The sequence below is a fragment of the Schistocerca serialis genome, chromosome 6 (assembly GCF_023864345.2).
Source record: "Schistocerca serialis cubense isolate TAMUIC-IGC-003099 chromosome 6, iqSchSeri2.2, whole genome shotgun sequence".
Classification (NCBI taxonomy): domain Eukaryota; kingdom Metazoa; phylum Arthropoda; class Insecta; order Orthoptera; family Acrididae; genus Schistocerca; species Schistocerca serialis.
The window spans coordinates 16,140,967-16,285,145 of NC_064643.1; positions in this window are offsets into that span (position 1 = coordinate 16,140,967).

The following is a 144,179-nucleotide window of genomic DNA, read 5'->3' on the forward strand; positions in this document are numbered from 1 at the left end:
AAATACAAGAAGGCTGACGCTTCCTACTGTCTATGGTTTGAACCGTTCCTGTGACACTAGTTATAGATACCGATTATTCACTTCAGGTTTACTCTATCCCTCTGACCTTCTTTTTGACGATGAAACACAGAAATTGCATCGGAATTAAGTAGAAAAGTCACAATGCCGACTTAAGTACAACAAGACTGACTCTTCCTACTGTCTATGTTTTGAACCATTCCTGTGACACTAGTTATAGATTCCGATGCTTCACTTCATGTTTACTGTATCCATCTGACCTTCTTTTTGACCATGAAACACAGAAACTGCATCGGAATTAAATAGAAAAGGCACAATGCCGACTCAAGTGCAAGAAGGCTGACTCTTCCTACTGTCTATGGTTTGAACCGTTCCTGTGACACTAGTTATAGATTCCCATTATTCACTTCAGGTTTACTCTATCCCACTGACCTTCTTTTTGTCGATGAAACACAGAAATTGCATCGGAATTAAATAGAAAAGGCACAATGCCGACTTAAGTACAAGAAGACTGACTCTTCTTACTGTCTATGTTTTGAGCCATTCCTGTGACACTAGTTATGGATTCCGATGCTACACTTCACGTTTACTGTATCCCTTGGACCTTCTTATTGACGATGAAACACAGATATTGCATCGGAATTAAATACAAAAGGCTCAAAGCCGACTTAATTACAAGAAGACTGACTCTCCGTACTGACTGTTTTGAACCATTCCTGTTACACTAGTTATAGATTCCGATGCTTCACTTCATTTTTACTGTATCCCTTAGACCTTCTTATTGACGATGAAACACAGAAATTGCATCGGAAATAAATACAGAAGGCACAATGCCGACTTAAGTACAAGAAGACTGACCCTTCTTACTGTCGATGTTAGAACCATTCCAGTGACACTAGTTATAGATTCCGATGCTTCACTTCAGGATTACTGTATCCCTCTGACCTTCTTATTGACGATGAAACACAGAAATTGCATCGGAATTAAATAGAAATAGCACAATGCCGACTTAAGTACAAGAAGACTGACTCTTCCTACTGTCTATGTTTTGAACCATTCCTGTGACACTAGTTATAGATTCCGATGCTTCACATCAGGTTTACCGTATCCCTTGGACCTACGTATTGACGATGAAACACAGAAATTGCATCGGAATTAAATAGAAAAGGCACAATGCCGACTTAAGTACAAGAAGACTGACTCTTCCTTCTGTCTATGATTTGAACCATTTCTGTGACACTAGTTATAGATTCCGATGCTTCACGTCAGGTTTACTGTATCCCTCTGACCTTCTTTTTGACGATGAAACACAGAAATTGCATCGGAATTAAATAGAAAAGGCACAATGCCGACTTAAGTACAAGAAGACTGACTCTTCCTAATGTCTATGTTTTGAACCATTCCTGTGACACTAGTTATAGATTCCGATGCTTCACTTCAGGTTTACTGTATCCCTCTGACCTTCTTATAGACGATGAAACACAGAAATTGCATCGGAATTAAATAGAATAAGCACAATGCCGACTTAAGTACAAGAAGACTGGTTCTTCATACTGTCTATGTTCTGAACCATTCCTGTGACACAAGTTATAGATTCCGATGCTTCACTTCATTTTTACTGTATCTCTTGGACCTACTTATTGACGATGAAACACAGAAATTGCATCGGAATTAAATACAAAAGGCACAATGCCGACTTAAGTACAAGAAGACTGACCCTTCTTTCTGTCTATGCTAGAACCATTCCAGTGACACTAGTTATAGATTCCCATGCTTCAGTTCAGGTTTACTGTATCCTTCTGACCTTCTTATGGACGATGAAACACAGAAATTGCATCGGAATTAAATAGAAAAAGCACAATGCCGACTTAAGTACAAAACGACTGACTCTTCCTACTGTCTATGTTTTGAACCATTCCTGTGACACTAGTTATAGATTCCGATGCTTAAAACAGGTATACTGTATACCGTGGACCTACTTATTGACGATGAAACACAGAAATTGCATCTGAATTAAATACAAAAGGCACAATGCCGACTTAAGTACAAGAAGACTGACTCTTCCTACTGTCTATGTGTTGAACCATTCCTGTGACACTAGTTACAGATTCCGATGCTTCACTTCAGGTTTACTGTATCCCTCTGACCTTCTTTTTGACGATGAAACACAGAAATTGCATCGGAATTAAATAGAAAAGGCACAATGCCGACTCAAATACAAGAAGGCTGACGCTTCCTACTGTCTATGGTTTGAACCGTTCCTGTGACACTAGTTATAGATACCGATTATTCACTTCAGGTTAACTGTATCCCACTGACCTTCTTTTTGACGATGAAACACAGAAATTGCATCGGAATTAAGTAGAAAAGGCACAATGCCGACTTAAGTACAATAAGACTGACTCTTCCTACTGTATATGTTTTGAACCATTCCTGTGACACTAGTTATAGATTCCGATGCTTCACTTCAGGTTTACTGTATCCATCTGACCTTCTTTTTGACCATGAAACACAGAAATTGCATCGGAATTAAATAGAAAAGGCACAATGCCGTCTCAAGTGCAAGAAGGCTGACTCTTCCTACTGTCTATGGTTTGAACCGTTCCTGTGACGCTAGTTATAGATTCCGATTATTCACTTCAGGTTTACTCTACCCCACTGACCTTCTTTTTGACGATGAAACACAGAAATTGCATCGGAATTAAATAGAAAAGGCACAATGCCGACTTAAGGACAAGAAGACTGACTCTTCTTACTGTCTATGTTTTGAGCCATTCCTGTGACACTAGTTATGGATTCCGTCGCTACACTTCACGTTTACTGTATCCCTTGGACCTTCTTATTGACGATGAAACACAGATATTGCATCGGAATTAAATACAAAAGGCTCAATGCCGACTTAATTACAAGAAGGCTGTTTCTCTGTACTGACTGTTTTGAACCATTCCTGTTACACTAGTTATAGATTCCGATGCTTCACTTCATTTTTACTGTATCCCTTGGACCTTCTTATTGACGATGAAACACAGAAATTGCATCGGAAATAAATACAGAAGGCACAATGCCGACTTAAGTACAAGAAGACTGACCCTTCTTACTGTCGATGTTAGAACCATTCCAGTGACACTAGTTATAGATTCCGATGCTTCACTTCAGGTTTACTGTATCCCTCTGACCTTCTAATTGACGATGAAACACAGAAATTGCATCGGAATTAAATAGAAATAGCACAATGCCGACTTAAGTACAAGAAGACTGACTCTTCCTACTGTCTATGTTTTGAACCATTCCTGTGACACTAGTTATAGATTCCGATGCTTCACTCCAGGTTTACCGTATCCCTTGGACCTACATATTGACGATGAAACACAGAAATTGCATCGGAATTAAATAGAAAAGGCACAATGCCGACTTAAGTACAAGAAGACTGACTCTTCCTACTGTCTATGTTTTTAACCATTTCTGTGACACTAGTTATAGATTCCGATGCTTCACGTCAGGTTTACTGTATCCCTCTGACCTTCTTTTTGACGATGAAACACTGAAATTGCATCGGAATTAAATAGAAAAGGCACAATGCCGACTTAAGTACAAGAAGACAGACTCTTCCTAATGTCTATGTTTTGAACCATTCCTGTGACACTAGTTATAGATTCCGATGCTTCACTTCAGGTTTACTGTATCCCTCTGACCTTCGTTTTGACGATGAAACACAGAAATTGCATCGGAATTAAATACAAAAGGCAGAATGCCGACTTAAGTACAAGAAGACTGACTCTTCCTACTGTGTATGTTTTGAACCATTCCTGTGACACTAGTTATAGATTCCGATGCTTCACTTCAGGTTTACTGTATCCCTTGGACCTTCTTATTGACGATGAAACACAGAAATTGTATCGGAATTAAATTGAAAAGGCACAATGCCGACTTAAGTACAAGAAGACTGACTCTTCTTACTGACTGTTTTGAACCATTCCTGTGATACTAGTTATAGATTCCGATGCTTCACTTCAGGTTTACTGTATCCCTCTGACCTTCTTATTGACGATGAAACACAGAAATTGCATCGGAATTAAATACAAAAGGCACAATGCCGACTTAATTACAAGAAGTCTGACTCTTCTTACTGACTGTTTTGAACCATTCCTGTGACACTAGTTATAGAATCCGATGCTTCACTTCAGATTTATTGTATCCCTCTGACCTTCTTATTGACGATGAAACACAGAAGTTGGATCGGTATTATATACAAAAGGCACAATGCCGACTTAAGTACAAGAAGACTGACTTTTCTTACTGTCTATGTTTTGAACCATTCCTGTGACACTAGTTATAGAATCCGATGCTTCACTTCAGGTTTACTGTATCCCTTGGACCTTCTTATTGACGATGAAACACTGAAATTGCATCGGAATTAAATACAAATGGCACAATGCCGACTTAAGTACAAGAAGACTGACCCTTCTTACTGTCTAGGTTAGAACCATTCCAGTGACACTAGTTATAGATTCCGATGCTTCACTTCTGGTTTACTATATCCCTCTGACCTTCTTATAGACGATGAAACACAGAAATTGCATCGGAATTAAATAGAATAAGCACAATGCCGACTTAAGTACAAGAAGACTGGTGCTTCATACTGTCTATGTTTTGAACCATTCCTGTGACACTTGTTATAGATTCAGATGCTTAAAACCGGTATACTGTATACCTTGGACCTACTTATTGACGATGAAACACAGAAATTGCATCTGAATTAAATAGAAAAGGCACAATGCCGACTTAAGTACAAGAAGACTGACTCTTCCTACTGTCTATGTGTTGAACCATTCCTGTGACACTAGTTATAGATTCCGATGCTTCACTTCAGGTTTACTGTATCCCTCTGACCTTCTTTTTGACGATGAAACACAGAAATTGCATCGGAATTAAATAGAAAAGACACAATGCCGACTCAAATACAAGAAGGCTGACGCTTCCTACTGTCTATGGTTTGAACCGTTCCTGTGACACTAGTTATAGATACCGATTATTCACTTCAGGTTTACTCTATCCCTCTGACCTTCTTTTTGACGATGAAACGCAGAAATTGCATCGGAATTAAGTAGAAAAGGCACAATGCCGACTTAAGTACAATAAGACTGACTCTTACTACTGTCTATGTTTTGAACCATTCCTGTGACACTAGTTATAGATTCCGATGCTTCACTTCAGGTTTACTGTATCCCTCTGACCTTCTTTTTGACGATGAAACACAGAAATTGCATCGGAATTAAATAGAAAAGGCACAATGCCGACTTAAGTACAAGAAGACTGACTCTTCCTAATGTCTATGTTTTGAAGAATTCCTGTGACACTAGTTATAGATTCCGATGCTTCACTTCAGGTTTACTGTATCCCTCTGACCTTCGTTTTGACGATGAAACACAAAAATTGCATCGGAATTAAATACCAAAGGCAGAATGCCGACTTAAGTACAAGAAGACTGACTCTTCCTACTGTCTATTTTTTGAACCATTCCTGTGACACTAGTTATAGATTCCGATGCTTCACTTCAGGTTTACTGTATCCCTTGGACCTTCTTATTGACGATGAAACACAGAAATTGCATCGGAATTAAATTCAAAATGCACAATGCCGACTTAAGTACAAGAAGACTGACTCTTCTTACTGACTGTTTTGAACCATTCCTGTGATACTAGTTATAGATTCCGATGCTTCACTTCAGGTTTACTGTATCCCTCTGACCTTCTTATTGACGATGAAACACAGAAATTGCATCGGAATTAAATACAAAAGGCACAATGCCGACTTAACTACAAGAAGTCTGACTCTTCTTACTGACTGTTTTGAACCATTCCTGTGACACTAGTTATAGAATCCGATACTTCACTTCAGATTTATTGTATCCCTCTGACCTTCTTATTGACGATGAAACACAGAAGTTGGATCGGAATTATATACAAAAGGCACAATGCCGACTTAAGTACAAGAAGACTGACTTTTCTTACTGTCTATGTTTTGAACCATTCCTGAGACACTAGTTATAGAATCCAATGTTTCACTTCAGGTTTACTGTATCCCTTGGACGTTCTTATTGACGATGAAACACAGAAATTGCATCGGAATTAAATACAAATGGCACAATGCCGACTTAAGTACAAGAAGACTGACCCTTCTTACTGTCTAGGTTAGAACCATTCCAGTGACACTAGTTATAGATTCCGATGCTTCACTTCTGGTTTACTGTATCCCTCTGACCTTCTTATAGACGATGAATTACAGAAATTGCATCGGAATTAAATAGAATAAGCACAATGCCGACTTAAGTACAAGAAGACTGGTTCTTCATACTGTCTATGTTTTGAACCATTCCTGTGACACTAGTTATAGATTCCGATGCTTCACTTCATTTTTACTGTATCCCTTGGACCTACTTATTGACGATGAAACACATAAATTGCATCGGAATTAAATACAAATGGCACAATGCCGACTTAAGTACAAGAAGACTGACCCTTCTTTCTGTCTATGTTAGAACCATTCCAGTGACACTAGTTATAGATTCCGATGCTTAAAACCGGTATACTGTATACCTTGGACCTACTTATTGACGATGAAACACAGAAATTGCATCTGAATTAAATAGAAAAGGCACAATGCCGACATAAGTACAAGAAGACTGACTCTTCCTACTGTCTATGTGTTGAACCATTCCTGTGCCACTAGTTATAGATTCCGATGCTTCACTTCAGGTTTACTGTATCCCTCTGACCTTCTTTTTGACGATGAAACACAGAAATTGCATCGGAATTAAATAGAAAAGGCACAATGCCGACACAACTACAAGAAGGCTGACGCTTCCTACTGTCTATGGTTTGAACCGTTCCTGTGACACTAGTTATAGATTCCGATTATTCACTTCAGGTTTACTCTATCCCTCTGACCTTCTTTTTGACGATGAAACACAGAAATTGCATCGGAATTAAGTAGAAAAGGCACAATGCCGACTTAAGTACAATAAGACTGACTCCTCCTACTGTCTACGTTTTGAACATTTCCTGTGACACTAGTTATAGATTCCGATACTTCACTTCAGGTTTACTGTATCCCTCTGACCTTCTAATTGACAATGAAACACAGAAATTGCATCGGAATTAAATAGAAAAGGCACAATGCCGACTCAAGTGCAAGAAGGCTGACTCTTCCTACTGTCTATGGTTTGAACCGTTCCTGTGACACTAGTTATAGATTCCGATTATTCACTTCAGGTTTACTCTATCCCACTGACCTTCTTTTTGACGATGAACACAGAAATTGCATCGGAATTAAATAGAAAAGGCACAATGCCGACCAAAGTACAAGAAGACTGACTCTTCTTACTGTCTATGTTTTGAGCTATTGCTGTGACACTAGTTATGGATTCCGATGCTTCAATTCACGTTTACTGTATCCCTTGGACCTTCTTATTGACGATGAAACACAGATATTGCATCGGAATTAAATACAAAAGGCTCAATGCCGACTTAATTACAAGAAGACTGACTCTCCGTACTGACTGTTTTGAACCATTCCTGCTACACTAGTTATAGATTCCGATGCTTCACTTCATTTTTACTGTATCCCTTGGACCTTCTTATTGACGATGAAACACAGAAATTGCATCGGAAATAAATACAGAAGGCACAATGCCGACTTAAGTACAAGAAGACTGACCCATCTTACTGTCGATGTTAGAACCATTCCAGTGACACTAGTTATAGATTCCGATGCTTCACTTCAGGTTTAATGTATCCCCCAACCTTCTTATTGACAATGAAACACAGAAATTGCATCGGAATTAAATAGAAATAGCACAATGCCGACTTAAGTACAAGAAGACTGACTCTTCCTACTGTCTATGTTTTGAACCATTCCTGTGACACTAGTTATAGATTCCGATGCTTCACCTCAGGTTAACCGTATCCCTTGGACCTACTTATTGACGATGAAACACAGAAATTGCATCGGAATTAAATAGAAAAGGCACAATGCCGACTTAAGTACAAGAAGACTGACTCTTCCTACTGTCTATGGTTTGAACCATTTCTGTGACACTAGTTATAGATTCCGATGCTTCACGTCAGGTTTACTGTATCCCTCTGACCTTCTTTTTGACGATGAAACACAGAAATTGCATCGGAAATAAATAGAAAAGGCACAATGCCGACTTAAGTACAAGAAGACTGACTCTTCCTAATGTCTATGTTTTGAACCATTCCTGTGACACTAGTTATAGATTCCGATGCTTCACTTCAGGTTTACTGTATCCCTCTGACCTTCGTTTTGACGATGAAACACAGAAATTGCATCGGAATTAAATACAAAATGCACAATGCCGACTTAAGTACAAGAAGACTGACTCTTCTTACTGCCGGTTTTGAACCATTCCTGTGACACTAGTTATAGATTCCGATGCTACACTTCAGGTTTACTGTATCCCTCTGACCTTCATATTGACGTTGAAACACAGATATTGCATCGGAGTTAAATACAAAAGGCACAATGCCAACATAAGTACAAGAAGACTGCCTCTTCTTACTGACTATGTTTTGAACCATTCCTGTGGCACTAGTTATAGATTCCGATGCTTCACTTCAGGTTTACTGTATCCCTTGGACCTTCGTATTGACGATGAAACACAGAAATTGCATCGGAATTAAATACAAAAGGCACAATTCCGACCTAAGTACAAGAAGACTGACGCTTCTTACTGACTATGTTTTGAACCATTCCTGTGACACTTGTTATAGATTCCGATGCTTCACTTCGTGTTTACTCTATCCCTAGGACCTTGTTATTGACGATGAAACACAGAAATTGCATCGGAACTAAATACAAAAGGCACAATGCCGACTTAAGTACAAGAAGACTGACTCTTCCTACTGTCTATGTTTTGAACGATTCCTGTGACATTGGTTATGGATTCCGATGCTTCACTTCAGGTTCACTGTATGCTTTGGACATTCTTATTGGCGACGAAACACGGAAATTGCATCGGAATTAAATAGAAAAGGCACAATGCCGACTTAAGTAAAAGAAGACTGACTCTTCCTACTGTCTATGTTTTGAACCATTCCTGTGACACTAGTTATAGATTCCACTGCTTCACCTCAGGTTCACTGTATTCCTCTGACCATCTTATTGACGATGAGACACAGAGATTGCATCGGAATTAAATACAAAAGGCACAATGCCGACTTAAGTACAAGAAGACGGACTCTTCTTACTGACTATGTTTTGAACCATTCCTGTGACACTAGTTATAGATTTCGATGCTTCACTTCAGGTTTACTGTATCCCTCTGACCTTCTTATTGACGATGAAACACAGAAATTGCATCGGAAATAAATACAAAAGGCACAGTGCCGACTTCAGTACATGTAGACTGAATCTTCCTACTGTATATGCTTTGAACTAATCCTGTGACACCAGTTATAGATTCCGATGCTTCATTTCAGGTTTACTGTATCCCTTGGATCTTCGTATTGACGATGGAACACAGATAGTACATCGGAATTAAATACAAAAGGCACAATGCCGACTCAAGTACAAGAAGGCTGACTCTTCCTACTGTCTATGTTTTGAACCACTCCTGTGACACTAGTTATAGATTCCGATTATTCACTTCGGGTTTACTCTATCCCTCTGACCTTCTTTTTGACGATGAAACACAGAAATTGCATCGGAATTAAATAGAAAAGGCACAATGCAGACCTAAGTACAAGAAGACTGACTCTTCTTACTGTCTATGATTTGAACCATTCCTGTGACACTAGTTATGGATTCCGCTGCTTCACTTCACGTTTACTGTATCCCTTGAACCTTCTTATTGACGATGAAACACAGAAATTGCATCGGAATTAAATACAAAATGCACAATGCCGACTTAAGTACAAGAAGACTGCCTCTTCTTACTGACTGTTTTGAACCATTCCTGTGACACTAGTTATAGATTCCGTTGCTTCACTTCAGGTTTACTGTACCCCTCTGACCTTCTTATTGACGATGAAACACAGAAATTGCATCGGAATATAAATACAAAAGGCACAATGCCAACATAAGTACAAGAAGACTGACTCTTCTTACTGTCTATTATTTTGAACCATTTCTGTGACACTAGTAATAGATTCCGATGCTTCACTTCAGGTTTACTGTATCCCTTGGACCTTCTTATTGACGATGAAAGACAGAAATTGCATCGGAATTAAATTCAAAAGGCACAATGCCGACTTAAGTACAAGAAGACCGACCCTTCTTGCTGTCTATGTTAGAACCAATTCAGTGACACTAGTTATAGATTCCGATGCTTCACTTCAGGTTTACTGTATCCCGCAGACCTTCTTATGGACGATGAAACACAGAAATTGCATCGGAATTAAATAGAAAAAGCACAATGCCAACTTAAGTACAAGAAGACTGGTTCTTCCTACTGTCTATGTTTTGAACCATTCCTGTGACACTAGTTATAGATTCCGATGCTTCACCTCAGGTTTACTGTATCCCTTGGACGTACATATTGACGATGAAACACAGAAATTGCATCGGAATTAAATAGAAAAGGGACAATGCCGACTTAAGTACAAGAAGACTGACTCTTCCTACTGTCTATGTTTTGAACCAATCCTGTGACACTAGTTATAGATTCCGATGCTTCACTTTAGGTTTACTGTATCCCCCTGACCTTCTTTTTGACGATGAAACACAGAAATTCCATCGGAATTAAATAGAAATGGCACAATGCCGACTTAAGTACAAGAAGACTGACTCTTCCTACTGTCTATGTTTTGAACCATTCCTGTAACACTAGTTATAAATTCCGATGCTTCACTTCAGGTTTGCTGTATCCCTGTGCTCTCCTTCTTGTCGATGAAACACAGAAATTGCATCGGAATCAAATACAAAAGGCACAATGCCGACTTAAGTACAAGAAGACTGACCCTTCTTTCTGTCTATGTTAGAACCATTCCAGTGACACTAGTTATAGATTCCCATGCTTCAGTTCAGGTTTACTGTATCCTTCTGACCTTCTTATTGACGATGAAACACAGAAATTGCATCGGAATTAAATAGAAAAAGCACAATGCCGACTTAAGTACAAAACGACTGACTCTTCCTACTGTCTATGTTTTGAACCATTCCTGTGACACTAGTTATAGATTCCGATGCTTAAAACAGGTATACTGTACACCTTGGACCTACTTATTGACGATGAAACACAGAAATTGCATCTGAATTAAATAGAAAAGGCACAATGCCGACTTAAGTACAAGAAGACTGACTCTTCCTACTGTCTATGTGTTGAACCATTCCTGTGACACTAGTTATAGATTCCGATGCTTCACTTCAGGTTTACTGAATCCCTCTGACCTTCTTTTTGACGATGAAACACAGAAATTGCATCGGAATTAAATAGAAAAGGCACAATGCCGACTCAAATACAAGAAGGCTGACGCTTCCTAATGTCTATGATTTGAACCGTTCCTGTGACACTAGTTATAGATGCCGATTATTCACTTCAGGTTTACTCTATCCCTCTGACCTTCTTTTTGACGATGAAACACAGATATTGCATCGGAATTAAATAGAAAAGGCACAATGCCGACTCAAGTGCAAGAAGGCTGACTCTTCCTACTGTCTATGGTTTGAACCGTTCCTGTGACACTAGTTATAGATTCCGATTATTCACTTCAGGTTTACTCTATCCCACTGACCTTCTTTTTGACGATGAAACACAGAAATTGCATCGGAATTAAGTAGAAAAGGCACAATGCCGACTTAAGTACAAGAAGACTGACTCTTCTTACTGTCTATGTTTTGAGCCATTCCTGTGACACTAGTTATGGATTCCGATGCTACACTTCACGTTTACTGTATCCCTTGGACCTTCTTTTTGACGATGAAACACAGATATTGCATCGGAATTAAATACAAAAGGCTCAATGCCGACTTAATTACAAGAAGACTGACTCTCCGTACTGACTGTTTTGAGCCATTCCTGTTACACTAGTTATAGATTCCGATGCTTCACTTCATTTTTACTGTATCCCTTGGACCTTCTTATTGACGATGAAACACAGAAATTGCATCGGAAATAAATACAGAAGGCACAATGCCGACTTAAGTACAAGAAGACTGACCCTTCTTACTGTCGATGTTAGAACCATTCCAGTGACAATGCTTCACTTCAGGTTTACTGTATCCCTCTGACCTTCTTATTGACAATGAAACACAGAAATTGCATCGGAATTAAATAGAAATAGCACAATGCCGACTTAAGTACAAGAAGACTGACTCTTCCTACTGTCTATGTTTTGAACCATTCCTGTGACACTAGTTATAGATTCCGATGCTTCACCTCAGGTTTACCGTATCCCTTGGACCTACTTATTGACGATGAAACACGGAAATTGCATCGGAATTAAATAGAAAAGGCACAATGCCGACTTAAGTACAAGAAGACTGACTCTTCCCACTGTCTATGTTTTGAACCATTTCTGTGACACTAGTTATAGATTCCGATGCTTCACGTCAGGTTTACTGTATCCCTCTGACCTTCTTTTTGACGATGAAACACAGAAATTGCATCGGAATTAAATACAAAAGGCAGAATGCCGACTTAAGTACAAGAAGACTGACTCTTCCTACTGTCTATGTTTTGAACCATTCCTGTGACACTAGTTATAGATTCCGATGCTTCACTTCAGGTTTACTGTATCCCTTGGACCTTCTTATTGACGATGAAACACAGAAATTGCATCGGAATTAAATTCAAAATGCACAATGCCGACTTAAGTACAAGAAGACTGACTCTTCTTACTGACTGTTTTGAACCATTCCTGTGATACTAGTTATAGATTCCGATGCTTCACTTCAGGTTTACTGTATCCCTCTGACCTTCTTATTGACGATGAAACACAGAAATTGCATTGGAATTAAAAACAAAAGGCACAATGCCGACTTAATTACAAGAAGACTGACTTTTCTTACTGTCTATGTTTTGAACAATTCCTGTGACACTAGTTATAGAATCCGATGCTTCACTTCAGGTTTACTGTATCCCTTGTACCTTCTTATTGACGATGAAACACAGAAATTGCATCGGAATTAAATAGAAAAGGCACAATGCCGACTCAAGTGCAAGCAGGCTGACTCTTCCTACTGTCTATGGTTTGAACCGTTCCTGTGACACTAGTTATAGATTCCGATTATTCACTTCAGGTTTAGTCTATCCCACTGACCTTCTTTTTGACGATGAATCACAGAAATTGCATCGGAATTAAATAGAAAAGGCACAATGCCGACTTAAGTACAAGAAGACTGACTCTTCTTACTGTCTATGATTTGAGCCATTCCTGTGACACTAGTTATGGATTCCGATGCTACACTTCACGTTTACTGTATCCCTTGGACCTTCTTTTTGACGATGAAACACAGATATTGCATCGGAATTAAATACAAAAGGCTCAATGCCGACTTAATTACAAGAAGACTGACTCTCCGTACTGACTGTTTTGAACCATTCCTGTTACACTAGTTATAGATTCCGATGCTTCACTTCATTTTTACTGTATCCCTTGGACCTTCTTATTGACGATGAAACACAGAAATTGCATCGGAAATAAATACAGAAGGCACAATGCCGACATAAGTACAAGAAGACTGACCCTTCTTACTGTCGATGTTAGAACCATTCCAGTGACAATGCTTCACTTCAGGTTTACTGTATCCCTCTGACCTTCTTATTGACAATGAAACACAGAAATTGCATCGGAATTAAATAGAAATAGCACAATGCCGACTTAAGTACAAGAAGACTGACTCTTCCTACTGTCTATGCTTTGAACCATTCCTGTGACACTAGTTGTAGATTCCGATGCTTCACCTCAGGTTTACCGTATCCCTTGGACCTTCTTATTGACGATGAAACACAGAAATTGCATCGGAATTAAATACAAATGGCACAATGCCGACTTAAGTACAAGAAGACTGACCCTTCTTACTGTCTAGGTTAGAACCATTCCAGTGACACTAGTTGTAGATTCCGATGCTTCACTTCTGGTTTACTGTATCCTTCCGACCTTCTTATAGACGATGAAACACAGAAATTGCATCGGAATTAAATAGAATAAGCACAATGCCGACTTAAGTACAAGAAGACTGGTTCTTCATACTGTCTATGTTTTGAACCATTCATGTGACACTAGTTATAGATTCCGATGCTTCACTTCATTTTTACTGTATCCCTTGGACCTACTTATTGACGATGAAACACATAAATTGCATCGGAATTAAATACAAATGGCACAATGCCGACTTAAGTACAAGAAGACTGACCCTTCTTTCTGTCTATGTTAGAACCATTCCAGTGACACTAGTTATAGATTCCCATGCTTCAGTTCAGGTTTACTGTATCCCTCTGACCTTCTTATTGACGATGGAACACAGAAATTGCATCGGAATTAAATAGAAAAAGCACAATGCCGACTTAAGTACAAAACGCCTGACTCTTCCTACTGTCTATGTTTTGAACCATTCCTGTGACACTAGTTATAGTTTCCGATGCTTAAAACAGGTATACTGTATACCTTGGACCTACTTATTGACGATGAAACACAGAAATTGCATCTGAATTAAATAGAAAAGGCACAATGCCGACTTAAGTACAAGAAGACTGACTCTTCCTACTGTCTATGTGTTGAACCATTCCTGTGACACTAGTTATAGATTCCGATGCTTCACTTCAGGTTTACTGTATCCCTCTGACCTTCTTTTTGACGATGAAACACAGAAATTGCATCGGAATTCAATAGAAAAGGCACAATGCCGACTCAACTACAAGAAGGCTGACGCTTCCTACTGTCTATGGTTTGAACCGTTCCTGTGACACTAGTTATAGATTCCGATTATTCACTTCAGGTTTACTCTATCCCTCTGACCTTCTTTTTGACGATGAAACACAGAAATTGCATCGGAATTAAGTAGAAAAGGCACAATGCCGACTTAAGTACAATAAGACTGACTCTTCCTACTGTCTATGTTTTGAACCCTTCCTGTGACACTAGTTATAGATTCGGATGCTTCACTTCAGGTTTACTGTATCCCTCTGACCTTCTTTTTGACCATAAACACAGAAATTGCATCGGAATCAAATAGAAAAGGCACAATGCCGACCCAAGTGCAAGAAGGCTGACTCTTCCTACTGTCTATGGTTTGAACCGTTCCTGTGACACTAGTTATAGATTCCGATTATTCACTTCATGTTTACTCTATCCCACTGACCTTCTTTTTGACGATGAAACACAGAAATTGCATCGGAATTAAATAGAAAAGGCACAATGCCGACTTAAGTACAAGAAGACTGAATCTTCTTACTGTCTATGTTTTGAGCCATTCCTGTGACACTAGTTATGGATTCCGATGCTTCACTTCACGTTTACTGTATCCCTTGGACCTTCTTATTGACGATGAAACATAGATATTGCATCGGAATTAAATACAAAAGGCTCAATGCCGACTTAATTACAAGAAGACTGACTCTCCGTACTGACTGCTTTGAACCATTCCTGTTACACTAGTTATAGATTCCGATGCTTCACTTCATTTTTACTGTATCCCTTGAACCTTCTTATTGACGATGAAACACAGAAATTGCATCGGAAATAAATACAAAAGGCACAATGCCTACTTAAGTACAAGAAGACTGACCCTTCTTACTGTCGATGTTAGAACCATTCCAGTGACACTAGTTATTGATTCCGATGCTTCACTTCAGGTTTACTGTATCCCTCTGACCTTCTTATTGACGATGAAACACAGAAATTGAATCGGAAATAAATAGAAATAGCACAATGCCGACTTAAGTACATGAAGACTGACTCTTCCTACTGTCTATGTTTTGAACCATTCCTGTGACACTAGTTATGGATTCCGATGCTTCACCTCAGGCTTACCTTATCCCTTGGACCTACTTATTGACGATGAAACACAGAAATTGCATCGGAATTAAATAGAAAAGGCACAATGCCGACTTAAGTACAAGAAGACTGACTCTTCCTACTGTCTATGTTTTGAACCATTTCTGTGACACTAGTTATAGATTCCGATGCTTCACGTCAGGTTTACTGTATCCCTCTGACCTTCTTTTTGGCGATGAAACACAGAAATTGCAACGGAATTAAATAGAAAAGGCACAATGCCGACTTAAGTACAAGAAGACTGACTCTTCCTAATGTCTATGTTTTGAACCATTCCTGTGACACTAGTTATAGATTCCGATGCTTCACTTCAGGTTTACTGTATCCCTCTGACCTTCGTTTTGACGATGAAACACAGAAATTGCATCGGAATTAAATACAAAAGGCAGAAAGCCGACTTAAGTACAAGAAGACTGACTCTTCCTACTGTCTATGTTTTGAACCATTCCTGTGACACTAGTTAAAGATTCCGATGCTTCACTTCAGGTTTACTGTATCCCTTGGACCTTCTTATTGACGATGAAACACAGAAATTGCATCGGAATTAAATTCAAAATGCACAATGCCGACTTAAGTACAAGAAGACTGACTCTTCTTACTGACTGTTTTGAACCATTCCTGTGATACTAGTTATAGATTCCGATGCTTCACTTCAGATTTACTGTATCCCTCTGACCTTCTTATTGACGATGAAACACAGAAATTGCATCGGAATTAAATACAAAAGGCACAATGCCAACATAAGTACAAGAAGACTGACTCTTCTTACTGATTATGTTTTGAACCATTCCTGTGACACTAGTTATAGATTCCGATGCTTCACTTCAGGTTTACTGTATCCCTCTGACCCTCTTTTGACGATGAAACACAGAATTTGCATCGGAATTAAACAGAAAAGTCACAATGCCGACTGAAGTACAAGAAGACTGACTCTTCCTACTGTCTATGTTTTGAACCATTCCTGTGACACTAGTTATAGATTCCGATGCTTCACTTCAGGTTTACTGTATCCCTCTGACCTTCTTTTTGACGATGAAACACAGAAATTACATCGAAAAAAAATACAAAAGGCACAATGCCGACTTAAGTACAAGAAGACTTACTCTTCTTTCTGTCTATGTTTTGAACCATTCCTGTGACACTAGTTATAGATTCCGATGCTTCACTTCAGGTTTACTGTATCCCTTGGACCATCTTATTGACGATGAAACACAGAAATTGCATCGGAATTAAATACAAAATGCACAATGCCGACTTAAGTACAAGAAGACTGACTCTTCTTACTGACGGTTTTGAACCATTCCTGTGACACTAGTTATAGATTCCGATGCTACACTTCAGGTTTGCTGTATCCCTCTGACCTTCATATTGACGTTGAAACACAGAAATTGCATCGGAGTTAAATACAAAAGGCACAATGCTAACATAAGTACAAGAAGACTGACTCTTCTTACTGACTATGTTTTGAACCATTCCTGTGACACTAGTTATAGATTGCGATGCTTCACTTCAGGTTTACTGTATCCCTTGGACCTTCGTATTGACGATGAAACACAGAAATTGCACCGGAATTAAATACAAAAGGCACAATTCCGACCTAAGTACAAGAAGACTGACACTTCTTACTGACTATGTTTTGAACCATTCCTGTGACACTAGTTATAGATTCCGATGCTTCACTTCAGGTTTACTCTATCCCTAGGACCTTCTTATTGACGATGAAACACAGAAATTGCATCGGAACTAAATACAAAAGGCACAATGCCGACTTAAGTACAAGAAGACTGACTCTTCCTACTGTCTATGTTTTGAACCATTCCTGTGACATTGGTTATGGATTCCGATGCTTCACTTCAGGTTCACTGTATGCTTTGGACATTCTTATTGGCGACGAAACACGGAAATTGCATCGGAATTAAATAGAAAAGGCACAATGCCGACTTAAGTAAAAGAAGACTGACTTTTCCTACTGTCTATGTTTTGAACCATTCCTGTGACACTAGTTATAGATTCCACTGCTTCACCTCAGGTTCACTGTATTCCTTTGACCTTCTTATTGACGATGAGACACAGAAATTGCATCGGAATTAAATACAAAAGCCACAATGCCAACTTAAGTACAAGAAGTCCGACCCTTCTTACTGTCTAAGTTAGAACCAATTCAGTGACACTAGTTATAGATTCCGATGCTTCACTTCAGGTTTACTGTATCCCGCAGACCTTCTTATGGGCGATGAAACACAGAAATTGCATCGGAATTAAATAGAAAAAGCACAATGCCGACTGAAGTACAAGAAGACTGGTTCTTCCTACTGTCTATGTTTTGAACCATTCCTGTGACACTAGTTATAGATTCCGATGCTTCACCTCCGGTTTATTGTATCCCTTGGACGTACTTATTGACGATGAAACACAGAAATTGCATCGGAATTAAATAGAAAAGGGACAATGCCGACTTAAGTACAAGAAGACTGACTCTTCCTACTGTCTATGTTTTAAACCAATCCTGTGACACTAGTTATAGATTCCGATGCTTCACTTTAGGTTTACTGTATCCCTCTGACCTACTTTTTTACGATGAAACACAGAATTTGCATCGGAATTAAGTAGAAAAGGCACAATGCAGCTCTAAGTACAAGAAGACTGACTCTTCTTACTGTCTATGATTTGAACCATTCCTGTGACACTAGTTATGAATTCCGCTGCTTCACTTCACGTTTACTGTATCCCTTGGACCTTCTTATTGACGATGAAACACAGAAATTGCATCGGAATTAAATACAATAGGCACAATGCCGACGTAAGTACTATAAGACTGACTCTTCTTACTGACTATGTTTTGAACTATTCCTGTGGCACTAGTTAGAGATTCCGATGCTTCACTTCAGGTTTGCTATATCCCTCTGACCTTATTATTGACAATGAAACACAGAAATTCCATCGGAATTAAATTGAAAAAGGCACAATGCCGACTTAAGTACAAGAAGACTGACTCTTCTTACTGTCTATGTTTTGCACCATTCCTGTGACACTAGTTATAGATTCCGATGCTTCACTTCAGGTTTACTGTATCCCTCTGACCTTCTTATTGACGGTGAAACACAGAAATTGCATCGGAATTAAATACAAAAGCCACAAAGCCGACTTAAGTACAAGAAGACTGACTCTTCTTACTGACTATGCTTTGAACCATTCCTGTGACACTAGTTATAGATTCCGATGCTTCACTTCAGGTTTACTGTATCCCCCAACCTTCTTATTGAAGATGAAACACAGATAGTGCATCGGAGTTAAATACAAGAGGCACAATGCCGACTTAAGTACAAGACGACTGACTCTTCCTACTGTCTATGTTTTGAACCACTCCTATGACACTAGTTATAGATTCCGATGCTTCACTTCAGGTTTACTGTATCCATCTGACCTTCTTATTGACGGTGAAACACAGAAATTGCATCGGAATTAAATAGAAAAGGCACAATGCCGACTTAAGTACAAGAAGACTGACTCTTCCTACTGTCTATGTTTTGAACCATTCCTGTGACACTAGTTATAGATTCCGATGCTTCACTTCAGGTTTACTGTATCCCTCTGACCCTCTTATTGACGATGAAACACAGAAAGTGCATTGGAATTAAATAGAAAAGGCACAAAGCAGACATAAGTACAAGAGGACTGACTCTCCCTACTGTCTATGTTTTGAACCATTCCTGTGGCACTAGTTATAGATTCCGATGCCTCACTTCAGGTTCACTGTATCCCTTAGTCCTTCTTATTGACGATTAAACACAGATATTGCATCGGAATTAAATACAAAAGGCACAATGCCGACGTAAGTACTAGAAGACTGACTCTTCTTTCTGTCTATGATTTGAACCATTCCTGTGACACTTGTTATAGATTCCGATGCTTCACTTCAGGTTTACTGTATCCATCTGACCTTCTTATTGACGGTGAAACACAGAAATTGCATCGGAATTAAATAGAAAAGGCACAATGCCGACTTCAGTACAAGATGACTGACCCTTCTTACTGTCTATGATTTGAACCATTCCTGTGACACTAGTTATAGATTCCGATACTTCACTTCAGGTTTACTGTATCCCTTGGACCTTCTTATTGACGATGAAACACAGAAATCGCATCGGAATTAAACAGAAAAGGCACAATGCCGACTTAAGTACAACAACACTGACTCTTCATACTGACAATGTTTTGAACCATTGCTGCGACGCTAGTTACAGATTCCGATGCTTCACTTCAGGTTTACTGTATCCCTTGGACCTTCTTATTGACGATGAAACACAGATATTGCATCGGAATTAAATAGATAATGCACAATGCCGATTTAAGTACAAGAAGACTGACTCTTCTTACTGACGACGTTTTGAACCATTCCTGTGACACTAGTTAGAGCTTCCAATGCTTCACTTCAGGTTTACTGTATCCCTCTGACCTTCCTATTGACGATGAAATACAGTAATTGCATCGGAATTAAATTGAAAAGGGCATAATGCCGACTTAAGTACAAGAAGTCCGACTCTTCTTACTGTCTATGTTTTGAACCATTCCTGTGACACTAGTTATAGATTCCGATGCTTCACTTCAGGTTTACTGCATGCCTTGGACCTTCTTATTGACGATGAAACACAGAAATTGCCTTGGAATTAAATACAAAAGGCACAATGCCGACTTAACTACAAGAAGACTGACTCTTCTTACTGACTATTTTTTGAACCATTCCTGTGACACTAGTTGTAGATTCCGATGCTTCATTTCAGGTATACTGTATCCCTCTGACCTTCTTATTGACGATGAAACACAGAAATTGCATCGGAATTAAATACAAAATGCACAATGCCGACTTAAGTACATGTAGACTAACTCTTCCTACTGTCTATGTTTTGAAACATTCCTATGACACTAGTTATAGATTCCGACGCTTCATTTCAGGTTTACTGTATCCCTTGGACCATCTTATTGACGATGAAACACATAAATTGCATCGGAATTAAATACAAAAGGCACAATGCTGACTTAAGTACAAGAAGACTGACTCTTCCTACTGTCTATGTTTTGAACGATTCCTGTGACATTGGTTATGGATTCCGATGCTTCACTTCAGGTTCACTGTATGCTTTGGACATTCTTATTGGCGACGAAACACGGAAATTGCATCGGAATTAAATAGAAAAGGCACAATGCCGACTTAAGTAAAAGAAGACTGACTCTTCCTACTCTCTATGTTTTGAACCATTCCTGTGACACTAGTTATAGATTCCACTGCTTCACCTCAGGTTCACTGTATTCCTCTGACCTTCTTATTGACGATGAGACACAGAAATTGCATCGGAATTAAATACAAAAGCCACAATGCCGACTTAAGTACAAGAAGTCCGACCCTTCTTACTGTCTAAGTTAGAACCAATTCAGTGACACTAGTTATAGATTCCGATGCTTCACTTCAGGTTTACTGTATCCCGCAGACGTTCTTATGGACGATGAAACACAGAAATTGCATCGGAATTAAATAGAAAAAGCACAATGCCGACTGAAGTACAAGAAGACTGGTTCTTCCTACTGTCTATGTTTTGAACCATTCCTGTGACACTAGTTATAGATTCCGATGCTTCACCTCCGGTTTATTGTATCCCTTGGACGTACTTATTGACGATGAAACACAGAAATTGCATCGGAATTAAATAGAAAAGGGACAATGCCGACTTAAGTACAAGAAGACTGACTCTTCCTACTGTCTATGTTTTGAACCAATCCTGTGACACTAGTTATAGATTCCGATGCTTCACTTTAGGTTTACTGTATCCCTCTGACCTACTTTTTTACGATGAAACACAGAATTTGCATCGGAATTAAGTAGAAAAGGCACAATGCAGCTCTAAGTACAAGAAGACTGACTCTTCTTACTGTCTATGATTTGAACCATTCCTGTGACACTAGTTATGAATTCCGCTGCTTCACTTCACGTTTACTGTATCCCTTGGACCTTCTTATTGACGATGAAACACAGAAATTGCATCGGAATTAAATACAATAGGCACAATGCCGACGTAAGTACTATAAGACTGACTCTTCTTACTGACTATGTTTTGAACTGTTCCTGTGGCACTAGTTAGAGATTCCGATGCTTCACTTCAGGTTTGCTATATCCCTCTGACCTTATTATTGACAATGAAACACAGAAATTCCATCGGAATTAAATTGAAAAAGGCACAATGCCGACTTAAGTACAAGAAGACTGACTCTTCTTACTGTCTATGTTTTGCACCATTCCTGTGACACTAGTTATAGATTCCGATGCTTCACTTCAGGTTTACTGTATCCCTCTGACCTTCTTATTGACGGTGAAACACAGAAATTGCATCGGAATTAAATACAAAAGCCACAAAGCCGACTTAAGTACAAGAAGACTGACTCTTCTTACTGACTATGTTTTGAACCATTCCTGTGACACTAGTTATAGATTCCGATGCTTCACGTCAGGTTTACTGTATCCCCCAACCTTCTTATTGAAGATGAAACACAGATAGTGCATCGGAGTTAAATACAAGAGGCACAATGCCGACTTAAGTACAAGACGACTGACTCATCCTACTGTCTATGTTTTGAACCACTCCTATGACACTAGTTATAGATTCCGATGCTTCACTTCAGGTTTACTGTATCCATCTGACCTTCTTATTGACGGTGAAACACAGAAATTGCATCGGAAATAAATAGAAAAGGCACAATGCCGACTTCAGTACAAGAAGACTGACCCTTCTTACTGTCTATGATTTGAACCATTCCTGTGACACTAGTTATAGTTTCCGATGCTTCACTTCAGGTTTACTGTATCCCTCTGACCTTCTTTTTGACGATGCAACACAGAAATTGCATCGGAATTAAATAGAAAAGGCACAATGCCGACTTAAGTACAAGAAAACTGACTCATCCTACTGTCTATGATTTGAACCATTCCTGTGACACTAGTTATAGATTCCGATGCTTCACTTCAGGTTTACTGTATCCCTCTGACCTTCTTATTGACGGTGAAGCACAGAAATTGCATCGGAATTAAATACAAATGGCACAATGCCGACTTAATTACAAGAAGACTGACTCTGCTTACTGTATATGTTTTGAACCATTCCTGTGACACTAGTTATAGATTCCGATGCTTCACTTCAGGTTTACTGTATCCCTCTGACCCTCTTATTGACGATGAAACACAGAAAGTGCATCGGAATTAAATAGAAAAGGCACAAAGCAGACATAAGTACAAGAGGACTGACTCTCCCTACTGTCTATGTTTTGAACCATTCCTGTGGCACTAGTTATAGATTCCGATGCCTCACTTCAGGTTCACTGTATCCCTTAGTCCTTCTTATTGACGATTAAACACAGATATTGCATCGGAATTAAATACAAAAGGCACAATGCCGACGTAAGTACTAGAAGACTGACTCTTCTTTCTGTCTATGATTTGAACCATTCCTGTGACACTAGTTATAGATTCCGATGCTTCACTTCAGGTTTACTGTATCCATCTGACCTTCTTATTGACGGTGAAACACAGAAATTGCATCGGAATTAAATAGAAATGGCACAATGCCGACTTCAGTACAAGATGACTGACCCTTCTTACTGTCTATGATTTGAACCATTCCTGTGACACTAGTTATAGATTCCAATACTTCACTTCAGGTTTACTGTATCCCTTGGACCTTCTTATTGACGATGAAACACAGAAATCGCATCGGAATTAAACAGAAAAGGCACAATGCCGACTTAAGTACAAGAACACTGACTCTTCATACTGACAATGTTTTGAACCATTGCTGCGACGCTAGTTACAGATTCCGATGCTTCACTTCAGGTTTACTGTATCCCTTGGACCTTCTTATTGACGATGAAACACAGATATTGCATCGGAATTAAATAGATAATGCACAATGCCGATTTAAGTACAAGAAGACTGACTCTTCTTACTGACGATGTTTTGAACCATTCCTGTGACACTAGTTAGAGCTTCCGATGCTTCACTTCAGGTTTACTGTATCCCTCTGACCTTCCTATTGACGATGAAATACAGTAATTGCATCGGAATTAAATTGAAAAGGGCATAATGCCGACTTAAGTACAAGAAGCCTGACGCTTCTTACTGTCTATGTTTTGAACCATTCCTGTGACACTAGTTATAGATTCCGATGCTTCACTTCATGTTTACTGCATCCCTTGGACCTTCTTATTGACGATGAAACACAGAAATTGCCTTGGAATTAAATACAAAAGGCACAATGCCGACTTAACTACAAGAAGACTGACTCTTCTTACTGACTATTTTTTGAACCATTCCTGTGACACTAGTTGTAGATTCCGATGCTTCACTTCTGGTTTACTGTATCCCTTGGACGTACTTATTGACGATGAAACACAGAAATTGCATCGGAATTAAATAGAAAAGGCACAATGCGTACTTAAGTACAAGAAGACTGACTCTTCTATCTGACTATGTTTTGAACCATTCCTGCGACGCTAGTTACAGATTCCCATGCTTCACTTCATGCTTACTGGATCCCTTGGACCTTCTTATTGACGATGAAAGACAGATATTGCATCGGAATTAAATACAAAATTCACAATGCCGATTTATGTACAAGAAGACTGATTCTTCTTACTGACGATTTTTGAACCATTCCTGTGACACTAGTTAGGGCTTCCGATGCTTCACTTCAGGTTTACTGTATCCCTCTGACCTTCCTATTGACGATGAAACTCAGTAATTGCATCGGAATTAAATTGAAATGGGCATAATGCCGACTTGAGTACAAGAAGTCCGACTCTTCTTACTGTCTATGTTATGAACCATTCCTGTGACACTAGTTATATATTTCGATGCTTCACTTCTGGTTTACTGTATCCCTTGGACCTTCTTATTGACGATGAAACACAGAAATTGCCTCGGAATTAAATACAAAAGACACAATGCCGAGTTAACTTCAAGAAGACTGACTCTTCTTACTGACTATTTTTTGAACCATTCCTGTGCCACTAGTTATCGATTCCGATGCTTCACTTCAGGTTTACTGTATCCCTTGGACCTTCTTATTGACGATAAAACACAGAAATTGCATCTGAATAAAATACAAAAGGCACAATGCCGATTTAAGTACAAGAAGACTGACTCTCCTTACTGACTATGTTTTGAACCATTCCTGTTACACTACTTATAGATTCCGATGCTTCACTTCAGGTTTACGGTATCCCTCTGACCTTCTTATTGACGATGAAACTCAGAAATTGCATCGGAATTAAATGCAAAAGGCACAATGCCGACTTAAGTACATGTAGACTGACTCTTCCTACTGTCTATGTTTTGAAACATTCCTGTGACCTTAGTTATAGATTCCGGTACTTCACTTCAGGTTTACTGTATCCCTTGGACCTTCTTATTGACGATGAAACACAGAAATTGCATCGGAATTAAACAGAAAAGGCACAATGCTGACTTAAGTACAAGAACACTGACTCTTCATACTGACAATGTTTTGAACCATTGCTGCAACGCTAGTTACAGATTCCGATGCTTCACTTCAGGTTTACTGTATCCCTTGGACCTTCTTACTGACGATGAAACACTGATATTGCATCGGAATTAAATAGATAATGCACAATGCCGATTTAAGTACAAGAAGACTGACTCTTCTTACTGACGATGTTTTGAACCATTCCTGTGACACTAGTTAGAGCTTCCGATGCTTCACTTCGGGTTTACAGTATCCCTCTGACCTTCCTGTTGACGATGAAATACAGTAATTGCATCGGAATTAAATTGAAAAGGGCATAATGCCGACTTAAGTACAAGAAGTCCGACTCTTCTTACTGTCTATGTTTTGAACCATTCCTGTGACACTAGTTATAGATTCCGATGCTTCACTTCAGGTTTACTGTATCCCTTGGACCTTCTTATTGACGATGAAACACAGAAATTGCCTTGGAATTAAATACAAAAGGCACAATGCCGACTTAACTACAAGAAGACTGACTCTTCTTACTGACTATTTTTTGAACCATTCCTGTGACACTAGTTGTAGATTCCGATGCTTCACTTCAGGTATACTGTATCCCTCTGACCTTCTTATTGACGATGAAACACAGAAATTGCATCGGAATTAAATACAAAATGCACAATGCCGACTTAAGTACATGTAGACTAACTCTTCCTACTGTCTATGTTTTGAAACATTCCTATGACACTAGTTATAGATTCCGACGCTTCATATCAGGTTTACTGTATCCCTTGGACCTTCTTATTGACGATGAAACACAGAAATTGCATCGGAATTAAGTACAAAAGGCACAATGCTGACTTAAGTACAAGAAGACTGACCTTTCTTACTGTCTATGCTTTGAACCATTCCAGTGACACTAGTTATAGATTCCGATGCTACACTTCAGGTTTACTGTATCCCTGTGACCTTCTTATTGACTATGAAACACAGACATTGCTTCGGAGTTAAATACAAAACGCACAATGCCGACTTAAGTACAAGAAGACTGACTATTCTTACTGACTGTTTCGAACCATTCCTGTGACACTAGTTGTAGATTCCGATGCTTCACTTCATGTTTACTGTTTCCCTCTGACCTTCTTATTGACGGTGAAGCACAGAAACTGCATCGGATTTAAATACAAGTGGCACAATGCCGACTTAAGTACAAGAAGACTGACTCTCCTTACTGTCTATGTTTTGAACCATTCCTGTGACACTAGATATAGATTCCGTTGCATCACTTCAGTTTTACTGTATCCCTTGGACCTTCTTGTTGACGATGGAACACAGAAATTGCCTCGGAATAAAATAGGAAACGCACAATGCCGACTTAAGTACAAGATGACTGACTCTTCTTACTGTCTATGTTTTGAATCATTCCTCGGACCGTAGTTACAGATTCCGATGCTTCACTGCAGGTTTATTGTATCCTTCTGACCTTCTGATTGACAATGAAACACAGAAATTGCATCGGAATTAAATAGAAAAGGCACAATGCCGACTTAAGTACAAGAAGACTGACTCTTCCTACTGTCTATGCTTTGAACCATTCCTGTGACACTAGTTATAGATTCCGATGCTTCACTTCAGGTTTACTGTATCCCTTGGACGTACTTATTGACGATGAAACACAGAAATTGCATCGGAATTAAATAGAAAAGGCACAATGCCGACTTAAGTACAAGAAGACTGACTCTTCTTTCTGACTATGTTTTGAACCATTCCTGCGACGCTAGTTACAGATTCCCATGCTTCACTTCAGGCTTACTGGATCCCTTGGACCTTCTTATTGACGATGAAAGACAGATATTGCATCGGAATTAAATACAAAATGCACAATGCCGATTTATGTACAAGAAGACTGACTCTTCTTACTGACGATTTTTGAACCATTCCTGTGACACTAGTTAGGGCTTCCGATGCTTCACTTCAGGTTTACTGTATCCCTCTGACCTTCCTATTGACGATGAAACACAGTAATTGCATCGGAATTAAATTGAAAAGGGCATAATGCCGACTTAAGTACAAGAAGTCCGACTCTTCTTACTGTCTATGTTTTGAACCATTCCTGTGACACTAGTTATATATTTCGATGCTTCACTTCTGGTTTACTGTATCCCTTGGACCTTCTTATTGACGATGAAACACAGAAATTGCATCGGAATTAAACAGAAAAGGCACAATGCCGACTTAAGTACAAGAACACTGACTCTTCATACTGACAATGTTTTGAACCATTGCTGCAACGCTAGTTACAGATTCCGATGCTTCACTTCAGGTTTACTGTATCCCTTGGACCTTCTTATTGACGATGAAACACTGATATTGCATCGGAATTAAATAGATAATGCACAATGCCGATTTAAGTACAAGAAGACTGACTCTTCTTACTGACGATGTTTTGAACCATTCCTGTGACACTAGTTAGAGCTTCCGATGCCTCACTTCAGGTTTACAGTATCCCTCTGACCTTCCTATTGACGATGAAATACAGTAATTGCATCGGAATTAAATTGAAAAGGGCATAATGCCGACTTAAGTACAAGAAGTCCGACTCTTCTTACTGTCTATGTTTTGAACCATTCCTGTGACACTAGTTATAGATTCCGATGCTTCACTTCAGGTTTACTGTATCCCTTGGACCTTCTTATTGACGATGAAACACAGAAATTGCCTTGGAATTAAATACAAAAGGCACAATGCTGACTTAAGTACAAGAAGACTGACCTTTCTTACTGTCTATGCTTTGAACCATTCCAGTGACACTAGTTATAGATTCCGATGCTACACTTCAGGTTTACTGTATCCCTGTGACCTTCTTATTGACTATGAAACACAGAAATTGCTTCGGAGTTAAATACAAAACGCACAATGCCGACTTAAGTACAAGAGGACTGACTATTCTTACTGACTGTTTCGAACCATTCCTGTGACACTAGTTATAGATTCCGATGCTTCACTTCAGGTTTACTGTTTCCCTCTGACCTTCTTATTGACGGTGAAGCACAGAAACTGCATCGGATTTAAATACAAGTGGCACAATGCCGACTTAAGTACAAGAAGACTGACTCTCCTTACTGTCTATGTTTTGAACCATTCCTGTGACACTAGATATAGATTCCGATGCATCACTTCAGTTTTACTGTATCCCTTGGACCTTCTTGTTGACCATGGAACACAGAAATTGCCTCGGAATAAAATAGGAAACGCACAATGCCGACTTAAGTACAAGATGACTGACTCTTCTTACTGTCTATGATTTGAACCATTCCTGTGACCGTAGTTACAGATTCCGATGCTTCACTGCAGGTTTATTGTATCCTTCTGACCTTCTGATTGACAATGAAACACAGAAATTGCATCGGAATTAAATAGAAAAGGCACAATGCCGACTTAAGTACAAGAAGACTGACTCTTCCTACTGTCTATGCTTTGAACCATTCCTGTGACACTAGTTATAGATTCCGATGCTTGACTTCCGGTTTACTGTATCCCTTGGACGTACTTATTGACGATGAAACACAGAAATTGCATCGGAATTAAATAGAAAAGGCACAATGCCGACTTAAGTACAAGAAGACTGACTCTTCTTTCTGACTATGTTTTGAACCATTCCTGCGACGCTAGTTACAGATTCCCATGCTTCACTTCAGGCTTACTGGATCCCTTGGACCTTCTTATTGACGATGAAAGACAGATATTGCATCGGAATAAAATACAAAATGCACAATGCCGATTTATGTACAAGAAGACTGACTCTTCTTACTGACGATTTTTGAACCATTCCTGTGACACTAGTTAGGGCTTCCGATGCTTCACTTCAGGTTTACTGTATCCCTCTGACCTTCCTATTGACGATGAAACACAGTAATTGCATCGGAATTAAATTGAAAAGGGCATAATTCCGACTTAAGTACAAGAAGTCCGACTCTTCTTACTGTCTATGTTTTGAACCATTCCTGTGACACTAGTTATATATTTCGATGCTTCACTTCTGGTTTACTGTATCCCTTGGACCTTCTTATTGACGATGAAACACAGAAATTGCCTCGGAATTAAATACAAAAGACACAATGCCGACTTAACTTCAAGAAGACTGACTCTTCTTACTGACTATTTTTTGAACCATTCCTGTGCCACTAGTTATCGATTCCGATGCTTCACTTCAGGTTTACTGTATCCCTTGGACCTTCTTATTGCCGATAAAACACAGAAATTGCATCTGAATAAAATACAAAAGGCACAATGCCGATTTAAGTACAAGAAGACTGACTCTCTTTACTGACTATGTTTTGAACCATTTCTGTTACACTACTTATAGATTCCGATGCTTCACTTCAGGTTTACTTTATCCCTCTGACCTTCTTATTGACGATGAAACACAGAGATTGCATCGCAATTAAATACAAAAGGCATAATTCCGACTTAAGTACAAGAAGACTAACCTTTCTTACTGTCTATGCTTTGAACCATTCCTGTGACACTAGTTATCGATTCCGATGCTTCACTTCAGGTTTACGGTATCCCTTGGACCTTCTTAATGACGATGAAACACAGAAATTGAATCGGAATTAAATACAAAAGGCACAATGTCGACTTAAGTACAAGAAGACTGATTCTTCTTACTGTCTATGTTTTGAACCATTCCTGTGACCGTAGTTACAGATTCCGATGCTTCACTTCAGGTTTACTGGATCCCTCTGACCTTCTTATTGACGATGCAACAAAGAAATTACATCGGAATTAAATAGAAAAGGCACAATGCCGCCTTAAGTACAAGAAAACTGACTCTTCCTACTGTCTATGTTTTGAACCATTCCTGTGACACTAGTTATAGATTCCGATGCTTCACTTCAGGTTTACTGTATCCCTTGGACGCTCTTATTGACCATGAAACACAAAAATTGCATCGGAATTAAATAGAAAAGGCACAATGCCGACTTAAGAACAAGAAGACTGACTCTTCTTACTGACTATGTTTTGAACCATTCCTGTGACGATAGTTACAGATTCCGATGCTTCACTTCAGGTTTACTGTATCCCTTGGACCGTCTTACTGACGATGAAACACAGATATTGCATCGGCATTAAATACAAAAGGCACAATGCCGAAGTAAGTACAGGAAGACTGACTTTTCTTACTGACTCTGTTTTGAACCATTCCTGTGACACTAGTTAGAGATTCCGATGCTTCACTTCAGGGTTACTGTATCCCTCTGACCTTCTTATTGACGATGAAACACAGTAATTGCATCGGAATTTAACTGAGAAGGGCACAATGCCGACTTAAGTACTAGAAGACTGACTCTTCTTACTGTATATGTTTTGAACCATTCCTGTGACACTAGTTATAGATTCCGATGCTTCACTTCAGGTTTAATGTATCCCTTGGATCCTCTTATTGACGCTGAAACACAGATATTGCATCGGAATTAAATACAAATAGCACAATGCCGACTTAAGTACAAGAAGACTGTCTCTTCTTACTCTCTATGATTTGAACCTTTCCTGTGACACTAGTTATAGTTTCCGATGCTTACTTCAGGTTTACTGTACCCCTCTGACCTTCTTATTGACGATGAAACACAGAAATTGCATCGGAATTAAATACAAAAGGCACAATGCCGACTTAAGTACATGTAGACTGACTCTTCATACTGTCTATATTTTGAAACATTCCTGTGACCTTAGTTATAGATTCCGATGCTTCATTTCAGGTTTACTGTATCCCTTGGACCTTCTTATTGACGATGAAACACAGAAAGGGCATCGGAATTAAATAGAAAGGCACAATGCCGACTTAAGTACAAGAAGACTGACTCTTCCTACTGTCTATGTTTTGAACCATTCCTGTGACACAATTTATAGATTCCGATTCTTTACTTCATATTTACTTTATCCCTCTTACCTTCTTGTTGACGATGAAGCACAGAGATTGCATCGCAATTAAATACAAAAGGCACAATTCCGACTTAAGTACAAGAAGACTAACCTTTCTTACTGTCTATGCTTTGAACCATTCCTGTGACACTGGTTATCGATTCCGATGCTTCACTTCAGGTTTACGGTATCCCTTGGACCTTCTTAATGACGATGAAACACAGAAATTGCATCGGAATTAAATAGAAAAGGCACAATGCCGACTTAGGTACAAGAAGACTGATTCTTCTTACTGTCTATGTTTTGAACCATTCCTGTGACCGTAGTTACAGATTCCGATGCTTCACTTCAGGTTTACTGTATCTCTCTGACCTTCTTATTGACGATGCAACACAGAAATTACACCGGAATTAAATACAAAAGGCACAATGCCGCCTTAAGTACAAGTAGACTGACTCTTCTTACTGACTATGTTTGAACCATTCCTGTGACGATAGTTACAGATTTCAATGCTTCATTTCAGGTTTACTGTATCCCTTGGACCTTCTTATTGACGATGCAACACAGAAATTACATCGGAATTAAATAGAAAAGGCACAATGCCGCCTTAAGTACAAGTAGACTGACTCTTCCTACTGTCTATGTTTGAACCATTCCTGTGACACTACTTATAGATTCCGATGCTTTACTTCAGGTTTACTGTAATTCTCTGACCTTCTTATTGACGATGAAACACAGATATTGCATCGGAATTAAATACAAATAGCACAATGCCGACTTCAGTACAAGAAGACTGTCTCTTCTTACTCTCTATGATTTGAACCTTTCCTGTGACACTAGTTATAGATTTCGATGCTTCACTTCAGGTTTACTGTATCTCTCTGACCTTCTTGTTGACGATGAAACACAGATATTGCATCGGAATTAAATACAAAAGGCACAATGGCGACTTAAGTACAAGAAGACTGACTCTTCTTACTGACTATGTTTTGAACCATTCCTGTGACGATAGTTACAGATTCCGATGCTTCACTTCAGGTTTACTGTATCCCTTGGACCGTCTTATTGACGATGAAACACAGATATTGCATGGGCATTAAATACAAAAGGCACAATGCCGACGTAAGTACAGGAAGACTGACTTTTCTTACTGACTCTGTTTTGAACCATTCCTGTGACACTAGTTAGAGATTCCGATGCTTCACTTCAGGGTTACTGTATCCCTCTGACCTTCTTATTGACGATGAAACACAGTAATTGCAAAGGAATTTAATTGAGAAGGGCACAATGCCGACTTAAGTACTAGAAGACTGACTCTTCTTACTGTATATGTTTTGAACCATTCCTGTGACACTAGTTATAGATTCCGATGCTTCACTTCAGGTTTAATGTATCCCTGGGATCCTCTTATTGACGATGAAACACAGAAATTGCATCGGAATTAGATACAAAAGCCACAATTCCTACTTAAGTACAAGAAGACTGTCTCTTCTTACTGACTATGTTTTGAACCATTCCTGTGACACTAGTTATAGATTCCGATGCTTCACTTCAGGTTTACTGTATCCCTCTGATCTTCGTATTGACGATGAAACACAGAAAGTGCATCGGAATTAAATAGAAAAGGCACAATACCAACTTAAGTACAAGAAGACTGACTCTTCCTACTGTCAATGTTTTGAACCATTCCTGTGACACTAGTTATAGATTCCGATGCCTCACTTCAGGTTTACTGTATCCCTTGGACCTTCTTATTGACGATGAAACACAGAAATTGTATCGGAATTAAATACAAATGCCACAATGCAGACTTAAGTACAAGAAGACTGACTCTTCTTACTGACTACCTTTGGAACCATTCCTGTGACACTAGTTATAGATTCCGATGCTTCACTTCATTTTTACTGTATCACTTGGACCTTCTTTTTGACGATGAAACACATATATAGCATCGGAATTAAATACAATAGGCACAATGCCGACGTAAGTACTATAAGATGGACTCTTCTTACTGACTATGTTTTGAACTATTCCTGTGGCACTAGTTAGAGATTCCGATGCTTCAGTTCAGGTTTGCTATATCCCTCTGACCTTATTATTGACAATGAAACACAGAAATTGCATCGGAATTAAATTGAAAAAGGCACAATGCCGACTTAAGTACAAGAAGACTGACTCTTCTTACTGTCTATGTTTGCACCATTCCTGTGACACTAGTTATAGATTCCGATGCTTCACTTCAGGTTTACTGTCTCCCTCTGACCTTCTTATTGACGGTGAAACACAGAAATTGCATCGGAATTAAATACAAAAGCCACAAAGCCGACTTAAGTACAAGAAGACTGACTCTTCTTACTGACTATGTTTTGAAACATTATTGTGACACTAGTTATAGATTCCGATGCTTCACTTCAGGTTTACTGTATCCCTCAACCTTCTTATTGAAGATGAAACACAGATAGTGCATCGGAGTTAAATACAAAAGGCACAATGCCGACTTAAGTACAAGACGACTGACTCTTCCTACTGTCTATGTTTTGAACCACTCCTATAACACTAGTTATAGTTTTCGATGCTTCACTTCTGGATTACTGTATCCCTCTGACCTTCTTTTTGACGATCCAACACAGAAATTGCATCGGATTTAAATACAAGTGGCACAATGCCGACTTAAGTACTAGAAGACTGACTCTCCTTACTGTCTATGTTTTGAACCATTCCTGTGACACTAGATATAGATTCCGATGCTTCACTTCAGTTTTACTGTATCCCTTGGACCTTCTTGTTGACGATGCAACACAGAAATTGCCTCGGAATTAAATAGAAAACGCACAATGCCGACTTAAGTACAAGATGACTGACTCTTCTAACTGTCTATGTTTTGAACCATTCCTGTGACCGTAGTTACAGGTTCCGATGCTTCACTTCAGGTTTATTGTATCCCTCTGACCTTCTTATTGACGATGAAACACAGAAATTGCATCGGAATTAAATAGAAAAGGCACAATGCCGACTTAAGTACAAGAAGACTGACTCTTCCTTCTGTCTATGTTTTGAACCATTCCTGTGTCACTAGTTAGAGACTCCGATGCTTCACTTCAGGTTTACTGTATCCCTCTGACCTTCTTATTGACGATGAAACACATTAACTGCATCGGAAATAAATTGAAAAGGGCACAATGCCAAGTTAAGTACAAGAAGACTGACTCTTCTTACTGTCTATGTTTTGAACCATTCCTGTGACACTAGTTATAGATTCCGATGCTTCACTTCAGGTTTACTGTATCCCTCTGACCTTCTTATTGACGATGAAACACAGAAAGTGCATCGGAATTAAATAGAAAAGGCACAAAGCAGACATAAGTACAAGAGGACTGACTCTCCCTACTGTCTATGTTTTGAACCATTCCTGTGGCACTTGTTATAGATTCCGATGCCTCACTTCAGGTTCAGTGTATCCCTTAGTCCTTCTTATTGACGATTAAAAACAGATATTGCATCGGAATTAAATAGAAAAGGCACAATGCCGACTTAAGTACAAGAAGACTGACTCTTCTTACTGACGATGTTTTGAACCATTCCTGTGACACTAGTTAGAGCTTCCGATGCTTCACTTCAGGTTTACTGTATCCCTTGGACCTTCTTATTGACGATGAAACACAGAAATTGCCTTGGTTTTAATACAAAAGGCACAATGCCGACTTAACTACAAGAAGACTGACTCTTCTTACTGACTATTTTTTGAACCATTCCTGTGACACTAGTTGTAGATTCCGATGCTTCACTTCTGGTATACTGTATCCCTCTGACCTTCTTATTGACGATGAAACACAGAAATTGCATCGGAATTAAATACAAAATGCACAATGCCGACTTAAGAACATGTAGACTAACTCTTCCTACTGTCTGTGTTTTAAAACATTCCTATGACACTAGTTATAGATTCCGACGCTTCATTTCAGGTTTACTGTATCCCTTGGACCTTCTTAGTGACGATGAAACACAGAAATTGCATCGGAATTAAATACAAAAGGCACAATGCCGACTTAACTACAAGAAGACTGACTCTTCTTACTGACTATTTTTTGAACCATTCCTGTGACACTAGTTGTAGATTCCGATGCTTCACTTCAGGTATACTGTATCCCTCTGACCTTCTTATTGACGATGAAACACAGAAATTGCATCGGAATTAAATACAAAATGCACAATGCCGACTTAAGAACATGTAGACTAACTCTTCCTACTGTCTATGTTTTAAAACATTCCTATGACACTAGTTATAGATTCCGACGCTTCATTTCAGGTTTACTGTATCCCTTGGACCTTCTTATTGACGATGAAACACAGAAATTGCATCGGAATTAAATACAAAAGGCACAATGCTGACTTAAGTACAAGAAGACTGACTGTTCCTACTGTCTATGCTTTGAACCATTCCTGTGACACTAGTTATAGATTCCGATGCTACACTTCAGGTTTACTGTATCCCTGTGACCTTCTTATTGACGATGAAACACAGAAATTGCTTCGGAGTTAAATACAAAACGCACAATGCCGACTTAAGTACAAGAAGACTGACTATTCTTACTGACTGTTTCGGACCATTCCTGTCACACTAGTTATAGATTCCGATGCTTCACTTCAGGTTTACTGTTTCCCTCTTTCCTTCTTATTGACGGTGAAGCACAGAAACTGCATCGGATTTAAATACAAATGGCACAATGCCGACTTAAGTACAAGAAGACTGACTCTCCTTACTGTCTATGTTTTGAACCATTCCTGTGACACTAGATATAGATTCCGATGCATCACTTCAGTTTCACTGTATCCCTTGGACCTTCTTGTTGACGATGAAACACAGAAATTGCCTCGGAATAAAATAGGAAACGCACAATGCCGACTTAAGTACAAGATGACTGACTCTTCTTACTGTCTATGATTTGAACCATTCCTGTGACCGTAGTTACAGATTCCGATGCTTCACTGCAGGTTTATTGTATCCTTCTGACCTTCTTATTGACAATGAAACACAGAAATTGCATCGGAAGTAAATAGAAAAGGCACAATGCCGACTTAAGTACAAGAAGACTGACTGTTCCTACTGTCTATGCTTTGAACCATTCCTGTGACACTAGTTATAGATTCCGATGCTTCACTTCAGGTTTACTGTATCCCTTGGACGTACTTATTGACGATGAAACACAGAAATTGCATCGGAAGTAAATAGAAAAGGCACAATGCCGACTTAAGTACAAGAAGACTGACTCTTCTTTCTGACTATGTTTTGAACCATTCCTGCGACGCTAGTTACAGATTCCCATGCTTCACATCAGGCTTACTGGATCCCTTGGACCTTCTTATTGACGATGAAAGACAGATATTGCATCGGAATTAAATACAAAATGCACAATGCCGATTTAAGTACAAGAAGACTGACTCTTCTTACTGACGATTTTTGAACCATTCCTGTGACACTAGTTAGAGCTTCCGATGCTTCACTTCAGGTTTACTGTATATCTCTGACCTTCCTATTGTCGATGAAACACAGTAATTGCATCGGAATTATATTGAAAAGGGCATAATGCCGACTTAAGTACAAGAATTCCGACTCTTCTTACTGTCTATGTTTTGAACCATTCCTGTGACACTAGTTATATATTTCGATGCTTCACTTCTGGTTTACTGTATCCCTTGGACCTTCTTATTGACGATGAAACACAGAAATTGCCTCGGAATTAAATACAAAAGACACAATGCCGACTTAACTTCAAGAAGACTGACTCTTCTTACTGACTATTTTTTGAACCATTCCTGTGCCACTAGTTATCGATTCCGATGCTTCACTTCAGGTTTACTGTATCCCTTGGACCTTCTTATTGACGATAAAACACAGAAATTGCATCTGAATAAAATACAAAAGGCACAATGCCGATTTAAGTACAAGAAGACTGACTCTCCTTACTGACTATGTTTTGAACCATTCCTGTTACACTACTTATAGATTCCGATGCTTCACTTCAGGTTTACGGTATCCCTCTGACCTTCTTATTGACGATGAAACTCAAAAATTGCATCGGAATTAAATGCAAAAGGCACAATGCCGACTTAAGTACATGTAGACTGACTCTTCCTACTGTCTATAATTTGAAACATTCCTGTGACCTTAGTTATAGATTCCGATGCTTCATTTCAGGTTTACTGTATCCCTTGGACCGTCTTATTGACGATGAAACACAGAAAGGGCATCGGAATTAAATAGAAAAGTCACAATGTCGACTTAAGTACAAGAAGACTGACTCCTCCTACTGTCTATGCTTTGAACCATTCCTGTGACACTATTTATAGATTCCGATTCTTCACTTCAGGTTTACTTTATCCCTCTGACCTTCTTATTGACGATGAAACACAGAGATTGCTTCGCAATTAAATACAAAAGGCATAATTCCGACTTAAGTACAAGAAGACTAACCTTTCTTACTGTCTATGCTTTGAACCATTCCTGTGACACTAGTTATCGATCCCGATGCTTCACTTCAGGTTTACGGTATCCCTTGGACCTTCTTAATGACGATGATACACAGAAATTGAATCGGAATTAAATACAAAAGGCACAATGTCGACTTAAGTATAGGAAGACTGAGTCTTCCTACTGTCTATGATTTGAACCATTCCTGCGAGACTAGTTATAGATTCTGATGCTTCACTTCAGGTTTACTGTATCCCTCTGACCCTCTTAGATGCGATGGAACACAGAAATTGCATCGGAATTAAATAGAAAATGCACAATGCCGACTTAAGTACAAGAAGACTGATTCTTCTTACTGTCTATGTTTTGAACCATTCCTGTGACCGTAGTTACAGATTCCGATGCTTCACTTCAGGTTTACTGTATCCCTCTGACCTTCTTATTGACGATGCAACACAGAAATTACATCGGAATTAAATAGAAAAGGCACAATGGCGCCTTAAGTACAAGAAAACTGACTCTTCCTAATGTCATGTTTTGAACCATTCCTGTGACACTAGTTATAGATTCCGATGCCTCACTTCAGGTTTACTGTATCCCTTGGACGTTCTTATTGACGATGAAACACAAAAATTGCATCGGAATTAAATAGAAAAGGCACAATGCCGACTTAAGTACAAGAAGACTGACTCTTCTTACTGACAATGTTTTGAACCATTCCTGTTACACAGATTTCGATGCTTCACTTCAGGTTTACTGTAACCCTTGGACCTTCCTATTGACGATGAAACACAGATATTGCATCGGAATTAAATACAAATAGCACAATGCCGACTTAAGTACAAGAAGACTGTCTCTTCTTACTCTCTATGATTTGAACCTTTCCTGTGACACTAGTTATAGATTCCGATGCTTCACTACAGGTTTACTGTATCCCTTGGACCTTCTTATTGACGATGAAACACAGAAATTGCATCGGAATTAAATACAAAAGGCACAATGCTGACTTAAGTACAAGAAGACTGACTGTTCCTACTGTCTATGCTTTGAACCATTCCTGTGACACTAGTTATAGATTCCGATGCTACACTTCAGGTTTACTGTATCCCTGTGACCTTCTTATTGACGATGAAACACAGAAATTGCTTCGGAGTTAAATACAAAACGCACAATGCCGACTTAAGTACAAGAAGACTGACTATTCTTACTGACTGTTTCGGACCATTCCTGTCACACTAGTTATAGATTCCGATGCTTCACTTCAGGTTTACTGTTTCCCTCTTTCCTTCTTATTGACGGTGAAGCACAGAAACTGCATCGGATTTAAATACAAATGGCACAATGCCGACTTAAGTACAAGAAGACTGACTCTCCTTACTGTCTATGTTTTGAACCATTCCTGTGACACTAGATATAGATTCCGATGCATCACTTCAGTTTCACTGTATCCCTTGGACCTTCTTGTTGACGATGAAACACAGAAATTGCCTCGGAATAAAATAGGAAACGCACAATGCCGACTTAAGTACAAGATGACTGACTCTTCTTACTGTCTATGATTTGAACCATTCCTGTGACCGTAGTTACAGATTCCGATGCTTCACTGCAGGTTTATTGTATCCTTCTGACCTTCTTATTGACAATGAAACACAGAAATTGCATCGGAAGTAAATAGAAAAGGCACAATGCCGACTTAAGTACAAGAAGACTGACTGTTCCTACTGTCTATGCTTTGAACCATTCCTGTGACACTAGTTATAGATTCCGATGCTTCACTTCAGGTTTACTGTATCCCTTGGACGTACTTATTGACGATGAAACACAGAAATTGCATCGGAAGTAAATAGAAAAGGCACAATGCCGACTTAAGTACAAGAAGACTGACTCTTCTTTCTGACTATGTTTTGAACCATTCCTGCGACGCTAGTTACAGATTCCCATGCTTCACATCAGGCTTACTGGATCCCTTGGACCTTCTTATTGACGATGAAAGACAGATATTGCATCGGAATTAAATACAAAATGCACAATGCCGATTTAAGTACAAGAAGACTGACTCTTCTTACTGACGATTTTTGAACCATTCCTGTGACACTAGTTAGAGCTTCCGATGCTTCACTTCAGGTTTACTGTATATCTCTGACCTTCCTATTGTCGATGAAACACAGTAATTGCATCGGAATTATATTGAAAAGGGCATAATGCCGACTTAAGTACAAGAACTCCGACTCTTCTTACTGTCTATGTTTTGAACCATTCCTGTGACACTAGTTATATATTTCGATGCTTCACTTCTGGTTTACTGTATCCCTTGGACCTTCTTATTGACGATGAAACACAGAAATTGCCTCGGAATTAAATACAAAAGACACAATGCCGACTTAACTTCAAGAAGACTGACTCTTCTTACTGACTATTTTTTGAACCATTCCTGTGCCACTAGTTATCGATTCCGATGCTTCACTTCAGGTTTACTGTATCCCTTGGACCTTCTTATTGACGATAAAACACAGAAATTGCATCTGAATAAAATACAAAAGGCACAATGCCGATTTAAGTACAAGAAGACTGACTCTCCTTACTGACTATGTTTTGAACCATTCCTGTTACACTACTTATAGATTCCGATGCTTCACTTCAGGTTTACGGTATCCCTCTGACCTTCTTATTGACGATGAAACTCAAAAATTGCATCGGAATTAAATGCAAAAGGCACAATGCCGACTTAAGTACATGTAGACTGACTCTTCCTACTGTCTATAATTTGAAACATTCCTGTGACCTTAGTTATAGATTCCGATGCTTCATTTCAGGTTTACTGTATCCCTTGGACCGTCTTATTGACGATGAAACACAGAAAGGGCATCGGAATTAAATAGAAAAGTCACAATGTCGACTTAAGTACAAGAAGACTGACTCCTCCTACTGTCTATGCTTTGAACCATTCCTGTGACACTATTTATAGATTCCGATTCTTCACTTCAGGTTTACTTTATCCCTCTGACCTTCTTATTGACGATGAAACACAGAGATTGCTTCGCAATTAAATACAAAAGGCATAATTCCGACTTAAGTACAAGAAGACTAACCTTTCTTACTGTCTATGCTTTGAACCATTCCTGTGACACTAGTTATCGATCCCGATGCTTCACTTCAGGTTTACGGTATCCCTTGGACCTTCTTAATGACGATGATACACAGAAATTGAATCGGAATTAAATACAAAAGGCACAATGTCGACTTAAGTATAGGAAGACTGAGTCTTCCTACTGTCTATGATTTGAACCATTCCTGCGAGACTAGTTATAGATTCTGATGCTTCACTTCAGGTTTACTGTATCCCTCTGACCCTCTTAGATGCGATGGAACACAGAAATTGCATCGGAATTAAATAGAAAATGCACAATGCCGACTTAAGTACAAGAAGACTGATTCTTCTTACTGTCTATGTTTTGAACCATTCCTGTGACCGTAGTTACAGATTCCGATGCTTCACTTCAGGTTTACTGTATCCCTCTGACCTTCTTATTGACGATGCAACACAGAAATTACATCGGAATTAAATAGAAAAGGCACAATGGCGCCTTAAGTACAAGAAAACTGACTCTTCCTAATGTCATGTTTTGAACCATTCCTGTGACACTAGTTATAGATTCCGATGCCTCACTTCAGGTTTACTGTATCCCTTGGACGTTCTTATTGACGATGAAACACAAAAATTGCATCGGAATTAAATAGAAAAGGCACAATGCCGACTTAAGTACAAGAAGACTGACTCTTCTTACTGACAATGTTTTGAACCATTCCTGTTACACAGATTTCGATGCTTCACTTCAGGTTTACTGTAACCCTTGGACCTTCCTATTGACGATGAAACACAGATATTGCATCGGAATTAAATACAAATAGCACAATGCCGACTTAAGTACAAGAAGACTGTCTCTTCTTACTCTCTATGATTTGAACCTTTCCTGTGACACTAGTTATAGATTCCGATGCTTCACTACAGGTTTACTGTATCTCTCTGACCTTCTTGTTGACGATGAAACACAGATATTGCATCGGAATTAAATACAAAAGGCACAATGGCGACTTAAGTACAAGAAGACTGACTCTTCTTACTGACTATGTTTTGAACCATTCCTGTGACGATAGTTACAGATTCCGATGCTTCACTTCAGGTTTACTGTATCCCTTGGACCGTCTTATTGACGATGAAACACAGATATTGCATCGGCATTAAATACAAAAGGCACAATGCCGACGTAAGTACAGGAAGACTGACTTTTCTTACTGACTCTGTTTTGAACCATTCCTGTGACACTAGTTAGAGATTCCGATGCTTCACTTCAGGGTTACTGTATCCCTCTGACCTTCTTATTGACGATGAAACACAGTAATTGCATCGGAATTTAATTGAAAAGGGCACAATGCCGACTTAAGTACTAGAAGACTGACTCTTCTTACTGTATATGTTTTGAACCATTCCTGTGACACTAGTTATTGATTCCGATGCTTCACTTCAGGTTTAATGTATCCCTTGGATCCTCTTATTGACGATGAAACACAGAAATTGCATCGGAATTAGATACAAAAGCCACAATGCCGACTTAAGTACAAGAAGACTGTCTCTTCTTACTGACTATGTTTTGAACCATTCCTGTGACACTAGTTATAGATTCCGATGCTTCACTTCAGGTTTACTGTATCCCTCTGATCTTCGTATTGACGATGAAACACAGAAAGTGCATCGGAATTAAATAGAAAAGGCACAATACCAACTTAAGTACAAGAAGACTGACTCTTCCTACTGTCAGTGTTTTGAACCATTCCTGTGACACTAGTTATAGATTCCGATGCTTCACTTCAGGTTTAATGTATCCCTTGGATCCTCTTATTGACGATGAAACACAGAAATTGCATCGGAATTAGATACAAAAGCCACAATGCTGACTTAAGTACAAGAAGACTGTCTCTTCTTACTGACTATGTTTTGAACCATTCCTGTGACACTAGTTATAGATTCCGATGCTTCACTTCAGGTTTACTGTATCCCTCTGACCTTCTTATTGACGATGAAACACAGAATTTGCATCGGAATTAAATACAAAAGGCACAATGCCGACTTAAGTACATGTAGACTGACTCTTCATACTGTCTATTTTTTGAAACATTCCTGTGACCTTAGTTATAGATTCCGATGCTTCATTTCAGGTTTACTGTATCCCTTTGACCTTCTTATTGACGATGAAACACAGAAAGGGCATCGGAATTAAATAGAAAAGGCACAATGCCGACTTAAGTACAAGAAGACTGACTCTTCCTACTGTCTATGCTTTGAACCAATCCTGTGACACTATTTATAGATTCCGATTCTTTACTTCAGGTTTACTTTATCCCTCTGACCTTCTTATTGACGATGAAGCACAGAGATTGCATCGCAATTAAATACAAAAGGCACAATTCCGACTTAAGTACAAGAAGACTAACCTTTCTTACTGTCTATGCTTTGAACCATTCCTGTGACACTAGTTATCGATTCCGATGCTTCACTTCAGGTTTACGGTATCCCTTGGACCTTCTTAATGACGATGAAACACAGAAATTGAATCGGAATTAAATACAAAAGGCACAGTGTCGACTTAAGTACTGGAAGACTGACTTTTCCTAGTGTCTATGTTTTGAACCATTCCTGTGACACTAGTTATAGATTCTGATGCTTCACTTCAGGTTTACTGTATCCCTCTGACCCTCTTATATGCGATGGAACACAGAAATTGCATCGGAATTAAATAGAAAAGCACAATGCCGACTTAGGTACAAGAAGACTGATTCTTCTTACTGTCTATGTTTTGAACCATTCCTGTGACCGTAGTTACTGATTCCGATGCTTCACTTCAGGTTTACTGTATCCCTCTGACCTTGTTATTGACGATGCAACACAGAAATTACATCGGAATTGAATAGAAAAGGCACAATGCCGACTTAAGTACAAGAAGACTGACTCTTCCTACTGTCTATGTTTTGAACCATTCCTGTGACACTAGTTATAGATTCCGATGCTTCACTTCAGGTTTACTGTAACCCCTGGACCTTCTTATTGACGATGAAACACAGATGTTGCATCGGAATTAAATACAAATGGCACAATGCCGACTTAAGTACAAGAAGACTGTCTCTTCTTACTATCTATGATTTGAACCTTTCCTGAGACACTAGTTATAGATTCCGATGGTTCAATTCAAGTTTACTGTATCTCTCTGACCTTCTTATTGACGATGAATCACAGATATTGCATCGGAATTAAATACAAAAGGCACAATGCCGACTTACGTACAAGAAGACTGACTCTTCCTACTGTCAATGTTTTGAACCATTCCTGTGACACTAGTTATAGATTCCGATGCCTCACTTCAGGTTTACTGTATCCCTCTGACCTTCTTATTGACGATGAAACACAGAAATTGCATCGGAATTAAATACAAAAGCCATAATGCAGACTTTAGTACAAGAAGACTGACTCTTCTTACTGACTATGTTTTGAACCATTCCTGTGACACTAGTTATAGATTCCGATGCTTCACTTCAGGTTTACTGTATCCCTTGGACCTTATTATTGACGATGAAACACAAATATTGCATCGGAATTAAATACAAAAGGCACAATGCCGACGTAAGTACTAGAAGACTGATTCTTCTTACTAACTATGTTTTGAACCATTCCTGTGACACTAGTTAGAGATTCCGATGCTTCACTTCAGGTTTACTATATTCCTCTGACCCTATTATTGACGATGAAACACAGTAATTGCATCGGAAATAAATTGAAAAGGGCACAATGTCGACTTAAGTACAAGAAGACTGACTCTTCTTACTGTCTATATTTTGAACCATTCTTGTGACACTAGTTATAGATTCCGATGCTTCACTTCAGGTTTACTGTATCCCTTGGACCTTTTTATTGACGATGAAAAACGGAAATTGCATCGGAATTAAATACAAAACCACAAAGCTGAATTAAGTACAAGAAGTCTCACTCTTCTTACTGACTATGTTTTGAACGAATCCTGTGACACTAGTTATAGATTCCGATGCTTCACTTCAGGTTTACTGTATCCCCCAGACCTTCCTATTGAAGATGAAACACAGATAGTGCATCGGAGTTAAATACAAGAGGCACAATGCCGACTTAAGTACAAGAAGACTGACTCTTCCTACTGTCTATGTTTTGAACCATTCCTATGACACTAGTTATAGATTTCGATGCTTCACTTCAGATTTACTGTATCCTTTGGACCTTGTTATTGACGATGAAACACAGAAATTGAATCGGAATTAAATACAAAAGGCACAGTGTCGACTTAAGTACAGGAAGACTGACTTTTCCTACTGTCAATGTTTTGAACCATTCCTGTGACACTAGTTATAGATTCTGATGCTTCACTTCAGGTTTACTGTATCCCTCTGACCCTCTTATATGCGATGGATCACAGAAATTGCATCGGAATTAAATAGAAAAGGCACAATGCCGACTTAGGTACAAGAAGACTGATTCTTCTTACTGTCTATGTTTTGAACCATTCCTGTGACCGTAGTTACAGATTCCGATGCTTCACTTCAGGTATACTGTATCCCTCTGACCTTCTTATTGACGATGCACCACAGAAATTACATCGGAATTGAATAGAAAAGGCACAATGCCGCCTTATGAACAAGTAGACTGACTCTTCCTACTGTCTATGTTTTGAACCATTCCTGTGACACTACTTATAGATTCCGATGCTTTACTTCAGGTTTACTGTATTTCTCTGACCTTCTTATTGACGATGAAACACAGATATTGCATCGGAATTAAATACAAAAGGCACAATGCCGACTTAAGTACAAGAAGAGTGACTCTTCTTACTGACTATGTTTTGAACCATTCCTGTGACGATAGTTACAGATTTCAATGCTTCATTTCAGGTTTACTGTATCCCTTGGACCTTCTTATTGACTATGAAACACAGAAATTGCATCGGAATTAAATAGAAAAGGCACAATGCCGACTTAACTACAAGAAGGCTGATTCTTCTTACTGTCTATGTTTTGAACCATTCCTGTGACACTAGTTACAGATTCCGATGCTTCACTTCAGGTTTACTGTATCCCTCAGACCTTCTTATTGACGATGCAACACAGAAATTGCATCGGAATTAAATAGAAAAAGCACAATGCCGACTTAAGAACATGATGACTGACTCTTCTTACTGACAATATTTTGAACCATTCCTGCGACGCAAGTTACAGATTCCGATGCTTCACTTCATTTTTACTGTATCCCTTGGACCTACTTATTGACGATGAAACACAGAAATTGAATCGGAATTAAATACAAAAGGCACAATGTCGACTTAAGTACATAAAGACTGACTCTTCCTACTGTCTATGTTTTGAACCATACCTGTGACACTAGTTATAGATTCCGATGCTTCACTTCAGGTTTACTGTATCCCTCTGACCCTCTTATATACGATGAAACACAGAAATTGCATCGGAAATAAATAGAAAAGGCACAATGCCGACTTAAGTACAAGAAGACTGATTCTTCCTAATGTGTATGTTTTGAACAATTCCTGTGACGCTAGTTACAGATTCCGATGCTCCACTTCAGGGTTACTGTATCCCTCTGACCTTCTTATTGACGATGCAACTCAGAAATTGCATCGGAATTAAATCGAAAAGGCACAATGCCGACATAAGTACAAGAAAACTGACTCTTCCTACTGTCTATGTTTTGAACCATTCCTGTGACACTAGTTATAGGTTCCGATGCTTCACTTCAGGTTTACTGTATCCCTTGGACGTTCTTATTGACGATGAAACACATAAATTGCATCGGAATTAAATAGAAAAGGCACAATGCCGACTTAAGTACAAGAATAGTGACTCTTCTTACTGACAATGCTTTGAATCATTCCTGTGACGCAAGTTACAGATTCCGATGCTTCACTTCAGGTTTACTGTAACCCTTGGACCTTCTTATTGACGATGAAACACAGATGTTGCATCGGAATTAAATACAAATGGCACAATGCCGACTTAAGTACAAGAAGACTGTCTCTTCTTACTATCTATGATTTGAACCTTTCCTGTGACACTAGTTATAGATTCCGATGGTTCAATTCAAGTTTACTGTATCTCTCTGACCTTCTTATTGACGATGAATCACAGATATTGCATCGGAATTAAGTACAAAAGGCACAATGCCGACTTACGTACAAGAAGACTGACTCTTCCTACTGTCAATGTTTTGAACCATTCCTGTGACACTAGTTATAGATTCCGATGCCTCACTTCAGGTTTACTGTATCCCTCTGACCTTCTTATTGACGATGAAACACAGAAATTGCATCGGAATTAAATACAAAAGCCATAATGCAGACTTTAGTACAAGAAGACTGACTCTTCTTACTGACTATGTTTTGAACCATTCCTGTGACACTAGTTATAGATTCCGATGCTTCACTTCAGGTTTACTGTATCCCTTGGACCTTATTATTGACGATGAAACACAAATATTGCATCGGAATTAAATACAAAAGGCACAATGCCGACGTAAGTACTAGAAGACTGACTCTTCTTACTAACTATGTTTTGAACGATTCCTGTGACACTAGTTAGAGATTCCGATGCTTCACTTCAGGTTTACTATATTCCTCTGACCCTATTATTGACGATGAAACACAGTAATTGCATCGGAAATAAATTGAAAAGGGCACAATGTCGACTTAAGTACAAGAAGACTGACTCTTCTTACTGTCTATATTTTGAACCATTCTTGTGACACTAGTTATAGATTCCGATGCTTTACTTCAGGTTTACTGTATCCCTTGGACCTTTTTAATTGACGATGAAAAACAGAAATTGCATCGGAATTAAATACAAAAGCCACAAAGCTGAATTAAGTACAAGAAGTCTCACTCTTCTTACTGACTATGTTTTGAACGAATCCTGTGACACTAGTTATAGATTCCGATGCTTCACTTCAGGTTTACTGTATCCCCCAGACCTTCCTACTGAAGATGAAACACAGATAGTGCATCGGAGTTAAATACAAGAGGCACAATGCCGACTTAAGTACAAGAAGACTGACTCTTCCTACTGCCTATGTTTTGAACCATTCCTATGACACTAGTTATAGATTTCGATGCTTCACTTCAGATTTACTGTATCCTTTGGACCTTGTTATTGACGATGAAACACAGAAATTGCATCGGAATTAAATACAAAAGGCACAATGCCGACTTAAGTATAGGAAGACTGACTCTTCTTACTGACTGTTTTGAACCATTCCCGTGACACTAGATATAGATTCCGATGCTTCGCTTCAGGTTTACTGTATCCATCTGACTTTCTTATTGACGATGAAACACAGAAATTGCATCGGAATTAAATACAAAATGCAGAATGCCGACTTAAGTATAGGAAGATTGACTCTTCTTACTGACTGTTTTGAACTATTCCCGTGACACTAGATATAGATTCCAAAGCTTCACTTCAGGTTTACTGTATCCATCTGACATTCTTATTGACGATGAAACACAGAAATTGCTTTGGAATTAAATACAAAAGGCACAATGCCGACTTAACTACAAGAAGACTGACTCTTCTTACTGACTATTCTTTGAACCATTCCTGTGCCACTAGTTAAAGATTCCGATGCTTCACTTCAGGTTTACTGTATCCCTTGGACCTTCTTATTGACGATGAAACACAGAAATTGCATCTGAATTAAATACAAAAGGCACAATGCCGACTTAAGTACAAGAAGACTGACTCTTCTTACTGACTATGTTTTGAACCATTCCTGTGACGATAGTTACAGATTATGATGCTTCACTTCAGGTTTACTGTATCCCTTGGACCTTGTTATTGACTATGAAACACAGAAATTGCATCGGAATTAAATAGAAAAGGCACAATGCCGACTTAACTAAAAGAAGGCTGATTCTTCTTACTGTCTATGTTTTGAACCATTCCTGTGACACTAGTTACAGATTCCGATGCTTCACTTCAGGTTTACTGTATCCCTCAGACCTTCTTATTGACGATGCAACGCAGAAATTACATCGGAATTAAATAGAAAAGGCACAATGCCACCTTAAGTACAAGTAGACTGACTCTTCCTATTGTCTATGTTTTGAACCAATCCTGTGTCACTAGTTACAGATTCCGATTCTTCACTTCAGGTTTACTGTATCCCTCAGACCTTCTTATTGACGATGAAACACAGAAATTGAATCTGAATTAAATTCAATAGGCACAATGCCGACTTAAGTACAAGAAGACTGATTGTTCCTACTGTGTATGTTTTGAACAATTCCTGTGACGCTAGCTACAGATTCCGATGCTCCACTTCAGGTTTACTGTATCTCTTGGACCTTCTTATTGACGATGAAACACAGATATTGCATCGGAATTAAATAGAAAAAGCACAATGCCGACTTAAGTACAAGATGACTGACTCTTCTTACTGACAATATTTTGAACCATTCCTGTGACGCAAGTTACAGATTCCGATGCTTCACTTCATTCTTACTGTATCCCTTGGACCTTCTTACTGACGATGAAACACAGAAATTTAATCGGAAATAAATACAAAAGGCACAATGTCGACTTAAGTACAAGAAGACTGACTCTTCCTACTGTCTATGTTTTGAACCATTCCTGTGACGCAAGTTACAGATTCCGATGCTTCACTTCAGGTTTACTGTAACCCTTGGACCTTCTTATTGACGATGAAACACAGATATTGCATCGGAATTATATACAAATAGCACAATGCCGACTTAAGTACAAGAAGACTGTCTCTTCTTACTGTCTATGATTTGAACCTTTCCTGTGACACTAGTTATAGATTCCGATGCTTCACTTCAGGTTTACTGTATCTCTCTGACCTTCTTATTGACGATGAAACACAGATATTGCATCGGAATTAAATACAAAAGGCACAATGCCGACTTAAGTTCAAGAGGACTGACTCTTCTTTCTGACTATGTTTTGAACCATTCCTGTGACGATAGTTACAGATTCCGATGCTTCACTTCAGGTTTACTGTATCCCTTGGACCTTCGTATTGACGATGAAACACAGATATTGCATCGGAATTAAATACAAAAGGCACAATGCCGACGTATGTACAGGAAGACTGACTTTTCTTACTGAGTCTGTTTTGAACCATTCCTGTGACACTAGTTAGAGATTCCGATGCTCCACTTCAGGTTTACAGTATCCCTCTGACCTTCTTATTGACGATGAAACACAGTAATTGCATCGGAATGTAGTTGAAGAGGGCACAATGCCGACTTAAGTACTAGTAGACTGACTCTTCTTACTGTCTATGTTTTGAACCATTCCTGTGACACTAGCTATAGATTCCGATGCTTCACTTCAGGTTTAATGTATCCCTTGGACCCTCTTATTGACGATGAAACACAGAAATTGCATCGGAATTAGATACAAAAGCCACAATGCCGACTTAAGTACAAGAAGACTGACTCCTCTTAGTGACTATGTTTTGAACCATTCCTGTGACACTAGTTACAGATTCCGATGCTTCACTTCAGGTTTACTGTATCCCTCTGATCTTCGTATTGACGATGAAACAGAGAAAGTGCATCGGAATTAAGTAGAAAAGGCACAATGCCAACTTAAGTACAAGAAGACTGTCTCTTCCTACTGTGAATGTTTTGAACCATTCCTATGACACTAGTTATAGATTTCGATGCTTCACTTCAGATTTACTGTATCCCTTGGACCTTCTTATTGACGATGAAACACAGAAATTGCATCGGTATTAAATACAAAATGCACAATGCCGACTTAAGTATAGGAAGACTGACTCTTCTTACTGACTGTTTTGAACCATTCCCGTGACACTAGATATAGATTCCGATGCTTCACTTCAGGTTTACTGTATACATTTGACCTTCTTATTGACGATGAAACACAGAAATTGCATCGGAATTACATACAAAAGCCACAATGCCGACTTAAGTACACGAAGACTGACTCTTCTTACTGACTATGGTTCAAATGGCTCTGAGCACTATGGGACTCAACTGCTGAGGTCATTAGTCCCCTAGAACTTAGAACTAGTTAAACCTAACTAACCTAAGGACATCACAAACATCCATGCCCGAGGCAGGATTCGAACCTGCGACCGTAGCGGTCTTGCGTTTCCAGACTGCAGCGCCTTTAACCGCACGGCCACTTCGGCCAGCTACTGACAATGTTTTGAACCATTCCTGTGACACTAGTTATAGATTCCGATGCTTCACTTCAGGTTTACTGCATCCCTTGGACCGTATTATTGACGATGAAACACAGATTTTGCATCGGAATTAAATACAAAAGGCACAATGCCGACGTAAGTACTAGAACACTGACTCTTCTTAATAACTTTGATTTGAAAAATTAATGTGACACTAGTTAGAGATTCCGATGCTTCACTTCAGGTTTACTATATTCCTCTGACCTTATTATTGCCGATGAAACACAGTAATTGCATCGGAATTAAATTGAAAAGGGCAAAATGCCGACTTAAGTACAAGAAGACTGACTCTTCTTACTATCTATGTTTTGAACCATTCCTGTGACACTAGTTATAGATTCCGATGCTTCACTTCAGGTTTACTGTATCCCTGGTACCATCTTATTGACGAAGAAACACAGAAATTGCATCGGAATTAAATAGAAAAGGCACAATGCCGACTTAAGTACAAGAAGACTGACTCTTCTTACTGACAATATTTTGAACCATTCCTGCGACGCTAGTTACAGATTCCGATGCTTCACTTCAGGTTTACTGTATCCCTTGGACCTTCTTATTGACGACGAATCAGAGAAATTGCTTTGGAATTAATTTGAAAAGGGCATAATGCCGACTTAAGTACAAGAAGTCTGGCTCTTCTTACTGTCTATGTTTTAAACCATTCCTGTGACACTAGTTATAGATTCCGATGCTTCACTTCAGGTTTACTGTATCCCTTGCACCTTCTTATTCACGATGAAAAACAGAAATTGCATCGGAATTAAATACAAAAGCCACAAAGTCGACTTAAGTACAAGAAGACTGACTCTTCTTACTGACTATGTTTTGAAACAATCCTGTGACACTAGTTATAGATTCCGATTCTTCACTTCAGGTTTACTGTATCCCTCTGACATTCTTATTGACGATGAAACACAGAAATTGCATCGGAATTAAATACAAAAGGCACAACGCCGACTTAAGTACATGTAGACTGACTCTTCCTACTGTCTATATTTTGAAACATTCCTGTGACCTTAGTTATAGATTCCGATGCTTCATTTCAGGTTTACTGTATCCCTTGAACCTTCTTATTGACGATGAAACACCGAAACGGCATCGGAATTAAGTAGCAAAGGCACAATGCCGACTTAAGTACAAGAAGACTGACTCTTCCTACTGTCTATGTTTTGAACCATTCCTGTGACACTATTTATAGATTCCGATTCTTCACTTCAGGTTTACTTTGTAACTCTGACCTTCTTATTGACGATGAAACACAGAGATTGCATCGCAATTAAGTACAAAAGGCACAATGCCGACTTAAGTACAAGAAGAGTAACCTTTCTTACTGTCTATGCTTTGAACCATTCCTGTGACACTAGTTATAGATTCTGATGCTTCACTTCAGGTTTACTGTATCCCTCTGAACCTCTTATATGCGATGGAACACAGAAATTGCTTCGGAATTAAATAGAAAAGGCACAATGCCGACTTAAGTACAAGAAGACTGATTCTTCTTACTGTCTATGTTTTGAACCATTCCTGTGACCGTAGTTACAGATTCCGATGCTTCACTTCAGGTTTACTGTATCCCTCTGACCTTCATATTGACGTTGCAACGCAGAAATTACATCGGAATTAAATAGAAAAGGCACAATGCCACCTTAAGTACAAGCAGACTGAGTCTTCCTACTGTCTATGTTTTGAACCATTCCTGTGTCACTAGTTACAGATTCCGATTCTTCACTTCAGGTTTACTGTATCCCTCAGACCTTCTTATTGACGATGAAACACAGAAATTGAATCGGAATTAAATACAAAAGGCACAATGTCGACTTAAGTACAAGAAGTCTGACTCTTCCTACTGTCTATGTTTTGAACCATTCCTGTGACACTAGTTATAGATTCCGATGCTTCACTTCAGGTTTACTGTATCCCTCTGACCCTCTTATATACGATGAAACACAGAAATTGCATCGGAATTAAATAGAAAAGGCACAATGCCGACTTAAGTACAAGAAGACTGATTCGACCTACTGTGAATGTTTTGAACAATTCCTGTGACGCTAGTTACAGATTCCGATGCTCCACTTCAGGTTTACTGTATCCCTTGGACCTTCTTATTGGCGATGATACACAGATATTGCATCGGAATTAAATACAAATAGCCCAATGCCGACTTAAGTACAAGAAGACTGTCTCTTCTTACTGTCTATGATTTGAACCTTTCCTGTGACACTAGTTATAGATTCCGATGCTTCACTTCAGGTTTACTGTATCTCTCTGACCTTCTTATTGACGATGAAACACAGATATTGCATCGGAATTTAATACAAAAGGCACAATGCCGACTTAAGTACAAGAAGACTGACTCTTCTTACTGACTATGTTTTGAACCATTCCTGTGACGATAGTTACAGATTCCGATACTTCACTTCAGGTTTACTGTATCCCTCTGACCTTCTTATTGACGATGAAACACAGTAATTGCATCGGAATTTAATTGAAAAGGGCATAATGCCGACTTAAGTACTAGAAGACTGACTCTTCTTACTGTCTATGTTTTGAACCATTCCTGTGACACTAGTTATAGATTCCGACGCTTCACTTCAGGTTTAATGAATCCCTTGGACCCTCTTATTAACGATGAAACACAGAAATTGCATCGGAATTAGATACAAAAGCCACAATGCCGACTTAAGTACAAGAAGACTGACTCTTCTTACTGACAATGTTTTGAACCATTCCTGTGACACTAGTTATAGATTCCGATGCTTCACTTCAGGTTTACTGTATCCCTTGGACCTTATTATTGACGATGAAACACCAATATTGCATCGCAATTAAATACAAAAGGCACAATGCTGACGTAAGTACTAGAAGACTGACTCTTCTTACTAACTATGTTTTGAACCATTCCTGTGACACTAGTTAGAGATTCCGATGCTTCACTTCAGGTTTACTATATTCCTCTGACCCTATTATTGCCGATGAAACACAGTAATTGCATCGGAATTAAATTGAAAAGGGCAAAATGCCGATTTAAGTACAAGAAGACTGACTCTTCTTACTGTCTATGTTTTGAACCAGTCCTGTGACACTAGTTATAGATTCCGATGCTTCACTTCAGGTTTACTGTATCCCTTGGACCTTCTTATTGACGATGAAACACAGAAACTGCATCGGAAGTAAATAGAAAAGACACAATGCCGACTTAAGTACAAGCAGACTGACCCATATTACTGTCTATGATTTGAACCATTCCTGTGACACTAGTTATAGATTCCGATGCCTCACTTCAGGTTTACTGCATCCCTGGGACCTTCTTATTGACGAAGAAACACAGAAATTGCATCGGAATTAAATAGAAAAGGCACAATGCCAAAGTAAGTACAAGAAGACTGACTCTTCTTACTGACAATGTTTTGAACCATTCCTGCGACGCTAGATACAGATTCCGATGCTTCACTTCAGGTTTACTATATCCCTTGGACCTTCTTATTGACAATGAAACACAGATATTGCATCGAAATTAAATACAAAAGGCACAATGCCGACTTAAGTACAAGAAGACTGACTCTTCTTACTGACGATGATTTGAACCATTCCTGTGACACTAGTTAGAGTTTCCGATGCTTCAGTTCAGGTTTACTGTATCCCTCTGTCCTTCTTATTGACGACGATTCAGAGTAATTGCTTTGGAATTAAATTGAAAACGGCATAATGCCGACTTAAGTACAAGAAGTCTGACTCTTCTTACTGTCTATGTTTTGAACCATTCCTGTGACACTAGTTATAGATTCCGATGCTTCACTTCAGGTTTACTGTATCCCTCTGACCTTCTTATTGAAGATGAAACACAGATAGTGCATCGGAGTTAAATACAAGAGGCACAATGCCGACTTAAGTACAAGAAGACTGACTCTTCCTACTGTCTATGTTTTGAACCATTCCTGTGACACTAGTTATAGATTTCGAAGCTTCACTTCTGGATTACTGTATCCCTCTGACCTTCTTTTTGACGATGACACACAGAAATTGGATCGGTATTAAATACAAAAGGCACAATGTCGACTTAAGTACAGGATGACTGACTCTTCCTACTTTCTATGCTTTGAACCATTCCTGTGACACTAGTTATAGATTCTGATGCTTCACTTCAGGTTTACTGTATCCCTCATAACCTCTTATATGCGATGGAACACAGAAATTGCATCGGAATTAAATAGAAAAGGCACAATGCCGACTTAAGTACAAGAAGACTGATTCTTCTTACTGTCTATGTTTTGAACCATTCCTGTGACCGTAGTTACAGATTCCGATGCTTCACTTCAGGTTTACTGTATCCCTCTGACCTTCTTATTGACGATGCAACGCAGAAATTACATCGGAATTAAATAGAAAAGGCACAATGCCACCTTAAGTACAAGTAGACTGACTCTTCCTACTGTCTATGTTTTGAACCAATCCTGTGTCACTAGTTACAGATTCCGAATCTTCACTTCAGGTTTACTGTATCCCTATGACCTTCTTATTGACGATGAAACACAGAAATTGAATCTGAATTAAATACAAAAGGCACAATGCCGACTTAAGTACAAGAAGACTGATTCTTCCTACTGTGTATGTTTTGAACAATTCCTGTGACGCTAGCTACAGATTCCGATGCTCCACTTCAGGTTTACTGTATCTCTTGGACCTTCTTATTGACGATGAAACACAGATATTGCATCGAAATTAAATACAAATAGCCCAATGCCGACATAAGTACAAGAAGACTGTCTCTTCTTACTGTCTATGATTTGAACCTTTCCTGTGACACTAGTTATAGATTCCGATGCTTCACTTCAGGTTTACTGTATCTCTCTGACCTTCTTATTGACGATGAAACACAGATATTGCATCGGAATTTAATACAAAAGGCACAATGCCGACTTAAGTACAAGAAGACTGACTCTTCTTACTGACTATGTTTTGAACTATTCCTGTGACGATAGTTACAGATTCCAATGCTTCACTTCAGGTTTACTGTATCCCTCTGACCTTCTTATTGACGTTGAAACACAGTAATTGCATCGGAATTTAATTGAAAAGGGCACAATGCCGACTTAATTACTAGAAGACTGACTCTTCTTACTGTCTATGTTTTGAACCATTCCTGTGACACTAGTTATAGATTCCGATGCTTCACTTCAGGTTTACTGTATCCCTTGGACCTTATTATTGACGATGAAACACAGAAATTGCATCGGAATTAAATACAAAAGCCACAATGCTGACTTTAGTACAAGAAGACTGACTCTTCTTACTGACAATGTTTTGAACCATTCCTGCGACGCTAGTTACAGATTCCGATGCTTCACTTCAGGTTTACTGTATCCCTTGGACCTTCTTATTGACAATGAAACACAGATATTGCATCGAAATTAAATACAAATAGCACAATGCCGACTTAAGTACAAGAAGGCTGACTCTTCTTACTGACGATGATTTGAACCATTCCTGTGACAGTAGTTAGAGCTTCCGATGCTTCACTTCAGGTTTATTGTATCCCTCTGTCCTTCTTATTGACGACGAATCAGAGTAATTGCTTAGGAATTAAATTGAAAACGGCATAATGCCGACTTAAGTACAAGAAGTCTGACCCTTCTTACTGTCTATGTTTTGAACCATTCCTGTGACACTAGTTATAGATTCCGATGCTTCACTTCAGGTTTACTGTATCCCTCTGACCTTCTTATTGAAGATGAAACACAGATAGTGCATCGGAGTTAAATACAAGAGGCACAATGCCGACTTAAGTACAAGAAGACTGACTCTTCCTACTGTCTATGTTTTGAACCATTCCTGTGACACTAGTTATAGATTCCGATGCTTCACTTCAGATTTACTGTATCCCTAGGACCTTCTTATTGACGATGAAGCACAGAAATTGCATCGCAATTTAATACAAAAGGCACAATGCCGACTTAAGCACAAGAAGACTGACTCTTTTTACGGACAATGTTTGAAAAATGCCTGTGACGCAAGTTACAGATTCTGATGATTCACTTCAGGTTTACTGTATCCCTTGGACCTTCTTATTGTCGATGAAACACAGATTTTGTATCAGAATCAAATACAAAACGCACAATGCCGACTTAAGTTCAAGAAGACTGACTCTTCTTACCGTCTATGATTTGAACCATTCCTGTGACACTAGTTATAGATTCCGACGCTTCACTTCAGGTTTACTGTATCTCTCTGACCTTCTTATTAACGATGAAACACAGATATTGCATCTTAATTAAATACAAAAGGCACAATGCCGACTTAAGTACAAGAAGACTGACTCTTCATACTGACTATGTTTTGAACCATTCCTGTGACGATAGTTACAGATTCCGATGCTTCACTTCAGGTTTACTGTATCCCTTGGACCTTCTTATTGACGATGAAACACAGATATTGCATAGGAATTAAACCCAAAAAAAGCACAATGCCGACTTAAGTACAAGATGACTGACTCTTCTTACTGACTATGTTTTGAACCATTCCTGTAACACTAGTTATAGATTCCGATGCTTCACTTCAGTGTTACTGTATCCCTTGGACCTTCTTATTGACGATGAAACACAGATATTGCATCGGAATTAAACACAAAGGGCACAATGCCGACGTAAGTACTAGAAGACTGACTCTTCTTACTGACTATGCTTTGAACCATTCCTGTGACACTAGTTATAGATTTCGATGCTTCACTTCTGGATTACTGTATCACTCTGACCTTCTATGTGACGATGAAACACAGAAATTGGATCGCAATTAAATACAAAAGGCAGAATGCCGACTTAAGTACAAGAAGACTGACTCTTCTTACAGTCTATGTTTTGAACCATTCCTGTGACACTAGTTATAGATTCCGATGCTTCACTTCAGATTTACTGTATCCCTTGGACCTTCCTATTGACGATGAAACACAGAAATTGCATCGGAATTAAATACAAAAGGCACAATGCCGACTTAAGTACAAGAAGACTGACTCTTCCAACTGTCTATGTTTTGAAACATTTCTGTGACACTAGTTACAGATTCCGATGCTTCACTTCAGGTTTACTGTATCCATTTGACCTTCTTATTGACGATGAAACACAGAAATTGCATCGAAATTTAATACAAAAGACACAACGCCGACTTAAGTACAAGTAGACTGACTCTTCCTACTGTCTATGTTTGAAACATTCCTGTGACACTAGTTATAGATTCCGATGCTTCACTTCAGGTTTGCTGTATCCCTTGGACGTTCTTATTGACGATGAAACACAGAAATTGCATCGGAATTAAATAGAAAAGGCACAATGCCGACTCAAGTACAAGAAGACTGACTCTTCTTACTGACAATGTTTAAACCATTCCTGTGACGCAAGTTACAGATTCCGATGATTCACTTCAGGTTTACTGTATCCCTTGGACCTTCTTATTGGCGAAGAAACACAGATATTGCATCGGAAAAAGGAACAATGCCGACTTAAGTTTAAGAAGACTGACTCTTCTTACTGTCAATGATTTGAACCATTCCTGTGACACTAGTTATAGATTCCGATGCTTCACTTCAGGTTTACTGTATCTCCCTGACCTTCTTATTAACGATGAAACACAGATTTTGCATCTGAATTAAATACAAAAGGCACAATGCCGACTTAAGTACAAGAAGACTGACTCTTCATACTGACTATGCTTTGAACCATTCTTGTGACGATAGTTACAGATTCCGATGCTTCACTTCAGGTTTACTGTATCCCTTGGACTTTCTTATTGACGATGAAACACAGAAATTGCATCGGAATTAAATCCAAAAAAAGCACAATGCCGACTTACGTACAAGAAGACTGACTCTTCTTACTGACTATGTTTTGAACCATTCCTGTGACACTAGTTATAGATTCCGATGCTTCACTTCAGATTTACTGAATCCCTTGGACCTTCTTATTGACGATGAAACACAGATATTGCATCTGAATTAAACACAAAATGCACAATGCAGACGTAAGTACTAGAAGACTGACTCTTCTTACGGACTATGTTTTGAACCATTCCTGTGACACTAGTTAGAGATTCCGATGCTTCAATTCAGGTTTACTATATTCCTCTGACCTTATTATTGACGATGAACCACAGTAATTTCATCGGAATTAAATTGAGAAGGGCACAATGCCGACTTAGGTACAAGAAGACTGACTCTTCTAACTGCCTTTGTTTTGAACCAGTCCTGTGACACCAGTTATAGATTCCGATGCTTCACTTCAGGTTTACTGTATCCCTTGGACCTTCTTATTGACGATGAAAAACAGAAATTGCATCGGAATTAAATACAAAAGCCACAAAGCCGACATAAGCACAAGAAGACTGACTCTTCTTACTGACTATGCTTTGAACCATTCCTGTGACACTAGTTAAAGATTCCGATGCTTCACTTCAGGTTTACTGTATCCCTCTGACCTTCTTATTGAAGATGAAACACAGATAGTGCATCGGAGTTAAATACAAAAGGCACAATGCCGACTTAAGTACAAGAGGACTGACTCTTCCTACTGTCTATGTTTGAACCATTCCTGTGACACTAGTTATAGATTTCGATGCTTCACTTCTGGATTACTGTATCCCTCGGACCTTCGTATTGACGATGAAACACAGAAATTGCATCGGAATTAAATACAAAAGGAAAATGCCGACTTAAGTACAAGAAGACAGACCCTTCTTACTGTCTATGTTTTGAACCATTTATGTGACACTAGTTATAGATTCCGATGCTTCACTTCGTATTTACTGTATCCCTTGGACCTTATTATTGACGATGAAAAACAGAAATTGCATCGGATTTAAATACAAAAGCCACAAAGCCGACTTAAGCACAAGAGGACTGACTCTTCTTACTGAGTATGCTTTGAACCATTCCTGTGACACTAGTTAAAGATTCCGATGCTTCACTTCAGGTTTACTGTATCCCTCTGACCTTCTTATTGAAGATGAAACACAGATAGTGCATGGGAGTTAAATACAAAAGGCACAATGCCGACTTAAGTTCAAGAAGACTGACTCTTCCTACTGTCTATGTTTTGAACCATTCCTGTGACACTAGTCATAGATTTCGATGCTTCACTTCTGGATTACTGTATCCCTCTGACCTGCTTATTGACGATGCAACACAGAAATTGCATCGGAATGAAATAGAAATGGCACAATGCAGATTTAAGTACAAGAAGACTGACTCTTCCTACTGTCTATGTTTTGAACCATTCCTGTGACACTAGTTATAGAATCCGATGCTTCACTTCAGATTTACTGAATCCCTTGGACCTTCTTATTGACGATGAAACACAGATATTGCATCTGAATTAAACACAAAATGCACAATGCAGACGTAAGTACTAGAAGACTGACTCTTCTTACGGACTATGTTTTGAACCATTCCTGCGACACTAGTTAGAGATTCCGATGCTTCAATTCAGGTTTACTATATTCGTCTGACCTTATTATTGACGATGAAACACAGTAATTTCATCGGAATTAAATTGAGAAGGGCACAATGCCGACTTAGGTACAAGAAGAAAGACTCTTCTAACTGCCTTTGTTTGAACCATTCCTGTGACACTAGTTATAGATTCCGATGCTTCACTTCAGGTTTACTGTATCTCTCTGACCTTCTTATGAACGATGAAACACAGATTTTGCATCTGAATTAAATACAAAAGGCACAATGCCGACTTAAGTACAAGAAGACTGACTCTTCATACTGACTATGCTTTGAACCATTCTTGTGACGATAGTTACAGATTCCGATGCTTCACTTCAGGTTTACTGTATCCCTTGGACTTTCTTATTGACGATGAAACACAGAAATTGCATCGGAATTAAATCCAAAAAAAGCACAATGCCGACTTACGTACAAGAAGACTGACTCTTCTTACTGACTATGTTTTGAACCATTCCTGTGACACTCGTTATAGATTCCGATGCTTCACTTCAGATTTACTGAATCCCTTGGACCTTCTTATTGACGATGAAACACAGATATTGCATCTGAATTAAACACAAAATGCACAATGCAGACGTAAGTACTAGAAGACTGACTCTTCTTACGGACTATGTTTTGAACCATTCCTGCGACACTAGTTAGAGATTCCGATTTTTCAATTCAGGTTTACTATATTCGTCTGACCTTATTATTGACGATGAAACACAGTAATTTCATCGGAATTAAATTGAGAAGGGCACAATGCCGACTTAGGTACAAGAAGACTGACTCTTCTAACTGCCTTTGTTTGAACCATTCCTGTGACACTAGTTATAGATTCCGATGCTTCACTTCAGGTTTACTGTATCTCTCTGACCTTCTTATGAACGATGAAACACAGATTTTGCATCTGAATTAAATACAAAAGGCACAATGCCGACTTAAGTGCAAGAAGACTGACTCTTCATACTGACTATGCTTTGAACCATTCTTGTGACGATAGTTACAGATTCCGATGCTTCACTTCAGGTTTACTGTATCCCTTGGACTTTCTTATTGACGATGAAACACAGAAATTGCATCGGAATTAAATCCAAAAAAAGCACAATGCCGACTTACGTACAAGAAGACTGACTCTTCTTACTGACTATGTTTTGAACCATTCCTGTAACACTAGTTATAGATTCCGATGCTTCACTTCAGATTTACTGAATCCCTTGGACCTTCTTATTGACGATGAAACACAGATATTGCATCTGAATTAAACACAAAATGCACAATGCAGACGTAAGTACTAGAAGACTGACTCTTCTTACGGACTATGTTTTGAACCATTCCTGTGACACTAGTTAGAGGTTCCGATGCTTCAATTCAGGTTTACTATATTCCTCTGACCTTATTATTGACGATGAAACACAGTAATTTCATCGGAATTAAATTGAGAAGGGCACAATGCCGACTTAGGTACAAGAAGACTGACTCTTCTAACTGCCTTTGTTTTGTACCAGTCCTGTGACACTAGTTATAGATTCCGATGCTTCACTTCAGGTTTACTGTATCCCTTGGACCTTCTTATTGACGATGAAAAACAGAAATTGCATCGGAATTAAATACAAAAGCCACAAAGCCGACTTAAGCACAAGAATACTGTCTCTTCTTACTGACTATGCTTTGAACCATTCCTGTGACACTAGTTAAAGATTCCGATGCTTCACTTCAGGTTTACTGTATCCCTCTGACCTTCTTATTGAAGATGAAACACAGATAGTGCATCGGAGTTAAATACAAAAGGCACAATGCCGACTTAAGTACAAGAAGACTGACTCTTCCTACTGTCTATGTTTTGAACCATTCCTGTGACACTAGTTACAGATTCCGATGCTTCACTTCAGGTTTACTGTATCCATTTGACTTTCTTATTGACGATGAAACACAGAAATTGCATCGAAATTTAATACAAAAGACACAATGCCGACTTAAGTACAAGTAGACTGACTCTTCCTACTGTCTATGTTTTGAAACATTCCTGTGACACTAGTTATAGATTCCGATGCATCACTTCAGGTTTGCTGTATCCCTTGGACGTTCTTATTGACGATGAAACACAGAAATTGCATCGGAATTAAATAGAAAAGGCACAATGCCGACTCAAGTACAAGAAGACTGACTCTTCTTACTGACAATGTTTAAACCATTCCTGTGACGCAAGTTACAGATACCGATGATTCACTTCAGGTTTACTGTATCCCTTGGACCTTCTTATTGGCGAAGAAACACAGATATTGCATCGGAAAAAGGAACAATGCCGACTTAAGTTTAAGAAGACTGACTCTTCTTACTGTCAATGATTTGAACCATTCCTGTGACACTAGTTATAGATTCCGATGCTTCACTTCAGGTTTGCTGTATCTCTCTGACCTTCTTATTAACGATGAAACACAGATTTTGCATCTGAATTAAATACAAAAGCCACAATGCCGACTTAAGTACAAGAAGACTGACTCTTCATACTGACTATGCTTTGAACCATTCTTGTGACGATAGTTACAGATTCCGATGCTTCACTTCAGGTTTACTGTATCCCTTGGACTTTCTTATTGACGATGAAACACAGAAATTGCATCGGAATTAAATCCAAAAAAAGCACAATGCCGACTTACGTACAAGAAGACTGACTCTTCTTACTGACTAAGTTTTGAACCATTCCTGTGACACTAGTTATAGATTCCGATGCTTCACTTCAGATTTACTGAATCCCTTGGACCTTCTTATTGACGATGAAACACAGATATTGCATCTGAATTAAACACAAAATGCACAATGCAGTCGTAAGTACTAGAAGACTGACTCTTCTTACGGACTATGTTTTGAACCATTCCTGTGACACTAGTTAGAGATTCCGATGCTTCAATTCAGGTTTACTATATTCCTCTGACCTTATTATTGACGATGAAACACAGTAATTTCATCGGAATTAAATTGAGAAGGGCACAATGCCGACTTAGGTACAAGAAGACTGACTCTTCTAACTGCCTTTGTTTTGAACCAGTCCTGTGACACTAGTTATAGATTCCGATGCTTCACTTCAGGTTTACTGTATCCCTTGGACCTTCTTATTGACGATGAAAAACAGAAATTGCATCGGAATTAAATACAAAAGCCACAAAGCCGACTTAAGCACAAGAAGACTGACTCTTCCTACTGTCTATGTTTTGAACCATTCCTGTGACACTAGTTATAGATTTCGATGCTTCACTTCTGGACTACTGTATCCCTCGGACCTTCGTATTGACGATGAAACACAGAAATTGCATCGGAATTAAGTACAAAAGGCAAAATGCCGACTTAAGTACAAGAAGACAGACTCTTCTTACTGTCTATGTTTTGAAACATTCCTGTGACACTAGTTATAGATTCCGATGCTTCACTTCATATTTACTGTATCCCTTGGACCTTCCTATTGACGATGAAAAACAGAAATTGCATCGGATTTAAATACAAAAGCCACAAAGCCGACTTAAGCACAAGAAGACTGACTCTTCTTACTGACTATGCTTTGAACCATTACTGTGACACTAGTTAAAGATTCCGATGCTTCACTTCAGGTTAACTGTATCCCTCTGACCTTCTTATTGAAGATGAAACACAGATAGTGCATCGGGGTTAAATACAAAAGGCACAATGCCGACTTAAGTACAAGAAGACTGACTCTTCCTACTGTCTATGTTTTGAACCATTTCTGTGACACTAGTTATAGATTTCGATGCTTCACTTCTCGATTACTGTATCACTCTGACCTTCTTTGTGACGATGAAACACAGAAATTGGATCGGAATTAAATACAAAAGGGACAATGCCGACTTAAGTACAAGAAGACTGACTCTTCTTACTGTCTATGTTTTGAACCATTCCTGTGACACTAGTTATAGATTCCGATGCTTCACTTCAGATATACTGTATCCCTTGGACCATCCTGTTGACGATGAAACAAAGAAATTGCATCGGAATTAAATACACAAGGCACAATGCCGACTTAAGTACAAGAAGACTGACTCTTCCTACTGTCTATGTTTTGAACCATTTCTGTGATACTAGTTACAGATTCCGATGCTTCACTTCAGGTTTACTGTATCCATCTGACCTTCTTATTGACGATGAAACACAGAAATTGCATTGAAATTTAATACAAAAGACACAATGCCGACTTAAGTACAAGTAGACTGACTCTTCCTACTGTCTATGTTTTGAAACATTCCTGTGACACTAGTTATAGATTCCGATGCTTCACTTCAGGTTTACTGTATCCCTTGGACCTTCTTATTGACGATGAAACACAGAGATTGCATCGGAATTAAATAGAAAAGGCACAATGCCGACTTAAGTACAAGAAGACTGACTCTTCTTACTGACAATGTTTAAACCATTCCTGTGACGCAAGTTACAGATTCCGATGATTCACTTCAGGTTTACTGTATCCCTTGAACCTTCTTATTGGCGAAGAAACACAGATATTGTATCGGAAAAAGGCACAATGTCGACTTAAGTTTAAGAAGACTGACTCTTCTTACTGTCAATGATTTGAACCGTTCCTGTGACACTAGTTATAGATTCCGATGCTTCACTTCAGGTTTACTGTATCTCTCTTACCTTCTTATTAACGATGAAACTCAGATATTGCATCTGAATTAAGTACAAAAGGCACAATGCCGACTTAAGTACAAGAAGACTGACTTTTCATACTGACTATGCTTTGAACCATTCTTGTGACGATAGTTACAGATTCCGATGCTTCACTTCAGGTTTACTGTATCCCTTGGACCTTCTTATTGACGATGAAACACAGAAATTGCATCGGAATTAAATCCAAATAAAGCACCATGCCGACTTACGTACAAGAAGACTGACTCTTCTTACTGACTATGTTTTGAACCATTCCTGTGACACTAGTTATAGATTCCGATGCTTCACTTCAGGTTTACTGTATCCCTTGGACCTTCTTATTGACGATGAAACACAGATATTGCATCGGAATTAAACAAAAAATGCACAATGCAGACGTCAGTACTAGAAGACTGACTCTTCTTACGGACTATGTTTTGAACCATTCCTGTGACACTAGTTAGAGATTCCGATGCTTCAATTCAGGTTTACTATATTCCTCTGACCTTATTATGGACGATGAAACACAGTAACTTCATCGGAATTAAATTGAGAACTGCACAATTCCGACTTAGGTACAAGAAGACTGACTCTTCTAACTGCCTTTGTTTTGAACCATTCCTGTGACACTAGTTATAGATTCCGATGCTTCACTTCAGGTTTACTGTATCCCTTGGACCTTCTTATTGACGATGAAAAACAGAAATTGCATCGGAATTAAATACAAAAGCCACAAAGCCGACTTAAGCACAAGAAGACTAACTCTTCTTACTGACTATGCTTTGAACCATTCCTGTGACACTAGTTAAAGATTCCGATGCTTCACTTCAGGTTTACTGTATCCCTCTGACCTTCTTATTGACGATGAAACACAGATAGTGCATCGGAGTTAAATACAAAAGGCACAATGCCGACTTAAGTACAAGAAGACTGACTCTTCCTACTGTCTATGTTTTGAACCATTCCTGTGACACTAGTTATAGATTTCGATGCTTCACTTCTGGATTACTGTATCCCTCTGACCTTCTTTTTGACGATGAAACACAGAAATTGGATCGGAATATAATACAAAAGGCACATTGCCGACGTAAGTACAAGAACACTGACTCTTCCTACTGTCTATGTTTTGAACCATTCCTGTGACACTAGTTATAGATTCCGTTGCTTCACTTCAGATTTACTGTATCCCTTGTACCTTCCTATTGACGATGAAACACAGAAATTGCATCGGAATTAAATACAAAATGCACATTGCCGACATAAGTACAAGGAGACTGACTCTTCTTACTGACTGTTTTCAACCACTCCTGTGACACTAGTTATAGATTCCGATGCTTCACTTCAGGTTTACTGTATCCATCGGACCTTCTTATTGACGATGAATCACAGAAATTGCATCGGAATTAAATAGAAAAGGCACAATGCCGACTTAAGTACAAGAAGAATGACCTTTCTTACTGTCTATGATTTGAACCATTCCTGTGACACTAGTTATAGATTCCGATGCTTCACTTCAAGTGAACTGTATCCCTTCGACCTTCTTATTGACGAAGAAACACAGAAATTGCATCGGAATTAAATACAAAAGGCACAATGCCGACATAAGTACAAGAAGACTGACTCTTCTTACTAACGATGTTTTGAACCATTCCTGTGACACTAGTTAGAGCTTCCGATGCTTCACTTCAGGTTTACTGTATCCCTCTGACCTTCTTATTGACGATGAAACACAGTAATTGCGTCGGAAATAAATTGAAAAGGGCATAATGCCGACTTAGGTACAAGAAGTCTGACTTTTCTTACTGTCTATGTTTTGAACCATTCCTGTGACACTAGTTATAGATTCCGATGCTTCACTTCAGGTTTACTGTATCCATTGGACCTTCTTATTGATGATGAAACACAGAAATTGCATCGGAATTAAATACAAAAGGCACAATGCCGACTTAACTACAAGAAGACTGAGTCTTCTTACTGACTATGTTTTGAACCATTCCTGTGACACTAGTTATAGATTGCGATGCCTCACTTCAGGTATACTGTATCCCTCTGACTTTCTTATTGACGATGAAACACAGAAATTGCATCGGAATTAAATACAAAAGCCACAAAGCCGACTTAAGCAACAGAAGACTGACTCTTCTTACTGACTATGCTTTGAACCATTCCTGTGACACTAGTTAAAGATTCCGATGCTTCACTTCAGGTTTACTGTATCCCTCTGACCTTCTAATTGAAGATGAAACACAGATAGTTCATCGGAGTTAAATACCAAAGGCACAATGCCGACTTAAGTACAAGAAGACTGACTCTTCCTACGGTCTATGTTTTGAACCATTCCTGTGACACTAGTTATAGATTTCGATGCTTCACTTCTGGATTACTGTATCCCTCTGACCTTCTTTTTGACGATGAAACACAGAAATTGGATCGGAATTAAATACAAAAGGCACAATGCCGACTTAAGTACAAGAAGACTGACTCTTCTTACTGTCTATGTTTTGAACCATTCCTGTGACACTAGTTATAGATTCCGATGCTTCACTTCAGATTTACTGTATCCCTTGGACCTTCCTATTGATGATGAAAAACAGAAATTGCATCGGATTTAAATACAAAAGCCAACAAGCCGACTTAAGCACAAGAAGACTGACTCTTCTTACTGAGTATGCTTTGAACCATTCCTGTGACTCTAGTTAAAGATTCCGATGCTTCACTTCAGGTTTACTGTTTCCCTCTGACCTTCTTATTGAAGATGAAACACAGATAGTGCATCGGATTTAAATACAAAATGCACATTGCCGACATAAGTACAAGAAGACTGACTCTTCTTACTGACTGTTTTCAACCATTCCTGTGACACTAGTTATAGATTCCGATGCTTCACTTCAGGTTTACTGTATCCATCTGACCTTCTTATTAACGATGAATCACAGAAATTGCATCGGAATTAAATAGAAAAGGCACAATGCCGACTTAAGTACAAGAAGACTGACCCTTCTTACTGTCTCTGATTTAAACCATTCCTGTGACACTAGTTATAGATTCCGATGCTTCACTTCAGGTGAACTGTATCCCTTGGACCTTCTTATTGACGATGAAACACAGAAATGCATCGGAATTAAATACAAAAGGCACAATGCCGACTTAAGTACAAAAAGAGTGACTCTTCTTACTGACAATGTTTTGAACCATTCCTGCGACGCTAGTTACAGATTCCGATGCTTCACATCAGGTTTACTGTATCCCTTGGACCTTCCTATTGACGATGAAACACAGATATTGCATCGGAATTAAATACAAAAGCCACAATGCCGACTTAAGTACAAGAAGACTGACTCTTCTTACTAACGATGTTTTGAACCATTCCTGTGACACTTGTTAGAGCTTCCGATGCTTCACTTCAGGTTTACTGTATCCCTCTGACCTTCTTATTGACGATGAAACACAGTAATTGCGTCGGAAATAAATTGAAAATGGCATAATGCCGACTTAGGTACAAGAAGTCTGACTTTTCTTACTGTCTATGTTTTGAACCATTCCTGTGACACTAGTTATAGATTCCGATGCTTCACTTCAGGTTTACTGTATCCCTTGGACCTTCTTATTGATGATGAAACACAGAAATTGCATCGGAATTAAATACAAAAGGCACAATGCCGACTTAACTACAAGAAGACTGACTCTTCTTACTGACTATGTTTTGAACCATTCCTGTGACACTAGTTATAGATTGCGATGCCTCTCTTCAGGTATACTGTATCCCTCTGACTTTCTTATTGACGATGAAACACAGAAATTGCATCGGAGTTAAATACAAAATGCACAATGCCGACTTAAGTACATGTAGACTAACTCTTCCTACTGTCTATGTTTAGAACCATTCCTGTGACACTAGTTAGAGCTTCCGATGCTTCACTTCAGGTTTACTGTATCCCTCGGACCTTCTTATTGACGTTGAAACACAGTATTTGCGTCGGAAATAAATTGAAAAGGGCATAATGCCGACTTAGGTACAAGAAGTCTGACTTTTCTTACTGTCTATGTTTTGAACCATTCCTGTGACACTAGTTATAGATTCCGATGCTTCACTTCAGGTTTACTGTATCCCTTGGACCTTCTTATTGATGATGAAACACAGAAATTGCATCGGAATTAAATACAAAAGGCACAATGCCGACTTAACTACAAGAAGACTGACTCTTCTTACTGACTATGTTTTGAACCATTCCTGTGACACTTGTTAAAGATTCCGATGCTTCACTTCAGGTTTACTGTATCCCTCTGACCGTCTAATTGAAGATGAAACACAGAAAGTGCATCGGAGTTAAATACAAAAGGCACAATGCCGACTTAAGTACAAGAAGAGTGACTCTTCCTACTGTCTATGTTTTGAACCATTCCTGTGACACTAGTTATAGAATTCGATGCTTCACTTCTGGATTACTGTATCCCTCTTACCTTCTTTTTGACGATGAAACACAGAATTTGGATCGGAATTAAATACAAAAGGCACAATGCCGACATAAGTACAAGAATACTGACTCTTCTTACTGTCTATGTTTTGAACCATTCCTGTGACACTAGTTATAGATTCCGATGCTTCACTTCAGATTTACTGTATCCCTTGGTCCTTCCTATTGACGATGAAAAACAGAAATTGCATCGGATATAAATACGAAAGCCACAAAGCCGACTTAAGCAGAAGAAGACTGACTCTTCTTACTGAGTATGCTTTGAACCATTCCTGTGACACTAGTTAAAGATTCCGATGCTTCACTTCAGGTTTACTGTATCCCTCTGACCTTCTTATTGAAGATGAAACACAGATACTGCATCGGTGTTAAATACAAAAGGCACGATGCCGACTTAAGTACAAGAAGACTGACTCTTCCTACTGTCTATGTTTTGAACCATTCCTGTGACACTAGTTATAGATTTCGATGCTTCACTTCTGGATTACTGTATACCTCTGACCTTCTTTTTGACGATGAAACACAGAAATTGGATCAGAGGTAAATACAAAAGGCACAATGCCGACTTAAGTACAAGAAGACTGACTGTTCTTACTGTCTATGCTTTGAACCATTCCTGTGACACTAGTTATAGATTCCGATGCTTCACTTCAGATTTACTGTATCCCTTGGACCTTCCTATTGACGATGAAACACAGAAATTGCATCGGAATTAAATACAAAATGCACATTGCCGACATAAGTACAAGAAGACTGACTCTTCTTACTGACTGCTTTGGACCATTCCTGTGACACTAGTTATAGATTCCGATGCTTCAATTCAGGTTTACAGTATCCATCTGACCTTCTTATTGACGATGAATCACAGAAATTGCAACGGAATTAAATAGAAAAGGCACAATGCCGACTTAAGTACAAGAAGACTGACCCTTCTTACTGTCTATTATTTGAACCATTCCTGTGACACTAGTTATAGATTCCGATGCTTCACTTCAGGTTTACTGTATCCCTTGGACCTTCTTATTGATGGTGAAACACAGAAATTGCATCGGAATTAAATACAAAAGGCACAATGCCGACTTAACTACAAGAAGACTGACTCTTCTTACTGACTATGTTTTGAACCATTCCTGTGACACTAGTTATAGATTGCGATGCCTCTCTTCAGGTATACTGTATCCCTCTGACTTTCTTATTGACGATGAAACACAGAAATTGCATCGGAGTTAAATACAAAGTGCACAATGCCGACTTAAGTACATGTAGACTAACTCTTCCTACTGTCTATGTTTAGAACCATTCCTGTGACACTAGTTAGAGCTTCCGATGCTTCACTTCAGGTTTACCGTATCCCTCGGACCTTCTTATTGACGTTGAAACACAGTATTTGCGTCGGAAATAAATTGAAAAGGGCATAATGCCGACTTAGGTACAAGAAGTCTGACTTTTCTTACTGTCTATTATTTGAACCATTCCTGTGACACTAGTTATAGATTCCGATGCTTCACTTCAGGTTTACTGTATCCCTTGAACCTTCTTATTGATGATGAAACACAGAAATTGCATCGGAATTAAATACAAAAGGCACAATGCCGACTTAACTACAAGAAGACTGACTCTTCTTACTGACTATGTTTTGAACCATTCCTGTGACACTAGTTATAGATTGCGATGCCTCACTTCAGGTATACTGTATCCCTCTGACTTTCGTATTGACGATGAAACACAGACATTGCATCGGAATTAAATACATAAGCCACAAAGCCGACTTAAGCACAAGAAGACTGACTCTTCTTACTGACTATGCTTTGAACCATTCCTGTGACACTTGTTAAAGATTCCGATGCTTCACTTCAGGTTTACTGTATCCCTCTGACCGTCTAATTGAAGATGAAACACAGAAAGTGCATCGGAGTTAAATACAAAAGGCACAATGCCGACTTAAGTACAAGAAGAGTGACTCTTCCTACTGTCTATGTTTTGAACCATTCCTGTGACACTAGTTATAGAATTCGATGCTTCACTTCTGGATTACTGTATCCCTCTTACCTTCTTTTTGACGATGAAACACAGAATTTGGATCGGAATTAAATACAAAAGGCACAATGCCGACATAAGTACAAGAATACTGACTCTTCTTACTGTCTATGTTTTGAACCATTCCTGTGACACTAGTTATAGATTCCGATGCTTCACTTCAGATTTACTGTATCCCTTGGTCCTTCCTATTGACGATGAAAAACAGAAATTGCATCGGATATAAATACGAAAGCCACAAAGCCGACTTAAGCAGAAGAAGACTGACTCTTCTTACTGAGTATGCTTTGAACCATTCCTGTGACACTAGTTAAAGATTCCGATGCTTCACTTCAGGTTTACTGTATCCCTCTGACCTTCTTATTGAAGATGAAACACAGATACTGCATCGGTGTTAAATACAAAAGGCACGATGCCGACTTAAGTACAAGAAGACTGACTCTTCCTACTGTCTATGTTTTGAACCATTCCTGTGACACTAGTTATAGATTTCGATGCTTCACTTCTGGATTACTGTATACCTCTGACCTTCTTTTTGACGATGAAACACAGAAATTGGATCAGAGGTAAATACAAAAGGCACAATGCCGACTTAAGTACAAGAAGACTGACTGTTCTTACTGTCTATGCTTTGAATTATTCCTGTGACACTAGTTATAGATTCCGATGCTTCACTTCAGATTTACTGTATCCCTTGGACCTTCCTATTGACGATGAAACACAGAAATTGCATCGGAATTAAATACAAAATGCACATTGCCGACATAAGTACAAGAAGACTGACTCTTCTTACTGACTGCTTTGGACCATTCCTGTGACACTAGTTATAGATTCCGATGCTTCAATTCAGGTTTACAGTATCCATCAGACCTTCTTATTGACGATGAATCACAAAAATTGCAACGGAATTAAATAGAAAAGGCACAATGCCGACTTAAGTACAAGAAGACTGACCCTTCTTACTGTCTATTATTTGAACCATTCCTGTGACACTAGTTATAGATTCCGATGCTTCACTTCAGGTGAACTGTATCCCTTGGACCTTCTTATTGACGATGAAACACAGAAATTGCATCGGAATTAAATACAAAAGGCACAATGCCGACTTAACTACAAGAAGAGTGACTCTTCTTACTGACTATGTTTTGAACCATTCCTGTGACACTAGTTATAGATTGCGATGCCTCACTTCAGGTATACTGTATCCCTCTGACTTTCTTATTGACGATGAAACACAGAAATTTCATCGGAGTTAAATACAAAATGCACAATGCCGACTTAAGTACATGTAGACTAACTCTTCCTACTGTCTATGTTTAAAACCATTCCTGTGACACTAGTTAGAGCTTCCGATGCTTCACTTCAGGTTTACTGTATCCCTCTGACCTTCTTATTGACGATGAAACACAGTATTTGCGTCGGAAATAAATTGAAAAGACCATAATGCCGACTTAGGTACAAGAAGTCTGACCTTTCTTACTGTCTATGTTTTGACCCATTCCTGTGACACTAGTTATAGATTCCGATGCTTCACTTCAGGTTTACTGTATCCCTTGAACCTTCTTATTGATGATGAAACACAGAAATTGCATCGGAATTAAATACAAAAGGCACAATGCCGACCTAACTACAAGAAGACTGACTCTTCTTACTGAGTATGCTTTGAACCATTCCTGTGACACTAGTTATAGATTTCGATGCTTCACTTCTGGATTACTGTATCCCTCTGACCTTCCATTTGACGATGAAACACAGAAATTGGATCGGAATTAAATACAAAAGGCACAATGCCGACTTAAGTACAAGAAGACTGACTCTTCTTACTGTCTATGTTTTGAACCATTCCTGTGACACTAGTTATAGATTCTGATGCTTCACTTCAGATTTACTGTATCCCTTGGACCTTCCTATTGACGATGAAAAACAGAAATTGCATCGGATTTAAATACAAAAGCCACAAAGCCGACTTAAGCACAAGAAGACTGACTCTTCTTACTGAGTATGCTTTGAACCATTCCTGTGACACTAGTTAAAGATTCCGATGCTTCACTTCAGGTTTACTGTATCCCTCTGACCTTCTTATTGAAGATGAAACACAGATAGTGCATCGGAGTTAAATACAAAAGGCACAATGCCGACTTAAGTACAAGAAGACTGACTCTTCTTACTGTCTATGCTTTGAACCATTCCAGTGTCACTAGTTATAGATTCCGATGCTTCACTTCAGATTTACTGTATCCCTTGGACCTTCCTATTGACGATGAAACACAGAAATTGCATCGGAATTAAATACAAAATGCACATTGCCGACAAAAGTACAAGAAGACTGACTCTTTTTACTGACTGTTTTGAACCGTTCCTGTGACACTAGTTATAGATTCCGATGCTTAACTTCAGGTTTACTGTATACATCTGACCTTCTTATTGACGATGAATCACAGAAATTGCATCGGAATTAAATAGAAAAGGCACAATGCCGACTTAAGTACATGTAGACTAACTCTTCCTACTGTCTATGTTTAGAAACATTCCTGTGACACTAGTTATAGATTCCGATGCTTCATTTCAGGTTTTCTGTATCCCTTATACCTTCTTATTGACGATGAAACGCAGAAATTGCATCGGAATTAAATACAAAAGGCACAATGCCGACTTATGTACAAGAAGACTGACACTTCCTACTGTCTTTGCTTTGAACCATTCCTGTGACACTAGTTATTGATTCCGATGCTACACTTCAGGTTTACTGTATCCCTCTGACCTTCTTATTGACGATGGAACACAGAAATTGCATCGGAATTAAATACAAAAGGCACAATGCTAACTTAAGTACTAGAAGACTGACTCATCATACTGACTGCTTTGAACCATTCCTGTGACACTAGTTATGGATTCCGATGCTTCACTTCATTTTTACTGTATCCCTTGGACCTTCTTATTGGCGATGAAACACAGATATTGCATCGGAATTAAATACAAAAGGCACGATGCCGACTTAAGTACAAGAAGACTGACTCTTCTTACTGTCTATGCTTTGAACCATTCCTGTGACACTAGTTATAGATTCCGATGCTTCACTTCAGGTGAACTGTATCCCTTGGACCTTCTTATTGACGATGAAACACAGAAATTGCATCGGAATTAAATACAAAAGGCACAATGCCGACTTAACTACAAGAAGACTGACTCTTCTTACTGACTATGTTTTGAACCATTCCTGTGACACTAGTTATAGATTGCGATGCCTCACTTCAGGTATGCTGTATCCCTCTGACTTCTAATTGATGATGAAACACAGACAGTGCATCGGAGTTAAATGCAAAAGGCACAATGCCGACTTAAGTACAAGAATACTGACTCTTCCTACTGTCTATGTTTTGAACCATTCCTGTGACACTAGTTATAGATTTCGATGCTTCACTTCTGGATTACTGTATCCCTCTGACCTTCCTTTTGACGATGAAACACAGAAATTGGATCGGAATTAAATACAAAAGGCACAATGCCGACTTAAGTACAAGAAGACTGACTCTTCTTACTGTCTATGTTTTGAACCATTCCTGTGACACTAGTTATAGATTCTGATGCTTCACTTCAGATTTACTGTATCCCTTGGACCTTCCTATTGACGATGAAAAACAGAAATTGCATCGGATTTAAATACAAAAGCCACAAAGCCGACTTAAGCACAAGAAGACTGACTCTTCTTACTGAGTATGCTTTGAACCATTCCTGTGACACTAGTTAAAGATTCCGATGCTTCACTTCAGGTTTACTGTATCCCTCTGACCTTCTTATTGAAGATGAAACACAGATAGTGCATCGGAATTAAATACAAAAGGCACAATGCCGACTTAAGTACAAGAAGACTGACTCTTCTTACTGTCTACGCTTTGAACCATTCCAGTGTCACTAGTTATAGATTCCGATGCTTCACTTCAGATTTACTGTATCTCTTGGACCTTCCTATTGACGATGAAACACAGAAATTGCATCGGAATTAAATACAAAATGCACATTGCCGACAAAAGTACAAGAAGACTGACTCTTTTTACTGACTGTTTTGAACCGTTCCTGTGACACTAGTTATAGATTCCGATGCTTAACTTCAGGTTTACTGTATACATCTGAACTTCTTATTGACGATGAATCACAGAAATTGCATCGGAATTAAATAGAAAAGGCACAATGCCGACTTAAGTACAAGAAGACTGACCCTTCTTACTGTCTATGATTTGAAAGATTCCTGTGACACTAGTTATAGATTCCGATGCTTCACTTCAAGTGAACTGTATCCCTTGGACCTTCTTATTGACGATGAAAAACAGAAATTGCATCGGAATTAAATACAAAAGGCACAATACCGACTTAAGTACAAGAAGACTGACTCTTCCTACTGACAATGTTTTGAACCATTCCTGCGACGCTAGTTACAGATTCCGATGCTTCACATCAGGTTTACTGTATCCCTTGGACCTTCCTATTGACGATGAAACACAGTTTTTGCATCGGAATTAAATACAAAAGGCACAATGCCGACTTAAGTACAAGGAGACTGACTCTTCTTACTAACGATGTTTGAACCATTCCTGTGACACTAGTTAGAGCTTCCGACGCTACACTTCAGGTTTACTGTATCCCTCTGACCTTCTTATTGACGATGAAACACAGTAATTGCGTCGGAAATAAATTGAAAAGGGCATAATGCCGACGAAGGTACAAGAAGTCTGACTTTTCTTACTGTCTATGTTTTGAACCATTCCTGTGACACTAGTTATAGATTCCGATGCTTCACTTCAGGTTTACTGTATCCCTTGGACCTTCTTATTGATGATGAAACACAGAAATTGCATCGGAATTAAATACAAAAGGCACAATGCCGACTTAACTACAAGAAGACTGACTCTTCTTACTGACTATGTTTTGAACCATTCCTGTGACACTAGTTATAGATTGCGATGCCTCACTTCAGGTATACTGTATCCCTCTGACTTTCTTATTGACGATGAAACACAGAAATTGCATCGGAGTTAAATACAAAATGCACAATGCCGACTTAAGTACATGTAGACTAACTCTTCCTACTGTCTATGTTTAGAAACATTCCTGTGACACTAGTTATAGATTCCGATGCTTCATTTCAGGTTTTCTGTATCCCTTATACCTTCTTATTGACGATGAAACACAGAAATTGCATCGGAATTAAATACAAAAGGCACAATGCCGACTTATGTACAAGAAGACTGACACTTCCTACTGTCTTTGCTTTGAACCATTCCTGTGACACTAGTTATTGATTCCGATGCTACACTTCAGGTTTACTGTATCCCTCTGACCTTCTTATTGACGATGGAACACAGAAATTGCATCGGAATTAAATACAAAAGGCACAATGCTAACTTAAGTACTAGAAGACTGACTCATCATACTGACTGTTTTGAACCATTCCTGTGACACTAGTTATGGATTCCGATGCTTCACTTCATTTTTACTGTATCCCTTGGACCTTCTTATTGGCGATGAAACACAGATATTGCATCGGAATTAAATACAAAAGGCACGATGCCGACTTAAGTACAAGAAGACTGACTCTTCTTACTGTCTATGCTTTGAACCATTCCTGTGACACTAGTTATAGATTCCGATGCTTCACTTCAGATTTACTGTATCCCTTGGACCTTCCTATTGACGATGAAACACAGAAATTGCATCGGAATTAAATACAAAATGCACATTGCCGACATAAGTACAAGAAGACTGACTCTTCTTACTGACTGTTTTGAACCATTCCTGTGACACTAGTTATAGATTCCGATGCTTCAATTCAGGTTTACTGTATCCATCTGACCTTCTTATTGACGATGAATCACAGAAATTGCATCGGAATTATATAGAAAAGACACAATGCCGACTTAAGAACAAGAAGACTGACCCTTCTTACTGTCTATTATTTGAACCATTCCTGTGACACTAGTTATAGATTCCGATGCTTCACTTCAGGTGAACTGTATCCCTTGGACCTTCTTATTGACGATGAAACACAGAAATTGCATCGGAATTAAATACAAAAGGCACAATGCCGACTTAACTACAAGGAGACTGACTCTTCTTACTGACTATGTTTTGAACCATTCCTGTGACACTAGTTATAGATTGCGATGCCTCACTTCAGGTATACTGTATCCCTCTGACTTTCTTATTGACGATGAAACACAGAAATTGCATCGGAGTTAAATATAAAATGCACAATGCCGACTTAAGTACATGTAGACTAACTCTTCCTAGTGTCTATGTTTAGAACCATTCCTGTGCCACTAGTTAGAGCTTCCGATGCTTCACTTCATTTTTACTGTATCCCTTGGACCTTCGTATTGGCGATGAAACACAGATATTGCATCGGAATTAAATACAAAAGGCACAATGCCGCCTTAAGTACAAGAAGAATGACTCTTCTTACAGTCTATGATTTGACCATTCCTGTGAGACTAGTTATAGATTCCGAAGCTTCACTTCAGGTTTACTGTATCTCCCTGACCTTCTTATTAACGATGAAACACAGATATTGCATCTGAATTAAATACAAAAGGCACCATGCCGACTTAAGTACAAGAAGACTGACTCTTCATACTGACTATGCTTTGAACCATTCCTGTGACGATAGTTACAGATTCCGATGCTTCACGTCGGGTTTACTGTATCCCTTGGACCTTCTTATTGACGATGAAACACAGAAATTGCATCGGAATTAAATCCAAAAAAAGCACAATGCCGACTGAAGTACAAGAAGACTGACTCTTCTTACTGACTATGTTTTGAACCATTCCTGTGACACTGGTTATGGATTCCGATGCTTCACTTCAGGTTTACTGTATCCCTTGGACCTTCTTATTGACGATAAAACACAGATATTGCATCGGAATTAAACACAAAAGGCACAATGCCGACGTAAGTGCTACAAGACTGACTCTTCTTACTAACGATGTTTTGAACCATTCCTGTGACACTAGTTAGAGCTTCCGACGCTTCACTTCAGGTTTACTGTATCCCTCTTACCTTCTTATTGACGATGAAACACAGTAATTGCGTCGGAAATAAATTGAAAAGGGCATAATGCCGGCGAAGGTACAAGAAGTCTGACTTTTCTTACTGTCTATGTTTTGAACCATTCCTGTGACACTAGTTATAGATTCCGATGCTTCACTTCAGGTTTACTGTATCCCTTGGACCTTCTTATTGATGATGAAACACAGAAATTGCATCGGAATTAAATACAAAAGGCACAATGCCGACTTAACTACAAGAAGACTGACTCTTCTTACTGACTATGTTTTGAACCATTCCTGTGACACTAGTTATAGATTGCGATGCCTCACTTCAGGTATACTGTATCCCTCTGACTTTCTTATTGACGATGAAACACAGAAATTGCATCGGAGTTAAATACAAAATGCACAATGCCGACTTAAGTACATGTAGACTAACTCTTCCTAATGTCAATGTTTAGAAACATTCCTGTGACACTAGTTATAGATTCCGATGCTTCATTTCAGGTTTTCTGTATCCCTTATACCTTCTTATTGACGATGAAACACAGAAATTGCATCGGAATTAAATACAAAAGGCACAACGCCGACTTAAGTACAAGAAGACTGACCTTTCTTACTGTCTATGCTTAGAACCATTCCTGTGAAACTAGTTATAGATTCCGATGCTTCACTTCAGGTTTGCTGTATCCCTTGGACCTTCTTATTGACGATGAACTACAGAAATTGCATCGGAATTAAATACAAATGGCACAATGCCGACTTATGTACAAGAAGACTGACACTTCCTACTGTCTTTGCTTTGAACTATTCCTGTGACACTAGTTATTGATTCCGATGCTACACTTCAGGTTTACTGTATCCCTCTGACCTTCTTATTGACGATGAAACACAGAAATTGCATCGGAATTAAATGCAAAATGCACAATGCTGACTTAAGTACTAGAAGACTGACTCATCATACTGACTGTTTTGAACCATTCCTGTGACACTAGTTATGGATTCCGATGCTTCACTTCATTTTTACTGTATCCCTTGGACCTTCTTATTGGCGATGAAACACAGATATTGCATCGGAATTAAATACAAAAGGCACGATGCCGACTTAAGTACAAGAAGACTGACTCTTCTTACTGTCTATGCTTTGAACCATTCCTGTGACACTAGTTATAGATTCCGATGCTTCACTTCAGATTTACTGTATCCCTTGGACCTTCCTATTGACGATGAAACACAGAAATTGCATCGGAATTAAATACAAAATGCACATTGCCGACATAAGTACAAGAAGACTGACTCTTCTTACTGACTGTTTTGAACCATTCCTGTGACACTAGTTATAGATTCCGATGCTTCAATTCAGGTTTACTGTATCCATCTGACCTTCTTATTGACGATGAATCACAGAAATTGCATCGGAATTATATAGAAAAGGCACAATGCCGACTTAAGTACAAGAAGACTGACCCTTCTTACTGTCTATTATTTGAACCATTCCTGTGACACTAGTTATAGATTCCGATGCTTCACTTCAGGTGAACTGTATCCCTTGGACCTTCTTATTGACGATGAAACACAGAAATTGCATCGGAATTAAATACAAAAGGCACAATGCCGACTTAACTACAAGAAGACTGACTCTTCTTACTGACTATGTTTTGAACCATTCCTGTGACACTAGTTATAGATTGCGATGCCTCACTTCAGGTATACTGTATCCCTCTAACTTTCTTATTGACGATGAAACACAGAAATTGCATCAGAGTTAAATACAAAATGCACACTGCCGACTTAAGTACATGTAGACTAACTCTTCCTACTGTCTATGTTTAGAACCATTCCTGTGACACTAGTTAGAGCTTCCGATGCTTCACTTCAGGTTTACTGTATCCCTCTGACCTTCTTATTGACGATGAAACACAGTATTTGCGTCGGAAATACATTGAAAAGACCATAATGCCGACTTAGGTACAAGAAGTCTGACTTTTCTTACTGTCTATGTTTTGACCCATTCCTGTGACACTAGTTATAGATTCCGATGCTTCACTTCAGGTTTACTGTATCCCATGAACCTTCTTATTGATGATGAAACACAGAAATTGCATCGGAATTAAATACAAAAGGCACAATGCCGACCTAACTACAAGAAGACTGACTCTTCTTACTGACTATGTTTTGAACCATTCCTGTGACACTAGATATAGATTGCGATGCCTCACTTCAGGTATACTGTATCCCTCTGACTTTCTTATTGACGATGAAACACAGAAATTGCATCGGAATTAAATACAAAAGCCACAAAGCCGACTTAAGCACATGAAGACTGACTCTTCTTACTGACAATGCTTTGAACCATTCCTGTGACACTAGTTAAAGATTCCGATGCTTCACTTCAGGTTTACTGTATCCCTCTGACTTCTAATTGAAGATGAAACACAGACAGTGCATCGGAGTTAAATACAAAAGGCACAATGCCGACTTAAGTACAAGAATACTGACTCTTCCTACTGTCTATGTTTTGAACCATTCCTGTGACTCTAGTTATAGATTTCGATGCTTCACTTCTGGATTACTGTATCCCTCTGACCTTCCTTTTGACGATGAAACACAGAAATTGGATCGGAATTAAATACAAAAGGCATAATGCCGACTTAAGTACAAGAAGACTGACTCTTCTTACTGTCTATGTCTTGAACCATTCCTGTGACACTAGTTATAGATTCCGATGCTTCACTTCAGATTTACTGTATCCCTTGGACCTTCCTATTGACGATGAAAAACAGAAATTGCATCGGATTTAAATACAAAAGCCACAAAGCCGACTTAAGCACAAGAAGACTGACTCTTCTTACTGAGTATGCTTTGAACCATTCCTGTGACACTAGTTAAAGATTCCGATGCTTCACTTCAGGTTTACTGTATCCCTCTGACCTTCTTGTTAAAGATGAAACACAGATAGTGCATCGGAGTTAAATACAAAAGGCACAATGCCGACTTAAGTACAAGAAGACTGACTCTTCTTACTGTCTATGCTTTGAACCATTCCTGTGTCACTAGTTATAGATTCCGATGCTTCACTTCAGATTTACTGTATCCCTTGGACCTTCCTATTGACGATGAAACACAGAAATAGCATCGGAATTAAATACAAAATGCACATTGCCGACAAAAGTACAAGAAGACTGACTCTTTTTACTGACTGTTTTGAACCATTCCTGTGACACTAGTTATAGATTCCGATGCTTCACTTCAGGTTTACTGTATACATCTGACTTTCTTATTGACGATGAATCACAGAAATTGCATCGGAATTAAATAGAAAAGGCACAATGCCGACTTAAGTACAAGCAGACTGACCCTTCTTACTGTCTATGATTTGAACCATTCCTGTGACACTAGTTATAGATTCCGATGCTTCACTTCAAGTGAACTGTATCCCTTGGACCTTCTTATTGACGATGAAACACAGAAATTGCATCGGAATTAAATACAAAAGGCACAATACCGACTTAAGTACAAGAAGACTGACTCTCCCTAATGACAATGTTTTGAACCATTCCTGCAACGCTAGTTACAGATTCCGATGCTTCACATCAGGTTTACTGTATCCCTTGGACCTTCCTATTGACGATGAAACACAGATATTGCATCGGAATTAAATACAAAAGGCACAATGCCGACTTAAGTACAAGAAGACTGACTCTTGTTACTAACGATGATTTGAACCATTCCTGTGACACTAGTTAGAGCTTCCGACGCTTCACTTCAGGTTTACTGTATCCCTCTGACCTTCTTATTGACGATGAAACACAGTAATTGCGTCGGAAATAAATTGAAAAGGGCATAATGCCGGCTAAGGTACAAGAAGTCTGACTTTTCTTACTGTCTATGTTTTGAACCATTCCTGTGACACTAGTTATAGATTGCGATCCCTCACTTCAGGTATACTGTATCCCTCTGACTTTCTTATTGACGATGAAACACAGAAATTGCATCGGAGTTAAATACAAAATACACAATGCCGACTTAAGTACATGTAGACTAACTCTTCCTACTGTCTATGTTTAGAAACATTCCTGTGACACTAGTTATAGATTCCGATGCTTCATTTCAGGTTTTCTGTATCCCTTATACCTTCTTATTGACGATGAAACACAGAAATAGCATCGGAATTAAATACAAAAGGCACAACGCCGACTTAAGTACAAGAAGACTGACCTTTCTTACTGTCTATGCTTAGAACCATTCCTGTGAAACTAGTTATAGATTCCGATGCTTCACTTCAGGTTTGCTGTATCCCTTGGACCTTCTTATTAACGAAGAACCACAGAAATTGCATCGGAATTAAATACAAAAGGCACAATGCCGACTTATGTACAAGAAGACTGACACTTCCTACTGTCTTTGCTTTGAACCATTCCTGTGACACTAGTTATTGATTCCGATGCTACACTTCAGGTTTACTGTATCCCTCTGACCTTCTTATTGACGATGAAACACAGAAATTGCATCGGAATTAAATACAAAAGGCACAATGCTGACTTAAGTACTAGAAGACTGACTCTTCATACTGACTGGTTTGAACCATTATTGTGACACTAGTTATGGATTCCGATGCTTCACTTCATTTTTACTGTATCCCTTGGACCTTCTTATTGGCGATGAAACACAGATATTGCATCGGAATTAAATACAAAAGGCACAATGCCGACTTAAGTACAAGAAGACTGACTCTTCTTACTGTCTATGATTTGAACCATTCCTGTGACACTAGTTATAGATTCCGATGCTTCACTTCAGGTTTACTGTATCTCCCTGACCTTCTTATTAACGATGAAACACAGATATTGCATCTGAATTAAATACAAAAGGCACCATGCCGACTTAAGTACAAGAAGACTGACTCTTCATACTGACTATGTTTTGAACCATTCCTGTGACGATAGTTACAGATTCCGATGCTTCACTTCAGGTTTACTGTATCCCTTGGACCTTCTTATTGACGATGAAACACAGAAATTGCATCGGAATTAAATCCAAAAAAAAGCACAATGCCGACTTAAGTACAAGAAGACTGACTCTTCTTACTGACTATGTTTTGAACCATTCCTGTGACACTGGTTATTGATTCCGATGCTTCACTTTAGGATTACTGTATCCCTTGGACCTTCTTATTGACGATGAAACACAGATATTGCATCGGAATTAAACACAAAAGGCACAATGCCGACGTAACTACTACAAGACTGACTCTTCTTACTAACGATGTTTTGAACCATTCCTGTGACACTAGTTAGAGCTTCCGACGCTTCACTTCAGGTTTACTGTATCCCTCTGACCTACTTATTGACGATGAAACACAGTAATTGCGTCGGAAATAAATTGAAAGGGGCATAATGCCGACGAAGGTACAAGAAGTCTAACTTTTCTTACTGTCTATGTTTTGAACAATTCCTGTGACACTAGTTATAGATTCCGATGCTTCACTTCAGGTTTACTGTATCCCTTGGACCTTCTTATTGATGATGAAACACAGAAATTGCATCGGAATTAAATACAAAAGGAACAACGCCGACTTAAGTACAAGAAGACTGACCTTACTTACTGTCTATGCTTAGAACCATTCCTGTGACACTAGTTATAGATTCCGATGCTTCACTTCAGGTTTACTGTATCTCCCTGACCTTCTTATTAACGATGAAACACAGAAAATGCATCTGAATTAAATACAAAAGGCACAATGCCGACTTAAGTACAAGAAGACTGACTCTTCATACTGACTATGCTTTGAACCATTCCTGTGACGATAGTTACAGATTCCGATGCTTCACTTCATGTTTACTGTATCCCTTGGACCTTCTTATTGACGATGAAACACAGAAATTGCATCGGAATTAAATCCAAAAAAAGCACAATGCCGACTTAAGTACAAGAAGACTGACTTTTCTTACTGTCTATGTTTTGAACCATTCCTGTGAGACTAGTTATAGATTCCGATGCTTCACTTCAGGTTTACTGTATCCCTTGGACCTTCTTATTGATGATGAAACACAGAAATTGCATCGGAATTAAATACAAAAGGCACAATGCCGACTTAACTACAAGAAGACTGACTCTTCTTACTGACTATGTTTTGAACCATTCCTGTGACACTAGTTATAGATTGCGATGCCTCGCTTCAGGTATACTGTATCCCTCTGACTTTCGTATTGACAATGAAACACAGAAGTTGCATCGGAGTTAAATACAAAATGCACAATGCCGACTTAAGTACATGTAGACTAACTCTTCCTACTGTCTATGTTTAGAAACATTCGTGTGACACTAGTTATAGATTCCGATGCTTCATTTCAGGTTTTCTGTATCCCTTATACCTTCTTATTGACGATGAAACACAGAAATTGCATCGGAATTAAATACAAAAGGCACAACGCCGACTTAAGTACAAGAAGACTGTCCTTTCTTACTGTCTATGCTTAGAACCATTCCTGTGAAACTAGTTATAGATTCCGATGCTTCACTTCAGGTTTGCTGTATCCCTTGGACCTTCTTATTGACGATGAACAACAGAAATTGCATCGGAATTAAATACAAAAGGCACAATGCCGACTTATGTACAAGAAGACTGACACTTCCTACTGTCTTTGATTTGAACCATTCCTGTGACACTAGTTATTGATTCCGATGCTACACTTCAGGTATACTGTATCCCTCTGACCTTCTTATTGACGATGAAACACAGAAATTGCATCGGAATTAAATACAAAAGGCACAATGCTGACTTAAGTACTAGAAGACTGACTCTTCTTACTGACTGTTTTGAACCATTCCTGTGACACTAGTTATGGATTCCGATGCTTCACTTCGTTTTTACTGTATCCCTTGGACCTTCTTATTGGCGATGAAACACAGATATTGCATCGGAATTAAATACAAAAGGCACAATGCCGACTTAAGTACAAGAAGACTGACTCTTCTTACTGTCTATGATTTGAATTATTCCTGTGACACTAGTTATAGATTCCGATGCTTCACTTCAGGTTTACTGTATCTCCCTGACCTTCTTATTAACGATGAAACACAGATAATGCATCTGAATTAAATACAAAAGGCACAATGCCGACTTAAGTACGAGAAGACTGACTCTTCATACTGACTATGCTTTGAACCATTCCTGTGACGATAGTTACAGATTCCGATGCTTCACTTCAGGTTTACTGTATCCCTTGGACCTTCTTATTGACGATGAAACACAGAAATTGCATCGGAATTAAATCCAAAAAAAGCACAATGCCGACTTAAGTACAAGAAGACTGACTCTTCTTACTGACTATGTTTTGAACCATTCCTGTGACACTGGTTATAGATTCCGATGCTTCACTTCAGGTTTACTGTATCCCTTGGACCTTCTTATTGACGATGAACCACAGAAATTGCATCGGAATTAAATACAAAAGGCACAATGCCGACTTATAAACAAGAAGACTGACACTTCCTACTGTCTTTGTTTTGAACCATTCCTGTGACACTACTTATTGATTCCGATGCTACACTTCAGGTTTACTGTATCCCTCTGACCTTCTTATTGACGAAGAAACACAGAAATTGCATCGGAATTAAATACAAAAGGCACAATGCTGACTTAAGTACTAGAAGACTGACTCTTCTTACTGACTGTTATGAACCATTCCTGTGACACTAGTTATGGATTCCGATGCTTCACTTCATTTTTACTGTATCCCTTGGACCTTCTTATTGGCGATGAAACACAGATATTGCATCGGAATTAAATACAAAAGGCACAATGCCGACTTAAGTACAAGAAGACTGACTCTTCCTACTGTCTATGATTTGAACCATTCCTGTGACACTAGTTATAGATTCCGATGCTTCACTTCAGGTTTACTGTATCCCTTGGACCTTCTTATTGACGATGAAACACAGATATTGCATCGGAATTAAACACAAAAGGCACAATGCCGACGTAAGTACTACAAAACTGACTCTTCTTACTAACGATTTTTGAACCATTCCTGTGACACTAGTTAGAGCTTCCGACGCTTCACTTCAGGTTTACTGTATCCCTCTGACCTTCTTATTGACGATGATGCACAGTAATTGCGTCGGAAATAAATTGAAAAGGGCATAATGCCGACGAAGGTACAAGAAGTCTGACTTTTCTTACTCTCTATGTTTTGAACCATTCCTGTGAAACTAGTTATAGATTCCGATGCTTCACTTCAGGTTTATTGTATCCCTTGGACCTTCTTATTGATGATGAAACACAGAAATTGCATCGGAATTAAATACAAAAGGCACAATGCCGACTTAACTACAAGAAGACTGACTCTTCTTACTGACTATGTTTTGAACCATTCCTGTGACACTAGTTATAGATTGCGATGCCTCACTTCAGGTATACTGTATCCCTCTGACTTTCTTATTGACGATGAAACACAGAAATTGCATCGGAGTTAAATACAAAATGCACAATGCCGACTTAAGTACATGTAGACTAACTCTTCCTACTGTCTATGTTTAGAAACATTCCTGTGACACTAGTTATAGATTCCGATGCTTCATTTCAGGTTTTCTGTATCCCTTATACCTTCTTATTGACATTGAAACACAGAAATAGCATCGGAATTAAATACAAAAGGCACAACGCCGACTTAAGTACAAGAAGACTGACCTTTCTTACTGTCTATGCTTAGAACCATTCCTGTGAAACTAGTTATAGATTCCGATGCTTCACTTCAGGTTTGCTGTATCCCTTGGACCTTCTTATTAACGAAGAACCACAGAAATTGCATCGGAATTAAATACAAAAGGCACAATGCCGACTTATGTACAAGAAGACTGACACTTCCTACTGTCTTTGCTTTGAACCATTCCTGTGACACTAGTTATTGATTCCGATGCTACACTTCAGGTTTACTGTATCCCTCTGACCTTCTTATTGACGATGAAACACAGAAATTGCATCGGAATTAAATACAAAAGGCACAATGCTGACTTAAGTACTAGAAGACTGACTCTTCATACTGACTGGTTTGAACCATTATTGTGACACTAGTTATGGATTCCGATGCTTCACTTCATTTTTACTGTATCCCTTGGACCTTCTTATTGGCGATGAAACACAGATATTGCATCGGAATTAAATACAAAAGGCACAATGCCGACTTAAGTACAAGAAGACTGACTCTTCTTACTGTCTATGATTTGAACCATTCCTGTGACACTTGTTATAGATTCCGATGCTTCACTTCAGGTTTACTGTATCTCCCTGACCTTCTTATTGACGATGAAATACAGATATTGCATCTGAATTAAATACAAAAGGCACCATGCCGACTTAAGTACAAGAAGACTGACTCTTCATACTGACTATGTTTTGAACCATTCCTGTGACGATAGTTACAGATTCCGATGCTTCACTTCAGGTTTACTGTATCCCTTGGACCTTCTTATTGACGATGAAACACAGAAATTGCATCGGAATTAAATCCAAAAAAAAGCACAATGCCGACTTAAGTACAAGAAGACTGACTCTTCTTACTGACTATGTTTTGAACCATTCCTGTGACACTGGTTATTGATTCCGATGCTTCACTTTAGGATTACTGTATCCCTTGGACCTTCTTATTGACGATGAAACACAGATATTGCATCGGAATTAAACACAAAAGGCACAATGCCGACGTAACTACTACAAGACTGACTCTTCTTACTAACGATGTTTTGAACCATTCCTGTGACACTAGTTAGAGCTTCCGACGCTTCACTTCAGGTTTACTGTATCCCTCTGACCTACTTATTGACGATGAAACACAGTAATTGCGTCGGAAATAAATTGAAAGGGGCATAATGCCGACGAAGGTACAAGAAGTCTAACTTTTCTTACTGTCTATGTTTTGAACAATTCCTGTGACACTAGTTATAGATTCCGATGCTTCACTTCAGGTTTACTGTATCCCTTGGACCTTCTTATTGATGATGAAACACAGAAATTGCATCGGAATTAAATACAAAAGGCACAACGCCGACTTAAGTACAAGAAGACTGACCTTACTTACTGTCTATGCTTAGAACCATTCCTGTGACACTAGTTATAGATTCCGATGCTTCACTTCAGGTTTACTGTATCTCCCTGACCTTCTTATTAACGATGAAACACAGAAAATGCATCTGAACTAATACAAAAGGCACAATGCCGACTTAAGTACAAGAAGACTGACTCTTCATACTGACTATGCTTTGAACCATTCCTGTGACGATAGTTACAGATTCCGATGCTTCACTTCATGTTTACTGTATCCCTTGGACCTTCTTATTGACGATGAAACACAGAAATTGCATCGGAATTAAATCCAAAAAAAGCACAATGCCGACTTAAGTACAAGAAGACTGACTTTTCTTACTGTCTATGTTTTGAACCATTCCTGTGAGACTAGTTATAGATTCCGATGCTTCACTTCAGGTTTACTGTATCCCTTGGACCTTCTTATTGATGATGAAACACAGAAATTGCATCGGAATTAAATACAAAAGGCACAATGCCGACTTAACTACAAGAAGACTGACTCTTCTTACTGACTATGTTTTGAACCATTCCTGTGACACTAGTTATAGATTGCGATGCCTCGCTTCAGGTATACTGTATCCCTCTGACTTTCGTATTGACAATGAAACACAGAAGTTGCATCGGAGTTAAATACAAAATGCACAATGCCGACTTAAGTACATGTAGACTAACTCTTCCTACTGTCTATGTTTAGAAACATTCGTGTGACACTAGTTATAGATTCCGATGCTTCATTTCAGGTTTTCTGTATCCCTTATACCTTCTTATTGACGATGAAACACAGAAATTGCATCGGAATTAAATACAAAAGGCACAACGCCGACTTAAGTACAAGAAGACTGACCTTTCTTACTGTCTATGCTTAGAACCATTCCTGTGAAACTAGTTATAGATTCCGATGCTTCACTTCAGGTTTGCTGTATCCCTTGGACCTTCTTATTGACGATGAACAACAGAAATTGCATCGGAATTAAATACAAAAGGCACAATGCCGACTTATGTACAAGAAGACTGACACTTCCTACTGTCTTTGATTTGAACCATTCCTGTGACACTAGTTATTGATTCCGATGCTACACTTCAGGTATACTGTATCCCTCTGACCTTCTTATTGACGATGAAACACAGAAATTGCATCGGAATTAAATACAAAAGGCACAATGCTGACTTAAGTACTAGAAGACTGACACTTCTTACTGACTGTTTTGAACCATTCCTGTGACACTAGTTATGGATTCCGATGCTTCACTTCGTTTTTACTGTATCCCTTGGACCTTCTTATTGGCGATGAAACACAGATATTGCATCGGAATTAAATACAAAAGGCACAATGCCGACTTAAGTACAAGAAGACTGACTCTTCTTACTGTCTATGATTTGAATTATTCCTGTGACACTAGTTATAGATTCCGATGCTTCACTTCAGGTTTACTGTATCTCCCTGACCTTCTTATTAACGATGAAACACAGATAATGCATCTGAATTAAATACAAAAGGCACAATGCCGACTTAAGTACAAGAAGACTGACTCTTCATACTGACTATGCTTTGAACCATTCCTGTGACGATAGTTACAGATTCCGATGCTTCACTTCAGGTTTACTGTATCCCTTGGACCTTCTTATTGACGATGAAACACAGAAATTGCATCGGAATTAAATCCAAAAAAAGCACAATGCCGACTTAAGTACAAGAAGACTGACTCTTCTTACTGACTATGTTTTGAACCATTCCTGTGACACTGGTTATAGATTCCGATGCTTCACTTCAGGTTTACTGTATCCCTTGGACCTTCTTATTGACGATGAACCACAGAAATTGCATCGGAATTAAATACAAAAGGCACAATGCCGACTTATAAACAAGAAGACTGACACTTCCTACTGTCTTTGTTTTGAACCATTCCTGTGACACTACTTATTGATTCCGATGCTACACTTCAGGTTTACTGTATCCCTCTGACCTTCTTATTGACGAAGAAACACAGAAATTGCATCGGAATTAAATACAAAAGGCACAATGCTGACTTAAGTACTAGAAGACTGACTCTTCTTACTGACTGTTATGAACCATTCCTGTGACACTAGTTATGGATTCCGATGCTTCACTTCATTTTTACTGTATCCCTTGGACCTTCTTATTGGCGATGAAACACAGATATTGCATCGGAATTAAATACAAAATTCACAATGCCGACTTAAGTACAAGAAGACTGACTCTTCCTACTGTCTATGATTTGAACCATTCCTGTGACACTAGTTATAGATTCCGATGCTTCACTTCAGGTTTACTGTATCCCTTGGACCTTCTTATTGACGATGAAACACAGATATTGCATCGGAATTAAACACAAAAGGCACAATGCCGACGTAAGTACTACAAAACTGACTCTTCTTACTAACGATTTTTGAACCATTCCTGTGACACTAGTTAGAGCTTCCGACGCTTCACTTCAGGTTTACTGTATCCCTCTCACCTTCTTATTGACGATGATGCACAGTAATTGCGTCGGAAATAAATTGAAAAGGGCATAATGCCGACGAAGGTACAAGAAGTCTGACTTTTCTTACTCTCTATGTTTTGAACCATTCCTGTGAAACTAGTTATAGATTCCGATGCTTCACTTCAGGTTTACTGTATCCCTTGGACCTTCTTATTGATGATGAAACACAGAAATTGCATCGGAATTAAATACAAAAGGCACAATGCCGACTTAACTACAAGAAGACTGACTCTTCTTACTGACTATGTTTTGAACCATTCCTGTGACACTAGTTATAGATTGCGATGCCTCACTTCAGGTATACTGTATCCCTCTGACTTTCTTATTGACGATGAAACACAGAAATTGCATCGGAGTTAAATACAAAATGCACAATGCCGACTTAAGTACATGTAGACTAACTCTTCCTACTGTCTATGTTTAGAAACATTCCTGTGACACTAGTTATAGATTCCGATGCTTCATTTCAGGTTTTCTGTATCCCTTATACCTTCTTATTGACATTGAAACACAGAAATTGCATCGGAATTAAATACAAAAGGCACAACGCCGACTTAAGTACAAGAAGACTGACCTTTCTTACTGTCTATGCTTAGAACCATTCCTGTGAAACTAGTTATAAATTCCGATGCTTCACTTCAGGTTTGCTGTATCCCTTGGACCTTCTTATTGACGATGAACAACAGAAATTGCATCGGAATAAATACAAAAGGCACAATGCCGACTTATGTACAAGAAGAATGACACTTCCTACTGTCTTTGTTTTGAACCATTCCTGTGACACTAGTTATTGATTCCGATGCTACACTTCAGGTACACTGTATCCCTCTGACCTTCTTATTGACGATGAAACACAGAAATTGCATCGGAATTAAATACAAAAGGCACAATGCTGACTTAAGTACTAGAAGACTGACTCTTCTTACTGACTGTTTTGAACCATTCCTGTGACACTAGTTATGGATTCCGATGCTTCACTTCATTTTTACTGTATCCCTTGGACCTTCTTATTGGCGATGAAACACAGATATTGCATCGGAATTAAATACAAAAGGCACAATGCCGACTTAAGTACAAGAAGACTGACTCTTCTTACTGAATATGTTTTGAACCATTCCTGTGACGCTAGTTACAGATTCCGATGCTTCACTTCAGGTTTACTGTATCCCTTGGACCTTCTTATTGACGATGAAACACAGAAATTGCATCGGAATTAAATCCAAAAAAAGCACAATGCCGACTTATGTACAAGAAGACTGACACTTCCCACTGTCTTTGATTTGAACCATTCCTGTGACACTAGTTACTGATTCCGATGCTACTCTTCAGGTTTACTGTATCCCTCTGACCTTCTTATTGACGATGAAACACAGAAATTGCATCGGAATTAAATACAAAAGGCACAATGCTGACTTAAGTACTAGAAGACTGACTCTTCTTACTGACTGTTTTGAACCATTCCTGTGACACTAGTTATAGATTCCGATGCTTCACTTCAGGTTTACTGTATCCCTCTGACCTTCTTATTGACGATTAAGCACAGAAATTGCATCGGAATTATATTGAAATGGCACAATGCCGACTTAAGTACAAGAAGACTGACTCTCTTCACTGTCTATGTTTTGAACCATTCCTGTGACACTAGATATAGATTCCGATGCTTCAGTTCAGGTTTACTGTATCCCTCGGACCTTCTTGTTGACGATGAAACACAGAAATTGCATCGGAATAAAATAGAAAAGGCACAATGCCGACTTAAGTACAAGAAGACTGACTCTTCCTACTGTCTATGTTTTAAACCATTCCTGTGACACTAGTTATAGATTCCGATGCTTCACTTCAGGTTAACTGTATCCCTTGGACCTTCTTAGTGACGATGAAACACAGAAATTGCATCGGAGTTAAATACAAAATGCACAATGCCGACTTAAGTACATGTAGACTAACTCTTCCTACTGTCTATGTTTAGAAACATTCCTGTGACACTAGTTATAGATTCAGATGCTTTATTTCAGGTTTTCTGTATCCCTTACACCTTCTTATTGACGATGAAACACAGAAATTGCATCGGAATTAAATACAAAAGGCACAACGCCGACTTAAGTACAAGAAGACTGACCTTTCTTACTGTCTATGCTTAGAACCATTCCTGTGAAACTAGTTATAGATTCCGATGCTTCACTTCAGGTTTGCTGTATCCCTTGGACCTTCTTATTGACGATGAACCACAGAAATTGCATCGGAATTAAATCCAAAAAAAGCACAATGCCGACTTATGTACAAGAAGACTGACACTTCCCACTGTCTTTGATTTGAACCATTCCTGTGACACTAGTTACTGATTCCGATGCTACTCTTCAGGTTTACTGTATCCCTCTGACCTTCTTATTGACGATGAAACACAGAAATTGCATCGGAATTAAATACAAAAGGCACAATGCTGACTTAAGTACTAGAAGACTGACTCTTCTTACTGACTGTTTTGAACCATTCCTGTGACACTAGTTATAGATTCCGATGCTTCACTTCAGGTTTACTGTATCCCTCTGACCTTCTTATTGACGATTAAGCACAGAAATTGCATCGGAATTATATTGAAATGGCACAATGCCGACTTAAGTACAAGAAGACTGACTCTCTTCACTGTCTATGTTTTGAACCATTCCTGTGACACTAGATATAGATTCCGATGCTTCAGTTCAGGTTTACTGTATCCCTCGGACCTTCTTGTTGACGATGAAACACAGAAATTGCATCGGAATAAAATAGAAAAGGCACAATGCCGACTTAAGTACAAGAAGACTGACTCTTCCTACTGTCTATGTTTTAAACCATTCCTGTGACACTAGTTATAGATTCCGATGCTTCACTTCAGGTTAACTGTATCCCTTGGACCTTCTTAGTGACGATGAAACACAGAAATTGCATCGGAGTTAAATACAAAATGCACAATGCCGACTTAAGTACATGTAGACTAACTCTTCCTACTGTCTATGTTTAGAAACATTCCTGTGACACTAGTTATAGATTCAGATGCTTTATTTCAGGTTTTCTGTATCCCTTGGACCTTCTTAGTGTCGATGAAACACAGAAATTGCATTGCAATTAAATACAAAAGGCACAATGCCGACTTAAGTACAAGAAGACTGACTCTTCTTACTGACAATGTTTTGAACCATTCCTGCGACGCTAGTTATAGATTCCGATGCTTCATATCAGGTTTACTGTATCCCTTGGACCTTCCTATTGACGATGAAACACAGATATTGCATCGGAATTAAATACAAAAGGCACAATGCCGACTTAAGTACAAGAAGACTGACTCTTCTTACTAACGATGTTTTGAACCATTCCTGTGACACTAGTTAGAGCTTCAGATGGTTCACTTCAGGTTTACTGTATCCCTCTGACCTTCTTATTGACGATGAAACACAGTAATTGCGTCGGAAATAAATTGAAAAGGGCATAATGCCGACTTAGGTACAAGAAGTCTGACTTTTCTTACTGTCTATGTTTTGAACCATTCCTGTGACACTAGTTATAGATTCCGATGCTTCACTTCAGGTTTACTGTATCCCTTGGATCTTCTTATTGATGATGAAACACAGAAATTGCATCGAAATTAAATACAAAAGGCACAATGCCGACTTAAGTACAAGAAGTCTGACTCTTCTTACTGAATATGTTTTGAACCATTCCTGTGTCGCTAGTTATAGATTGCGATGCCTCACTTCAGGCTTACTGTATCCGTCTGACTTTCTTATTGACGATGAAACACAGAAATTGAATCGGAATTAAACACAAAAGGCTCAATCCCGACTTATGTACAAGAAGACTGACACTTCCTACTGTCTTTGATTTGAACCATTCCTGTGACACAAGTTACTGATTCCGATGCTACACTTCAGGTTTACTGTATCCCTCTGACCTTCTTATTGACGATGAAACACAGAAATTGCATCGGAATTAAATACAAAAGGCACAATGATGACTGAAGTACTAGAAGACTGACACTTCTTACTGACTGTTTTGAACCATTCCTGTGACACTAGTTATTGATTCCGATGCTTCACTTCAGGTTTACTGTATCCCTCTGACCCTCTTATTAACGATTAAGCACAGAAATTGCATCGGAATTATATTCAAATGGCACAATGCCGACTAAGTTACAAGAAGACTGACTCTCCTCACTGTCTATGTTTTGAACCATTCCTGTGACACTAGATATAGATTCCGATGCTTCAGTTCAGGTTTACTGTATCCCTTAGACCTTCTTGTTGACGATGAAACACAGAAATTGCATCGGAATAAAATAGAAAAGGCACAATGCCGACTTAAGTACAAGAAGACTGACTCTTCCTACTGTCTATGTTTTGAACCATTCCTGTGACACTAGTTATAGATTCCGATGCCTCACTTCATGTTTACTGTATCCGTCTGACCTTCTTATTGACGATGAAACACAGTAATTGCGTCGGAATTAAATTGAAAAGGGTATAATGCCGACTTAAGTACAAGAAGTCTGACTCTTCTTACTGTCTATGTTTTGAACCATTCCTGTGACACTAGTTATAGATTCCGATGCTTCACTTCAGGTTTACTGTATCCCTTGGACCTCCTTATTGATGATGAAACACAGAAATTGCATCGGAATTAAATACAAAAGGCACAATGCCGACTTAACTACAAGAAGACTGACTCTTCTTACTGACTATGCTTTGAACCATTCCTGTGTCACTAGTTATAGATTCCGATGCTTCACTTCAGGTTTACTGTATCACTTGGACCTTCTTATTGACGATGAAGCACAGATATTGCATCGGAATTAAATACAAAAGGCACAATGCCGACGTAAGTACTAGAAGACTGACTCTTCTTACTGACTATGTTTTGAACCATTCCTGTGACACTAGTTATAGACTCCGATGCTTCACTTCAGGTTTACTGTATCCCTCTGACCTTCTTATTGACGATGAAACACAGTAATTGCGTCGGAATTAAATTGAAAAGGGCATAATGCCGACTTAAGTACAAGAAGTCTGACTCTTCTTACTGACTATGTTTTGAACCATTCCTGTGACACTAGTTATAGATTCCGATGCTTCTATTCAGGTTTACTGTGTCCCTTGGACCTTCTTATTGATGATGAAACACAGAAACTGCATCGGAATTAAATACAAAAGGCAGAATGCCGACTTAACTACAAGAAGACTGACTCTTGTTACTGACTGTGTTTTGAACCATTTCTGTGACACTAGTTATTGAATACGATGCCTCACTTCAGGTATACTGTATACTTCTGACTTTCTTATTGACGATGAAACACAGAAATTGCATCGGAGTTAAAAACAAAATGCACAATGCCGACTTAAGTACATGTAGACTAACTCTTCCCACTGTCTATGTTTTGAAACATTCCTGTGACACTAGTTATAGATTCCGATGCTTCATTTCAGGTTTACTGTATCCCTTGGACCTTCTTATTGACGATGAAACACAGAAATTGCATCGGAATTGAATACAAAAGGGACAATGCCGACTTAAGTACAAGAAGACTGACCTTTCTTACTGTCTATGCTTAGAACCATTCCTGTGACACTTGTTATAGATTCCGATGCTTCACTTCAGGTTTGCTGTATCCCTTGGACCTTCATATTGACGATGAAACACAGAAATTGTATCGGAATTAAATTTAAAAGGCACAATGCCGACTCATGTACAAGAAGACTGACACTTCCTACTGTCTATGTTTTGAACCATTCCTGTGACACTAGTTATTGATTCCGATGCTATACTTCAGGTTTACTGTATCCCTTGGACCCTCTTGTTGACGAAGAAACACAGATATTGCATCGGAATAAAATAGAAAACGCAAAATGCCGACTTAAGTACAAGAAGACTGACACTTCTTACTGTCTATGTTTTGAACCATTCTTGTGACGGTCGTTACAGATTCCGTTGCTTCACTTCAGGTTTATTGTATCCCTCTGTCCTTCTTATTGTCGATGAAACACAGAAACTGCATAGGAATTAAATAGAAAAGGCACAATGCCGACTTAAGTACAAGAAGACTGACTCTTCATACTGTCTATGATTTGAACTATTACTGTGACACTAGTTATAGATTCCGATGCTTCACTTCAGGTTTACTGTATCTCCCTGACCTTCTTATTAACGATGAAACACAGATATTGCATCTGAATTAAATACAAAAGGCACAATGCCGACTTAAGTACAAGAAGACTGACTCTTCAAACTGACTATGCTTTGAACCATTCCTGTGATGATAGTTATAGATTCCGATGCTTCATTTCAGGTTTACTGTATCCCTTTGACCTTCTTATTGACGATGAAACACAGAAATTGCATCGGAATTAAATACAAAGGGCACAATGCCGACTTAAGTACAAGAAGACTGACCTTTCTTACTGTCTATGCTTAGAACCATTCCTGTGACACTAGTTATAGATTCCGATGCTTCACTTCAGGTTTGCTGTATCCCTTGGACCTTCTTATTGACGATGAAACACAGAAATTGTATCGGAATTAAATGTAAAAGGCACAATGCTGACTTATGTACAAGAAGACTGACACTTCCTACTGTCTATGTTTTGAACCATTCCTGTGACACTAGTTATTGATTCCGATGCTACACTTCAGGTTTACTTTATCCCACTGACCTTCTGATTGACGATGAAACACAGAAATTGCATCGGAATTAAATACAAAAGGCACAATGCCGACTTAAGTACTAGAAGACTGACTCTTCTTACTGACTGTTTTGAACCATTCCTGTGACACTAGTTATTGATTCCGATGGTTCACTTCAGGTTTACTGTATCCCTCTGAACTTCTTATTGATGATGAAGCACAGAAATTGCATCGGAATTAAATACAAATGGCACAATGCCGACTTAAGTACAAGAAGACTGACTCTCCTCACTGTCTATGTTTTGAACCATTCCTGTGACACTAGATATAGATTCCGATGCTTCACTTCAGGTTTACTGCATCCCTTGGACGTTCTTGATGTCGATGAAACACAGGAATTGCATCGGAATAAAATAGAAAACGCACAATGCCGACTTAAGTACAAGAAGACTGACTCCTCTTACTGTCTATGTTTTGAACCATTCCAGTGACAGTCGTTACAGATTCCGATCCTTCACATCAGGTTTATTGTATCCCTCTGACCTTCTTATTGACGATGAAACACAGAAATTGCATCGGAATTAAATAGAAAAGCCTCAATGCCGACTTAAGTACAAGAAGACTGACTCTTCTTACTGTCTATGTTTTGAAACATTCCTGTGACGCTAGTTACAGATTCCGATGCTTCTCTTCAGGTTTACTGTTTCCCATGGACCTTCTTCTTGACGATGAAACACAGAAATTGCATCGGAATTAAATACAAAAGGCACAATGCCGACTTAAGTACAAGAAGACTGACCTTTCTTACTGTCTATGCTTAGAACCATTCCTGTGACAATAGTTATAGATTCCGATGCTTCACTTCAGGATTGCTGTATCCCTTGGACCTTCTTATTGACGATGAAACTCAGAAATTGCATCGGAATTAAATACAAAAGGCACAATGCCGACTTATGTACAAGAAGACTGACACTTCCTACTGACTATGTTTTGAACCATTCCTGTGACACTAGTTATTGATTCCGATGCTATACTTCAGGTTTACTGTATCCCTCTGACCTTCTTATTGACGATGAAACACAGAAATTGCATCGGAATTAAATACAAAAGGCACAATGCCGACTTAAGTACTAGAAGACTGACTCTTCTTACTGACTGTTTTGAACCATTCCTGTGACACTAGTTATAGATTCCGATGCTTCACTTCAGGTTTACTGTATCCCTCTGACCTTCTTATTGACGATGAAACGCAGAAATTGCATAGGAATTAAATAGAAAAGGCACAATGCCGACTTAAGTACAAGAAGACTGACTCTTCCTACTGTCTATATTTTGAACCATTCCTGTGACACCAGTTATAGATTCCGATGCTTCACTTCAGGTTTACTGTATCCCTTGGACCCTCTTGTTGACGAAGAAACACAGAAATTGCATTGTAATAAAGTAGAAAACGCACAATGCCGACTTAAGTACGAGAGGACTGACTCTTCTTACTGTCTATGTTTTGAACCATTCCTGTGACGGTCGTTACATATTCCGATGCTTCACTTCAGGTTTATTGTATCCCTCTGACCTTCTTATTGACGATGAAACGCAGAAATTGCATAGGAATTAAATAGAAAAGGCACAATGCCGACTTAAGTACAAGGAGACTGACTCTTCCTACAGTCTATGTTTTGAACCATTCCTGTGACACCAGTTATAGATTCCGATGCTTCACTTCAGATTTACTGTATCCCTTGGACGTTCTTATTGGCGATGAAACACTGAAATTGCATCGGAATTAAATAGAAAAAGCACATTGCCGACTTAATTACAAGAGGACTGACTCTTCTTACTGACTATGATTTGAACCATTCCTGTGAAACTAGTTATAGATTCCGATGCTTCACTTCAGGTTTACTGTATCCCTCTGACCTTCTTATTGACGATGAAACACAGTAATTGCGTCGGAATTAAATAGAAAAGGCACAATGCCGACTTAAGTACAAGAAGACTGACTCTTCTTTCTGACTATGTTTTGAACCATTCCTGTGACACTAGTTATAGATTCCGATGCTTCACTTCAGGCTTACGGTATCCCACTGACCTTCTTATTGACCATGAAACACAGTGATAGCATCGCAATTTAATTGAAAAGGGCACAATGCCGACTTAAGTACAAGAAGACTGACTATCCTCACTGTCTATGTTTTGAACCATTCCTGTGACACTAGATATAGATTCCGATGCTTCACTTCAGGTTTACTGTATCCCTTGCACCTTCTTGCTGACGATGAAACACTGAAATTGCATCGGAATAAAATAGATAACGCACAATGCCGACTTAAGTACAAGAAGACTGACTCTTCTTACTGTCTATGTTTTGAACCATTCCTGTGACGGTCTTTACAGATTCCGATACTTCACTTCAGGTTTATTGTATCCCTCTGACCTTCTTATTGACGATGAAACACAGAAATTGCATAGGAATTAAATAGAAAAGGCTCAGTGCCGACTTAAGTACAAGAAGACTGACCTTTCTTACTGTCTATGCTTAGAACCATTCCTGTGGCACTAGTTATAGATTTCGATGCTTCACTTCAGGTTTGCTGTATCCCTTGGACCTTCTTATTGACGATGAAACACAGAAATTGCATCGGAATTAAATACAAAATGCACAATGCCGACTTATGTACAAGAAGACTGACAGTTCCTACTGTCTATGTTTTGAACCATTCCTGTGACACTAGTTATTGATTCCGATGCTACACTTCAGGTTTACTGTATCCCACAGACCTTCTTATTGACGATGAAACACATAAAGGGCATCGGAATTAAATAGAAAAGGCACAATGCCGACTTAAGTACAAGAAGACTGACCTTTCTTACTGTCTATGCTTAGAACCATTCCTGTGACACTAGTTATAGATTTCGATGCTTCACTTCAGGTTTGCTGTATCCCTTGGACCTTCTTATTGACGATGAAACACAGAAATTGCATCGGAATTAAATACAAAAGGCACAATGCCGACTTATGTACAAGAAGACTGACAGTTCCTACTGTCTATGTTTTGAACCATTCCTGTGACACTAGTTATTGATTCCGATGCTACACTTCAGGTTTACTGTATCCCACAGACCTTCTTATTGACGATGAAACACAGAAATTGCATCGGAATTAAATACAAAAGGCACAATGCCGACTTAAGTACTAGAAGACTGACTCTTCTTACTGACTGTTTTGAACCATTCCTGTGACACTAGTTATAGATTCCGATGCCTCACTTCAGGTTTACTGTATCCCTCTGACCTTCTTATTGGCGATGAAGCACAGAAATTGCATCGGAATTAAATTAAAATGGCACATTGCCGACTTAAGTACAAGAAGACTGACTCTTCTCACTGTCTATGTTTTGAACCATTCCTGTGACACTAGATGTAGATTCCGATGCTTTACTTCTGGTTTACTGCATCCCTTGGACCTTCTTGATGACGATGAAACACAGAAATTGGATCGGAATTAAATACAAAAGGCACAATGCCGAATTAAGTACAAGAAGACTGACTCTTCTATCTGACTATGTTTTGAACCATTCCTGTGACACTAGTTATAGATTCCGATGCCTCACTTCAGGTTTACTGTATCCCACAGACCTTCTTATTGACGATGAAACACATAAAGGGCATCGGAATAAAATAGAAAACGCGACAATGCCGACTTAAGTACAAGAAGACTGACTCCTCTTACTGTCTATGTTTTGAACCATTCCTGTGACGGTCGTTACAGATTCCGATGCTTAAATTCAGGTTTATTGTATCCCTCTGACCTTCTTTTTGACGATGAAACACTGAAATTGCATCGAAATTGAATAGAAAAAGCACAATGCCGACTTAAGTACAAGAAGACTGACTCTTCTTACTGACTATGATTTGAACCATTCCTGTGACACTAGTTATAGATTCCGATGCTTCACTTCAGGTTTTCTGTATCCCTCTGACCTTCTTATTGACGATGAAACACAAAAATTGCGTCGGAATTAAATAGAAAAGGCACAATGCCGACTTAAGTACAAGAAGACTGACTCTTCTTTCTGACTATGTTTTGAACCATTCCTGTGACACTAGTTAAAGATTCCGATGCTTCACTTCAGGTTTACTGTATCCCTTGCACCATCGTATTGACGATGCAAAACAGAAATTGCATCGCAATTAAATACAAAAATCACAATGCCGACTTAAGTACTAGAAGACTGACTCTTCTTACTGACTGCTTTGAACCGTTCCTGTGACACTAGATATAGATTCCGATGCTTCACTTCAGGTTTACTGTATCCCTCTGACCTTCTTATTGACGATGAAACACAGAAATTGCATCGGAATTTAATTCAAATGGCACAATGCCGACTTAAGTACAAGAAGACTGACTCTTCTTACCGTCTATGTTTTGAACCATTCCTGTGACGGTCGTTACAGATTCCGATGCTTCACTTCAGGCTTATTGTATCCCTCTGACCTTCTTATTCACGATGAAACACAGACATTGCATCGGAATTAAATAGAAAAGGCACAATGCCGACTTAAGTACAAGAAGACTGACTCTTCCTACTGTCTATGTTTTGAACCATTCCTGTGACACTAGTTATAGATTCCGATGCTTCACTTCAGGTTTACTGTATCCCTTGGACGTTCTTATTGACGATGAAACACAGAAATTGCATCGGAATTAAATACAAAAGGCACAATGCCGACTGAAGTACATGTAGACTGTCTCTTCCTACTGTCTATGTTTTGAAACATTCCTGTGACCTTAGTTATAGATTCCGATGGTTCATTTCAGGGTTACTGTATCCCTTGGATCTTCTTATTGACGATGAAACACAGAAATTGCGTCGGAATTAAATACAAAAGGCACAATGCCGACTTAAGTACAAGAAGACTGACCTTTCTTACTGTCTATGCTTAGAACCATTCCTGTGACACTAGTTATAGATTCCGATGCGTCACTTCAGGATTGCTGTATCCCTTGGACCTTCTTATTGACGATGAAACACAGAAATTGCATCGGAATTAAATACTAAAGGCACAATGCCGACTAATGTACAAGAAGACTGACTCTTCCTACTGTCTATGCTTTGAACCATTCCTGTGACACCAGTTATAGATTCCGATGCTTCACTTCAGGTTTACTGTATCCCTTGGACGTTCTTATTGACGATGAAACACTGAAATTGCATCGGAATTAAATAGAAAAAGCACAATGCCGACTTAATTACAAGAAGACTGAATCTTCTTACTGACTATGATTTGAACCATTCCTGTGACACTAGTTATAGATTCCGATGCTTCACTTCAGGTTTACTGTATCCCTCTGACCTTATTGACGATGAAACACAGTAATTGCGTCGGAATTAAATAGTAAAGGCACAATGCCGACTTAAGTACAAGAAGACTGACTCTTCTTTCTGACTATGTTTTGAACCATTCCTGTGACACTAGTTATAAATTCCGATGCTTCACTTCAGGTTTACTGTATGCCTCTGACCTTCTTATTGATGATGAAACACAGAAATTGCATCGGAATTAAATAGAAAAGCCTCAATGCCGACTTAAGAACAAGAAGACTGACTCTTCTGACTGTCTATGCTTTGAAACATTCCTGTGACACTAGTTATAGATTCCGATGCTTCACTTCAGGTTTACTGTATCCCTCTGACCTTCTAATTGAAGATGAAACACAGATAGTGCATCGGAGTTAAATACAAAAGGCACAATGCCAACTTAAGTACAAGAAGACTGACTCTTCCTACTGTCTATGTTTTGAACCATTCCTGTGACACTAGTTATAGATTCCGATGCTTCACTTCAGGTTTACTGTATACCTTGGGCGTTTTTATTGACGATGAAACACAGAAATTGCACCGGAATTAAATACAAAAGGCACAATGCCGAAAAAAGTACATGTAGACTGACTCTTCTACTGTCTATGTTTTGAAACATTCCTGTGACCTTAGTTATAGATTCCGATGCTTCATTTCAGGGTTACTGTAACACTTGGACCTTCTTATTGGCGATGAAACACATAAAGGGCATCGGAATTAAATAGAAAAGCCACAATGCCGACTTAAGTGCAAGAAGACTGACCTTTCTTACTGTCTATGCTTAGAACCATTCCTGTGACACTAGTTATAGATTCCGATGCTTCACTTCAGGTTTGCTGTATCCCTTGGACCTTCTTATTGACGATGAAACACAGAAATTGCATCGGAATTAAATACAAAAGGCACAATGCCGACTAATGTACAAGAAGACTGACACTTCCTTCTGTCTATGTTTTGAACCATTCCTGTGACACTAGTTATAGATTCCGATGCTTCACTTCAGGTTTACTGTATCCCTCTGACCTTCTAATTGAAGATGAAACACAGATAGTGCATCGGAGTTAAATACAAAAGGCACAATGCCGAATTAAGTAAAAGAAGACTGACTCTTCTTACTGTCTATGTTTTGAACCATTCCTGTTACACTAGTTATAGATTTCGATGCTTCACTTCAGATTTACTGTATCCCTTGGACCTTCTTATTGACGATGAAACACAGAAGTTGCATCGGAATTAAATAGAAAAGGCACAATGCCGACTTAAGTACAAGAAGACTGACTCTTCATACTGACAATGCTTTGAACCATTCCTGCGACGCTAGTTACAGATTCCGATGCTTCACATCAGGTTTACTGTATCCCTTGGACCTTGTTATTGACGATGAAACACAGATATTGCATCGGAATTATATACAAAAGGCACAATGCCGACTTAAGTACAAGAAGACTGACTCGTCTTACTAACGATAATTTGAACCATTCCTGTGACACTAGTTAGAGCTTCCGATGCTTCACTTCAGGTTTACTGTATCGCTCTGACCTTCTTATTGACGATGAAGCACAGTAATAGCGTCGGAATTAAATTGAAAAGAGCATAATGCCGACTTAAGTACAAGAAGGCTGACTCTTCTTACTGACTGTTTTTAACCATTCCTGTGACACTAGTTATAGATTCCGATGCTTCACTTCAGGTTTACTGTATCCCTCAGACCTTCTTATTGACGATGAAGCACAGAAATTGCATCGGAATTAAATTCAAATGGCACAATGCCGACTTAAGTACAAGAAGACTGACTCTCCTCACTGACTATGTTTTGAATTATTCCTGTGACACTAGATATAGATTCCGATGCTTCACTTCAGGTTTACTGCATCCCTTGGACCTTCTTGGTGACGATGAAAATCAGAAATTGCATCGGAGTAAAATAGAAAACGCACAATGCCGACTTAAGTACAAGAAGACTGATTCCTCTTACTGTCTATGTTTTGAACCATTCCTGTGACGGTCGTTACAGATTCCGATGCTTCACTTCAGGTTTATTGTATCCCTCTGACCTTCTTATTGACGATGAAACACAGAAATTGCATTGGAATTAAATAGAAAAGGCACAATGCCGACTTAAGTACAAGAAGACTGATTCTTCCTACTGTCTATGTTTTGAACCATTCCTGTGACACTAGTTATAGATTCCAATGCTTCACTTCAAGTTTACTGTATCCCTTGGACGTTCTTATTGACGATGAAACACAGAAATTGCATCGGAATTAAACACAAAAGGCACAAAGCCGACTGAAGTACCTGTAGACTGACTCTTCCTACTGTTTATGTTTTGAAACATTCCTGTGACCTTAGTTATAGGTTCCGATGCTTCATTTCAGGGTTACTGTATCCCTTGGACCTTCTTATTGACGATGAAACACATAAAGGGCTTCGGAATTAAATACAAAAGGCACAATGCCGACTTAAGTACAAGACGACTGACCTTTCTTACTGTCTATGCTTAGAATTATTCCTGTGACACTAGTTATAAATTCCGATGCTTCACTTTAGGTTTGCTGTATCCCTTGGACCTTCTTATTGACGATGAAACACAGAAATTGCATCGGAATTAAATACAAAAGGCACAATGCCGACTTATGTACAAGAAGACTGACACTTATTACTGTCTATGTTTTGAACCATTCTTGTGACGGTCGTTACAGATTCCGTTGCTTCACTTCAGGTTTATTGTATCCCTCTGTCCTTCTTATTGTCGATGAAACACAGAAACTGCATAGGAATTAAATAGAAAAGGCACAATGCCGACTTAAGTACAAGAAGACTGACCTTTCTTACTGTCTATGCTTAGAACCATTCCTGTGACACTAGTTATAGATTCCGATGCTTCACTTCAGGTTTGCTGTATCCCTTGGACCTTCTTATTGACGATGAAACACAGAAATTGTATCGGAATTAAATGTAAAAGGCACAATGCTGACTTATGTACAAGAAGACTGACACTTCCTACTGTCTATGTTTTGAACCATTCCTGTGACACTAGTTATTGATTCCGACGCTACACTTCAGGTTTACTTTATCCCACTGACCTTCTGATTGACGATGAAACACAGAAATTGCATCGGAATTAAATACAAAAGGCACAATGCCGACTTAAGTACAAGAAGACTGACCTTTCTTACTGTCTATGCTTAGAACCATTCCTGTGACACTAGTTATAGATTCCGATGCTTCACTTCAGGTTTGCTGTATCCCTTGGACCTTCTTATTGACGATGAAACACAGAAATTGTATCGGAATTAAATGTAAAAGGCACAATGCTGACTTATGTACAAGAAGACTGACACTTCCTACTGTCTATGTTTTGAACCATTCCTGTGACACTAGTTATTGATTCCGACGCTACACTTCAGGTTTACTTTATCCCACTGACCTTCTGATTGACGATGAAACACAGAAATTGCATCGGAATTAAATACAAAAGGCACAATGCCGACTTAAGTACTAGAAGACTGACTCTTCTTACTGACTGTTTTGAACCATTCCTGTGACACTAGTTATTGATTCCGATGGTTCACTTCAGGTTTACTGTATCCCTCTGAACTTCTTATTGACGATGAAGCACAGAAATTGCATCGGAATTAAATACAAATGGCACAATGCCGACTTAAGTACAAGAAGACTGACTCTCCTCACTGTCTATGTTTTGAACCATTCCTGTGACACTAGATATAGATTCCGATGCTTCACTTCAGGTTTACTGCATCCCTTGGACGTTCTTGATGTCGATGAAACACAGGAATTGCATCGGAATAAAATAGAAAACGCACAATGCCGACTTAAGTACAAGAAGACTGACTCCTCTTACTGTCTATGTTTTGAACCATTCCAGTGACAGTCGTTACAGATTCCGATCCTTCACATCAGGTTTATTGTATCCCTCTGACCTTCTTATTGACGATGAAACACAGAAATTGCATCGGAATTAAATAGAAAAGCCTCAATGCCGACTTAAGTACAAGAAGACTGACTCTTCTTACTGTCTATGTTTTGAAACATTCCTGTGACGCTAGTTACAGATTCCGATGCTTCTCTTCAGGTTTACTGTTTCCCATGGACCTTCTTCTTGACGATGAAACACAGAAATTGCATCGGAATTAAATACAAAATGCACAATGCCGACTTAAGTACAAGAAGACTGACCTTTCTTACTGTCTATGCTTAGAACCATTCCTGTGACACTAGTTATAGATTCCGATGCTTCACTTCAGGATTGCTGTATCCCTTGGACCTTCTTATTGACGATGAAACTCAGAAATTGCATCGGAATTAAATACAAAAGGCACAATGCCGACTTATGTACAAGAAAACTGACACTTCCTACTGACTATGTTTTGAACCATTCCTGTGACACTAGTTATTGATTCCGATGCTATACTTCAGGTTTACTGTATCCCTCTGACCTTCTTATTGACGATGAAACACAGAAATTGCATCGGAATTAAATACAAAAGGCACAATGCCGACTTAAGTACTAGAAGACTGACTCTTCTTACTGACTGTTTTGAACCATTCCTGTGACACTAGTTATAGATTCCGATGCTTCACTTCAGGTTTACTGTATCCCTCTGACCTTCTTATTGACGATGAAACGCAGAAATTGCATAGGAATTAAATAGAAAAGGCACAATGCCGACTTAAGTACAAGGAGACTGACTCTTCCTACAGTCTATGTTTTGAACCATTCCTGTGACACCAGTTATAGATTCCGATGCTTCACTTCAGATTTACTGTATCCCTTGGACGTTCTTATTGGCGATGAAACACTGAAATTGCATCGGAATTAAATAGAAAAAGCACATTGCCGACTTAATTACAAGAGGACTGACTCTTCTTACTGACTATGATTTGAACCATTCCTGTGACACTAGTTATAGATTCCGATGCTTCACTTCAGGTTTACTGTATCCCTCTGACCTTCTTATTGACGATGAAACACAGTAATTGCGTCGGAATTAAATAGAAAAGGCACAATGCCGACTTAAGTACAAGAAGACTGACTCTTCTTTCTGACTATGTTTTGAACCATTCCTGTGACACTAGTTATAGATTCCGATGCTTCACTTCAGGCTTACGGTATCCCACTGACCTTCTTATTGACCATGAAACACAGTGATAGCATCGCAATTTAATTGAAAAGGGCACAATGCCGACTTAAGTACAAGAAGACTGACTATCCTCACTGTCTATGTTTTGAACCATTCCTGTGACACTAGATATAGATTCCGATGCTTCACTTCAGGTTTACTGTATCCCTTGGACCTTCTTGCTGACGTTGAAACACTGAAATTGCATCGGAATAAAATAGATAACGCACAATGCCGACTTAAGTACAAGAAGACTGACTCTTCTTACTGTCTATGTTTTGAACCATTCCTGTGACGGTCTTTACAGATTCCGATACTTCACTTCAGGTTTATTGTATCCCTCTGACCTTCTTATTGACGATGAAACACAGAAATTGCATTGGAATTAAATAGAAAAGGCTCAGTGCCGACTTAAGTACAAGAAGACTGACCTTTCTTACTGTCTATGCTTAGAACCATTCCTGTGGCACTAGTTATAGATTTCGATGCTTCACTTCAGGTTTGCTGTATCCCTTGGACCTTCTTATTGACGATGAAACACAGAAATTGCATCGGAATTAAATACAAAATGCACAATGCCGACTTATGTACAAGAAGACTGACAGTTCCTACTGTCTATGTTTTGAACCATTCCTGTGACACTAGTTATTGATTCCGATGCTACACTTCAGGTTTACTGTATCCCACAGACCTTCTTATTGACGATGAAACACATAAAGGGCATCGGAATTAAATAGAAAAGGCACAATGCCGACTTAAGTACAAGAAGACTGACCTTTCTTACTGTCTATGCTTAGAACCATTCCTGTGACACTAGTTATAGATTTCGATGCTTCACTTCAGGTTTGCTGTATCCCTTGGACCTTCTTATTGACGATGAAACACAGAAATTGCATCGGAATTAAATACAAAAGGCACAATGCCGACTTATGTACAAGAAGACTGACAGTTCCTACTGTCTATGTTTTGAACCATTCCTGTGACACTAGTTATTGATTCCGATGCTACACTTCAGGTTTACTGTATCCCACAGACCTTCTTATTGACGATGAAACACAGAAATTGCATCGGAATTAAATACAAAAGGCACAATGCCGACTTAAGTACTAGAAGACTGACTCTTCTTACAGACTGTTTTGAACCATTCCTGTGACACTAGTTATAGATTCCGATGCCTCACTTCAGGTTTACTGTATCCCTCTGACCTTCTTATTGGCGATGAAGCACAGAAATTGCATCGGAATTAAATTCAAATGGCACATTGCCGACTTAAGTACAAGAAGACTGACTCTCCTCACTGTCTATGTTTTGAACCATTCCTGTGACACTAGATGTAGATTCCGATGCTTTACTTCTGGTTTACTGCATCCCTTGGACCTTCTTGATGACGATGAAACACAGAAATTGGATCGGAATTAAATACAAAAGGCACAATGCCGAATTAAGTACAAGAAGACTGACTCTTCTATCTGACTATGTTTTGAACCATTCCTGTGACACTAGTTATAGATTCCGATGCTTCACTTCAGGTTTGCTGTATCCCTTGGACCTTCTTATTGACGATGAAACACAGAAATTGCATCGGAATTAAATACAAAAGGCACAATGCCGACTAATGTACAAGAAGACTGACACTTCCTTCTGTCTATGTTTTGAACCATTCCTGTGACACTAGTTATAGATTCCGATGCTTCACTTCAGGTTTACTGTATCCCTCTGACCTTCTAATTGAAGATGAAACACAGATAGTGCATCGGAGTTAAATACAAAAGGCACAATGCCAACTTAAGTACAAGAAGACTGACTCTTCCTACTGTCTATGTTTTGAACCATTCCTGTGACACTAGTTATAGATTTCGATGCTTCACTTCTGGATTACTGTATCCCTCTGACCTTCTTTTTGACGATGAAACACAGAAATAGGATCGGAATTAAATACAAAAGGCACAATGCCGAATTAAGTAAAAGAAGACTGACTCTTCTTACTGTCTATGTTTTGAACCATTCCTGTTACACTAGTTATAGATTTCGATGCTTCACTTCAGATTTACTGTATCCCTTGGACCTTCTTATTGACGATGAAACACAGAAGTTGCATCGGAATTAAATAGAAAAGGCACAATGCCGACTTAAGTACAAGAAGACTGACTCTTCATACTGACAATGCTTTGAACCATTCCTGCGACGCTAGTTACAGATTCCGATGCTTCACATCAGGTTTACTGTATCCCTTGGACCTTGTTATTGACGATGAAACACAGATATTGCATCGGAATTATATACAAAAGGCACAATGCCGACTTAAGTACAAGAAGACTGACTCGTCTTACTAACGATAATTTGAACCATTCCTGTGACACTAGTTAGAGCTTCCGATGCTTCACTTTAGGTTTACTGTATCGCTCTGACCTTCTTATTGACGATGAAGCACAGTAATAGCGTCGGAATTAAATTGAAAAGAGCATAATGCCGACTTAAGTACAAGAAGACTGACTCTTCTTACTGACTGTTTTTAACCATTCCTGTGACACTAGTTATAGATTCCGATGCTTCACTTCAGGTTTACTGTATCCCTCAGACCTTCTTATTGACGATGAAGCACAGAAATTGCATCGGAATTAAATTCAAATGGCACAATGCCGACTTAAGTACAAGAAGACTGACTCTCCTCACTGACTATGTTTTGAATTATTCCTGTGACACTAGATATAGATTCCGATGCTTCACTTCAGGTTTACTGCATCCCTTGGACCTTCTTGGTGACGATGAAACACAGAAATTGCATCGGAGTAAAATAGAAAACGCACAATGCCGACTTAAGTACAAGAAGACTGATTCCTCTTACTGTCTATGTTTTGAACCATTCCTGTGACGGTCGTTACAGATTCCGATGCTTCACTTCAGGTTTATTGTATCCCTCTGACCTTCTTATTGACGATGAAACACAGAAATTGCATTGGAATTAAATAGAAAAGGCACAATGCCGACTTAAGTACAAGAAGACTGATTCTTCCTACTGTCTATGTTTTGAACCATTCCTGTGACACTAGTTATAGATTCCGATGCTTCACTTCAAGTTTACTGTATCCCTTGGACGTTCTTATTGACGATGAAACACAGAAATTGCATCGGAATTAAACACAAAAGGCACAAAGCCGACTGAAGTACATGTAGACTGACTCTTCCTACTGTCTATGTTTTGAAACATTCCTGTGACCTTAGTTATAGGTTCCGATGCTTCATTTCAGGGTTACTGTATCCCTTGGACCTTCTTATTGACGATGAAACACATAAAGGGCTTCGGAATTAAATACAAAAGGCAAAATGCCGACTTAAGTACAAGACGACTGACCTTTCTTACTGTCTATGCTTAGAATTATTCCTGTGACACTAGTTATAAATTCCGATGCTTCACTTTAGGTTTGCTGTATCCCTTGGACCTTCTTATTGACGATGAAACACAGAAATTGCATCGGAATTAAATACAAAAGGCACAATGCCGACTTATGTACAAGAAGACTGACACTTCCTACTGTCTATGTTTTGAACCATTCCTGTGACACTAGTTATTGATTCCGATGCTACACTTCAGGTTTACTGTATCCCACTGACCATATTATTGACGATGAAACACAGAAATTGCATCGGAATTAAATACAAAAGGCACAATGCCGACTTAAGTACTAGAAGACGGACTCTTCTTACTGACTCTTTTGAACCATTTCTGTGACACTAGTTATAGATTCCGATGCTTCACTTCAGGTTTACTGTATCCCTCTGACCTTCTTATTGATGATGAAGCACAGATATTGCATCGGAAATAAATTCAAATGGCACAATGCCGACTTAAGTACAAGAAGACTGACTCTCCTCACTGTCTATGTTATGAACCATTCCTGTGACACTAGATATAGATTCCGATGCTTCACTTCAGGTTTATTGCATCCCTTGGACCTTCTTGATGACGATGAAAGACAGAAATTGCATCGGAATAAAATAGAAAACGCACAATGCCGACTTAAGTACAAGAAGACTGACTCCTCTTACTGTCTATGTTTTGAACCATTCCTGTGACGGTCGTTACAGATTCCGATGCTTCACTTCAGGTTTATTGTATCCCTCTGACCTTCTTATTGACGATGAAACACAGAAATTGCATTGGAATTAAATAGAAAAGGCACAATGCCGACTTAAGTACAAGAAGACTGACTCTTCCTACTGTCTATGTTTTGAACCATTCCTGTGACACTAGTTATAGATTCCGATGCTTCACTTCAGGTTTACTGTATCTCTTGGACGTTCTTACTGACGATGAAACACTGAAATTGCATCGAAATTAAATAGAAAAAGCACAATGCCGACTTAAGTACAAGATGACTGACTCTTCTTACTGACTATGGTTTGAACCATTCCTGTGACACTAGTTATAGATTCCGATGCTTCACTTCAGGTTTACTGTATCCCTCTGACCTTCTTATTGACGATGAAACACAGAAATTGCGTCGGAATTAAATAGAAAAGGCACAATGCCGACTTAAGTACAAGAAGACTGACTCTTCTTTCTGACTATGTTTTGAACCATTCCTGTGACACTAGTTAAAAGTTCCGATGCTTCACTTCAGGTTTACTGTATCCCTCTGACCTTCAAATTGAAGATGAAACACAGATAGTGCATCGGAGTTAAATACAAAAGGCACAGTGCCGACTTAAGTACAAGAAGACTGACTCTTCTTACTGACAATGCTTTGAACCATTCCTGCGACGCTAGTTACAGATTCCGATGCTTCACATCAGGTTTACTGTATCCCTAGGACCTTCTTATTGACGATGAAACACAGATATTGCATCGGAATTAAATACAAATGGCACAATGCCGACTTAAGTTCAAGAAGACTGACTCTTCTTACTAACGATAATTTGAACCATTCCTGTGACACTAGTTAGAGCTTCCGATGCTTCACTTCAGGTTTACTGTATCGCACTGACCTTCTTATTGACGATGAAACACAAAAATTGCATCGGAATTAAATACAAAAGGCACAATGCCGACTTATGTACAAGAAGACTGACACTTCCTACTGTCTATGTTTTGAACCATTCCTGTGACACTAGTTATTGATTCCGATGCTATACTTCAGGTTTACTGTATCCCTCTGACCATCTTGTTGACGGTGAAACACAGAAATTGCATCGGAATTAAATACAAAAGGCACAATGCCGACTTAAGTTCTAGAAGACTGACTCTTCTTACTGACTGTTTTGAACCATACCTGTGACACTAGTTATAGATTCCGATGCTTCACTTCAGGTTTACTGTATCCCTCTGACTTTCTTATTGACGTGAAGCACAGAAATTGCATCGGAATTAAATTCAAATGGCACAATGCCGACTTAAGTAGAAGAAGACTGACCCTCCTCACTGTCTATGTTTTGAACCATTCCTATGACACTAGATATAGATTCCGTTGCTTCACTTCAGGTTTACTGTATCCCTTGGACCCTCTTGTTGACGAAGAAGCACAGAAATTGCATCGGAATAAATTAGAAAACGCACAATGCCGACTTAAGTACAAGAAGACTGACACTTCTTACTGACCACGTTTTGAACCATTCCTGTGACGGTCGTTACAGATTCCGATGCTTAACTTCAGGTTTATTGTATCCCTCTGACCTTCTTATTGACGATGAAACACAGAAATTGCATAGGAATTAAATAGAAAAGGCACAATGCCGACTTAAGTACAAGAAGACTGACTCTTCCTACTGTCTATGTTTTGAAACATTCCTGTGACACCAGTTATGGATTCCGATGCTTCACTTCAGGTTTACTGTATCCCTTGGACGTTCTTATTGACGATGAAACACTGAAATTGCATCGGAATTAAATAGAAAAAGCACAATGCCGACTTAAGTACAAGAAGACTGAATCTTCTTACTGACTATGATTTGAACCATTCCTGTGACACTAGTTATAGATTCCGATGCTTCACTTCAGGTTTACTGTATCCCTCTGACCTTCGTATTGACGATGAAACACAGAAATTGCGTCGGAATTGAGTAGAAACGGCACAATGCAGACTTAAGTACAAGATGACTGACTCTTCTTTCTGACTATGTTTTGAACCATTCCTGTGACACTAGTTATAGATTCCGATGCTTCACTTCAGGTTTACTGTATCCCTCTGACCTTCTTATTGACGATGAAACACAGATATTGCATCAGAATTAAATAGAAAAGCCTCAATGCCGACTTAAGTACTAGAAGACTGACTCTTCTTACTGACTGTTTTGAACCATTCCTGTGACACTAGTTATAGATTCCGATGCTTCACTTCAGGTTTACTGTATCCCTCTGACCTTCTTATTGACGATGAAGCACAGAAATTGCATCGGAATTAAATACAAAAGGCACAAAGCCGACGTAAGTACAAGAAGACTGACTCTTCTTACTGAGTATGTTTTAAACCATGCCTGTGACACTAGTTACAAATTCCGATGCTTCACTTCAGGTTTACGGTATCCCTCTGACCTTCTTATTGACGATGAAACACAGTAATAGCATCGGAATTTAATTGAAGAGGGAACAATGCCGACTTAAGTACAAGAAGACTGACTCTTCTTACTGTCTATGTTTTGAACCATTCCTGTGACACTAGTTATAGATTCCGATGCTTCACTTCAGGTTTACTGTATTCCTTGCACCTTCGTATTGACGATGCAACACAGAAATGGCATCGGAATTAAATACAAAAGGCACAATGCCGACTTAAGTACTAGAAGACTGACTCTTCTTACTGACTGTTTTGAGCCGTTCCTGTGACACTAGTTATAGACTCCGATGCTTCACTTCAGGTTTACTGTATCCCTCTGACCTTCTTATTGACGATGAAGCACAGAAATTGCATCGGAGTTAAATTCAAATGGCACAATGCCGACTTAAGTACAAGACGACTGACCTTTCTTACTGTCTATGCTTAGAACCATTCCTGTGACACTAGTTATAGATTCCGATGCTTCACTTCAGGTTTGCTGTATCCCTTGGACCTTCTTATTGACGATGAAACACAGAAATTGCATCGGAATTAAATACAAAAGGCACACTGCCGACTTATGTACAAGAAGACTGACACTTCCTACTGTCTATGTTTTGAACCATTCCTGTGACACTAGTTATTGATTCCGATGCTACACTTCAGGTTTACTGTATCCCACTGACCTTCTTATTGACGATGAAACACAGAAATTGCATCGGAATTAAATACAAAAGGCACAATGCCGACTTAAGTACTAGAAGACTGACTCTTCTTACTGACTGTTTTGAACCATTCCTGTGACACTAGTTATAGATTCCGATGCTTCACGTCAGGTTTACTGTATCCCTCTGACCTTCTTATTGACGATGAAGGACAGAAATTGCATCGGAATTAAATTCAAATGGCACAATGCCGACTTAAGTACAAGAAGACTGACTCTCCTCACTGTCTATGTTATGAACCATTCCTGTGACACTAGATATAGATTCCGATGCTTCACTTCAGGTTTACTGCATCCCTTGGACCTTCTTGATGACGATGAAACGCAGAAATTGCATCGGAATAAAATAGAAAACGCAAAATGCCGACTTAAGTACAAGAAGACTGACTCCTCTCACTGTCTATGTTTGAACCATTCCTGTGACGGTCGTTACAGATTCCGATGCTTCAGTTCAGGTTTATTGTATCCCTCTGACCTTCTTATTGACGATGAAACACAGAAATTGCATTGGAATTAAATAGAAAAGGCACAATGCCGACTTAAGTAAAAGAAGACTGACTTTTCCTACTGTCTATGTTTTGAACCATTCCTGTGACACTAGTTATAGATTCCGATGCTTCACTTCAGGTTTACTGTATCACTTGCAATTTCGTATTGACGATGCAACACAGAAATGGCATCGGAATTAAATACAAAAGGCACAAAGCCGACTTAAGTACTAGAAGACTGACTATCCTCACTGTCTATGTTTCGAAGCATTCCTGTGACACTAGATATAGATTAAGATGCTTCACTTCAGGTTTACTGTATCCCTTGGACCTTCTTGTTGACGATGAAACACAGAAATTGCATCGGAATAAAATAGAAAACGCACAATGCCGACTTAAGTACAAGATGACTGACTCTTCTTACTGTCTATGTTTTGAACCATTCCTGTGAGGGTCGTTACAGAATCCGATGCTTCACTTCAGGTTTATTGTATCCCTCTGACCTGTTTATTGACGATGAAACACGGAAATTGCATAGGAATTAAATAGAAAAGGCACAATGCCGACTTATGTACAAGAAGACTGACTCTTCCTAATGTCTATGCTTTGAACCATTCCTGTGACATTAGTTATAGATTCCGATGCTTCACTTCAGGTTTACTGTATCCCTCTGACCTTCTTATTGACGATGAAACACAGAGATTGCATCGGAATTAAATACAAAATGCAAAATGCCGACTTAAGTGCAGGAAGACTGACACTTCTTACTGTCTATGTTTTGAACCATTCCTGTGACGCTTGTTACAGATTCCGATGCTTCACTTCAGGTTTACTGTATCCCTCTGACCTTCTTATTGACGATGAAACACAGAGATTGCATCGGAATTAAATACAAAATGCAAAATGCCGACTTAAGTGCAGGAAGACTGACTCTTCTTACTGTCTATGTTTTGAACCATTCCTGTGACGCTTGTTACAGATTCCGATGCTTCACTTCAGGTTTACTGCATCCCTCTGACCTTCTTATTGACGATGGAACACAGAAATTGCATCCGAATTAAATACAAAAGGCACAATGCCGACTTAAGTACAAGAAGACTGACTCTTCTTCATGACTATGTTTTGAACCATTCCTGTGACACTAGTTATAGATTCCGATGCTTCACTTCAGATTTACTGTAGCCCTCTGACCTTCTTAATGACGATGAAACACAGAAATTGCATCGGAATTAAATACAAAAGGCACAATGCCGACTTAAGTACTAGAAGACTGACTCTTCTTACTGACTGTTTTGAACCATTCCTGTGACACTAGTTATAGATTCCGATGCTTCACTTCAGGTTTACTGTATCCCTCTGACCTTCTTATTGACGATGAAGCACAGAAATTGCATCGGAATTAAATTCAAATGGCACAATGCCGACTTAAATACAAGAATACTGACTCTCCTCACTGTCTATGTTATGAACCACTCCTGTGGCACTAGATATAGATTCCGATGCTTCACTTCAGGTTTACTGCATCCCTTGGACCTTCTTGATGACGATGAAACACAGAAATATCATCGGAATAAAATAGAAAACGCAAAATGCCGACTTAAGTACAAGAAGACTGACTCCTCTCACTGTCTATGTTTGAACCATTCCTGTGACGGTCGTTACAGTTTCCGATGCTTCACTTCAGGTTTATTGTATCCCTCTGACCTTCTTATTGACGATGAAACACAGAAATTGCATTGGAATTAAATAGAAAAGGCACAATGCCGACTTAAGTAAAAGAAGACTGACTCTTCCTACTGTCTATGTTTTGAACCATTCCTGTGACACTAGTTATAGATTCCGATGCTTCACTTCAGATTTACTGAAACCCTCTGACCTTCTTAATGACGATGAAACACAGAAATTGCATCGGAATTAAATACAAAAGGCACAATGCCGACTTAAGTACTAGAAGACTGACTCTTCTTACTGACTGTTTTGAACCATTCCTGTGACACTAGTTATAGTTTCCGATGCTTCACTTCAGGTTTACTGTATCCCTCTGACCTTCTTATTGACGATGAAGCACAGAAATTGCATCGGAATTAAATTCAAATGGCACAATGCCGACTTAAATACAAGAAGACTGACTCTCCTCACTGTCTATGTTATGAACCACTCCTGTGGCACTAGATACAGATTCCGATGCTTCACTTCAGGTTTACTGCATCCCTTGGACCTTCTTGATGACGATGAAACACAGAAATATCATCGGAATAAAATAGAAAACGCAAAATGCCGACTTAAGTACAAGAAGACTGACTCTTCTTACTGACTGCTTTGAACCATTCCTGTGGCACTAGTTATAGATTCCGATGCTTCACTTCAGGTTTACTGTGTCCCTCTGACCTTCTTATTGACGATGAAACACAGATAGTGCATCGGAAATAAATACAAAAATCAAAATGCCGACTTAAGTACAAGAAGACTGACTCAACTTACTGTCTATGATTTGAACAATTCCTGTGACACTAGTTATAGATTCCGATGATTCACTTCATGTTTACTGTTTTCCTTGGAGTTCCGTATTGACGATGAAACACAGAAATTGCATCGGAATTAAATAGAAAAGGCACAATGCCGACATAAGTACAAGAAGAATGACTCTTCTCTCTGACTATGTTTGGAAGCATTCCTGTGGCACTAGTTATTGATTCCGATGCTTCACTTCAGGTTTACTGTATCCCTCTGAACGTCTTACTGACGATGAAACACAGAAATTGCATAGGAGTTAAATAGAAAAGGCACAATGCCGACTTTAGTACAAGAAAACTGACTCATCCTACTGTCTATAGCTTGAACCACTCCTGTGACACTAGTTATAGATTCCGATGCTTCACTTCAGGTTTACTGTATCCCTCTGACCATCTTATTGACGATGGAACACAGATATTGCAACAGAATTAAATAAAAAAGGCACAATGCCGACTTAAGTACAAGAAGACTGACTCTTCTTACTGTCTATGATTTGCACCATTCCTGTGACGCTAGTTACAGATTCCGATGCTTCACTTCAGGTTTACTGTATCCCTCTGACCACCTTATTGACGATGAAACACAGATATTGCATCGGAATTAAATAGAAAAGGCACAATGCCGACTTATGTACAAGAAGACTGACTCTTCCTACTGTCTATGCTTTGAACCAATCCTGTGACACTAGTTATAGATTCCGATGCTTCACTTCAGGTTTACTGTATTCCTCTGACCTTCTTATTGACGATGAAACACAGAAATTGCATCGGAATTAAATACAAAATGCAAAATGCCGACTTAAGTGCAGGAAGACTGACTCTTTTTACTGTCTATGTTTCGAACCATTCCTGTGACGCTTGTTACAGATTCCGATGCTTCACTTCAGGTTTACTGCATCCCTCTGACCTTCTTATTGACGATGGAACACAGAAATTGCATCGGAATTAAATACACAAGGCACAATGCCGACTTAAGTACAAGAAGACTGACTCTTCTTACTGACTATGTTTTGAACCATTCCTGTGACACTAGTTATAGATTCCGATGCTTCACTTCAGATTTACTGTAACCCTCTGACCTTCTTATTGGCGATGAAACACAGAAATTGCATCGGAATTAAATACAAAATGCACAATGACGCCTTAAGTACAAGAAGACTGACTCTACGTAGTGACTGTTTTGAACCATTCCTGTGGCACTAGTTATAGATTCCGATGTTTTACTTCAGATTAACTGTATCCCTCTAACCTTCTTATTGACGATGAAACACAGATATTGCATTGGAATTTTATACAAATGGTACAATGCCACTTAAGTACAAGAAGACTGACTCTCCTTACTGTCAATGTTTTGAACCATTCCAGTGCCACTAGTTATAGATTCCGATGCATCACTTTAGGTTTACTGTATCCCTTGGACCTTGTTATTGACGATGAAACACATAAAGGGCATCGGAATTAATTAGAAAAGGCACAATGCCGACTTAAGTACAAGAATACTGACCTTTCTCACTGTCTATGCTTAGAACCATTCCTGTGACATAAGTTATAGATTCCGATGCTTCACTTCAGGTTTGCTGTATCCCTTGGACCTTCTTATTGACGATGAAACACAGAAATTGCATCGGAATTAAATACAAAAGGCACAATGCCGACTTATGTACAAGAAGACTGACACTTCCTACTGTCTATGTTTTGAACCATTCCTGTGACACTGGTTATTGATTCCGACGCTACACTTCAGGTTTACTGTATCCCACTGACCTTCTTGTTGACGATGAAACACAGAAATTACATCGGAATTAAATACAAAAGGCACAATGCCGACTTAAGTACTAGAAGACTGACTCTTCTTACTGACTGTTTTGAACCATTCCTGTGTCACTAGTTATAGATTCCGATGCTTCACTTCAGGTTTACTGCATCCCTTGGACCTTCTTGATGACGATGAAACACAGAAATTGAATCGGAATAAAATAGAAAACGCACAATGCCGACTTAAGTACAAGAAGACTGACTCCTCTTACTGTCTATAATTTGAACCATTCCTGTGACGGTCGTTACAGATTCCGATGCTTCACTTCAGGTTTATTGTATCCCTCTGACCTTCTTATTGACGATGAAATACAGAAATTGCATTGGAATTAAATAGAAAAGGCACAATGCCGACTTAAGTACAAGAAGACTGACTCTTCCTACTGTCTATGTTTTGAACCATTCCTGTGACACTAGTTATAGATTCCGATGCTCCACTTCAGGTTTACTGTATCCCTTGTACGTTCTTATTGACGATGAAACACTGAAATTGCATCGAAATTAAATAGAAAAAGCACAATGCCGACTTAAGTACAAGAAGACTGACTCTTCTAATGACTATGATTTGAACCATTCCTGTGACACTAGTTATTGATTCCGATGCTTCACTTCAGGTTTACTGTATCCCTCTGACCTTCTTATTGACGATGAAACACAGAAATTGCGTCGGAATTAAATAGAAGAGGCACAATGCCGACTTAAGTACAAGAAGACTGACTCTTCTTTGTGACTATGTTTTGAACCATTCCTGTGACTCTAGTTATAGATTCCGATGCTTCACTTCAGGTTTACTGTGTCCCTCTGTCCTTCTTATTGACGATGAAACACAGAAATTGCATCGGAATAAAATAGAAAAGCCTCAATGCCGACTGAAGTACAAGAAGACTGTCTCTACTTACTGTCTATGTTTTGAAACATTCCTGTGACGCTAGTTATAGATTCCGATGCTTCTCTTCAGGTTTACTGTTTCCCTTGGACCTTCTTCTAATGATAAAACACAGATATTGCATCGGAATTAAATACAAAAGGGACAAAGCCGACGTAAGTACAAGAAGACTGACTCTTCTTACTGAGTATGCTTTAAACCATTCCTGTGACACTAGTTAGAAATTCCGATGCTTCACTTCAGGTTTACGGTATCCCTCTGACCTTCTTATTGACGTTGAAACACAGTAATAGCATCGGAACTAAATTGAAGAGGGAACAATGCCGACTTAAGTACAAGATGACTGACTCTTCTTACTGTCTATGTTTTGAACCATTCCTGTGACACTAGTTATAGATTCCGATGCTTCACTTCAGGTCTACTGTATCCCTTAGACCTTCGTATTGACGATGCAACACAGAAATTGCAACGGAATTAAATGCCAAAGGCACAATGCCGATTAAGGTACAAGAAGACTGACTCTTCTTACTGACTATATTTTGAACCATTCCCGTGACACTAATTATATATTCTGATGCTTCACTTCAAGTTTGCGGTAGCCCTCTGACCTTCTTATTGACGATGAAACACAGAAATTGCATCGCAATGAAATACAAAAGGCACAATGCCGACTTAAGTACAAGAGGACTAACCTTTCTTACTGTCTATGCTTGGACCATTCCTGTGACACTAGTTATAGATTCCGATGTTTCACCTCAGGTTTACTGTATCCCTTGGACTTTCTTATTGACGATGAAACACAGAAATTGAATCGGAATTAAATACAAAAGGCACAATGCCGACTTAAGTACAAGAAGACTAACCTTTCTTACTGTCTATGTTTTGAACCATTCCTGTAACACTAGTTATAGATTCCGATGCTTCACTTCAGGTTTATTGTATCTCTCTGTCCCTCTTATATACGATGAAATACGGAAATTGCATCGGAATTAAATAGAAAAGGCACAATGCCGACTTAAGTACAAGAAGACTGACTCTTCTTACTGACTGCTTTGAACCATTCCTGTGGCACTAGTTATAGATTCCGATGCTTCACTTCAGGTTTACTGTGTCCCTCTGACCTTCTTATTGACGATGAAACTCAGAAATTGCATCGGAATTATATACAAATGGCACAGTGACACTTAAGTACAAGAAGACTGACTCTCCTTACTGTCTATGTTTTGAACCATTCCTGTGACACTAGTTATAGATTCCGATGCATCACTTCAGGTTTACTGTATCACTTGGTCCTTGTTATTGACGATGAAACATAGAAATTGCATCGGTATTAAATACAAAAGGCACAGTGCCGACTTAAGTACAAGAAAACTGACCCATCTTACTGTCTATGTTTTGAACCATTCCTGTGACACTAGTTATAGATTCCGATGCTTCACTTCAGGTTTACTGTATCCCTCTGACCTTCTTATTGACGATGAAACACAGATATTGCATCGGAAATAAATACAAAAATCAAAATGCCGACTTAAGTACAAGAAGACTGACTCAACTTACTGTCTATGATTTGAACAATTCCTGTGACACTAGTTATAGATTCCGATGATTCACTTCATGTTTACTGTATTCCTTGGACTTCCGTATTGACGATGAAACACAGAAATTGCATCGGAATTAAATAGAAAAGGCACAATGCCGACATAAGTACAAGAAGAATGACTCTTCTCTCTGACTATGTTTGGAAGCATTCCTGTGGCACTAGTTATAGATTCCGATGCTTCACTTCAGGTTTATTGTATCCCTCTGACCTTCTTATTGACGATGAAACACAGATATTGCATCGGAATTAAATAGAAAAGGCACAATGCCGACTTAAGTACAAGTGGACTGATTCTTCTTACTGAATATGTTTTGAACCATTCCTGTGACACAAGTTATGGATTCCGATGCTTCACTTCAGGTTTACTGTATCCCTCTGAACGTCTTACTGACGATGAAACACAGAAATTGCATCGGAATTAAATAGAAAAGGCACAATGCCGACTTAAGTACAAGAAGACTGACTCTTCTTACTGTCTATGGCTTGAACCACTCCTGTGACACTAGTTATAGATTCCGATGCTTCACTTCAGGTTTACTGTATCCCTCTGACCGTCTTATTGACGATGAAACACAGAAATTGCATCGGAATTAAATAAAAAAGGCACAATGCCGACTTAAGTACAAGAAGACTGACTCTTCATACTGTCTATGATTTGCACCATTCCTGTGACGCTAGTTACAGATTCCGATGTTTCACTTCAGGTTTACTGTATCCCTCTGACCATCTTATTGACGATGAAACACAGAAATTGCATCGGAATTAAATAGAAAAGGCACAATGCCGACTTATGTACAAGAAGACTGACTCTTCCTACTGTCTATGCATTGAACCATTCCTGTGACACTAGTTATAGATTCCGATGCTTCACTTCAGGTTTACTGTACCCCTCTGACCTTCTTATTGACGATGAAACACAGAAATTGCATCGGAATTAAATACAAAATGCAAAATGCCGACTTAAGTGCAGGAAGACTGACTCTTCTTACTGTCTATGTTTTGAACCATTCCTGTGACGCTTGTTACAGATTCCAATGCTTCACTTCAGGTTTACTGCATCCCTCTGACCTTCTTATTGACGATGGAACACAGAAATTGCATCGGAATTAAATACAAAAGGCACATTGCCGACTTAAGTACAAGAAGACTGACTCTTCTTACTGACTATGTTTTGAACCATTCCTGTGACACTAGTTATAGATTCCGATGCTTCACTTCAGATTTACTGTAACCCTCTGACCTTCTTATTGGCGATGAAACACAGAAATTGCATCGGAATTAAATACAAAATGCACAATGCCGCCTTAAGTACAAGAAGACTGACTCTTCTTACTGACTGTTTTAAACCATTCCTGTGGCACTAGTTATAGATTCCGATGTTTTACTTAAGATTTACTGTATCCCTCTAACCTTCTTATTGACGATGAAACACAGAAATTGCATTGGAATTTTATACAAATGGTACAATGCCACTTAAGTACAAGAAGACTGACTCTCCTTACTGTCAATGTTTTGAACCATTCCAGTGCCACTAGTTATAGATTCCGATGCATCACTTTAGGTTTACTGTATCCCTTGGACCTTCCTATTGACGATGAAACACAGAAATTGCATCGGTATTAGGTACCAAAGGCACAATGCCGACTTAAGTACAAGAAGACTGACACTTCTTACTGTCTATGTTTTGAACCATTCCTGTGACACTAGTTAGAAATTCCGATGCTTCACTTCAGGTTTATTGTATCTCTCTGTCCCTCTTATATACGATGAAATACGGAAATTGCATCGGAATTAAATAGAAAAGGCACAATGCCGACTTAAGTACAAGAAGACTGACTCTTCTTACTGACTGCTTTGAACCATTCCTGTGGCACTAGTTATAGATTCCGATGCTTCACTTCAGGTTTACTGTGTCCCTCTGACCATCTTATTGGCGATGAAACACAGAAATTGCATCGGAATTAAATACAAAATGCACAATGACGCCTTAAGTACAAGAAGACTGACTCTACTTAGTGACTGTTTTGAACCATTCCTGTGGCACTAGTTATAGATTCCGATGTTTTACTTCAGATTAACTGTATCCCTCTAACCTTCTTATTGACGATGAAACACAGATATTGCATTGGAATTTTATACAAATGGTACAATGCCACTTAAGTACAAGATGACTGACTCTCTTTACTGTCAATGTTTTGAACCATTCCAGTGCCACTAGTTATAGATTCCGATGCATCACTTTAGGTTTACTGTATCCCTTGGACCTTGTTATTGACGATGAAACACATAAAGGGCATCGGAATTAATTAGAAAAGGCACAATGCCGACTTAAGTACAAGAATACTGACCTTTCTCACTGTCTATGCTTAGAACCATTCCTGTGACATAAGTTATAGATTCCGATGCTTCACTTCAGGTTTGCTGTATCCCTTGGACCTTCTTATTGACGATGAAACACAGAAATTGCATCGGAATTAAATACAAAAGGCACAATGCCGACTTATGTACAAGAAGACTGACACTTCCTACTGTCTATGTTTTGAACCATTCCTGTGACACTGGTTATTGATTCCGACGCTACACTTCAGGTTTACTGTATCCCACTGACCTTCTTGTTGACGATGAAACACAGAAATTACATCGGAATTAAATACAAAAGGCACAATGCCGACTTAAGTACTAGAAGACTGACTCTTCTTACTGACTGTTTTGAACCATTCCTGTGTCACTAGTTATAGATTCCGATGCTTCACTTCAGGTTTACTGCATCCCTTGGACCTTCTTGATGACGATGAAACACAGAAATTGAATCGGAATAAAATAGAAAACGCACAATGCCGACTTAAGTACAAGAAGACTGACTCCTCTTACTGTCTATAATTTGAACCATTCCTGTGACGGTCGTTACAGATTCCGATGCTTCACTTCAGGTTTATTGTATCCCTCTGACCTTCTTATTGACGATGAAATACAGAAATTGCATTGGAATTAAATAGAAAAGGCACAATGCCGACTTAAGTACAAGAAGACTGACTCTTCCTACTGTCTATGTTTTGAACCATTCCTGTGACACTAGTTATAGATTCCGATGCTCCACTTCAGGTTTACTGTATCCCTTGTACGTTCTTATTGACGATGAAACACTGAAATTTCATCGAAATTAAATAGAAAAAGCACAATGCCGACTTAAGTACAAGAAGACTGACTCTTCTAATGACTATGATTTGAACCATTCCTGTGACACTAGTTATTGATTCCGATGCTTCACTTCAGGTTTACTGTATCCCTCTGACCTTCTTATTGACGATGAAACACAGAAATTGCGTCGGAATTAAATAGAAGAGGCACAATGCCGACTTAAGTACAAGAAGACTGACTCTTCTTTGTGACTATGTTTTGAACCATTCCTGTGACTCTAGTTATAGATTCCGATGCTTCACTTCAGGTTTACTGTGTCCCTCTGTCCTTCTTATTGACGATGAAACACAGAAATTGCATCGGAATAAAATAGAAAAGCCTCAATGCCGACTGAAGTACAAGAAGACTGACTCTACTTACTGTCTATGTTTTGAAACATTCCTGTGACGCTAGTTATAGATTCCGATGCTTCTCTTCAGGTTTACTGTTTCCCTTGGACCTTCTTCTAATGATAAAACACAGATATTGCATCGGAATTAAATACAAAAGGGACAAAGCCGACGTAAGTACAAGAAGACTGACTCTTCTTACTGAGTATGCTTTAAACCATTCCTGTGACACTAGTTAGAAATTCCGATGCTTCACTTCAGGTTTACGGTATCCCTCTGACCTTCTTATTGACGTTGAAACACAGTAATAGCATCGGAACTAAATTGAAGAGGGAACAATGCCGACTTAAGTACAAGATGACTGACTCTTCTTACTGTCTATGTTTTGAACCATTCCTGTGACACTAGTTATAGATTCCGATGCTTCACTTCAGGTTTACTGTATCCCTTAGACCTTCGTATTGACGATGCAACACAGAAATTGCAACGGAATTAAATGCCAAAGGCACAATGCCGATTAAGGTACAAGAAGACTGACTCTTCTTACTGACTATATTTTGAACCATTCCCGTGACACTAATTATATATTCTGATGCTTCACTTCAAGTTTGCGGTAGCCCTCTGACCTTCTTATTGACGATGAAACACAGAAATTGCATCGCAATGAAATACAAAAGGCACAATGCCGACTTAAGTACAAGAGGACTAACCTTTCTTACTGTCTATGCTTGGACCATTCCTGTGACACTAGTTATAGATTCCGATGTTTCACTTCAGGTTTACTGTATCCCTTGGACTTTCTTATTGACGATGAAACACAGAAATTGAATCGGAATTAAATACAAAAGGCACAATGCCGACTTAAGTACAAGAAGACTAACCTTTCTTACTGTCTATGTTTTGAACCATTCCTGTAACACTAGTTATAGATTCCGATGCTTCACTTCAGGTTTACTGTATCCCTCTGACCTTCTTATTGACGATGAAACACAGAAATTGCATCGGAATTAAATACAAAATGCACAATGCCGCCTTAAGTACAAGAAGACTGACTCTTCTTACTGACTGTTTTAAACCATTCCTGTGGCACTAGTTATAGATTCCGATGTTTTACTTAAGATTTACTGTATCCCTCTAACCTTCTTATTGACGATGAAACACAGAAATTGCATTGGAATTTTATACAAATGGTACAATGCCACTTAAGTACAAGAAGACTGACTCTCCTTACTGTCAATGTTTTGAACCATTCCAGTGCCACTAGTTATAGATTCCGATGCATCACTTTAGGTTTACTGTATCCCTTGGACCTTCCTATTGACGATGAAACACAGAAATTGCATCGGTATTAGGTACCAAAGGCACAATGCCGACTTAAGTACAAGAAGACTGACACTTCTTACTGTCTATGTTTTGAACCATTCCTGTGACACTAGTTACAGATTCCGATGCTTCACTTCAGGTTTACTGTATCCCTCTGCACTTCTTATTGACGATGAAACACAGAAATTGCATCGGAATAAAATACAAAAATCAAAATGCCGACTGAAGTACAAGAAGACTGACTCAACTTACTGTCTATGATTTGTACCATTCCTGTGACACTAGTTATAGATTCCGATGATTCACTTCAGGTTTACTGTATTCCTTGAACCTTCCGTATTGACGATGAAACACAGAAATTGCATCGGAATTAAATAGAAAATTCACAATGCCGACTTAAGTACAAGAAGACTAACCTTTCTTACTGTCTATGTTTTGAACCATTCCTGTAACACTAGTTATAGATTCCGATGCTTCGCTTCAGGTTTACTGTATCCCTCTGAACTTCTTACTGACGATGAAACGCAGAAATTGCATCGGAATTAAATAGAAATAGCACAATGCCGACTTATGTACAAGAAGACTGACTCTTCTTACTGTCTATGGTTTGAATCATTCCTGTGACACTAGTTATAGATTCCGATGCTTCACCTCGGGTTTACTGTATCCCTTGGACCTTCGTATTTACGATGAAACACAGAAATTGCGTCGGAATTAAATAGAAAAGGCACAATGCCGACTTAAGTACAAGAAGACTGACTCCTCTTACTGTCTATGATTTGAACGGTTCCTGTGACGCTAGTTACAGATTCCGATGCTTCACTTCAGGTTTACTGTATCCCTCTGACCATCTTATTGACGATGAAACACAGAAATTGCATCGGAATTAAATAGAAAAGGCACAATGCCGACTTAAGTACAAGAAGACTAACCATTCTTACTGTCTATGCTTTGAACCATTCCTGTGACACTCGTTATAGATTCCGATGCTTCACTTCAGGTTTATTGTATCCCTCTGACCTTCTTATTGACGATGAAACACAGCTATTGCATCGGAATTAAATAGAAAAGGCACAATGCCGACTTAAGTACAAGAAGACTGATTCTTCTTACTGAATATGTTTTGAACCATTACTGTGACACTAGTTATAGATTCCGATGCTTCACTTCAAGTTTACTGTATCCCTCTAAACTTCTTACTGACGATGAAACGCAGAAATTGCATCGGAATTAAATAGAAAAGGCACAATGCCGAATTAAGTACTAGAAGACGGACTCTTCTTACTGTCTATGGTTTGAAGCATTCCTGCGACACTAGTTATGGATTCCGATGCTTCACATCAGGTATACTGTATCCCTTGGACCTTCTTATTGACGGTGAAACACAGAAATTGCATCGGAATTAAATAGAAAAAGCACAATGCCGACTTAAGTACAAGAAGACTGACTCTTCTTACTGTCTATGATTTGAACCATTCCTGTGACGCTAGTTACAGATTCCGATGCTTCACTTCACGTTTACTGTATCCCTCTGACCATCTTATTGACGATGAAACACAGAAATCGCAACGGAATTAAATAGAAAAGTCACAATGCCGACTTAAGTACAAAAAACTGACTCTTCCTACTGTCTATGTTTTGAACCATTCCTGTGACACTAGTTATAGATTCCGATGCTTCACTTCAGGTTTACTGTATCCCTCTGACCTTCTTATTGACGATGAAACACAGAAATTGCATCAGAATTAAATAGAAAAGGCACAATGCCGACTTAAGTACAAGCAGACTGACTCTTCTTTCAGACTATGATTTGAACCATTCCTGTGACACTAGTTATAGATTCCGATGCTTCACTTCAGATTTACTGTATCCCTCTGACCTTCTTATTGACGATGAAACACAGAAATTGCATCGGAATTAAATAGAAAAGGCACAATGCCGACCTAAGTACAAGAAGACTGAGTCTTCCTACTGTCTATGTTTTAAACCATTCCTGTGACACTAGTTAGAAATTCCGATGCTTCACTTAAGATTTCCTGTATCCCACTGATCTTCTAATTGACGATGAAACACAGTTATTGCATCGGAATTAAAATGAAAAGGGCACAATGCCGACTTAAGTACAAGAAGACTGACCCTTCTTACTGACTATGTTTTGAACCATTTCTGTGACACTAGTTATAGATTCCGATGCTTCACATCAGGTTTACTGTATCTCTTGGACCTTCTTATTGACGATGAAACACAGAAATTGCATCGGAATTAAATACAAAATGCACAATGCCGCCTTAAGTACAAGAAGACTGACTCTTCTTACTGACTGTTTTGAACCATTCCTGTGGCACTAGTTATAGATTCCGATGTTTTACTTAAGATTTACTGTATCCCTCTAACCTTCTTATTGACGATGAAACACAGAAATTGCATTGGAATTTTATACAAATGGTACAATGCCACTTAAGTACAAGAAGACTGACTCTCCTTACTGTCAATGTTTTGAACCATTCCAGTGCCACCAGTTATAGATTCCGATGCATCACTTTAGGTTTACTGTATCCCTTGGACCTTCCTATTGACGATGAAACACAGAAATTGCATCGGTATTAGGTACCAAAGGCACAATGCCGACTTAAGTACAAGAAGACTGACACTTCTTACTGTCTATGTTTTGAACCATCCCTGTGACACTAGTTACAGATTCCGATGCTTCACTTCAGGTTTACTGTATCCCTCTGCACTTCTTATTGACGATGAAACACAAAAATTGGATCGGAATAAAATACAAAAATCAAAATGCCGACTGAAGTACAATAAGACTGACTCAACTTACTGTCTATGATTTGTACCATTCCTGTGACACAAGTTATAGATTCCGATGATTCACTTCAGGTTTACTGTATTCCTTGGACCTTCCGTATTGACGATGAAACACAGAAATTGCATCGGAATTAAATAGAAAATTCACAATGCCGACTTAAGTACAAGAAGACTGACTCTTCTTTCTGACTATGTTTGTAAGCATTCCTGTGACACTAGTTATAGATTCCGATGCTTCACTTCAGGTTTATAGTATCCCTCTGACCTTCTTATTGACGATGAAACACAGATATTGCGTCGGAAATCAAATAGAATAGGCACAATGCCGACTTAAGTACAAGAAGACTGACTCTTCTTACTGTCTATGGTTTGAATCATTCCTGTGACACTAGTTATAGATTCCGATGCTTCACCTCGGGTTTACTGTATCCCTTGGACCTTCGTATTTACGATGAAACACAGAAATTGCGTCGGAATTAAATAGAAAAGGCACAATGCCGACTTAAGTACAAGAAGACTGACTCCTCTTACTGTCTATGATTTGAACGGTTCCTGTGACGCTAGTTACAGATTCCGATGCTTCACTTCAGGTTTACTGTATCCCTCTGACCATCTTATTGACGATGAAACACAGAAATTGCATCGGAATTAAATAGAAAAGGCACAATGCCGACTTAAGTACAAGAAGACTAACCATTCTTACTGTCTATGCTTTGAACCATTCCTGTGACACTAGTTATAGATTCCGATGCTTCACTTCGGGTTTACTGTATCCCTTGGACCTTGTTATTGACGATGAAACACAGAAATTGCATCGGAATTAAATAGAAAAGGCACAATGCCGACTTAACTACAAGAATACTGACTCCTCTTACTGTCTATGCTTTGAACCATTCCTGTGTCACTAGTTATAGATTCCGATGCTTCACTTCAGGTTTACTGTGTCCCTCTGACTCTCTTAATGACGATGAAAGACAGCTATTGCGTCGGAATTAAATAGAAAAGGCACAATGCCGACTTAAGTACAAGAAGACAGATTCTTCTTACTGAATATGTTTTGAACCATTCCTGTGACACTAGTAATAGATTCCAATGCTTCACTTCAGGTATACTGTATCCCTCTGAACTTCTTACTGACGATGAAACGCAGAAATTGCATCGTAATTAAATAGAAAAGGCACAATGCCGACTTAAGTACAAGAAGACTGACTCTTCTTACTGTCTATGGTTTGAAGCATTCCTGTGACACTAGTTATAGATTCCGATGCCTCACTTCAGGTTTACTGTATCCCTTGGACCTTCTTATTGACGATGAAACACAGAAATTGCATCGGAATTAAATAGAAAAGGCACAATGCCGACTTAAGTACAAGAAGACTGACTCTTCTTACTGTCTATGATTTGAACCATTCCTGTGACGCTAGTTACAGATTCCGATGCTTCACTTCACGTTTACTGTATCACTCTGACCATCTTATTGACGATGAAACACAGAAATTGCATCGGAATTAAATAGAAAAGGCACAATGCCGACTAAAGTACAAGAAGACTGACTCTTCCTACTGTCTATGTTTGAACCAGTCCTGTGACACCAGTTATAGATTCCGATGCTTCACTTCAGGTTTAATGAATCCCTCTGACCTTCTTATTGACGATGAAACACAGAAATTGCATCGGAATTAAATACAAAAGGCACAATGCCGATTTAAGTGCAAGAAGCCTGACTCTTCTTACTGTCTATGTTTTGAACCATTCCTGTGACGCTAGTTACAGATTCCGATGCATCACTTCAGGTTTTACCGCATCCCTCTGACGTACTTATTGACGATGAAACAAAGAAATTGCATCGGAATTAAATAGAAAAGGCACAATGCCGACCTAAGTACAAGAAGAGTGAGTCTTCCTACTGTCTATGTTTTAAACCATTCCTGTGACACTAGTTAGAGATTCCGATGCTTCACTTCAGATTTCCTGTATCCCACTGACCTTCTAATTGACGATGAAACACAGTTATTGCATCGGAATTAAATTGAAAAGGGCACAATGCCGACTTAAGTACAAGAAGACTGACTCCACTTACTGACTATGTTTTGAACCATTCCTGTGACACTAGTTATAGATTCCGATGCTTCACTTTAGGTTTACTGTATCCCTCTGACCTTCTTTTTGACGATGAAACATAGAAATTGCATCGGAATTAAATAGAAAAGGCACAATTCCGACTCAAGTACAAGAAGACTGGCCCTTCTAACTGTCTATGTTTTGAACCATTCCTTTGACACTAGTTGTAGATTTCGATGCTTCACTTCAGGTTTACAGTATCCCTCTGACCTTCTTATTGACGATGAAACATAGATAATGCATCGGAATTAAATAGAAAAGGCACAATGCCGACTTAAGTACAAGAAGAGCGACTATTCCTACTTTCTATGTTTTGAACCATTCCTGTGACACTAGTCATAGATTCCGATTCTTCACTTCAGCTTTACTGTATCCCTCTGACCTTCTTATTGACGATGAAACACAGATATTGCATCGGAATTAAATACAAAAGGCACAAAGCCTACGTAAGTACAAGAGGACTGACTCTTCTTACTGACTATGTTTTAAACCATTCCTGTGACACTAGTTAGAAATTCCGATGCTTCACTTCAGGTTTACGGTATCCCTCTGACCTTCTTGTTGACGATGAAACACAGTAATTGCATCGGAATTAAATTGAAAAGGGCACAATGCCGACTTAAGTACAAGAAGACTGACTCTTCTTACTGACTATGTTTTGAACCATTCCTGTGACACTAGTTACAGATTCCGATGCTTCACTTCAGGTTTACGGTATCCCTCTGACCTTCTTATTGACGATGAAACAAAGAAATTGCATCGGAATTAAATACAAAAGGCACAATGCCGACTTAACTACATGTAGACTGACTCTTCCTACTGTCTATGTTTTGAAACATGCCTGTGACCTTAGTTACAGATTCCGATGCTTCATTTCAGGTATACTGTATCCCTTGGACCTTCTTATTGACGATGAAACACAGAAAGGGCATCAGAATTAAAAAGAAGAGGCACAGTGCCGACTTAAGTACAAGAAGACCTACTCTTCCTACTGTCTATGTTTTGAACCATTCCTGTGACACTAGTTATAGATGACGATGCTTCACTTCTGGTTTCCTGTATCCCTCTGACCTTCTTATTGACGATGAAACACAGAATATGCATCGCAATAAAATACAAAAGGCACAATGCCGACTTAAGTACAAGAACACTAACCTTTCTTACTGTCTATGTTTTCAACCATTCCTGTGACACTAGTTATAGATTCCGATGCTTCACATCAGGTTTAATGTATCCCTCTGAGTTTCTTATTGACGATGAAACACAGAAATTGCATCGGAATTAAATACAAAAGGCACAATGCTGACTTAAGTACAAGAAGACTGACTCATCTTTCTGACTATGTTTGGAAGCATTCCTGTGACACTAGTTATAGATTCCGATGCTTCACTTCAGGTTTATAGTATCTCTCTGACCTTCTTATTGACGATGAAACACAGATATTGCGTCGGAATTAAATGGAAAAGGCACAATGCCGACTTATGTACAAGAAGACTGATTCTTCTTACTGAATATGTTTTGAACCATTCCTGTGACACTAATTATAGATTCCGATGCTTCACTTCAGGTTTACTGTATCCCTCTGAACTTCTTACTGACGATGAAACGCTGAAATTGCATCGGAATTAAATAGAAAAGGCACAATGCCGACTTAAGTACAAGAAGAGTGACTCTTCTTACTGTCTATGGTTTGAAGCATTCCTGTGACTCTAGTTATAGATTCCGATGCTTCACTTCAGGTTTACTGTATCCCTTGGACCTTCTTATTGACGATGAAACACAGAAATTGCATCGGAACTAAATAGAAAAGGCACAATGCCGACTTAAGTACAAGATGACTGACTCTTCTTACTGGCTATGATTTGAACCATTCCTGTGACGCTTGTTACAGATTCCGATGCTTCACTTCACGTTTACTGTATCCCTCTGAATATCTTATTGACGATGAAACACAGTAGTTGAATCGGAATTAAATACAAAAGGCACAATGCTGACTTAAGTACAAGAAGACTGACTCTACTTTCTGACTATGTTTGGAAGCATTCCTGTGACACTAGTTATAGATTCCGATGCTTCACTTCAGGATTATTGTATCCCTCTGACCTTCCTATTGACGATGAAACACAGAAATTGCATCGGAATTAAATACAAAAGGCACAATGCCGACTTAAGTACAAGAAGACTGACTCTTCTTACTGACTATGTTTGGATCCATTGCTGTGACGCTAGTTATAGATTCCGATGCTCCACTTCAGGTTTACTGTATCCCTCTGACCTTCTTATTGACGATGAAACACAGAAATTGCATCAGAATTAAATAGAAAAGGCACAATGCCGACTTAAGTACAAGAAGACTAACCTTTCTTACTGTCTAAGTTTTGAACCATTCCTGTGACACTAATTATAGAGTCCGATGCATCACTTCAGGTTTACTGTAACCTTGGGACCATCTTGTTGACGAAGAAACACAGATATTGCATCGGAATTAAATAGAAAAGGCACAATGCCGACTTAAGTACATGTGGACTGATTCTTCTTACTGAATATGTTTTGAACCATTCATGTGACACTAGTTATAGATTCCGATGCTTCACTTCAGGTTTGCTGTATCCCTCGGAACGTCTTACTGACGATGATACACAGAAATTGCATCGGAATTAAATAGAAATGGCACATTGCCGACTTAAGTACAAGAAGACTGACTCTTCTTACTGTCTAAGGTTTGAACCACTCCTGTGACACTAGTTATAAATTCCGATGCTTCCCTTCCGTTTTACTGTTTCCCTTGGACCTTCTTATTGACGATGGAACACAGAAATTGCATCGGAATTAAATAGAAAAGGGACAATGCCGACTTAAGTACAAGAAGACTGACTCTTCTTACTGCCTATGATTTGCATTATTCCTGTGACGCTAGTTACAGATTCCGATGCTTCACTTCAGGTTTACTGTATCCCTCTGACCATCTTATTGACGATGAATCACAGAAATTGCATCGGAATTAAATAGAAAAGTACAAGAAGTTACAAATTCCGATGCTTCACTTCCCTTTTACTGTTTCCCTTGGACCTTCTTATTGACGATGGAACACAGAAATTGCATCGGAACTAAATAGAAAAGGGACAATGCCGACTTAAGTACAAGAAGACTGACTCTTCTTACTGCCTATGATTTGCATTATTCCTGTGACGCTAGTTATAGATTCCGATGCTTCACTTCAGGTTTAATGTATCCCTCTGACCTTCTTATTGACGATGAAACCCAGAAATTGCATCGGAATTAAATACAAAAGGCAAAATGCCGACTTAAGTGCAAGAAGACTGACTCTTCTTACTGTCTATGTTTTGAACCATTCCTGTGACGCTTGTTACTGATTCCGATGCTTCACTTCAGGTTTACTGCATCCCTCTGACCTTCTTATTGACGATGAAACACAGAAATTGCATCGGAATTAAATACAAAAGGCACAATGCCGACTTAAGTACATGTAGACTGACTCATCCTACTGACTATGCTTTGAAACATTCCTGTGACCTTAGTTATAGATTCCGATGCTTCATTTCAGGTTTACTGTATTCCTTGGACCTCCGTATTGACGATGAAACACAGAAATTGCATCGGAATCTAAATACAAAAGTCAAAATGCCGACTTAAGCACAAGAAGACTGACTCAACTTACTGTCTATGATTTGAACCATTCCTGTGACACTAGTTATAGATTACGATGATTCACGTCTGGGTTACTGTATTCCTTGGACCACCGTATTGACGATGAAACACAGAAATTGCATCGGAATTAAATAGAAAAGCACATTGCCGACTTAAGTACAAGAAGACTGACTCTTCTTTCTGACTATGTTTGGAAGCATTTCTGTGACACTAGTGATACATTCCGATGCTTCACTTCAGGTTTATTGTATCCCTCTGACGTTCTTATTGACGATGAAACACAGATAATGCGTCGGAATTAAATTGAAAAGGCACAATGCCGACTTAAGTACAAGAAGACTGATTCTTCTTACTGAATATGTTTTGAACCATTCCTGTGACACTAGTTACAGATTCCGATGCTTCACTTCAGGTTTACTGTATCCCTCTGAAAACCTTATTGACAATGAAACGCAGAAATTGCATCGGAATTAAATAGAAATGGCACAATGCCGACTTAAGTACAAGAAGACTAACCATTCTTACTGTCTATGCTTTGAACTATTCCTGTGACACTAGTTATAGATTCCGATGCTTCACTTCAGGTTTATTGTATCCCTCTGACCTTCCTATTGACGATGAAACACAGATATTGCATCGGAATTAAATAGAAAAGGCACAATGCCGACCTAAGTACAAGAAGACTGATTCTTCTTACTGAATATGTTTTGAACCATTCCTGTGACACTAGTTATAGACTCTGATTCTTCACTTCAGGTTTATTGTATCCCTCTGACCTTCTTATTGACGATGAAACACAGATATTGCATCGGAATTAATTAGAAAAGGCACAATGCCAACTTAAGTACAGGAAGACTGATTCTTCTTATTGAATAAGTTTGAACCATTTTTGTGACGCTAGTTATAGATTCCGATGCTTCACTTCATATTTACTGTATCCCTCTGACCATCTTATTGACGATGAAACACAGAAATTGCATCGGAATTAAATAGAAAGGGCACAATGCCAACTTAAGTACAAGAACACTGACTCTTCCTACTGTCTATGTTTTGAACCAGTCCTGTGACACTAGTTATAGATTCCGATGCTTCTCTTCAGGTTTAATGTATCCCTCTGACCTTCTTATTGACGATGAAACACAGAAATTGCTTCGGAATTAAATACAAAAGGAACAATGCCGACTTAAGTACAAGAAGACTGACTCTTCTTACTGACTATGTTTTGAACCATTCCTGTGACACTAGTAATAGATTCCGATGATTCACTTCATAATTACTGTATCCCTTGGACCTTCTTATTGACGATGAAACAAAGAAATTGCATCTGAATTAAATAGAAAACGCAGAATGCCGACCTAAGTACAAGAAGACTGAGTCTTCCTACTGGCTATGTTTTAAACCATTCCTGTGACACTAGTTATAGATTCCGATGCTTCACTTCAGGTTCACTTGTAACCCTCTAACCTTCTTATTGGCGATGAGACACAGAAATTCCATCGGAATTAAATACAAAATGCACAATGCCGCTTTAAGTACAAGAAAACTGACTCTTCTTACTGACCGTTTTGAACCATTCCTGTGGCACTAGTTATAGATTCCGATGTTTCACTTCAGGTTTACTGTATCCCTCTGACCTTCTTATTGACGAAGAAACACAGAAATTGCATTGGAATTATATACAAATGGCACAATGCCACTTAAGTACAAGAAGACTAACTCTCCTTACTGTCAATGTTTTAAACCATTGCTGTGACACTAGTTATAGATTCCGATGCTTCACTTTAGGTTTACTGTATCCCTCTGCACTTCTTATTGACGATGAAACACAGAAATTGCATCGGAATTAAATACAAAAATCAAAATGCCGACTTAAGCACAAGAAGACTGACTCAACTTACTGTCTATGATTTGAACCATTCCTGTGACACTAGTCATAGATTACGATGATTCTCGTCTGGTTTACTGTATTCCTTGGACCTCCGTATTGACAATGAAACACAGAAATTGCATCGGAATTAATTAGAAAAGCACAATGCCGACTTAAGTACAAGAAGGCTGACTATTCTTTCTGACTATGTTTGGAAGCATTCCTGTGACACTAGTTATAGATTCCGATGCTTCACTTCAGGTTTATTGTATACCTCTGACCTTCTTATTGTCGATGAAACACACATAATGCGTCGGAATTAAATAGAAAAGGCACAATGCCGACTTAAGTACAAGAAGACTGATTCTTCTTACTGAATATCTTTTGAACCATTCCTGTGACACTAGTTAAAGATTCCGATGCTTCACTTCAGGTTCACTGTACCCCTCTGACCATCTTATTGACGATGAAACGCAGAAATTCCATCGGAATTAAATAGAAATGGCACAATGCCGACTTAAGTACAAGAAGACTGACTCTTCCTACTGTCTATGTTTTGAACCAGTCCTGTGACAGTAGTTATAGATTCCGATGCCTCACTTCAGGTTTAATGTATCCCTCTGACCTTCTTATTGACGATGAAACACAGAAATTGCATCGGAATTAAATAGAAAAGGCACAATGCCGACTTAAGTACAAGAAGACTGACTCTTCTTACTGTCTATTATTTGACCCATTTCTGTGACGCTAGTTACAGAATCCGACGCTTCACTACACGTTTACTGTATCCCTCTGACCATTTTATTGACGATGAAACACAGAAATTGCATCGGAATTAAATAGAAACGGCACAATGCCGACTTAAGTACAAGAAGACTGACTCTTCCTACTGTCTATGTTTTGAACCATTCCTGTGACACTAGTTATAGTTTCCGATGCTTCACTTCAGGTTTAATGTATCCCTCTGACCTTCTTATTGACGATGAAACACAGAAATTGCATCGGAATTAAATACAAAATGCACAATGCCGACTTAAGTGCAAGAAGACTGACCCTTCTTACTGTCTATGCTTTGAACCATTCCTGTGACGCTAGTTACAGATTCCGATGCATCACTTCAGGTTTACTGCATCCCTCTGAGCTTCTTATTGACGATGAAACACAGAAATTGCATCGGAATTAAATACAAAAGGCACAATGCCGACTTAAGTACAAGAAGACTGACTCTTCTTACTGCTTATGTTTTGAACCATTCCTGTGACACTAGTTATAGATTCCGATGATTCACTTCAGGATTACTGTATCCCTTGGACCTTCTTATTGACGATGAAACACAGAAATTGCATCGGAATTAAATACAAAAGGCACAATGCCGACTTAAGTACAAGAAGACTGACACTTCTTACTGACTATGTTTGGAACCATTGCTGTGACACTAGTTATAGATTCCGATGCTTCACTTCAGGTTTACTGTATCCCTCTGACCTTCTAATTGACGATGAAACACAGAAATTACATCGGAATGAAATAGAAAAGGCACAATGCCGACTTAAGTACAGGAAGACTGATTCTTCTTATTGTATAAGTTTGAACCATTCCTGTGACACTAGTTATAGATTCCGATGCTTCACTTCATATTTACTGTATCCCTCTGACCATCTTATTGACGATGAAACACAGAAATTGCATCGGAATTAAATAGAAAGGGCACAATGCCGACTTAAGTACAAGAAGACTGACTCTTTCTACTGTCTATGTGATGAACCAGTCCTGTGACACTAGTTATAGATTCCGATGCTTCACTTCAGGTTTAATGTATCCCTCTGACCTTCTTATTGACGATGAAACACAGAAATTGCATCGGAATTAAATACAAAAGGCACAATGCCGACTCAAGTGCAAGAAGACTGACTCTTCTTACTGTCTATGCTTTGAACCATTCCTGTGACGCTAGTTACAGATTCCGATCCATCACTTCAGGTTTACTGCATCCCTCTGACCTTCTTATTGACGATGAAACACAGAAATTGCATCGGAATTAAATACAAAAGGAACAATGCCGACTTAAGTACAAGAAGACTGACTCTTCTTACTGACTATGTTTTGAACCATTCCTGTGACACTAGTAATAGATTCCGATGATTCACTTCAGGATTACTGTATCCCTTGGACCTTCTTATTGACGATGAAACACAGAAATTGCATCAGAATTAAATAGAAAACGCACAATGCCGACCTAAGTACATGAAGACTGAGTCTTCCTACTGTCTATGATTTAAACCATTCCTGTGACACTAGTTAGAGATTCCGATGATTCACTTCAGATTTACTGTATCCCTATGACTTTCTAATTGACGATGAAACACAGTAATTGCATCGGAATTAAATTGAAAAGGGCACAATGCCGACTTAAGTACAAGAAGACTGACTATTCTTACTAACTATGTTTTGATGCATTCCTGTGACACTAGTTATAGATTCCGATGCTTCACTTCAGGTTTACTGTAACCCTCTGACCTTCTTATTGGCGATGAAACACAGAAATTCCATCGGAATTAAATACAAAATGCACAATGCCGACTTAAGTACAAGAAGACTGACCCCTCTTACTGTCTATGTTTTGAACCATTCCTGTGACACTAGTTATAGATTCCAATGCTTCACTTCAGGTTTACTGTATCCCTCTGCACTTCTTATTGACGATGAAACACAGAAATTGCATCGGAATTAAATACAAAAATCAAAATGCCGACTTAAGCACAAGAAGACTGACTCAACTTACTGTCTATGATTTGAACCATTCCTGTGACACTAGTTATAGATTTCGATGATTCACGTCTGGTTTACTGTATTCCTTGGACCTCCGTATTGACGATGAAACACAGAAATTGCATCGGAATTAAATAAAAAAGCACAATGCCGACTTAAGTACAAGAAGACTGACTCTTCTTTCTGACTATGTTTGGAAGCATTCCTGTGACACTAGTTATAGATTCCGATGCTTCACTTCAGGTTTATTGAATCCCTCTGACCTTCTTATTGTCGATGAAACACAGATAATGCGTCGGAGTTAAATAGAAAAGGCACAATGCCGACTTAAGTACAAGAAGACTGATTCTTCTTACTGAATATGTTTGAACCATTTCTGTGACGCTAGTTATAGATTCCGATGCTTCACTTTATATTTACTGTATCCCTCTGACCATCTTATTGACGATGAAACACAGAAATTGCATCGGAATTAAATAGAAAGGGCACAATGCCGACTTAAGTACAAGAAGACTGACTCTTCCTACTGTCTATGTTTTGAACCAGTCCTGTGACACTAGTTATAGATTCCGATGCTTCACTTCAGGTTTAATGTATCCCTCTGACCTTCTTATTGACGATGAAACACAGAAATTGCATCGGAATTAAATAGAAAAGGCACAATGTCGACTTAAGTACAAGAAGACTGACTCTTCTTACTGTCTATGATTTGACCCATTTCTGTGACGCTAGTTACAGAATCCGATGCATCACTTCACGTTTACTGTATCCCTCTGACCATCTTATTGACGGTGAAACACAGATATTGCATCGGAATTAAATAGAAACCCCACAATGCCGACTTAAGTACAAGAAGACTGACTCTTCCTACTGTCTATGTTTTGAACCATTGCTGTGACACTAGTTATAGTTTCCGATGCTTCACTTCAGGTTTAATGTATCCCTCTGACCTTCTTATTGACGATGAAACACAGAAATTGCATCGGAATTAAATACAAAAATCAAAATGCCGACTTAAGCACAAGAAGACTGACTCAACTTACTGTCTATGATTTGAACCATTCCTGTGACACTAGTTATAGATTTCGATGATTCACGTCTGGTTTACAGTATTCCTTGGACCTCCGTATTGACGATGAAACACAGAAATTGCATGCGAATTAAATACAAAAGGCACAATGCCGACTTAAGTACAAGAAGACTGACATTTCTTACTGACTATGTTTGGAACCATTGCTGTGACACTAGTTATAGATTCCGATGCTTCACTTCAGGTTTACTGTATCCCTCTGACCTTCTAATTGTCGATGAAACACAGAAATTACATCGGAAGCTAATGGAAAAGGCACAATGCCGACTTAAGTACAGGAAGACTGATTCTTCTTATTGAATAAGTTTGAACCATTCCTGTGACACTAGTTATAGATTTCGATGCTTCACTTCATATTTACTGTTTCCCTCTGACCATCTTATTGACGATGAAACACAGAAATTGCATCGGAATTAAATAGAAAGGGCACAATGACGACTTAAGTACAAGAAGACTGACTCTTCCTACTGTCTATGTTTTGAACCAGTCCTGTGACACTAGTTATAGATTCCTATGCTTCACTTCAGGTTTAATGTATCCCTCTGACCATCTTATTGACGACGAAACACAGAAATTGCATCGGAATTAAATTGAAAACGCACAATGCCGACCTAAGTACAAGAAGACTGAGTCTTCCTACTGTCTATGTTTTAAACCATTCCTGTGACACTAGTTAGAGATTCCGATGATTCACTTCAGATTTACTGTATCCCTCTGACCTTCTAATTGACGATGAAACACAGTAATTGCATCGGAATTAAATACAAAAATCAAAATGCCGACTTAAGCACAAGAAGACTGACTCAACTTACTGTCTATGATTTGAACCATTCCTGTGACACTAGTTATAGATTACGATGATTCACGTCTGGTTTACTGTATTCCTTGGACCTCCGTATTGACGATGAAACACAGAAATTGCATCGGAATTAAATAAAAAAGCAGAATGCCGACTTAAGTACAAGAAGACTGACTCTTCTTACTGACTATGTTTTGAACCATTCCTGTGACCCTAGTTATAGATTACGATGATTCACGTCTGGTTTACTGTATTCCTTGGACCTCCGTATTGACGATGAAACACAGAAATTGCATCGGAATTAAATAAAAAAGCCGAATGCCGACTTAAGTACAAGAAGACTGACTATTCTTACTAACTATGTTTTGAAGCATTCCTGTGACACTAGTTATAGAATCCGATGCTTCACTTCAGGTTTACTGTAACCTTTTGACCTTCTTATTGGCGATGAAACACAGAAATTCCATCGGAATTAAATACAAAATGCACAATGCCGACTTAAGTACAAGAAGACTGACCCTTCTTACTGTCTATGTTTTGAACCATTCCTGTGACACTACTTATAGATTCCGATGCTTCACTTCAGGTTTACTGTATCCCTCTGCACTTCTTATTGATGATGAAACACAGAAATTGCATCGGAATTAAATACAAAAATCAAAATGCCGACTTAAGCACAAGAAGACTGACTCAACTTACTGTCTATGATTTGAACCATTCCTGTGACACTAGTTATAGATTACGATGATTCACGTCTGGTTTACTGTATTCCTTGGACCTCCGTATTGACGATGAAACACAGAAATTGCATCGGAATTAAATAAAAAAGCAGAATGCCGACTTAAGTACAAGAAGACTGACTCTTCTTTCTGACTATGTTTGGAAGCATTCCTGTGACACTAGTTATAGATTACGATGCTTCACTTCAGGTTTATTGTATCCCTCTGACATTCT